At 43.6% G+C, this 126,100-nt stretch overlaps 3 protein-coding genes across 3 annotated transcripts; 2 read left to right on the forward strand and 1 right to left on the reverse strand.

Moving 5' to 3' along the window:
- Nucleotides 1–19,178: 19,178 nt before the first annotated feature.
- Nucleotides 19,179–28,664, forward strand: cops8 (COP9 signalosome subunit 8). Its single transcript, XM_061088450.1, has 7 exons — nt 19,179–19,275; nt 19,880–19,950; nt 20,254–20,302; nt 21,365–21,497; nt 26,343–26,450; nt 26,584–26,646; nt 28,053–28,664. Exons 1-7 carry the CDS (start codon nt 19,204–19,206, stop codon nt 28,130–28,132), a joined length of 576 nt encoding a protein of 191 aa, XP_060944433.1. The 5' UTR covers nt 19,179–19,203; the 3' UTR covers nt 28,133–28,664.
- trim63b (tripartite motif containing 63b) lies at nt 23,089–24,144 on the forward strand. Its single transcript, XM_061088449.1, has one exon. The coding sequence runs from the start codon at nt 23,089–23,091 to the stop codon at nt 24,142–24,144; it is 1,056 nt and encodes a 351-aa protein (XP_060944432.1).
- Nucleotides 28,665–43,641: 14,977 nt separating the features above from the next.
- Nucleotides 43,642–113,354, reverse strand: col6a3 (collagen, type VI, alpha 3). Its single transcript, XM_061088711.1, has 44 exons — nt 113,168–113,354; nt 106,752–106,860; nt 102,595–103,194; nt 101,491–102,120; nt 100,801–101,394; nt 58,482–59,093; nt 57,720–58,334; nt 56,844–57,443; nt 56,123–56,728; nt 55,701–56,035; nt 55,182–55,260; nt 54,912–55,057; nt 54,724–54,816; nt 54,530–54,583; nt 54,335–54,406; nt 54,191–54,217; nt 54,063–54,107; nt 53,881–53,934; nt 53,715–53,777; nt 53,293–53,358; nt 53,102–53,155; nt 52,985–53,020; nt 52,823–52,885; nt 52,526–52,588; nt 52,369–52,431; nt 52,040–52,102; nt 51,682–51,732; nt 51,465–51,500; nt 51,311–51,373; nt 51,086–51,148; nt 50,833–50,865; nt 50,688–50,724; nt 50,563–50,574; nt 49,976–50,469; nt 49,774–49,876; nt 48,903–49,607; nt 48,708–48,810; nt 48,574–48,629; nt 48,161–48,421; nt 47,837–47,911; nt 46,654–46,824; nt 45,777–45,842; nt 44,799–44,984; nt 43,642–44,468 (listed from the first exon to the last, which is right to left on the reverse strand). Exons 2-44 carry the CDS (start codon nt 106,834–106,836, stop codon nt 44,428–44,430), a joined length of 8,274 nt encoding a protein of 2,757 aa, XP_060944694.1. The 5' UTR covers nt 106,837–106,860; nt 113,168–113,354; the 3' UTR covers nt 43,642–44,427.
- Nucleotides 113,355–126,100: the final 12,746 nt, after the last annotated feature.

The following is a 126,100-nucleotide window of genomic DNA, read 5'->3' on the forward strand; positions in this document are numbered from 1 at the left end:
ACATTGGTGCAGTGAATTCTGCTTTTCAGGATTACAAACCAAATTCCAATGAGCTGAGACAGGAATTCAACTGGTTATGTATTAAACTGTGTTGTTGTACTCAGCCCAAACATTCGGCATTTCCATATTTATTCAAAAGAAAGTCAATCATGATTTCAGTTTGAGTCTGTGTAGCACGAAATGTCATCACAGCTGAGAATAATTAATTTGCATTTGGGAAACGTGTTGTTTTGACCCAGTTTGGAAAGTTGTCAGGTTTCAGGAAGTTGTTTGTGTGAACCATGCTGCGCTCCTGAGAAACCGGTGTTAAGGTGCTTTCAATTAACACCTGTGCTCCACCGAGTGCATCTGCAATCTCATTTCTATAGAGCTATATATAGCAGACAGTATCTCCAGGCAGCTTTCACACAGAAGAACAATTTAAACACCCAACAAGCCCTAGCAACGGTGGTGAGGAGGAAAAAGACAAATGATATTGTCAATTTTGATATAAATCACTGAAGCTGAAAGATGAGCTCAGCTACTTGGTTATAATAACCTCGTCTTTTCATTACGTCAAACCCAGCTGCTGCAAATAAAAGGCTTTGCTTATTTGGATCCATATTCAAGCTGTGACAGGCAACACTGAATTTCATTTCATTCCATATCCTCGGACAGATGAACAGAGGAGTTGAGAGTTTGTTCAGATTCAACCAGACTCATATGTGTCTCTGCTGTTTTGTTTCCAATTCCAATGGAATCTGAGGAGCTTAAATACGACAAGCCAAAGGTGCAGCTGGCGGTGGTTGAGTAAGAGTTGATCCAGATTCAAGGATTTTTCTCATGACCTCATCATGTGGAGAACAGCCAGCGCAGCACAAAGAGCTGACAGCTGCGTTGGTCCTGACGTCTGTGAGCAGAACGCCACGTCTCCACAGTCCTTCGGCAGCGATTCACATTCTGCTGTGAACCTTCTGACATCTGCAGAGAACCGTGCATACGTTTACACCGAAGAAACAAGGCCACTTGTCAGATGGTGCGAAGCAGCTGTGGCTCTGTCTGACTCAGACAGGCTGAGGTTCACAAGTAAAAGAAAGTCAGTTTTACACCGTCGTGCTTTTTCTGTTTATAAAAAGCCAGCGGCTCCAAGTCTGCTGAGATATTAACCACACTCCTAATCACTCTACTACTGTAACTTATGGTCAACCTGTTCAAGGATTTATTTTACTATTCACTCCTATATTTTTCCTTCAGAGAGAGAGAATCATTCATTATTGAATTCCTGTTTGTTGGCTGTGTTTCTGGGTTGTGTGCCTGTGCATAAAGCAACATTAATAAAGCTGCGAGAGCGTTCCCAGTTGATTGAATGTCCTCTCGCCCCTGGAGAGCCGGGGACGGTGATTTCCTTCCATATGTTGGTTTTGGTGTTCAGTCACATTCGCCTGAAACAGTCTCTGCAGGGAGGGACGGGACAAAAGCCAGAATGTTCACCCATCTGTCCCCCAGTGGGAGCTCCCTGTGGCGCCGGGGTTCTCTCTCGGGTGAGCTCTAATGGGCCGAGAGGATTTCCTTTACATTACACACCAGGCCGTCCCTGAAGACGGCCCCGTTAGTCTGATGGGTGAGCTGCGTTAGACGGAGGTTGCTCACTAGAGGAGACAGCAGCACGCTGGTTTTTCAGATTTCTTCGTCTGGAGCTGGTCGGACTTGTTGCCCTGAACAAACAAGCCAGTTGCTCTCAGCAGCTGTTTGTCTGTTGTGAAGCTTTAAGAGCAAAGTCAGACCCTCGAGTCTCCGTCAACCTGCTGATCCTCACTCTGCTGACTTTACAGATTCCAGGTTTGGATTTGACAGATGTTTGTAAAGCCTGGACTGGGTGGACTTGTGGGTGGGTCCACTTTAAATGGACTTTGCATACGTCACTGCACAGCTTTGAATGGAAGGAAGCTTAAGCCATCTGTGCTTTTTCAATTTCCTGTGTTCTTATAGTGGGAGAGTCAATACTTAAATCAAGTTATACTGGAATGAGAACAAATTATTATAGGTCGATTTTGGAATGTCATTAAGAGGAAACAGTTGGACCTACAGCTTTGGATCTAGATATTGAAAATATTTGATGAATTACATATATATTTACCACTCGTTGTTTATTTAGACTCAAGGACATTTTATGCTTGTATTGCTCAAATAGCTTGCCATGAAAAATTGATTAATTTCATCATTAGGCTAGTGGATAGATAACATACTCATTTTTAGATTACAAAGTCCCAAATCCCTAAAAAAAGAATACTAGTCACAAGCACATGAGTGGAAGGGAGCGATCTATATGGTACGATGGCAAGAAGAATTTTGCAATAAATCGATTGACATCAGGTGAAGACTGAACATCTCAGAGAAGAAAGATAATACCTGTAACCACCAGAGGAGATGGTTTCAACAAATGGACAGTTAATTCATCTCTAATCCCCCTTGGCTCTTTGATTTCAGTAAACTGTCATGAGACACACGACCAAGAGTAAACGGCTTGACGTGTTTCAGAGTGGAATTTGCAAACCGAGACAATTCAGAGAGACCCCAGACAAGGAGGTGACAGAATATAATACGAGTTCCAATCCTTCTGTGAGCAACAGGCAGACACCCACTGTTCTAAAACACAACATGATCCCTTTATCTGCATTGTTCCTCCCAGCAGAGGCAGCTCAGCCCCACAACACATTTCCTGCTGGGGAATCCAAACCCAGTACGATTATGATAATCTACCAGTCAGTAAAAACCTGTGAAATTACAACCGTGGTTCCATTTAAAAGAGTGAAGCAGTGCACAGGGAGGAATATCTCATGTTTACAAGGATCCAAGAGTCTTGAGTGTCCACAGGGAGATTATGACCCTGGAAACTGATGATCCACTGAATCACTGGATCTAACTCCAACCCTGTCTACTAACTCTGTCCATTGACTTGTTTGTAAGAGGCAAGTTAGTCTGAGAAACTAAATCATCTGAGCATCTCTATCTCAATCTGTTTAGTAGAAATCTTTCAAAATAAAGTGCAGCTTTGTGTAATCTAAATATCAGGAAACCATGACACCTGGAACATTTTTGGTCTGCACTGTTTACATCCACAGGTCAATGGATGGACTGGCTGAGGCAAAATCAACATCTGGAAAACCCCCAGCAATGCATACACGTGCACATGCATATTTTATCCTCCCCCGAAGCCCATGGGGGGGTGGGAGGCTGTTACAACTGCCCACATCTTCCAGTGCCTACAGCTGGTTATAATGAGAACAGGATTCTGTAATGTAATGATACTAAGTGGAGCTTGTACCAAGGTAATTTAAATTAGTCCCTGATCCTTGGAGAGAAACTAACACTTCTCACGTTTAATGTGGCTCCAGAATTAACAATGTCAGTCCATTAGTTTATAGGTGCAGTGCTTCCATATCGATTAGAATCATCACCCTCATATTTAGATCATTTGCAGACTAATGACATCGATCCACTGATCTGCATCTGCACCACAGACGGGATAAGGTTCCACTTGTTTGGTGTTTTAATATTTGTAATAATCTGGTTCCCACTAATATCAAATAGTTATTAGCATTGATTTTAAAACACACAATGAACAAACTTAATATTTGTTTTTGTCTTTTTTTGTCCTGTGATTTCTTTGGCACAGTAAACAGAGTGATACTCCTTTATTTTGAAAGCCTAAATATGCAGTGCAATGTTCATTTTACAACACTGAGAATTAGAGGCTCACTGTTTTTCTCTGAATAAATTACAATAAATAACCATTTTGTATTACCTTGTTATCGAAATCAATACTTTCATCGGCTATGATGCCACAAAGCCTCCTTCTGGGTTAGAGTTTAGTCAGATGTAGTGAGGTCAAAACAAATGTTGCGCCCCCATCAGGCCACAGTTTGAAGTCCATAACCAGATTGTTGTTGTTTTTTTAATTATTTAACAGTTTTGTTTTCTCTCTAGAAACCGACACTTTCACTGCTGTTAGACAAACAGGCACACACACACACACACACTCACACACGCAGCTTTGGTACAGAGTCACTTTCATCCGTTTCACATCAAGTCAAAACGCCCGCACGGATATTAAATGTTAATATTTGCTCCGCCACATGTGTCAGTATTTTTCAAAGATGTATAAATAATGAAAGAGGATCCACTTGGACACACTGTCCTCAAACCGGAACATGGTTTCTCCAGCTTTGCAGTTGAATCATTCATCTGACACTCAGCACAAACACACATCTGACTATCACAAGTTCACACTCCTCTCACAAACTGCCTCCACGTGCTCTGTAGTTCGGTTCCTCGCAACTTTAACCCCCCCCAGTGAAAGTTTAGCATCACACACACACATCTGAAGGACCTTTCTGCCCCTTCAGGAAGTCAAGCCTCTGAATTCCCCTCCATGAACACGTCCATGCTCCGGTGAGGAAGCGGCCACACGTTACCTTGTCGTCGGCGGAGAATCTCCGGGTGTGCTGCGCGGCTCCAGCGCTCTGGTTCATGGTTCAGCACCTCGGACAGCTCCGGTGGAAAGCAGGAGAAACTCCGAACACCTCAAACACGTCCGCTGATCATCCAGCTCTTCATCCAGCTCTTCATCAGCTCCTCCAGCTCTTCATCAGCTCCTCTTCTTCACTGTGACACGAGCACGTCCTCAGCCACTGAGTCCCTGTGCGTGAACACTCTGCGGGTGCGCCAGCTGCGAGCTGCTCATCCAGCCGACAGTAATGAAGCATTCGAGGTATATAGACTTCAATAACCCGTTTCTAACTCGACTGTGAACCACGTGGTTGAAAAAACACACAGAAAGTGTTACAGCCTTTCCCCAAAAATCCCTAAAATGATTTCCAGGAATGAGTGGACAGATGCTGGCACAGGAATTAAGTTTGTGCCCTAGAATATGAGCTTCTGTTCCCATGCAGACAGATTACATAACATTTTAAAACTGATTAAAAACAATCTCCTGCATATAAAGAGATCATGTTTATCGAGCTATTTCATTTTATGTTATCTCCAGGATCTGCTCATTTAAGATTTGTGGTATAAAAGTAAAATTACAACATGGAGCCAATGTAATTATACATAAATAAATAATAAGGCACAGTGCTGATGATGTATAAACCTAAAGTCCACATACAGTCTCGTCCAATGAAACGTGTATTTAATTATGCATTCATCAGCAAGAAATATTATATGTCAACTCTCAGACCCAATTTATTATAATTCGGACACGAGAACCAGCAGTAAATGAAAAAAAGGATTTATGGAGATAACAACGTTTTCTGTTTGAAATATTCAATTTGAATGAGTTTTATTTCAATTATCTGTAATGACTTTAGTCTAGAGGAGAAAACCCCCCATGGAGCTTGTCTTATCTCTGGGTAACATGTGTTCAGATTTACTTTCACAAACTAAAGCTGAATAAAAACATCTGAAATACAGAGTGAGGCTCAGTCTGTCTTTCATTAAGGTGTGAAATTCTTTCCCCAGTTTCCCAGTGACTTTATCAATCCAAAGTAAACCCCCAGAGAAATGCACTAAGCTGCAGAGCCAATATGAGTCCCCTCCCAGCAGGGGGTCTTTGATGTTCTAGGCCATTGTGTAGGTGGAGACTGTACATCAAGTATCTCACTCACACTTCCTGATGCTGTATGAGAAAAATCTGGAATTTGCTATTCATTTAAATCGAATCCTTTTTTTAAGACCATTGGAGATCAACTGGTTTAATCAAGAGAACTGATACCAGGAAAGAACAAAATGAGCCACAGTTCTCTGCTTAGTCCTAGAAGTCTTGTATTGTAAGTATAATTATGGTTGATATCGTTATATTGAAAACAAGTCTTGTCTTGAAATCCTCAGTGTTGTTGTGATTTAGAGGGAGCAACAGACCAGCCACAGACAGCCTGAGATCCCCTGCAGGCCACAGTGTGTTCGACTGCAGGGAGATGTGTAAAGAAAAGCTTGAAACGTGCTCGGAGGAAACCTCACACCCTTGTAGATTGAAAATGTGTGACACAGAGTGTGGTGCCTGTTATATTTTGTTGTGATGTCTCGCAGAGTCACAGTCCTGCGGCAGCCAGAGGTCGTCCTCGCCGCCTGGTGAAAGCTCAACATCAATAAGTAAAGGTCCCCTCTTCAGTGTGCTTATCACAGAGCACTTTGAAGGCCACTGCTTACCTCCACTTGAAAGCACGGATCCGGTCCCAGAGAGTGGGCGGCTTCTGATGCATGAAAGGTCGAATTGTGACAGGAAAAGTTCAGCTCCAGAATGTCACCGGGCAGGACGGGACATCGGCGACAGACAGGAACAGCACGGAGCCGGAGCTGGTGCCCAGAACTATTTTAACAATGAAGTATATTCTGGTCGGCCGAGAGGTTGATGTGGTTGTAGAAGTTTGATGATGAAGGAAAGGACCGCGGACCCAGTACTTACAAGTACAATAATGTTTATTACACAGAAGTTTCACAGGTCAGACGGATACCGTGGTATACCCGGAGACATCACAAGCCAATAGTGACAGTCTGTCTTCTCCCTGCAGGGCAAGAAGTTTTATAGGTGGGAGGTGGGACCCCAAAACTAGAGATAACATTACATCACACAACAGGGCTTCAGCCTAAATAAGGACATGTTTAGTATCTTGTAGTGTGTGGCGTCTTCATGGTAAAGGTCAAAGAGTATTCTCTGGGGGAGAGGGTTAACGCATTCATTCCATAGTGTTTAAGGAGTGTGAGAATCTGAGAATCAACACACCGAAGATGATAACATGTCATCCTGGTTAATGACCATGTTAAAAAGAGTTATTAGCTAAAATCATTAACTCTAGTGAATACACGACAACAACTTAATCCTTTTTAAATGGGGAACTCACAAGTCTTGTATCTCTTATTGATTTTCATAATCTCTACCTCTGATGGTGATGATGAACACAACAACCTGTAGATGCAGCTAAACTGGATGAGATGCGAGGACAAAGGCTTTTGGATAAAGTTTGCTAAAGTTTGAGCTCTTCAGTGGAGTTTTTTGTCCAACAAGCAGCTTTCCCCTCATTCTGATAGAGACAAAGAGACGCACAGTCGAGCTTATAGCTGAAAGCCTGAAACCTCATACAGAGAGAGAATTTGTTTCTGCTCTGAAGCTGCCAGAGCCATCCATCAACCCATCCATCAATTATCTACACCACTTATCCAAGCTCCTGGTTGTGAACCTGGTCAAAATATTCCAAAGTGCCTGTTTGTCTCAAAAACCCATCGGAGAGCAGATAACAGATCTGATCTGCAAACTTTTGCAAAAATGAGGAATTGTTTGATTTTGTTTGTGCATGTTCTTATGAACAAAAGTCTGCTATGACATCTGAATCTGCTGGTGAGTGTGCAGATGCTGATTCGACAAAAGGCTCCAGGACATGAAAAGTAAACTAAAGGAAAGCAGAAAACTTGGTTATTGTATAATGTGGAACTGATGTGTCCCGAAGCAACAATGAGCCCAAAGCTGCAGTAGATGCAACAACCTCGTTCTGCTCAAGTTCTATGAACGGAATCTGCATCTCCGTTTGGGACAAGCTGCGGCTCAAAGCACTTTTCAAAAGTCACTCTTCAAAGAATCAGTTTTTCTAAGGACTGACGGAAAAAACAGCTGTGAAAAGTGAACATCCTCACCACTACCATCTGACATCAGATGCCTCAGCAAAGCAAAGCAGTTCTGGACGTCACATGATAGAGATATATGTCCACGAACATTTCTAACAGAAAGGAAACAAAACAAACAAAAAAAAGATTAAAAAAGTTATGAAATAGAATGTTATATAATCTCAAATGGCCCCTGGGTGGAATCAAGTTCTCCATCATTTTCAGGAAAAAGAAATGTGAGTGTTTCCTTCTCACCACAGTATTGCACCACATGTTGTAAAGGAGATCAGCTGCTGTGGTGGATTTGCTCAACACTCTTCACAATGAGCTGATTCTGTGGATTCAGTCCTGCCACACTGCCTCTGACCACACGGGTTCCACGTGTACTAATCCCTGGAACTCTTCTATAATCTCCGGCCTGCGGATAACTCGTCTGATGTTACGTAACAATGACTTTTTTCTTTCTTGAAAACCTTCTGGTGTTTTACTCACTTCACTCTATTTCTGCTTGTTTTGTTCCAATTTCCTCTGAGTCTTTTTACGTGTTGGATCTTTTTTTAGTCGACAAGTAAAGTCTAAATTTGTATTGGAGAGTGAAGACATTAGTGCAGGTTCAGTGAATTGTGTGATGTTCCTCTGCAGCGACAGCACAGCACAACTCTGACTTGGTCCACTCACAAATTCCTTTTAATCTGTCTCATCTCTTCCTCCTTCTCTTCATCTTCCATTCATATCCAGCATGTGTATTCCTTTATTGAACGATGACGGCGCCCTCTTTGATATACATGACAGAATTAGTCCTTGCTGATGCAGCCATGCCCTTTACAGTGCACGTGGAGGAGAGAGTGCACGAGGCCTCAGACCCTGGGTCGGAGCAACGGGTTGGCTTCCTTCAATCAGCGGCCGGATATAGAACTCACCTTCAATTCTCTTCCAATCATCTTTCCTTCAATTCACAGAGAGTGTTTATTTATATGTTTCGCAGCCGCCTGGGCCTCATTTCCCTTTTTTCAATTTTCAGCTTTTCAATAGCTGAGGAATTGCTATTTACACCCCCGCCCGTCTGAAGTCTGACACTGGAGCCAGTCCTCTCGACAGCCGCTCACAATCAGTAAATAAATCCCCACCTCCACACTTTCATTAGCAGTGACCACAGCGACGGGCGTGTTTGTCCCTTTACCTCCCTCACAGAGGAGGACTGTTGATGGGAGGAAGTGTTCATCTTCTGTCTTTGATGGATTCAAGGATTTGTCAGCACTGCTGGAGCTCGGTGGCTGGATTTATTTCTGTAGAGCCAATCAGTTTGCATTGCATTTCAATTTCCAGGTGGAAAATATGTTCACAGTAACAATTACCAGAGAAAAGACACTTATCACAGCAAAGTATTTTTTGCACAGGAAGAAAAACATTGTCACATTTTCTTGGAGTCTGTGTCTAATGAGGTAAACGTGAATAGAAATGGGTTCTGTAGTTTTGGAGTAATCCAACAGACGGAAAGCAATGACAACATAACCGAAAGGCAGATGTAAAAACCGAGCCTGAGCACTGAAGCAGGCATTCACAGCATTTTAATGAAGAGCTCCAGCCTCAGCCCTCAGGTTTGCTCCTGTCTCCCACAGCTGAAAACCACAAACCAGCCTTATCAGCCTCTGAGCTCCCGGTGAAGCCGCCGGCAGCGACATCAGAAAGGAGAAAGCAAAGCAACGACTGGAGCTGCTATTCAGGTTAACATGGCTCTGAGTTGCTTTGGAAAAGTTGTCGGTGGTGGAGAGCGAGGGCTTGTTGTTCTCAGGTGAGCAGAACTCTGCTGCCTGAAATACATCTGCTGCGTTGCCTGAACTAGTTTACAGACCTTGATTCCTTAGTGTTTCCATAGAATATTGCAAAAGCAGATATTATAGGCAAGTAAATACAATATGTTGTGAATGTTTGAAATGTAACATTTACATTATGTGACTTTATGTGACAATCTGCTGTGGAAGGACATAAACTGATTGTTTTCAGGTATAGAGAATACAAATCTATAACCTCTGTTGTTGGAAACTGATAATGATATACGTGACAATTCCTCTGTCCTTTCTACGTAGAACCAATATTTAAAATAAAAGCCTATTCTACCTTCCTGCGTCTGATGTGATTATCAGTCCAGCTTCTCTTAAAGCAGAGTCTTGTCCAATCAGAGCGTCTCCAATGCATCAGTCTGCTCTAATTCTCTTTGTTTTTTTTATACCTTTCTCGCATTATCATTCTCTTTCAACGTGCAACACTTCAAGTCGGTTTTCAAGCCGGCTCTCTGGGGAGCTTTCCTTCACCTTTTTATATATCGCCCATTAATTATGAATGAGACAGAGGTCTCTGAGGAGAGCTGGAGGAGCAGTGATGGTACAGGGCCACGGGTGGGGGGAGGCGCTGGGGATGGTGCACTATCTTCAAGAGGAAAGAGAGAGGAGGTCCTGCAGCACTGCATAGCCACGTGTTTCTCTCTAAGCAAAGCAGCTCTGTGATAAGTTCATAAATACCAAAAAAGAACACAGAAACTCCCCAGGAGGTCTCCATAATGCTGCTTTGTTAAGGAGCTTTAAGCAAAATGCCAAGGCTGAGTTTTAACCACATTTCACAGCCAAAGCAATCACTCATTTAATGTGGATGCAAATATAACCTTGAAAACACACTCAGGGTTTTCTCTGCTGCTTTGGAGACCAGGACACACTTGACTGTACAGTGAGGCTGCAGAGATGAGAGAGGATGATTAATGCAGCTGAAGACTTTCTGCAATTACAGAGAGAAGAGAGGGAGAGAAACACATGTACATAACATACAGTTCATCACATGTTCATGATGTTTGACCCAGTACTGGAGAAAGAGCCGCATAATGAGGATACAGAATAACCATAATGATGATGCGAAAATAAAAGAACATCACATTGGGAGTTCATTTTTATAACCGATGACTGAAGAGACATCAATGTCATTGTGCTTTCCACCAATCAATCAATCCATCCATCAATCAATCCACCAATCAATCCATCGATCAATGAATAAATCTTTCCATCTTACTAACTATCTATCTGTCTATAGATTTATATCTCCTCCTCAAACAAGTAGGCTTACTGCTTGTAATTCTTCTTTTATCGATTCACTTGACATGTTGATGTCATCATGTCCCATTTGTCCTTTAGTAGTTGTTTTAATCTGGACTGATTTACTGATCATTTCCCTTGTTATCTAATAAACATCTTCCTGATTTGCTCTGTGAAAAAATCTCTTTGTGTTTCTAATCACCATCTTTGTATCAAAATATGTTACCTGACGACCAACAGGACAAGGGAAACAAAAGAAAAGAAAACTGAGAGCAGAAACAGGAGAGAGACAGGAAAAGAGGGATGATGGAGGAGAGAGAGAGAGAGAGAGAGAGAGTAAGCTGAAGAATCTGAAACCACCGCACCCCCCTCATATAAACACACCCTTGTTAATTATCTTGTTTGTATCTTAATATTTAAAATGTGTTTTCAACTTGGTGCTGGAGATAATTGTCGGCCTCTTGAATCTCTAATACAGCTACTGAAGCGGCTTCTGAAGCTTGTGAGGGTCGGTTACAGCAAGTGAGCTTCAGCAGAGACTGGCAGGTAAAAGGCAATCAAACCCAAAATAGCAGATTGCTGATAAAACGTCAGTTACACAACGTGATTTTTAGTCTAATTGTTCTGAAAAGCTGTTTGCAGGTGGCACCACTGCAGAAAAGCAACCCCTCCCCCCTGGATCCACATCTGCTTGGATCATTGCATTTCCTCTGTGTTTTCACCATCACTTCACTTTCAAGTCTTTGCAGAGACATTAAAATCCAACCCGATCTCAGGTGTCCTGACTGGTTTCCAGTGCAGGCAGGATTCTATGGAGCCCAGCGTGATGACAGCAGGAGGTCCCCCGCTGCTCTCATGACCAGAGGCCGTTTCAGATCCACATTTAATTATTAAGCACAGTGAGATTACACTGGCAGATGAAAAGAATAGATTCATGCTCTCACTTAAATGAATGCAGCAGCAGTGGGTGGCTTTCATATCGATATGTTAGGTTTTAAAGAGGGGAATGAAAACAATGGACAAAGCTATACCACAAATATCCCATGTCAGCAGAATGCAGACACGCTTTAAAATAATCAATAGTTTGTGTAGTGTACCAAAATAAATGTGATCAAAATCAAAGTTTATGCATGTAGAGTCTCACTTTATGTTTATCCAATACCATGACAATATATCTTTGTATTTAGCCGTGTGGGAAGCACATCTATCACCAGGCCGACAGCTCGATTTCTCCCTCGGTACAAAAACCCTCTGGTGCTAATTGATTCACAGCCCGTCTGCAGATGGATCATGTGAGAAGACGCCTGGTGAGACACTCGTCATCACTCAGATGTTCTACAGGACAACATCCTTGTGCAGAAGGAATCCATCGATCTGGAGACGACACTGAAGTGAAGCCGTGGTTAAGATCAAAACGGAGTCAGGCTTATGCACGAGGAAACCTCAAAATAATTGCATTATAATCCCATATTTTAACATAATTCCATCCCTCTGTGAAGATACACGATGCAGTTGATTGAACCAGTGTTTAGCAGCGACGTTAATGAACTGAACTGCTCCTCTATCGTTAAAGCATCTTGTTAGGGTTTCATCCAGACCTCTGCTCTCAGCCTGAAGCTCTGAGCTTCTGATTTATACGTGAAATAATGTCGAGCATCCAAGCTTTTCAATTTAAAATGTCACTGATTCTCCTGCATTAGCATAGTTTGGTCACTTTAGTAACTGCAAACAATAGCATCGGTTTATTTTAGATCTCAACATTGTTATAACAATGACATCCCCGGGAAAAAATGCTGTCTCTTCTGTTTACGAGACGACTACTGATCATGTGAAGGCTTCTTGATTGGATGTGCCAATTCATAGGAGGAGATTTCAACCTCTAACCCTTGTGACTCCGTTTCAAGAAGCAAGATATCCCTCGAAAACAAGGGGGAGATGTAGGGAGAAGGGGGAGTAATGAGATTGAGTCAATGAGAATGAAGCAAGGCAGACATGCTGCAGATCATATAAACTGTCATGGAAAATAGAGCTCGTGTTAAGCCTCTGAATCTTTGTCATGTGACAATATGATGAACAATATAAAGTGTTTTCTCTTTCCATTCCTTTGTCAGCTCACATATCAAAGTATTTCTAAAGCTCCAAATCCCCACCTTTGCCAATCTTCCCTTCAGCCCCTGTTGTTGTTGTTGTTGTTGTTGTTGTTGTTGTGAGTTCTTGTAGCTATTTCTGTTTCCCACACGATGTTTCTTCGACATCCACGTCCCACAGGCATCAAATTAACAACATGCTCCTGCAGTGGATCTACGTGAATTTATGCAGTGATAATATTCAAATGTGTTTCTATTTTGGGTAAGTTCACAACTTCAATGTCGTTAAGCCGATTACTTTGAAGACAAACTCGACACTGTGAAAGCCTGATGTCTTTACAGGATGTGACACGCATCAGGTTGAAAGGAGTTTCTCTAACAGGGGCCAGAGATATAACAGATCATAGTTGTTTCTGTTTGAATGAGGTGGACCAATCCAGACGAAAACCATTTTTTGCTCAATTTCAGAAAGGCACAGTTAGAGCAAAACACATGTTTATCTGAAGTATCTGAGAGTAGAGGGGCCTGTGACCCCTGCACCAGCACGATATCAGGAGACATGGGGAAACTAAGGATATCATTACTGGCCTTGGATCTCGAGTACTGAATTTATAGTCCATTAAATACCACATCCACTCAGCAGCTCTCGAAAATGATTGAGTGGACGCTTCCATTCTAAATTAGAAAGAAAAAAAACACAAGCCTTAATTTACTCAGACCTGAACCAGCTCTAAATAATAAAAAGCAACAAAAATTCAGTGATTCATGAATAAAGGTTATTATTATTTGCTTGAGCATTGGTCCTTGGACTCATCCAGTTGAGTTGCATCTTCTTTCCAGCTGCTTCTTTAGCGACATATAATCAACAGGAAACCTCTGGACACAAACATGCTTTTTAAAAGATCTTGTTTTTGTCTGGACTCAGATTGTTCTGTTCCTCTCCAGCCTGTAGAAGAGGAAGGCAGTTAAGATATTGAAGCTCTCTGTGAGACAGCCACCATAACTACGACAGAGGCCTCTTACTGTCACATGTGAATAGATGCACTCAGACTTTGATTTGAGTTGATCCACGCTGGCTGAGCTGCAGCTCCCGCCGGCAGACACAGTGTCGGTCCCGTCTGCTGCTGGGATGAAGAAAACAAAACAGCTGGAGCAGAACCGGCGCTGACTCTGTCCTCCACACGGAGACGCGGCTGCTCGGTGACGCCGTGCTACTGCAACACAAAGTTTTCTGTGGGCATATTATGCAATTTGTCCTGTGGCTTGTGGCGGAAACTATTTTTGTTTATGTAATTCTGTCAGGCTGCACCAACAAGACACGGAGACACGGTAATTCCTGGGTATCACACTCTAAGTCTTTCAAATACAGCATCCAGCAAAGTCGCCTATTTTTGTTCCACTGCCATGTGTGTGTGCTATTTGTTTTTAAAGTCACTTTCCAATGACTGCAAGCAAACAAGCAGAATAACAATCACAAGCCTAATCATACACATGGTGCCTCCATCTGCACCATCGCCAGAATATTTAATAATTGTCCTACTGTGTGTCCTCATTCATGTTCTCATTATAACACACAAACTAACTAACTCCAGGACTTCAACAGCTCCCATGCAGACGACTGCAAAGCTACTGTTTACTCTCACAGCATGAGACTAAATTTGGGTCAGTTGCAAATCCGGTGTAAGCTCAGGATGATGTGGTGGCGTGTTGAGGGCAGCGTGGCTCTGGAGTCCAGGACCTGCAGCCACCTGCCACAGCCACCTTCCTCCGACCTCACAGGTTTCTCTTCAGACGCTTTAAACAGGATTCTACATAGTAATTAAAAAGTATTGTGTTTGCAAAGTCTGTACTTATGTATTCTCAGATATAAAGGCTTCAAAGCCTCATGCCAGAGGAGCTGCTGCTGCCCCTAAAATATCTTACACTTCTTAAAAGTGTTCTAGTTCAGGCACCAGAACACAGGAAGTGAATCGCTTGTCATTTTTGAGACTTTTGTCTATAGTCTTATTTTTAGCTTTGTTGGCACAGACCCACGGGGCAGTTTCAAACACTGCTATTCTTAGAAACCATCTTTTTGAAGATAATAATGATGAATAAACAGCATTGCCACTGTGTGCCATCTTGTGTGTCTGTGTGTGTTTCGTCTGTACAATTTTATAGGTGTGTGTGTGTCAATGTGTATCTGGGGAACAGGGAGAGTGAGTAAATGGCATAAGGTAGAAGACACATGTTGTAAGCATGTCTGAAAACCATCTGTCCACCTCTTGAAGAAGATTAAGTAAATGCAGTGTAAAAAGCTGATTGCACATGTATTTGTAAAAATACAGAATGTACAAATCGAGTGAAAACAATCAGAGAACTTGATAAAGTGTGTAAAAAGTGTAATCTCTATGTGAAAGACTGATTCAGTTTCCATACCTTACATGTGACCAGCATGGTTCTACAGTGTTAACGGTGTCACTCTCAGATGGATGTTACCTTCATGGAGAGCACACCCACAGATTTGTGCTGACGTCTGATTGCGCCCTGTTCCGCTGAATCTGTGATACGAAGAAGCAAAGATGAAATGATGAAAATAAATGAGGGAACAGTTCCCCACACATTCCTCACTGTCATCCTCGCTGGATGAAGATGGGGGGATGCTGGTGCAGGAGGAAGCACAGCAGGCTGCTGAGCTGCCGAGCCGCCGGCCGAAGGCGCTTTGCAGATGCATCAGTTCCCTCAGAGAGAGAGAGAGAACAGGAGCTGTTGTCTAAGTTCAGTTCTTCTGTTTCTTATCTCTGCTGCGAACAGGAAGTTCAGCTTTGCAACACATCTCAGCTTCAGGATATCTGGGTGTTTACTCCTCTCACTTTCCAAGAAGAATTGTGTTTGTGTTATTCTTCAGTGTCATGGAGCTCCAGTGTTGGCCACAAGCTATTTGGAACACATTCTGTTCCCCAGACACACACACACACACACACACACACACACACACACACACACACACACACACACACACACACACACACACACACACACACGCACACGCACACGCACACAAACACACACATCAACTGACATGTGATTGTGTTGTGGATTGGGAGGATTTGAACTGTGAAAGACGTTGTGTGTTTGTGTGTGTGTGTGTGTGTGTGTGTGTGAGTGTGTGTGTGTGTGTATGTGTGAGTGTGTGTGTGTGTGTGTGCATGTATAAGTAAGTTCATCTAAATGCACACTTTAAAGTAGAAGAAAATCAATGAGCAATTTCAGGGGCAATTATATACACATGTTTCATTTGGTCAGCCTGACACACATCATTCTCACGCACTCACAGCTCAATCATAAATAGTGTATGGGTCCCTCCCTCATGTGCGTGTGGAGATCTTAACATTCATCTTGAATGGTGATGAGCTGCGGTGATCTTGGCGAGAGAACATAACCCAGAGGATCAAAGAGGTTTGGGATTGTGCCGAGATGAGTTATGATACGTGATTGTACTGAAGCTCCTGTTGGATCCGATTCACGTTAATCCCATTGAAATCTTCCTCGGTTACAGAGCAGTAAGGATTAAAGGGAAATTAAAATTTGTTTTAAAGCGTCCTTGAAGAGAAACTTTCTGTCATGTGACGTGAATTAGGGGTCGATGGGCAGCACAACGCCTCCTCGGCTGCTTCTCTGCAAAATAATGCAGACGTCACAACCCGGACCTGTAGAAATGGTGGAATAAAGATTTGACATTATCATCAGAAGAAGATTTAGCAACAAAAAAAGAGAAAACAATGATTTTATAGAGTTTCATTCAGCAGAACCCGAAGGCTCATCCCGAACCTTGAGAAGTCCCTGAGGCGGGATCCTGCTCTTCTCTAAGGTTTGGAAACGGTTTCTCACAGCCAGAGGCGAATCTTACCTCTGGGTAAAAGGAGGTGAACGATATAAGATGCAGAGAAAGTGGAGGGAGATCATTCATGATAGATTCAAAAGAAAACTTTTTAATAAAAACATGATGGAATCAAAATGATGACTCTTGAGGCGTACGTTTGGAATCAAGAGGTGAAGGAATGATTTATAGACTTGTATAATAGCTCCGGAAATGTAAACTAACACATTCCGGGGAACATGAACTGTAACTAGAAAGACAAGAGGTGTTGATGATGTGCAAAAATTCCTGATACGATTCCAGTTGTTTCTGTTATGGGATGACAGTCTTGACTGCTTCAGCCTTTTGTTCTTTATTCTCTAACTCTGCAAAACCCTCGCAGGCAGAAAACCTCTTAAATACTGGTAAGGGAAACAGATGGAGAGGAAGCCTGAGAGCATCTGCAGAGAACAGCAGCTACAGGAACACAAGTGAGACTGAGGTGACCTCATTTCTGGATGCAGTAACAACACAACGCTTGACCTCTAGTTTACACAAACAAATCTCTCGCTTTGTCTCAACCAGGAGCAGGTGACGTCTCTGAGGGGAGGATTTATAAAAGCTGAGACCCGACACAATCAGATGAATCAATAATATCTGTTGACGCAACTTCCACACCAAAGCTTCCTGTGTTATCGGTTGAAAAGTCAATGTATGGAAATGAATGATCACACTATGCTGTGGGGGGTGAAAAGGTTGTTGTGTCATTGTTGTGTTCCGTCTCAATTTAGAAACACAAGGTTTTCCATCTCAAAATAATGTATTGGGTCAAGCAGAATGAGCTGCTATTCTTTATTCATTAAAACACGACATATTCTCTGTATAACGACCTAAACAACAACAAAGGTTGTTTGTCTCTCGTCCTGCAGACAAGCAAAGGCCCTGAAGACAATCTCATCCGATCTGTTAGACAATTTTAAAAAAGCAAATCAGAAATACACAAAAATCCTGAAAGCATTTCGTTGTTTTTCAAAGAAAATATGTAGGGCGTCGTCCCTTCTATCTGTTTACCTGTCAGGTCGAGAACAGGGTGAACACAGGGAACAGCTTAATGTCATCAATAACAAGCATCATGGTGACTTTTTAAAAATAAATAACTGTTCATCTGTTACCATTTACATCACAAGGGTACAAGGGGCGGCTCTGGCTGAATGTCGGCGGTTCAATCCCAGTCTCCCCCATTTATCATGTCGCGATCTCCCTAAATATAATCTGTTAATTAGAATGTTCTCTTAGTTATTGTAGAATACAAGTGGCTCTGTTTCTGTGCAGCTTGAGAAGTGAAGAGCACGATAACTCTTCCAGTCTGAGAAGCTGCTCACAACCACTTTACACATAATGAAATCCCCACTGCACTGAGGGAAGATGCTTTTTTTACTCTAGTGTCTGAGAGGTTGTGTGTCAGGATTGTTAAACTGATCGTTTCCATTAGCCAACATCATAACAGGAGATCTGGACATGAAAAGTTTGAATTATTGAGGACGTACCAAGAGAATCGAGTTATCGCCTTGGATTCCAGTGTAAGATACATCTTCTATCTTTGCTGAAAAAGATGAGAAGAGCGTAGATAAGGAAATGTAAGATTGGCCAGTTTAATTGTTGCTATAGTGGGAAATATTATGAGATTCAATCAGTTTATTGGAAGAGTGTTGCACCCTTCAATCACAACATGAAATGTAAAAAAGGGGATTTACGTCAGGATGTAAAAGAAACACAAGGCAATACAAAATATGGAATATAAAAAGGATTTAAATGAATTATTCTAATTAATTATCTAAAACTAAATGAAATAAAATAAAAAGAAGAAGGCAGTGGCAAGAAACAACATTTTAGTAAGAAGACCACTCCAGTTGTTGATAATATATATTTTGGCCTTAAGCAGATATGTTACTAAAAACCAACAGTGTTATATCTAATCTCATTTTAACAGCAAATTGAAGCAGTGCAGCCCCTGAGCAATGCTGCCCCAAGTGGAACTGTAGGAAATAGGACATGATGGAGGAAATGACAAGTTTAGGAGCAACAGCAGGAGGCTCGGATGACTAATAAATAATACTGAGCATTTTACACTTACATTACTTGTATTTATACACTAATGTATTTTACCTGTTTCATCTAAACCCTGATGCTTTAAAACCTGTCTGTTTTTATGCTTCCTTTGTAAAGCACTTTGTTATGGAGTACAAACAATGACATGAGTATAAATAAATAAATAATTGTATAAATAAATACATACATGAATAAATCATTAAATTATTCATGTCTTGTTTAATTACAAACTCTTCATGTATATATTTATTTATTTCCTCATTTATATATTTATACTTAAGTCAACTACTTCCTCCAAACTTTATAAGTATATGTTTTGAAAGATTCTCTATAAATAAAGATTATTATTTGTATTATTATAATAAGTAGTAGGTGCATGATTCGACCGCTGGGGGTAGCAGCGCGCTGCAGCACTGAGGTAGAAGAAGAGTCCGCTGCAGCACCAGGCAGCATCATGCCCACAGCTGTGATCATGGAGGAGAATTATGATAAAGTCTTAGAACAGTGTGAAGCTCAGGAAGTGGAGGTAAGAGATGCACGTGTGTGTGTGTGTGTGTGTACGCCCCCCCCCGGTCCTCCTGCCTCTCCGGGCCGCTTCCCTCCCCCGGTACAAGCTGCCCAGTTCCGGGGCTAACATGCTAGCTAGGTCGCTAGCCGGTTTACAAGCTAGTTTAGCTTCCACCTGCTGTTATTAATTAACGTATGTCTCCAATTAGCTTATTAATTATGGTTTGTTAATGAAGACAACAACAAAAAAGTGTCCTCGGGTTTAACACGAGTGGCTTTATTGTGTTAGTGTTTGTTGTTAGCATCCAGCAGGGAGCTAGCAGGCTAACTAAGGTAAACACAGCTGGAGTCAGGAAGATGCTATCTGATCATTCATGACGTCACGACTGTTTAACAGCTGACCAGGGACCAGTTAGCTGTTTGACTTCAGGACACGTTAGTACCGACCAGTTAGCTTCATTAACACAATCTCACTGGGAGGTTAGTGGCCTCAACAAGAGCTAAAGCAACACAACAACAACACAACTCACCAGATCCTCGTCTCTGTCTTAAGATGTCTTTTACATTTCTGCTCCTTTTCATCTTCAAGCGTTTAACATCACACTTGTATTTCTGTCATTCAGGCTCCAGGAGGCATCGCAACCCCCCAAGTCTACGCCCAGCTGCTGTCCCTCTATTTACTACACAATGACATGTGAGTCCACTGTGTCTGTCCTCGGGGATGATGAGCTTCAGCAGAGACATACACTCTTTATTTGACCATCTTTTCCTCCACAGAGTTTCATAGATGCTAAAGACACAAAATCATGTATTACACATAGTTGTAGTGATCACAAATCGCACACTATTGTAAGTGTATTCTAGGTGTTTGAGTTTGTGCACTCAGCAGGAAAAACAGTTGATAGAAATGTTGTGTTTGTTAATAGATATGCATACAGAAATATGTAAAGTCTGTCCTGTTGTCTTCTGCGTGACAATGTGTGTGAACGTCCAACAGGAACAATGCCAGGTATCTATGGAAGAGGGTTCCCCAAGCGATCAAATTGGTGAGCATGTCACAACACGAGGAATTAATCCTGACACCTTTCTCATTATGATAACACAGGATTGTCCTGCTCTTCCTTGGTCTGTTTACACGGAACTTAACACATTTACCTGTGTTATATCTGACAAAGTCTAACCAATGCTGAGACTTCTCAAGAGCAAGCTGATGTGAATGTCTGACATTAGCCGAGGTCTATTAATTAAGTTGAATATATCATATTAAATACAGAATTAAGACCATTTTCAAATATGCTCAAACAATTATGTCCAGAAACATCTCAGCCGTAGATAAATTGCAACTTGTTTTTAGTAACATTAGCATTTGCTATGTTAGAAATTAGTCCAATATTTAGTGTAACACCATAACACAACCACCAAATGGCCTCGGGGTATCCACACACAATCTGTAGCATAACTACCGACAACTCTCTGTCCCCCTCAAGAGCCTGTGAAGGTTTCGGAAAGAGTTTCTCATAATTTTTGTTGCCACATTTCAGATATTCAAGCCATCCATTGTTTTTGTTCACGTTTTTGATAACAGCTGGCTACAAGCTCTCTACTCCAACTTTGTAATGTTGCTCCACTCTTTCCCGACAGCTCTATCTCTTGTTTACTTTTTTCACTCACGTCTTCTTCTAGCATCTCAGTTCCCACTAGATTTCGGAACGTGACTTTAGGATCTTGAGAGCAAGATTTCCTGTTACATTTAGAAACACATCTATCTCTGTAGGAATCATATCCATTGGGTTAAAAATCCAAGCACTTTTAATGTTGTAACTTTGTTTATATGCCCATTAACACAGACAAATAACCTGTTAGATAAGTTCTGTCACAGTTGTTATTGGGATGTTGTAATGTTCTTGCTTAATATCAGAATGATTACAATCATTTCTGTCCTTATTTATCATATAAACCCCAAAAGATGTGAGTATAAGTAATCTAAGTAATCTAAACCTACTATAATTATCTTTTATGTATTTCGGTGTCCAATCTGTTTACAGTAATATGTTGAGTCCAGTGTAACATACTGACAGATTTTAATCACTTCTCCACGTTGTGTACAGGCAAACCCTGAATTAGCAGCTATTTGGGCCGTTGGCCAACGCATCTGGCAGCGGGACTTTCCAGAGATCTACACGGCCATCGCAGCCTTCCAGTGGACAGAGAATATCCTCCCGGTCATGGAAGCCCTTCGAGGTAACCACCAAAAGCGTGCATCATCCCTTTTACATGTTTATAGAGCTTAAGTTATATTTAAATGCTCTGTACAGTTGGTTCTGTGACACTGTGGGGAAATTACCAGTAGGGACGTTGAAGTGAATTAAATGTAGACTGAATCATTCTGAATAACAGTCACCAGGGGGCACAAGCTGAACACAGCTGTGATGCAGCCGCACTATAAGGAAATGAAATGTGTTTAAAACAGTTGAACACAATTGGAAATGTCTCGACAGTAGGAATAAAGTGTAGTGCTGGTGGCCACGGCTCAGCATAAAGAATAAGGTTTTCATTTCCAAGCTCACATTCACTGACTCACAGATTCTCTTTCATAGTGTAACTGCACATCTTCATATTCCCGTTGTCTAGTTTCCTTATCCTCTTCTGAAAGTATAAAAGTGTTTTGAACAACAGTGTTTGCCCTCATGTGCACAAACGTCGGGGCATTTGTGTCATGTGATGTTTCCCTTGTGCAAGAGGAGTAAGAATAGCCTCTCCCACATGTTTACGGTACTTGGTGTTTATCTGCCGTGGATGCTGACGTATGTCATGAGACACTTGTGCAACAAGGGAGGATAAATGCTTTGTGGATGTCTAGGAATTAGACTTTGGAATCTAAATTCACCCAATTTACATTATTGGTAAGATGAAGGGTTTGGTAAAATATCAAATCAAGAAATGATTTATGCAATTTAGTTCCCATAAGCACAAGTACAGTGGTGTATACTGTATTCACCCGTTGTTTTGATTCATTAAAGACCAGCCTCTGATGTTTGGGGTGTAAATCATATGGTTATATTTGTCTCAGACGGCCGGAGCATTTACTGTGTCTCAACCCTACTCTCACCCCATGTCCTGTCTGACCTTCACTGTATCAACCAAAATAAAGGTTAAATCTCCACCAAAAAATAAGCTAACATATCTAACAATCACTTTTGTAAAAATCCTCTGGAGTTCTCTAAATAACCGGTGCTTTACAAACAGCAGGGAAGTCCGAACAATACATTTTCCTCAAACCTGCCAAAACACTCAAATTAGAAATTAGTGTATTAATTACATTTATGAAGCATTGACCAGCAAATAGATCTTTGTTTTTCTTAAATAGATAAGGAAACACCTCAAATGTACGTAATCAACAATCAACAACCACAACCTCGTGGTCACAGGCTGTTGATGTTTACTGGTTTAGCTCCCGATCCCAGGTAAACCAGTCACATGGGTCCTGTTTGTCTCCGATCGGTCCCCCACTTCTGTTGCTGTTAGAAGGAACACGGTGCCCAGTGGAGCATATGACACATGCTACACTGGGTGGGGGGGGGCATTTCTGTGAAAAGGTCCAGGGCCTGCAAGCAGACAGGAATGTGTGCCCTGGTTGGTTGACAGGATTGGGTGTCACCAGCTGTGAGGGGCTGGTATAAAGGGCAGAGCTGCTAGCTCGCCGCCAGAACAGATAGCCGCTCTATCACAGGCAACACTAAGGAGAAGCCCTCTGACTCTTTAACTCGACAGAGAGTGAAACGTTGGGCGATTAGGAATCTTCCTGGTACAGCTGTAAGCAAAGACTTCCACAATGGACGTTCAGAGGACAGGAACTATGGTCCGGCCCCCCAGCCCCAATGATAGCCTGGAGAAGCAGCTGAGCTGCCCCATCTGCCTGGAGATGTTCACCAAGCCTGTGGTCATCCTGCCCTGCCAGCACAACCTGTGCCGTGGCTGTGCCAGTGACCTGTACGACTCGCGCAACCCCTACCGCTTCTCAGGTGGTGTCTTCCGATGCCCTACGTGTCGATTTGAGGTCGTGCTCGACCGCCATGGCGTCCACGGGCTCCAGCGCAACCTGTTGGTAGAAAACATTATTGACATCTATAAGCAGCAGCAAGAAGGCAGCAACAGTGGAACTACAGAAACTACCATAAAGCCTAAAGAATCCAAAGAGCCCATGTGCCAAGACCACGAAGATGAGAAAATCAACATCTACTGCATCACCTGCCAAGTGCCCACCTGCTCCATGTGCAAGGTGTTCGGTCAACACAAGGACTGCGAGGTGGCACCTATAGCCAGTGTGTACCAGACACAGAAAGGTGAACTGAGCAACGCTATCGATACCCTGGTTTCCAGCAATGGCCGTCTACAGGCTCTTCTCAACCAGATGGAAGACGCCTGCCGTGTGGTGCAGGAGAACGCTCAGCGTGCGAAGACCGGCTTAGCCGAGCGCTTTGACCACTTGTATGCTGTTCTCGAAGACCGCAAGAACATTCTACTAGAGCAGATTAGTAAAGAGCAGGATGAGAAGGTGGCAGCTCTCCGGGCTCTGGCCCAACGATACGGTGAACGACTGCTATCGAGCACGGAGCTCACCGACACGGCGGTGAGAGCCCTGGAGCAGAGTGGTAGCGCCGAGTTCCTCGTAGCTTCCAAGGGTCTCATCCTGCAGACCAAGGACGCTGCTAAATGTTCGCTCGGGGAGGAGAGGCCAGAGCCGGGCTTCGAGAAGATGGACCACTTCACTTTGTCGACGGAGCATGTTGAAGCAGTCCTGGCAAAGATGGACTTTGGAGTGTGTGAAGATGAGGATTTCGAAGATGCAGAGGAGGAAGAAGAAGAAGAGGAAGAGGAGGAGGAATAATGAATATTCAAAATGTTATTGGACTTGTAGGAAATACTGAAATATGTCCTTTAAAGGGATTTAAGGTTAATGAAGGGACTGTGTTTAATGTTAAGGGGAATATAAGGGGACATTGGTTTTGGGCTACAATGGCATGCCCTTAATTCAGTGCAATATTTATGTCAATGTTATATTTGTGTATTTTTATACTTTTGTACTTCTGAACCATGTAAATGGTGACATGTGGTTGAGTCGTGAACATGTAGAATGCCTGAAAAGGCTCACACCCAATACCCTCAAATGAAGGTTTTGGAAAATGGCTGTTATTATTTGTAATTTTTTCTCATCGTGTCAAGATTGTGTTGAAACTGTTTCCATGTCTGCAAAGTGAACATTGGAATAAAACTGCATGAATTTAAAGAATTGACTTTCTTCATTTACCTGAAACATGATATGGATATGAATGGAGCATAAGGAAGGAACATGAAGGTCCAGTGTTACACCTGGTGTTTTATTCAGATAGACGTTTCTTTGCTTCCATCAAAAAAGTTTCCTTTGCTGCTCTTACTTGGCTATGGACTGTATTTAAAAATAAAAGCCCTTGCCATGTCCTGTCTGCTTCGCCTTTGACGGTGAAAAGTTTTTGGGGGGGGCTATTTTTAAGCGGTGAGAGGGTGAGAAATGATAGCAGCCCTGGAATAGACTGAGGAGGAGACACCAGGTCCAGTTTCTCCTCGATAAAATCCCCCTCCCTCCCCCTCATGGACAACTTGCTCAGCAGCTCCCCCCCCGACACACTGACCAGAGGCTTCAGTCCAGTTGCCACTGTGGTCAATTGCTAACGGTCAGGAGGCCACGGTAAAAATACTTGTTTGCCGGGGGGGCAGGGTTACAAAAAGCCCCTTGAGATGACCTGCTTGGCTGCGAGTGGAGCTTTTGGTCTGTGGCCTCATTCCTTTCCCAGCATGCAGTCTGTCAGGTGCAAGGAAGCCGTTCCAACACAAGAAGCATTTCTTCAGTATGAGTCATGATTCACTTTTACCAGATGGGAGTTTAATACAAACTGGAAAAGCAGTGAACTTCCCTTTTCAAGTCATTCAATTGTAATAAAAAAAAAACGACAAAACAATGTAATTACATAAAAAATAGTGTCTTACTGAGAACTGCAGCAGTTACTCCACCTACAAAGGGAAACTACTCTACTCCTAGTTTATTATCTAACTCTAGACACAACTGATACTTAAACCCAAGTCATCAATTTCACATCTTTGACTCTTTTAACATTTTAGCACAATAACAGAGAGAACAGGAAGCTGCTTGGACAGAAGCATGGGAAAGAAATCCTGACAAATCTGCAGCCTTCGCCTCCCAGCTGTCTCTTCTCCTCCAGCCCACTTGTTATTGTTACTGCTGCGAGCTGCTGCCGCCGACTGGGAGCTGCCTGTTGATACACATTCACCGTTGCTAGGCTATAAAACACCACAGCAAATCCGTGCTGGTGTGAAGACCCGTTGCTCTTACTGGTATCTGCACAAGCTGCAGCAACACGTCAAGTCAGACTGGATAAATGGAGCAGGAATGTACACGCTGCACGAAACGTCCTGGATTCACTTTGCTTTGATGTATCAACAACTAGTACTCTTAATGTGGAAGAATTTCCTTTTTTCGCTTTGGTAAAATCACAATCAAATCAAAGGTTCCTCCGAATCAAACTCGGACCCTGAGAGCACGCGAAGCCATTCAAGAAATTTAGTTCAGAACAAGCTTTGTTTTGTGACCTTGTGCCTGTTTGGGTTCAGGAAACCGAACTTGTTAAACCCGAACTTGCCACAAACAAACTTCCAGATAGAACATTTGCTAGAACAGAAATGTGAAAGCAGAATTGTCCGTGTGGGCCCCTAAACATTGACTCTGCGTTTTACCTAAACAGACACATCTGAAACTGCTAATGATCGGAGGAGAGAAGAAACCAGCCTTCGAGAACCCGTCACTCTTGATAAATAGTTGGACACGTTCTAAACGTCCCGGTGCTGCTGCTGATCGGTGGCTTTGCTTACGAGGAACTCTTGAATCCCATGTTTAAAATGACTTAACATACTGTTCCCTCCGGATCAAGTTGCTGTGGCCTCTGCTGTGTACACCATGACCGTGCTCCCCGTGAACCTCCCGTGATATTAATGTCTGTGCTGTTTGTCGCCCCCCCCCCCCCCCCCCCACAGAGAGCACACGGCAGAGGGCGTACAGCCTCGTGGCCCAGGCCTACACGTCCATCACAGCCGAGGACTTTGCTGCCTGCGTGGGCTACACGGTGGAGGAGGCGGTGAAGGGTGAGACTGGATATACACAACCACAGCTGGGGGCGGGGGGGTGATGCTGTAAATATCCATGCACCAACATGACAACACATTTGCTGATGAGTGTATTTTCTTCTCCTTTCCCTCTTGTGTCTTTGGCCAAAAGGTGTGGTGAGTCAAGGCTGGCAGGCGGACCCCACCACCAGGATGGTGATGCCCAAAAAGCCCGGTAGGTGGCGCTGCTGCTCTGTTGAATTGTGCCCATCACGGTTCTGTCGTCCAAACGGTTTTATCTTCATATGGAATCCTGCACAATTTATTAGACACGAGGATTTAAGAGTCTCTTTCAATAATTCCATATAATTCCATATCAGAATCAGAAGTATTTTATTGCCAAGTACGTTCACACATACAAGGAATTTGCTCTGGTTATTGGTGCAAACAATGAACATAGAAACATAAAAACGCAATAAATACAACATGCATAGGAGAGCAATAAAAAATGGGAAACCAGTATATATTTACTCACTGTTTACTTCTTATTTACTCACTTTTTACCAATATTTATACAAAGTAACATTTATTTTGAGATAAACATTTCTGAATAAAAATATATAAAAGATATAAAAGTGAAGTAAAAAAGTGAAATGCTAAATGCAAAACAGTTAACAGTGTCATATTGCAATATGCAATGTAATGCAGTATAATATAATATGCTATGATATAATGTGTTAATTTAACACATCCTAGAGGTGTGGGGGTGGAATAAAAGTCCGAGTCAGGTGGGGGTCCCGGGCCTTGTTGATAAGGCCCACTGCAGTCGGGAAGAAGCTGGTCTTGTGGCGGGAGGTTTTGGTCCTGATGGCCCGCAGCCTCCTGCCCGAGGGAAGAACCTCAAAGAGTTTGTGACTCGGGTGAGAAGGATCGGCCACAATCTTACCTGCACGCCTCAGCGCCTCAGGGTCCTAGAGGCAAACAGGTCCTGTCCATAGGAAGAGATTTTCCTTTTCCGAGAAACTAAGGAACTCAAAGTTTTAAATTTAGTAATTGAGTAAATCTCCCTCGTACAATGTCCATATTTTCAAAAATCTCTTCACCTGCGTTCCTTTATTTCTTACGACTTCTGTCTTGTGTGTCCTCAACGTAAAAGGTCACAGAGTGATTCTTCTTTTCAGAAAACACGTAGTGATTTAGTGCAAACAGAGGAGGAGATGGCGGTCTGTCTTTCCCTCTGTAATCTGAAAACCTCCCTGCCGACGCATCTGCTGTGCACATGTCCTCAGAACCCAACCCGCTCTCCATCAGTCCCCACGTGTCTGGATCCCACTCCCTCCCTCTCCAGCGCCACTGGGACTTTAGAGCACGTGGTGATCGTGGTTGGAGAACAGATCTAACACAGGGATTCTTCTTGGTTTGGTTAAATATAAAATGACATAATGTTACGCAGTGATCTAATGTTGGGATGAGTGGGTCAGCAGGTAGCTTGTGTCCACATGGATCTGAAACCCGAGTTTGAGCTCCAGCACGTGGACTGAAGAGTCCGAACCAGAGAGGTGGAAGACGATCGATAGCACTTGGCACAATGAGGAATCCCCCCGTCTGACTTCACTTCTCCTCCTCCGTCTCTCTCCACAGATCCTCCCCCCATCTCACTGGTTCCCAACGAGCAGCAGTTGGCCCGACTCACCGACTACGTGGCTTTCCTGGAGAACTGATAACCCACCGCTGCCACTGCCCCCCCCATCTTCTGCCCGCTTGGTACTGAGGAAGAACACAAGTTCGGATAGACTCTTCCTCCATCCTACTTCCTGATACAGATGTACCAAAAGCACACCCATCATCTTGCATGATTGCTGCAAGCTCTTCTCTGAGACCTACCTATTTATATTCATCGACTTAGAAAAGCTCCCCCCTTGCTAATTGGTTTCCTAAAACGTTGTTGTCTGTTGGACGACAACTTTGTGTGTATATTTTTTCTGGAGCCCTCTGACATTTGGGTCTGATCTCAGATGAGGTTTTAGGAGGCGTGCTGCATATCATGTCAGTATGTTTTTAACCTCACACACACACCAGGGACAGTATGTACAGTTCATCCTTTCTGTTGAAGCACTCTTAGGTTTCCTGGACACACGTGTCTCCAGGTGACAGAAGTCTCAGCTTGCATGCATCAGTGTGGAGTTCAGTCCTCAGGCCTCATATCTCCAAGTTTATGTTTTGACTGGTGAATAAATATTTTTGCTGTTTCTATTTTAAGTGTTTTCTTTACTCTTTTTACTCCGGAGTTCTGTCACCGAGCCGGCTGGCCTCCATTACGGAGGTTGATTGTTTAATTTCATTTGGCTTCGGGTGTTTTCCACTCCCACTTTATTCTCAGATGAAAAAAAGTTGCATTAACAAAACACACACATGGGGAAGTGCACGGCCACATGTTCAGATTGGAAGCTGTTTCATTTCATACCTCAACCCCGACGTGTGAGTTTCAGTTTAATCAGTGTGACGTAACATTTACCTTTAACCTTTGCAGAGCCGCTTTATTGACAGTTTGGACATTTTAAATTGTCCTATTGAAGCCGAGAGCTCAACTTTAACCTTCTTCAAAGAAGTAGTTTTAAGTCGATGTCAAATTATTAACTCTCTCTCTCAATCTGATGTGTTTGAACGAGCATCACAAAGAACTGACGGACGTTTCATTCTGTAGATCTGGCCGCCACATGTTCTTTAACGCTACAGAATGAAAGTCTTGTGGTGATTATTGTTTTTTTCAGTCCCCTCTAGATGAAGAATATGAAACGTACTGAAAACGTACTTGATCTTGGCTGTAGCTCGGCATTAAGAGGAAGTGGTTCTGTGTTTGATGGATGTCACCACAAACTCATTTCATTCGTTCTTTGTTTCAGACTCGGCGCATCGCAGTCAGTCTTCTTCTCTCATGTCTCCTCACACGTGATCCTCTTCTACCTCTGTTAATATCTGAATGCGCTGGAAAGCATCTTGTTGCTTTTCTTTGCTCTTGGCTATATATGGAAATGTCCCCATATGTGTTTGTGCGTTCGCTGTTTACAAACACGTGTTGCACCCCCCAGCATGTGTTGAGGCAGCGCTGGCGTCCTGACAGCTCCGAACGCCACAGTCACTCAGCACCAGTGTGAGGAGGGAACTGCCCCCCCGCCCTGTCCCACCGCCGCTACACATGTACATGCTGCTACATAAATCCACAGCCCTGGTGAAACTCGGGGTAATGTAACTCTAATATAACAGATTTTAACTGTGTTGTTGTTGCCAGCCTCTATGTGGGAGTCAGTAGTGAAGCCACATGGAAATATGTAACAATAAAACTGAATATCTAACGTGATGCAGACAGTGGACGTCCTCACGTGGCGCTGCAGGCTTCTGTTCTTATTCCAGTTTGAAATGGAGTAATGACAGTTACAGTATGATACTCGGTTTCTTTAACCATTTGCCTCGTTGATGTCTGACTAAGGCTGGTTCTTCTCTTATGTTGTTATAATACTTCCACTATGTTTAGGAAGGTAATTCCGCTTTTCCTCATGTTTGAGATGGTAACACTTTTTAGATTTTGATTTTGAAAAAGGTAGCTAAAGTTTTCTTTTAACCTCAGGCAGCTTACATTTTTAACATTATCATCAGCACTTAATGAGTCTCTGTCACATTACAATGCATCATTTATTTAATTACACTACAAACTAGAAAACGGAGGTGTTCTTAAACCCAGAAACTTTTATGATGATATTTTTCCTGCATAGGTTTCCTGCTCCATAACTCTCAGTAGCTTGCCGATCCTTTGCAGAGTATCTCCAGCCTGTGAACGGCTCGATACGAGGCACATGAGAAAAGATATCGGTGACTTTCTTGCTCTAACAGGTTTAATTCAGTTAAAGATGAATTCCTGTGCAGAACAAATCTCTGGACGTCTTCAGGTTAGTGAGGAAAAAGTGTTAATTTGAGAAACCTTGGTTTGTATCTCACGTGGAATCTGAACCCGTCTTTACAGTCATGGAGCTCTTTAAAACCCTTTCAGTCCGTTAATGCCGAGTAACCCGATGCCCACGGAGAGCGAACAGGGGTTTACAGATTCATATGAAACATAAAATATGTCAGAGCGGTGTGGTGAACCAGCTGGGGGAGAACTTTGAAGTGCGGGACACGAGGTCACACTGTGTTTCCAGAATAAGCTCTGTGGAATGTTACTGTCGTGGCTCCAGCAGTCAGGTTACAGGCGCACATGTTAGTTCAGTGAAGAAAACCGGTTGAGATTTAAACTTTTCTTTGGTTCGATGCTGATGTTTTCTGTTCGTCTGGTGCAAACACAGCCTGTGATTCTGAGAAGAAGAGCAGCAGCTACATCAGGTGGAACGTCCTGTCCTCAGTCACTGATCTTTGTCCCATGAAATACTAGAACACGCATGTCAGCGCTTGTGTTCTGTAATAAATAACAGCTGCTGGTACAGAAATAGTTCTCAGCTCTTAATCACTATTTCCTTTGTGGAGTTTTGTTTTCATAATGTCACATACAAACGATTTTTTCATCGCCAGGCCAACCTGTTTTCCCCTTGAAGTGGCTGAGGTCACCGGTCTCTAGTATTTGTGAAAAGCTCTTATTTGTGTTGAGAGCGAGACAGAGGAAATGAACATGGAGACAGAAGAAATGAACATGGAGACAGAAGAAACAGGAGTAAATGGAAACAACGCTGGAAATGTTTGGTCGTCTTTCATTTGTCATGTTTGTTATAGTGAAAAAGAAAAGGGCGACCTCAGACTGAGTCCGTGTCCTCGAGTCTCTCTCCCAGATGTTCACTCACAGCTGGAGGCTCTCGGTGGTGAGGTCATTGTTTTTGTTTCCCGAGGTCAAAGGTCTTTGCCTCACATCACAGAACATGCCAGTGACATGATGTAGCACAGGACTGCAGGTTGACATTATAAGGTTTTTTAAATACTGTTGCATTTACTGAGTAAGTTCCCAGCCTGAAAGAGGACCCTCACAAGAAGAGTCACAAGATGAAGATCAGGGAAATGATGACGGGAGAGGAGAAAACAAAACTGCAACACAAACTCTTAAGAATTTTATGATCATTTAAGTGTTTTTTTGTCTCTAGGCCTGAAACCAAAAAGAGAATTTAAGAGGTGAGTTCACTCTTTGGTGAAATATATGATATATTTAATTGTATGTTTTGTTTTAAAGTAACTAACAAAGTAACTTGTGACTCAAAACTGTCAAAATACTAAATATAATCGAGTCTAAAGTATGAAATGGGGTGAAGTAAAAGTATAAATCAAGTAAAGTACTTAAAAACTCTCGATATCTGTCTCAGGTGGAAGTGGAAAGCTGTGTCAGGAAATGTGACATTTGGATCGGAGTAGTGGTTACGTAAGAGTTCAGCCAGCAGGGGGCAGTGTTCCCCCGACACATGGTGTGCTCTCAGAATGAGTGCAGAGTGGTGCCATTGTTTTCTATCATCAAATACTGAAATCCATACAGCAAGAGTTTATAATGTAAATAATTGGATAACAGGAATAAAAAAAATGATCTCCCTTCTTTCCTCATTTTCCCATTTGTTTAAACTTTCATTAAGAGCAGAAACTGCTTCCTCACATTCACACAGCAAATGTTTCCATGTGGGACGATGAGTCATGAGCATGAGACCAAGGGAAGACTCCAAGAGGATGTGGGAGAAAGAGCGGAGGACGGTGATGAGAAAAAGAGGGAGAAGATGGAGGGGGGGATCAGAGAGGAGGAGGAGATGGAGGAGATGAAGGGCTGCTGGGAGCCAAAGCGAGAGGAGGGGTGGGAGGAAGAGCGAAAGGGAACATCGCAGATCTGCTGCAAAGAGGAGAAAAGAACTGGAAACTGAATTTAACTTAATTCAAAGTGAATTTCACTGCACAGCTGCATGTAACAATATTACAAACAAACTGGAAATGTGGGATTTTTAAACTTGCACTGGAGTTTCTGTCATTAGCCACGTTTAAACAGAGCTTTGCAGATTCATAATCCACTTTTGTTTTCCTATAGTTCAGCATTAAAACTAAACAGTTCACCAAAGAAACAGATTGTGTTCATATACAGACAGAAAAAAGCACTTGATGATTTCAGAAGTCTCGGGTCCTGCGTCCTCTCAGACTCATGGATCAGAACATGAAGAAATGATTTCTCACGGATGGAGAATTAGCAGCAGTTTGGACGCAGCTGTTTTCAAACCATGTGACCTCAGTGAGAGTTCTCAGATAACGAGCGTGGGTCCTCACATCTCACATCCAGGAGATTTCCTAATCCACTGTTAAAAGTGGAGATTTCCAGGAGGACTCGACTTGGCTTCAAAGTTCCCGCATGCAGCCAAAAAACTGAAGAGCTTATTTTGTAAGTCCACCATGTCCCATTTGTCCACGTCCTGCTCCTGGGGACGTCACCTTTGACCTTTGTGTACTTTGCAGAGGAAGCAAAGTGAGGGAAATTAATACAGATCACTCGCAGGGTGCAGTGAGGACACACAACATCATGTTTTCATTTCATGCAGCTTTAACATCTGCTCTTATTTCAAATAGTCACAACGTTAAATATATAAATTCTCATTTATGCCAAAAACCTTTTTCAAATTAAAAGCCCTTTAGGTGTTGCATAATACTTGTTGGACAGGATCAGGATGCAGGGGGCAGAGAGAGAGTTCTCCCTGAACGAGAGCTTCATCCAGCTGGATCTCACTCTGCTCCACCAACTGCCTGTTGCAATCATTACTGTGACTCATAAAATATGACTTTTTTTCTAACTAATACTTTACATGCATGTTTGCTCCTACACGTTGAGATCAAAAGAAAAACAACTTGAGTCTAGAAACATTCTGTAAATTTGTCCTTTTGTCTACAAACTCTGTGAAGAGAACAAAACTAAAAGTAAAGACTTATTCTAGCAAGTATCATGTGTAGAGGAGGAGGCTCCGAGAACCTCCAGGTGAACCAGGGACTGGAGCCGCTGAGACCAGTTGGCCAATCAACTGCCTGGATTCAAAGGGCAGCAGCTCATGAAGGAGCCAAAGAGACTGAGCCGAGCCGAGCTGAGCTGCCAGCAGAAAGTAGTGTTGAGTTTATGTATTTCACCTGATTGAGACCGATGTGTCTTATTCCCTCTGGACCACAAAGCCTCCTTTGTTCGGCACAAACTCTTACAAGCTCATCAATGAGATGTTTTCTCCAGCCAGTGAGGGACTCGATCCCAAACTGTCACGTGAAGCCAGAAACACCAACTGCACCAGATGTGCACGAGCCGGTGGCAGAAAATAATCTCCAATGAAATCACTGTTTACTGTTGATTGGCTGCTAGAAAGTGTTCAGAGTAGCTGTCACAGCCTTTTTAAATCATCCAAAGCTCATTAAAACCAAACGTATCAGAGACGTAAACACATGCACATACATCAGTGTGATTAGAACTTCCTACAATGACAGAAATCTTTAAGGAATCATTGAATTGTGTCCTTCAACTGTTTTTTTTGGTCTGTGTCCCATCCAGTTACATGGAGGAGGTCTGATTAATGACTGCAGCCAGCCACCAGGGGGTGATACAGCCTCACGGAGCTGCTGGCAGTGATGTAGATCATCAAAGTCAGGATATATCATTTTGATAATAAAACAGATATGGAAAACTGGACTTGACCTTTAAGTTAAAGGTCCTGCGCTTCACCCAGTGACACCGTCCCCTGGAAGTGTCTCTCACTCGTCCTCCCTGTGCTGCCGCTGCCTTTGCTCCCAGAGAATAAATCCAAACATCTCATTGTGGTTTGAGTGAAGCCACCGAACTCTGTCCTGTGTTATTATTTTTCACTTTCTCTGGATTCTCTGGATACTTGGAGGAAAAGTCAGCGAAGCTCCGGAATGTGAAGTTGAGTAAAATCACGTAACAGTTTTCACACAGGAAGTTTTCTTTGAGGTAAGTTACTCTTCTGTCAACGCTCAGGTTTTCACATCTCTCCTTCCTCTGTCTTTGCCTCGGGCTTAATTTGGAAATATAAAACTGTTCACAAGGTAGCGTGGCACAAATCCAACTTCTCCCTGCAGGAAATTGTGTTATTAACCTGATCTGTCTTCAATTTCAAATCAAATTATTAGCTTCTCGTGCTCGGTGGGAACATTTGAGCGAACAGGCGAACAAAGGATAATGGTGAAAGGTCTGTATTCATATAGCACACAGTCTGGATGACCATTCAAACACTAATATTGTTTCTCATCACAGTAATTTGGGGTTCGAGGACACTTCAGCATGCAGAATGGTGCAAACTGGTATTGACCCTCTGACCTTCTGGTCGGTGGACGACCCGCTCTACCTCCTGAGCCACAGGAAAAACAATTAACTAAACCAAGACTGAAATAAAAGGAAACACCAGGGGGCAGCAACACTGGCCGTGATGATGCCAGTTCAGACCGAGACATCAACAAAAATAAATAAATAAATAGAAGGAAAATCTCACATGTTGTTAACTCCACGAAGTCTAAAGGAGATTTATATTTCCATCGTTTATCCGCTAGCAGGGTTACAGAATAACTACTGAATTTACTTTTATTAAAGCCCATTTACATCTGGAGCACATTTGTCTTAACTTGTATTGTGCGAAAGATATTACTTTTAACCACATGTCATTAAGTTTGTGGAAAGGAGCTGGAAGTAAAAAGTTTCATCATGAGAAATGGAGAATAAATGGAGTGAAGCTTTCAGCCGACTCGAGCCTTGTGCTGCAATCAGGTGATTCTCCACAAACCTCTTTAAATACTCCTCATCATCTCTTTGTGATCATATGAAGTCAGAGCCCAGAATCCAGCCACTAATTATGTTCTGCTGTAATAAACATTTCAAATTCTCTGACTAAACTGCAGCTACTAACACTTTAAGGGAAACTGCTGATACATGAGGCACTAAGCATAAAGTCAGTAAAGTCTGTAAACCAGAGCTGAGCTTGCTGTTTAATTTTTCTATAGGTAATTCAATACAAGCCCAAAATCTGGGCAGCAGATTGATTCTGTTACGAAACAACTCAACGAGAATCACTTCCAGAAGCCGTGCACACAACTTACAGAGCTGAACAGAAAGCGTCTGTTGTTCTCTGTAAGAAAAGCAACGTTCAGTTCAATTAGTGAATTCAGAAGCTGCAGCTTCACAAGAATAAGAGAAGCACTTACATTTATAAGGTGATAAGACCGCTCAGTTTTACTTTTTATTGATTTCATTTGGTGTTGAAACCTTCGGTCCAGTTTTCTCTATCTGAAAACATCTCCCCCTCTCATCTCTTAATAGAAATATCTGCTCTGCCAACGCTTCTCACACGGCTGACTCAGGACGGAAAGAATGTTCTGAGACAGGAAATGAACTTCAGTTTTACTGCTCGCTGATTAAACTGCCACAGCACCAAGCCAGATTTTGTTCAAGTAGATGGTTTTATGTGTTGCTGTGCAATTTTAATTATTCATGAAAATGCAGTGATGAAAAATGTTCATGCTGATATTTGTATTTAGTCACATTTTCCAGCTGGGACTGAAAACCCCCTTTAAATAAAAGCCTGATGTGTCTCGCTGCTTTAAAGAAACCAAGTTATTTAAGTTATTCTATAAGTGAAGATATTAAAATATATATTGAAAAACACTGGTGATAGAAAATTATGTCACAGCCAGTAAAACACTTCTAACTTCTAAAACTATTCACCATCATTATGTTATAACCCTTTTGTTCACATTTAGGTTTAAGAGACTGAGAAAAAAGTGAAGAATGAACAATGGATGATTTTATTTTTATATCCATTAAACCCAACATGGACGATCTGTTCAGACTGCTTAGAGACATATTCCTCACTCTACTGTATCTGTGTTCCTCTTTAACCCGTAAACACAAAGCCATGTTCTGAGGGTTCTGGTATTTACAGCTGTCGGCTCATTTCTTGCTGCTGAGCCAAAAAAGACCAATTCTGTACAAAGTCTGACGTGTTAAGGAAGGATGTGTCCTCTCTCTGTCTGAGACGAGTCCAGCTGCAGCCATGCAGTCCCATTATCATTTGCAGCGGTCACTTGTTTGCCTTGAAGGAAAGTCCAGACCACGCCTGCCCAGGCCTCAACCACCACAGCTCAGCTTCTTATTGTTCAGCCTCCTCAGCCGCAGATGCACAGACTTGGTTTGTCTTCACATCACGTTTTTCTGAGCAAACCAGCCATTGAATTATCAGAACGTGAGGAAACCGAGACAATCTAATGAAAGACAGCAGGAAACAGGAAGAAAAGTCTCGTGAATCAATCCATCGTTGAGTTTTAATTTGAGAATTGAACACACAGGCTCTCATTGGTGAAAATCTGCCATTATATGAATTCATACATTAAAAACACACTTTAGATTGAAAACATGTGTTGGGCAGGAGCGAGCATGAAGAATGCAGTCTCTCTCTTATCATGTGTGTTTTTAATCCTGTTCTCTCGCTCTAGACATTCCTCTTTCTCTCGCAATGATGATGTCACTCTAACGGGAGGTCAGGGGCCTCAAGGAGCCGGGGTCTCGAGGACGTGGACGTTGACCACAGTCCCTTGTCTTCAGAGCTCATCAGCTTTCAGACTTTGTGGATATTTGTGAGAGGTCAAAGTTTTTCTTCTGTTTCTTTTGTGTCATTCAAGCCAATTGTGCATTTGTGGTTTTAATGTTAATCTTTGCCTTGAAATTGGAGACGAAATGAGCTGTCGTCGGCAGCGAGCTCTGCTTTGGGTTTACTGTTGGACGTCTCTCTGGGATTTAACGACATGCAGACAATTCAAACAGAGGAGAAATACAGCACGTCTGGGACAGGGACGGATCTAATTGACTGATCCGTTATGACCAACAGACTATTTGGCACCGAAGCACTTTAATATTCAGGTTTTCAGAGGATTGTGATTATTGAGGTGTTGTATCGTTGTGTTGTTCCCGGGGAACAAGGTGACCTGTGATTGTCGGTCTGTCCGTCCACAAACAGATCAGAACCATGTGTGAGTAGGACCCTGGTGTTTTGGCCTTAACGCTGGAGCAGTGGACCAAGTTTGCTTTTGGTTTACTGCTCCTGCACGAGGTGATTAACTTTATCCAACACAACTGTGGGAATACGAGAGTGTTCCAGAAACACGTGGTTGGAAACACAGGCTTCGTAGCCACTGAAGAAAGACATGAGATGTGGTGGCAAGCTCTTGAAAAAGCCTTGGAACAAACCTAACCTTGAGATTAGAGTATCATATAATTTATATCATAGACATATCTCACAGTCCCCAGTGATTTTATCGATAACACTCCCACCTTTGGAGCAAGAACAGCACAGACGACGTGTCACAGATAACTCATTGGATGTTTTCCTCTGGATTACACAACAGTTTGGAACCGTCTCATTTACCCTTTTAACGGTGAAATCCAAACCTGGCTCTGCAGAGTCCACAATCCTGAGGAGGAGAATTAATCTGAGCAGTGACTCTCACCATAAATCTTGCAAAACGACTTTGTGTTGAGTCTGTGATGTGCAGACTCAACACAAAGCAACAAACAGAGCACACACATGTTAGCTTGAAGTGATCCTGAAGTCCAGACCTGTAGAACACTAGAGGTCTCTTGAAATGGTTTGTGGACAATTTGATGTTTCTCATGAGCAAATATCTTTCCAGACCTACAGAGCAATATTCATATTCACTTTCGAATCTGTAAAATTCATTAAATGTATTAAACTAGACTAAGTTCAATGTTATGAGATTAATGAAAGGCTTCACGAGAGTTCTTGATTAAAGTTTCTCTGGTCACATTTAGTTTTTCACTCTAATCCTTATGTCTTTGGTTTGTCACAGTCAATAAGAACCAGGAGGCGCCTGGTGGCTCATCCATCTCTTCTCTGTTCTCCATCATGTCAACATCTCTTTGTCCTCCTGTGTCAGACCTTCAGCTTGGCAGGCTCCACCACTCACCAGGGAGGTTTGCAGAGTGCACGCTCAGCATTTAGTCTGACCATGAATGGGCAATAGCTGACGGGCATGTTGGGGATGCCACAGAATGCCGGGGTTGTGCCAGGAAAGCCGAAGGGAAACAGTGAGACGGGGATGAGATGAGTCGGCCGGTGGTTTCTGCTGTGACTCAGGAGCTGCAGAGAGTGGGGGGGGCATTCAAAGCTCTGCCGCTCAATGTGAAAGTCATTACAGGGCCCTGACTTTTATGGCTCTTGTGGAAAGATGCAGAGCCAGCGGTGTGAGTCATCGGTAGGACGGCTGCAGCAGTGAAAAAAAAAACGAAATCCTCACTCCTCTTCCCTCCCCTTGTTCTTTTGGCCACAGACGGTGAAGCCACGAGGGACGGAGCCGAGCTCCCACGCTCACAGTGTCACTTTGCCAAGTTCATCAGTTGGAAAGAAGTCGAGCAAACCACAGCTACACGAGCGTTCACCAAGATCGCTTCGGTTTCAAAGCCTCATTAACGTCAAACATCCAAACCCAGTTTCAACCGCCTATTATTATTTCACTCATTTTTTAAAAAAAAGCAGTCATGCACAGGAAGCCAGTGGCCGCTGGAAATCCAACTTTCTCCCGACTTGTTGGAAGAAACCACACATTCTTCAGCGATGTATTGGAACAGTTTAAATTTGCGGCACAAAGCTGAGAAACGGCCTTTTCTCCAACGATGTTTACACTGGCGCTGCAGCGGCCACATGAGAATCATCGGCTCCACCACGCCACCACGGGTTTGGTGAAGATGCCGTACGGTGGAACCGAAGGAGCCTCAGAGAACTGGCAGCCATGAGAATCTCTCTCGGCTAAACCACTCCTCCTCATATTGTTCTGTCACGGAGGAGAAAATGTTGAACATGAGGACACAAGGCTGAAATTATTCCTGTGAGAGAAACGAACGGCTCCTCAATCCGCTGTCAGTTTTCATCACTGATTACACAAGCTGGACATTTGATTTGGCATATTTGATTCATTCATAAACCATTGGCTTAATTATTTCAAATGTAAATATGGAAACATCTGTATTGAATTGTGGAGATTAAGACATCATTAATGACATATCCTTTTTTTTGTTAAGAACCCAAATCCAACCATTCACTGGGAAGTCTTCCATGGAAACTATGAGGGAAACTACTGGAGTTTCTCCAGTGCTTTAGTACAAGGAACCATGTCCAGGGTCCAGAGGATGCATAAAATGTATAAATCATATTCCTGTGTTCAGTATTTCCAGTGATTTACGACAGATACATTTAACCATGAACTTAAACAACACAGCACACCTCAGGCTAAAAACGTTCTCTTTCCTTTTTTTCATCTCGTCCCACGTGAAAATAAAAGTGTTTCATTAAAACAGACTTTTCATGTCTCTGTAGCTTTAATCACATGAATTCACTCAAGTCAAACTCAGTAGCCGGCGTCATGATGGACGACCGCTCCTGGTCAGTTCTGTGTTTCCTGTTTTATTTTGAAGTTGTTGCTCCTCGTGTGTCTCTGCCTTGACTTCCTGCTGTTGTCCTGTTTCCCGCCCTTGTGATTGTCTCCACCTGTTCCCCATGTGTTTCACCTGTGTCCAATTACACCCCCCCCTCCTCTTCCTCCCCTGAGTAAAAAAGTCTCTGTGCTTCCCCTTGTCTTTGTCAGTCTGTGTCTTACATGACCGTCTCACCATCCTGTCCTCATCCTCTCATCCCTCCATGTTGAGTTGTTCTTGTTGCCAGTGTTTTGTTTTTGATGTTCATGGATCTTTGTGTTACCTTTTCTCCCTCCTGCCTTTTTTTGGCTCCACCCGCTCCCTAAACCATGACAACCAGTTCCCTGAGTCATGTTCCAGTTCCCTGACACAATCCAAACCACTGGGTTGAGTAAAGATTCGTCATTACAACAATATCATTCACTCACCACACACACATGAAGAAGAATGCAGATGATCAGATGAGAACATGAATAATATCTTTACAACATGTGTGGAGATGTTTTTAGGGAATACACACACACACACACACACACACACACACACACACACACACACACACACACACACACACAGATACACACACACACACACACATGTGGTCCTAGTATAGCAGGAACCGGCTCTGGCTGAATCCTCAGAATGTGCCTGCAGTGTGTTGACAGAAGATTCTTTGATGTGAAGCAGACATTGAGAGAAAAGTGCCGTCACGATGAAAAAGTCTTAAACAGAGAACAAAGAAAGTAGTGACCGGGCCTCGTGTGTTAGTCGGGGAAAGAATCAGGGGTTAGGGAAGAGTTCCCACTATTCCACGTGTTCTTTATGACTCGTTCATCATCTTCCGTCCATCGTGTAAATAATGTTTTGCACAGATTGATGGAGCTGAGGTCGTTTGTTTGAAAGTCATCCTCTGCTGCTCGGCTGCATGTGGCACGAGAGGCGCTCGCTTGCTTTGGCGTTCGCTGAATCCTCCGGCCGCGAAGTGAGCGGCTGTTAGTCACGTTCTGCTCACTGTGGAAACTCTGACGCAGCCAGCTGCTGAGGCCTCCTGTTTTTTTTAAATTCTTTGTAAACGGCTCTTTCTCTTTTTTTGTTATTCTACCTCTTTTCCACTATGAAGTGTCCCAGACAGAGCAAAGGTCTGTTGCCTCAGGTGATAATGAGAAAATGATATTTCACTGATGAGTCTTTATTTAATATCAGACACGATTTGTTCAGAGCCCTGATGTTTTCACGTAGAGGTTTTCAAGCAACCACAAACTTTGTAAAACCATAAAATGTCATTCTTACACATTGTAATTGTGCAAATAAACAGGACGTTAAGTGATAACTGGGGAGTTTAATTGGTTCTGGCTATCTTCTTCTGTTTCCAAACTTTATCCTTCATATAAACATATATGTATAAGTCTTCCTGGCAATTCCCAAAAGTGCTGAATTGTTGTTTTAACACAGTTTTTTCCTTCCTGCATGAATCACCGTACGAGAGCCTGCACAGGAAAGTTTCTGAAGACTGTTCCAGTTTGTTCCACAATAACATGGTGTTGGCTCCTTTAGCCGTGGTGACAGCAGCAGTTGGTGATTCACTGGATCAGCTTCCTCAAACATAATCAATTTGCAACAATCGCTCCCAGTGACCAGAGGGACGGGTTTGCTGCAGTGATTCAGAGAAAACTGTATTTCTTGAGAAAAGTGAACACCTACGTATATCAATTCCAGCTAGAGACGGGCACAGTGCTTTGTGTGGGTTTACCTCAAGTATATGAAGTGGTAAATGCTCTGGATTTACTGTATAAAGTGCTTTTCTAATGTAGATGACCACTCATAGCAATTAATTACCACAGATGTAGGAGCTACTGGTCTGAAGTCATTGTTAGCAGCATGATGGGAATAGAACGTCACATGGCTTTGAAACAGTAAACAGCCAAACTCATACTCTCACCACAAAGTTGGTGTATGCTCACCTTCGTCCATGTTGTGTGGAGTAGATGTTGAATTCTGTGTACTTTGGTGAAGATGAGGTTTTCATATTATGAACAATTCACACAACAACTTTGAAAAAGGCCTGAAATAGGAAATATGTGCTTGTGCAAACCTTTTTTTACTGGCTTCCAAAAGAACCAACGATTTCATGTTGAGGCAGTGAACCATGGTGTGAAATCCTTCAACAACGTGGGAGTTTATTAAAACAATGAAGTGTGTCAAACAACCCAGGAGAAGTGACATCTGGATGTTTTGCTGGAGTTGAAGAAGAAGAAGAAGAAGAAGAAGAAGAAGAAGAAGAAGAAGAAGAAGAAGAAGAAGAAGAAGAAGAAGAAGAAGAAGAAGAAGAATGCATCCCCCAGCATTTTAAATTCAGTGACCAAATATTTAACCTTCTCCCCCTCAGACAGTATATTCAGGTCTTATCTCTAACAGGGTGTAAATGGACACAAATCGTTATGAACGGGTTTTTCTATAAAACAATATACTGTAGAACACAGAAGTCTATGAGAGTTGAACGATTACCATGTGTTTGATTCAGGGAACATTCACTGAACAGATATCCTCTTGAGATACTTGTTTGTGGACGGGTATATCTTGTGTTTTACATTTTTTTGAGGCATAGTCCGGGTTTTATTAAAGCTCTGTTGATGTAAGAGGTTGAAAACTGTCACTTTTGAGATGGACCAAACCAAAAGGCCACCCCTCGAGTCCAGGACTATTCCATCTTCTACCTGAAGCCAAGGCCGGCTTCTCTCTATGCTGGAGAAGGTTCTCCCATCCAGTCCAGCACCTGAGGTCAGGAAGGTGCAGCTGGTTCCAGCACCTGAATCCCTCCAGCACTGATTCCCAGCACGTCCTGCGCTCCCTGGCTCAGCCAATCCCGAAAGAGCAGCTCCCTGCATCAGTCCCTTATCATTTCCTTTTATGCTGCTTCAATTATATAAAATTCTCATGAAAAAATCATCATAAATTATATCCCTTGTGGGATTTCCCTTCTTATTAGTTCAGTTTATCTTGAATTATCGTGTCCTAAGTACAGAAGTTCAGGGTTGAAAAACCACCACATAGTTGGTGTGTTTACAACAAACTCCTCCGCAGCTTGTTTATATCCCATAAATCCCAGTTTCCAAACACTCAGAAGATTTTTTTCCTCAGAAACATCTGTTTAGCTTTGTAAGCTTCTGTGGACTCACCCCCCCCCCCCCCCCCCCCCCCAATCGGCATGGTGGTGACTAGATAATTAGTGAGCTTTCATTTTTCTATATTCTCTGAAGGACCCAATCTATAGGAGTTCAGACAGGATATATAATAAAGATAATAGAGGGTTCAAATGTTGATGAAGCTTATTTCATTGCTATGTTTCTTTTTTCAGGACACGCTGATTTTGTTACCCCAGGAAACTCTTGACATAATCCAAGTATTATTTGATGCTTGCTTGGGTTTTAATGGTTTCCTCCAAATTATACTTACAATTTTACACCAAGAGTCATTTACGGTGAAAAACTATCATGGTTTTATTTCACAAAAGTAAGCTGGTTCCAACTAAATGTCAAAAAGGATCAAGAACAATATCAGTCAGTCTCATTTTCACTTTAACCAGAGTCATATTTGAATGTACGCAAAATATGTTTGCTATTGAATCTCAAAGCCAGAATCCAATTTCTGTATATAAAAAACATTTAACACAATCTTTAACATGTTCCTTGAATCTTTGGCCTGATGTAAAACACTTTATATTCTGTGCTTCTTACCGAACTTAATTCACAACAAGAAAGAAAGGAATCAGTTGCTCATGTTTATTAGAAAGTCTAATCCATTTTTATTTCTCCTATAACCAGATGGAAACACAAACTTCAGGAAAACCATATGAAATCCCCCCCCCCCCCAAAAAAAAACAAAACAGCTTGACAAGTACATTACATTTCTCAATAGCTGGAAAGTGTGTTTAAGGCTCCAGAAGTGCACTTAGTGTTACATTAATGTTTCTAGATCCGAGCAGTTGGTCGCTGTCTTTTTAAATACACACCCACCCCCCCCCCACCACACTGTGGACCTGGTGACTGGGAAAGAGGGGAGGAGTCGTTCAACTGGGATCAAGTGAGTTGGAGAACAATATAAATCAAATAAAGCCTTTGTGAATGTGGAATGTAAAAAAAAAAAAAGAAAAACACAATATAAAATAACTGCACCGAACAACGCCGGTCCTGAGAGTAACCGGCTTTTTTTTCCTTGCTAATCTCTGTCCAAGATATTCATATATGTTTTGAAAAAATATGAAAACCAATGTGATGTTCCAGATAAAAACTGAATGAACTCATCTGTAAAAACACAACATACTACATAGCACCAGTAGGTAAAAAAACAAAAACAAATCATGCAGCAAATCGTGTTCTCGCTGTGAAAAAAAACTACTTCAAGAATTTGGTTTGTATGAAGTCCATTTGTTGTGGATCCAGTGCAGCCACCATTGCTTTGGTCTTGCATCCATACAGTATGGCCATTGTGGATGGTTCCATCTCAGAATCCTCTAAACAGAGGTAACAGCTGGCCAGGTGTGTCACTTTGCTCCTATGTTCTTATCGCAGCAACGACTCCTCGGTTGAGTGGCGCTGAGGACGAGCGGGAGAGAGAAACACAATTTATCTCTGTCCATGTATTGATTTATTGCTGTTTTTTGAACTTTTGTCTTTGAAAAGTGCAGCAGACATTGGGACAGTTTATCTTTATCTGTCTGATTCATGCTGTGAACTTTAAATGCTGCTGTTCATTGACCACAGATGCTACATGGGTCGAGTTCTGTAGCCACTGCTAAACTACTAATAAAAAGTGTACTGTAGAATTAAGTTTTTTGGGATTTTGTTACAGCTAGCCCAAAGCTCCATGTCTTATTACACGTTGGCCTCCTGGTGTTGCTCTTCAGATTCGCAGCGATCACGTACCTGGTTTCCCACAGGTCTTCACACACTGCTCAAAGGTGTCGAAGCGATTCTGGTTTCCGCCGCAGCCTCCGTACCAGAAGCGTGCGCAGGCCTGGCTGGCGGCGTCGAAGTGCCACTTCAGGACAAACTTAGCACATGAACCTTCCTCTTTGGAAAGCTGGCAGATGTCTACAGCTGTGGAGGCAGCTGGGAGGGAGGGGCGGGACAAAGGGCAATCAGTGAGAGAATGAAAACACACTACATCAGACTTATCTGAACAATAAGGAGCAGTATGATTAGCAGGAAATGGGTCATGGTCATTATAATTAACATAATGACTAATACGTTGACAGTGAATTCATCAAGTTGTGGATGGAAGTTGGTACAAAGCCTTTCATGTTCCAGAACAAAGCAGGATTTAGATTCTTCCATACTCTTTGGCCTAGCGCTGATGAGACACATTTAACTTGAAGTTTATTCTCCAACAACTACAAAAAAAACACAATAAAGCTTTGAACAAGTCTTTCCATTCATTTTATCTGAAGTTACGACTTGGCTCGCTCCCGGGACAAAAGCAGGACCTTCTCATTTTTCCATGCTTGTCTTTTATACTTGCTCCATCAGTCATTTAGAACATTTGAGGTGGGTGTTTTTTTTTTTTATCGTTGAATACAAAGAACTTGTTGTTTTGCTATGTGAGCTCAGTTTGTGGAAAGTGAAATTATGCAACACCAATAACTTGCAGGATTGGTCAATATACTGTTTGCCCAACATTAGGTTGCGGCTTCTAAAGCTCTGATCCTAATCGTGTTAGAAGGATGTGGATTTTCTGGTTTCAAACTAGACCATTAGGAAAGAGTCCTTTTTCTCTTTTAGTTTGGCGAGCGTTTTGCAAAGCCTGCAGATGCAACCACATCAGAAGTAAAAGGAAATGAATGGTCAGAAAATATGCACGTTATTCAAATTGTATATTCTCAGTGAGTGTGGATGGTATCTCACCAGGAGCCGGGAGGATCTCCACCTGCTCACTCTGCTGCACCTGGGACTGAGGCTCGGGCTCGGGCTCTGGAGAAACATCAACATGTGATTTCAGTGGAAAATACTTTAATTTGATCAAAAACTTATAGGAAGGAAGACTTTTCAAAATGGCGTCTAGTGTAAAGTTAACACTGATCACTGACATGTGCTTATTACTTCTACTTGAAGACATAATCCAGATTTCCTATGTAATCAGTGACAAGTCATAAGATGACACTTTAAGTTAAAGATATTAACATGTTCTCCTATGAATCGTGTATATTCAATATACTTGCTAAGAGATGAAATACAGCATCACTTAATACACAAGCTTTTCATAAACAAAGATAAAGCTTTTTTGCTATAATATTGTCTAAAAGCTTTAAAAAAATGAAGCTTCTTTTCAGAATTTGCAGACGTTAGGGCAGATGAACTCAAATGTCTTCCAGATGAATGTTCCACTATACTAACCTTGAACATATTATTATACTGTTAGCTAATTGCAGGCTGGTGATAATGCTCGGTTACTGCTGTGAGTGTGGGAGCTCGTTTCTCAAGCCGCTAATATCTGCAGCCCACTGTGGGGCAGATAAAGACTGTTTAATTAATTTCTTATGTTTCTGCCAACTTTTTAAAATATCCCCCTTATTACAGCCACGTGCACACGTGGAGAAACACAAAGCTTGATGTCCTGCAACGCCTCGTTACGGCTGCTGAGCTGTGGAGCAGGTTTAGGAAGCAGTTAGTTCTACATTCTGCACTTGGGGCTGAAGCTCAGGATCTAACGGTTAGATTTTGCCATCACGCCAGGTGACGGCACATTCCCTCGGGGGGGGGGGCCTGGCAGCAGGACACTCACCTGACCTCATGCAGTGTTTCAAGCAGAGCGTCTCAGTGTCGAACCTATTCTCATTGCCGCCACAGCCTCCGTACCAGAACTGGGTACAGATCCCGCTCTTTCTGTCAAAGAACCATTTAGCCTGATACTCTTTGCACGGCATTCCAGGTTCAGAGTCAAGCGAGCATGGGTCTGCAAAGAGTCATTCACATTACAACATGCAACAAACAGACAGCAGTGATGGAGGACAGACAGGGAGACAGGACGAGTTTGTGTTAGGATTCAATCTACAACTACATGAGAAACCAGCAATTATCAAGTAACAGAAAAATACAAACAGGTCAAACGAGTCTCAGCGTTGATATGGTTCGTCCATCACAGGGGAAAAGAGAACATGCATTCCACATGGCATTCTACAGAGGGGGGTCAGGCTCAAGGTTTTAAAAGCAGTTTGGACACTTGATTGAAAGTCGTCAGTAGAATGAGCAGATGATCAAGTCACTGTTACAGGTTAGTTCATTCAGTCATCTACAAGGCTGTGGGGGTGCTCCAGGTTATTTGCATGAATCAAACCCAGAAATACTGGATATTAGACAAATCTGCAGCTGAGTCCAGTCTTCTAATCTCTCTTTGGTCCCACTGGAGAATCAACGTTCTGCATCCACTCCCCTTTGTCATGAAGACAGCCCTGTATATAATCCCTGAGTGAATGGCAGAAGCCTGTCCTGCCTGAATGTACAGCCAGTTAACATGTTCTCAGTTATAAGAAGCAGCAGCTGTGAGTATTAATTCCTGCAACAACTATGTCCACGGTAAAACGTCTCCAGTATCTCCCTCCGCTAACTAAACAAAATGGCCCTGATGTTGTATCCTGAGCTGTCTGGCTTGTCCAAACACATGAAGTAAGAAGATCCAGCACAGACCAGGATTCCGTGGTATTGAGTCTGAGCGTCAGACCTACGTGACGTGTTCACTTGAACTGTCACTGAATCACAACACAGCACCGAGTGAAACCATCAGGTTTTATTTATGTGACTAACAAACTGTTGAAGAAAAGCAGCCAAACACAAACCAACTGAGACTAATCCCCCCGGCGAGTGTAGAGAAACCTACATTGGGACCGAAAGACAACTTATGTATATCATTATGTACACACACATACGCAAACACACACATACACACAAGCACACACGCAGTCACTCACCAGCTTCGGGTTTGTCCAGCGGTGTGGTCTTTACCGTGCGGGTTCCTTGGCTGGTCGGCTTACGCTCGGCTGTTTCTGTCAGAAGGAAACTCCCAATTAGGAGGCGGCTACAAAAAGACATCGCTCTGTATTCAAATGTTGACAATAATAAAAATTATTATATTAATAAAACCTAACAGGAGGGCAATAAAGAGTGAGAGGATGTTTAGGGGTAAAATAACGATGCTGGATTTGTCTGAATGCAGTCTGTGTGTGTGTGTGTGTGTGTGTGTGTGTGTGTGTGTGTGTGTGTGTATGTGTGTGTGTGTGTGTGTTCGGACTCACTGGTAGTGATGATGCCTTTGCGGGTGGACACCACTTGTCCCTCTGCCGTGTGGGCAGTGACCACAGCGTGATACGTCTGAGCGCTCTGCAGGTTGTCCACAGAAAGCTCGGCGCCCGACACGTTGGTCTTCAGCACGAGGACGTGGTCGGACAGACGCGTGACCACCACCTCAAAGTAGACGAAGAGTTTGGGGTCCGGGCTGCTCCAACGCAGCTTCAAGCTGCTGGAGGTGACGTTGGAGACGTGCAGCTCATCTGCATCTGAGACGGTGAGAGAGAGACACAACGAGGGCAGAAGCTGAAGAAGGTGATGTGTGAAGTCAGCGTGACAAAGCTACTACTCCTGTTGGTGTAGAAAACACAAATCTAACCTTCTGCATCCAGAAGTATTTTAAGTCCAGGTTATTTATTACCTTTGTGCTTCCTTGGATGAACTGCTTGATGATTTTCATGTTGTTTCTGATGCTTCCTGTAAGTGAACCAGTAAAAAGTGATGAAACCATCAAACTATTCAAGAGATGAACAGTGAACAGTGACGGGAACTTACTCGTGTTGCTGTGACGACGTGAAGGGGTTTTTCAGGGGCTGGTCACTCTGGAACCACTTGCAGTTTTTGGAGACTTCAGGGGACATGTAGAACGCGTTTTCAACTAGAAGGCAAAGCAGCAACAAACAGGGTCTCACTCACAGGGACTGGAACAAAGAATTGAGTGAGGGACGCTGACGTTTGTCTTGCACTTACTGCTGATGTACTTTGGCAGCAGCTTGCTGAAGGTCTGGATGTGTTTGTCATAAAACTGTGAGAGGCTTTCCAGCCTCTTGAAGAAGACATCTGACGGCTCACTGGCCATGCGGGACAACACCCGGTTGTCTCCGGCACTCAGCTGCCCTCCCACACCCAGGATCACCAGGAAGAAGCCTCTGCACTTGACCTCGGTGGCGATGCGCACCAGCTGCTGCTCGTCTTCCTCCACGCTTCCCGTCACAAAGAGGAACAGCACTCTCCTGGCCCGTTGGAGAGGCGCCTTGTCGAACACCAGCTCCATCGTGGATTCGATGGCAGCTGCCAGGGCCCTGCCACCCTCGAGCTGTGGTGTCTTCTCCAGCAGGAACGTGACGATGTCCTGAGCTGAACTGTGCTCAGTCAAGCCGATGTCCACATGGATGGGAAGGCCGGTTTTGTTCTGGATGAACTCGTAAGGCGCCTGCTGGATCACAGACACTCTGGCTTGGTGAACATCTGATGTGGGATTGGGAGACAACTCCAGGTGTTCCACTATGAGCGCGATGTAGCGTTTGATCTCAGTGAAGACGGTTGGATAGGTGGAGTCGGAGCTGTCCAGGACGAAGGCCATGTCGATGTCCACGTCTGTGGTGGAAGACCTCCGATCTCGGCCGGTGGTGAATGGGGGCACGTAGTCACACATTTGGTCTGGAGAGCAGAAGTCTAAAAAACAAAGTAATGTGATTATTCACATTCCCAAATCTAAAACTGATTTTTAAAGGGGACAAATAAATGAATAATTACGACTATCCCCAGGTCTTTGTGAAGATATGGTTGGAGATCAGAAATCTAAGTGTAAAATATAAGTGTAGAAATGCAAAGCTCTTACCAAAGCAGACATGGCAGCTCATAACCTTCTGGATGACTGCATTGTACTTAGCACTTCCAGGAGCGGGGAGCACAATCACCTGGGCCAGGGCTGTGTTATTGATCTGTTGTACAAAAAGAAGCAGAAAATACACAATTAGATTTCTACAGTGAATATACGGCTCACACACTGAATCCCTGAGAAGTTGTTTGTGGAGTCGTACCTGCAGAGCTCTGGTGAGAGCTCTTTCCTCCTGGCTGACCAAGAACAGTGTGGCGATTCCAGCATCGTGTAGGCGGAGAGCTGCGTTAGTAACTCCTTGAACCTGACCGAGGGCCCCCCCGACGAAGAAGACGGCCACCTTCCTCATGAGGAAGCCGCTGCGCACCCTCTTGAAGGTGTTCTGGGCCACGAAGCTCATGGCCGACGGCAGGTTGCGCTCCTTGTTGGTCTGCAGGGTCTGAAGTCCCTCGATGCGTTGGACCAGTGCCTTCTTCTTCATGGCGTCAGCGAACCGAACCTCGGTGGTGACCTCGCTGTTGTACAAGGTCAAAGCGACGCGGGCCCCTCTCGGGCAGTTGCTCTCAGAGACGGTGATGTTCCGGACCAGGTTCAGGACGGCGTCCCGCATGTTGTTGAAAACTCTGCGGTCGACATTCTGAGAAGCGTCCAGGGCGATGGCCAGCTCAGTGGGGTAGAGGGGGCATTCCAGCTGACCTGATGGTAAACAACACACAGAGGAGAACAGTGAATACAGCACACACACACACAGCAACTGTTTTAGTTTGCATTGAACATTTGTGTACTCACCATAACAGCAAGCTGCAAGAGAAAAGGAAAAAAGTGTGTTCAGACATTTGTGCAGCACAACACGCGTGAAACGTTATTTACTTTGAATACTGTGGAGCGTCATGGTTGATAGTTGTGATACTCACGACAGTTGTCTCTAATCTTCTTCACCAGGTCACATTGCTGAAGGGACAGAGGCAAATGGAAAGAAATGTTAAAAGATGTTGACGCCAGAAATAAGTTTTATTCTTTTCATTCAATCAAATAATAGAAAATAAACGAGACACTGACCACAACCCCGGGTCCTCTCGGCCCTTTCTGACCCTGTTGGTGAAAGAGACAATTGAATATGTCTGGAAAAACAACCAGTGCTTAATCCACCGCTTATTTAACCTAACATGATTACATTTAGTAGTGCATATTACATGTCATAAGTTTCAAATCCACATACGTCGACAGAAATAACTAAAAGAAGAGGTGCAAATCAGAGACATACACATTCTCTATCATTTCATCTTACAACGTAAAATGTTAAGTTGCTTACATATGGCCCAGAATATCCTGCCTCTCCTTTCTGTCCAGCTGAACCGATGTTTCCAGAGACACCCTGGAAAGAATTAACAGAGAAAGAATATTATTCACTTTAAAACTCTGCCATCTGCCAATAGTCTTATGCAGCTCATTCACGTAACACACTGCACGTGTCCAGTGATGCACTACAGTGTGTACTGATGAATACACAGCATGGTCATGTTACAGAATCCCTTACCCTCTGTCCACGGTTTCCTTTGGGTCCAAGTCCACCTTCTGTGCCAATGTCACCACCTGCTCCCTACACAGATGTATAGAAGTAAAGTGAATGAAAGCGAATGACCGACATCAAAAGACAGGTCCAATGCCCAGTGTGGGATTTCTTTGGTTACCTTGATTCCGGGGAATCCAGGGAAGCCTTCATCACCCTGTAGATGCAATCGAACATAAGGTGTTGAGTGAAAAAAGTTAATAGTTTATTGATAATCCTGAGAAACAACTGTATTTTAACAGTTCTCTTCAGAAGTTGTACCAGTTCTACTGTGTGTTTAGAAAAATACAAGACAAATCTTCTGATCATTACATAACAAAGTGTAGTATTTCACTTGCCTTTCTTCCTTTGGGCCCTGCAACACCAAATCCATCTCTTCCATCTTCACCCTACAAGGAGAACAATATCTTCACTATTCCACCTTTCTCTGTACAGATTGTATTAAGTCAACTGCAATTCACTATTCTAATGAAAGAGAAACAGGAGCAGCAGACACACAACAAAAACACACCTCGTACATTTATAGCCATAAAGAAGAAAATCGCTTCTAAGAGTATCTTTTATGGTCTGACCTATAATTATCTCCTCTATTACAAACACATTTGGTTAGTTAAGCCATGTACTTCTTATACTTCTGATTTGTATATTAACATTTCATTGGTTTTGCATATACAGAAGATGAAGGTTCATCCTTACAGATTCTCCACGGGGGCCAAGAGGTCCGATGATCCCCTTTGGTCCTGGATCTCCTGGCTCTCCCTACAGAGGCATTGAGATGGCAAGATACAAAACAATGAGTGTATTATCTATTTGAGCCGTCATGTCAGTTGCTGTAGATTTAATTAAACTCTCATGGGTTTTTTGTTTCTTCAGCAAAAAGGGCCTTGGTGTTTTCTTATAGTGCTTTAATGTTTGCTCAGTCGATTCATGTGTGTTCAGTAATGTGAGAGAGCCCGTCCTCGTCTAGTGTGTTTAGAAATGAACCAGAGAACATAAGCCACACAAAATTGTGTTTCGCTCAGTACCTTACGACCGAGAAATCCTCTCCTGCCCTTGTCCCCGACAGGACCTGGGATACCACCGGGACCCTAGAAAAAAATCATCCAGACATTAGAGTCCTGTTTACTTTGTTACACACAGAGCTGAAGGTTTTATTTCATAGAATGGACCAGGTTTACTCACCCTGGGTCCAGGGTTTCCATCTTCTCCTCTGGGTCCTGGGGCACCATTCGGTCCAGAAGGACCCTTGAACAAAGACAAAACCAGACATTGATGAAGCACTGCTCTTCTTTCAGATTAAATCTTAAATTTCAACCCCTGAGTAAAGAATGAACACAGATTTATAGATCAATAAATACTCCACAACTCAGTGAAACTAGATTTGTCATATTGCCAATGCTGCAGATTTGCAGGGATGTGTCAGATGCATTTGTCGACTGGATAATCTGCCAAAAATAGTGTGAAAATGAATTGACTTACTCTGGATCCTCCGATGCCGGCCTCTCCCTGCACACCATTGACTCCGAGTGGTCCAGCAGTTCCCTTCAATGACATGCGAGCAGCACAATGTTCCAGTTACTGTCACACAAAGTCACAGCAATAAGTATTAAATAATGTATGTTGCCAGAGGAAGGCTCTTACAGGCTGTCCAGGTGCACCTCTCCTGCCACCAGCTCCCTAATGAAGGAGGAATGGAATTAAATCTTAGTTCTAAAAACAAACACAGAAATGGTAGATGAAGATTGCAAAATTCTTTACCCTTCGTCCGACTTCACCGGGGCCTCCCTTCTTTCCATCCACACCAGCATCTCCCTGTCGTTTTGGAAGATATATCCCAGAAAAACAGACCCAGACACAAACAACAATGAAATGTTGAACTGGAAAAACTTTGGGAAGTGTAAAGTTGAAAACACATTCGCAAGATATCGTTTCCACAATGTGGACATTACCGCTGGTCCAGCATCACCAGGGTCTCCTTTCGGTCCTGCTTCGTTGTTGTCTCGTCCACTTGTGCCCTATTAGACAGATGATCACATTTCAGCTGCAGCTACACATAAACACCCGAAAAGAAAATTGACCGAGAACATGTCCTTATGCAAACTGTACAGGAGAGAAAGGAGGGAGGGACACACTAATCCCATTCTAATGATCAGACACAGACCAGTTTCTCATCTGGCCGCTGTGCAGCTCCGTCTCAGACTCAAGTCAGTTATAACTTACTACTTTATGCATAAAACTAAACATTTACAACCATACAAATAATGTAACATTACTCTATAATGAATCTACATCACTTTAATTATCCATGTGTAACACAATTTGTCTACAGTTAAATATCTCTATTTGGACAGTAATGGTCTATGATACTCACAGGGTCTCCTCTGATTCCCTCCTCCCCTCGGTCTCCCCCTTGTCCTTTGGAACCTTTGGGACCCTAAAAACAATAAATATGTTTAATGAGAATTGTTCAGCACAATCTACATGACATAAAGATTTGATGAGAAAGTGTGAAACTCAAATTGCATCCAGTCACTCACTCTTCTGCCCGGGTTTCCTCTGTCTCCTCCCGGTCCAGCGACTCCACTTTTGCCCTGAAACCGTTCAGAAGACGTCACATGAAGACATTGGGTGAACTTCAATTTCCACATGCCTGATGATGATTCTATTGGATACAATATAAAGATAACTGACTGACAAGATCTTATCAACACACACTCACCTCCTCTCCATTGATGCCATCAAGTCCAATTTCTCCAAATTCACCCTGGAAAATAAGAGCAGTTGGTGAATATTTATTTATTTGGCGGTTTTAGATCTTGGTGAAGACTTACAAAGAAAAGCACTCACCTTTTCTCCTGAGTACCCACGAGAACCCTGGACAGAACAAAACAAAAGCGATTACACACCATAGCACACATATATGTATATATGTATAAAGCAATATTCCTAAATTACGATAACGAATTTTAAATTCCATATCAAAGCCTTTACCTTGACACCTCTCTGCCCAGGACATCCCTGGAAGCCCTGTGTTCCGTTCACACCAGGAGGACCTCTCTCTCCCTGTCATTAGAGATATAAGATTGTTATGGGAAATCTGAAGGAAAGCAAAGAAGTGAGCAACAAAACACACAAAGTTGTCAATGTGGAGTGTCCTCTTAAAGGTAAAGAGGTGTTTAAACTTACAGGTCCACCCTCATCTCCAGGATGACCTTGGCCTCCTCCTAACCCTGGACCGCCCTGAAAGACAAAATAACAAAAACGTTAGCTTGTGATGAATACATTAAAATCATTACTAGTATAATTAAGGTTTTTTAAAAAACAGTTTTTGTGTTTGTGTATATAAATATAGATTATTTTAAGTTTGGTAACATAGCTACCTTTGTCCCCGACTGTCCAACGGCTCCTCGGTCTCCTCTGGTGCCGGTGCATTTGCAAGCAACACCACAACACTGTCTTTCGGCAATATTGTCCTAGGCAACAAGATAAGACAAATATTTAGTAATTTCTCAGAATAAAGATAAAGTACTAAACACTAAAGCCGTAGATGTAACTAATTAGCGCTCACCAGTTCCTCCCTGAGCTCATACTCCAAGTCCATGATATTGAGACGTAGGGGTCTGGTGTACCTGAAGCCACGCCCATATTCCAACAGCACAGCCTCCTCAAATTTGGCCACCCGCTCCAGCCCGACCAGAATGAAACTGTTCACTCCTGTTCAGTGTTTGAGGAACAGTATTATTCTCAGAAATAGCCTCCAAATGTGATGTTGATAAATCATTTCTCAGAGGTTTAAAGATAGTTTTCAAGCACAATTTTAAGTGAATCATCTTTTTACCTGATTGCTGAAGCTGGTCAACTCGCTTTTTCATTTCAGCATATGGGGCGTCAAGACCATCAGTCAGATGAATGACAACCTTCAGGGAAAAGCACAATTCAGTTTTCACACTTATTCAGTCAAGCGCATTGACTCTAATCCTGAACTGATTCCAGTCTTGTTTAATGTTGATTCAATTATGTGTCTGACCTACAAACTGGGGCTGTAGACTTCTGAAATTAGACACTTTTTTAAAGATAATTTGTCTCCTGAAATCAGAACTCAACCACGAGTGCACATAAGTACATATTCCTCCATTTTACTAGAATGTCAGCACAACCCCAGTGTAGAGCTCAGCTGTCCAAAACATAAGCAGCAATGTAACACTGTGTTGAGGTTGAAAGAAACAGTGGAAGGAAGGAAGGTAATGGCTTTATTTTGTCTGATACCAAACTTTTTAATGTTTTTAATCCTTAAAACTATGCAATAAATGGCCCCGATTCTGATCTCTACTTCAGTATATTAAATTCAGTTACCAACCTTGACAACATCGTCCTGTCTGGTTCTGAATCTGTTGGTGTAAGCTGTGATGGTTTTGCCATTGAGGAGGAAGGGGCCACGACTCTGCAGCGCTTTGAAGGCCACAAAGAGCTCTTTAGCATTGTTGGTGAAATCGAGCTGGACCGGCTCGGAGGCAGAGTCCACGGCCAGCATGCCCACTTGCACAGAAGGAATCTGCCCGGATGAGCAGCTAATCCTTTCCATTTGGGAAATTGTGTTTAGAATGAATTCCATCTTCTTCTGGAGATTAGTCTGAGCACTGAAGATGTTCTGGGCAGAAACATCGAAGCCCACCAGTACCTCCACATTGCAGGCTGTAAAACAAACATGGATTTAGTCTGGAAAACTGAAACGTCATTGTTATTTTGTAAATTGTATTAGCGTCGATTCAAGATAATTACTTTTCGGACCGTCTTGCCCCCCAACACACAGCTTCCCCTTCACTTCATCATCAAGTGTCTCCAGGATTTGCTCATTGAGCTCTGAAAGCTCCAGGAAGGTGCTTGCTCGAGCCACGGTAGAAGACTCGCTTGCTAGTTTTTCTAGTTCATCCTCAATGTCGCCCACTCCTACGGCAAACACTCTCACACCTTTTTTCTTCAGACCGAGGGCTGCTGTTTTGCCGTCATCTGCTGAGCGTCCTCCAGTAATAAGCATTAGAATCTGAGCAGTGCCCTCATCCTTCCTACTTCCCTTTTCCCTGGTAAAGTGAACATCTTCAACATGGCGAATGGCTGCCCCAGTGTTGATCTTGCGTCCACCTTTGTACTCTACTCGTTCAATGGCATCCAAAATGTCTTGCCTGTTCTTGTATGTGTTGAGGTAAAAGGCGTCAGTCACATCTGCCGCGTAATGTGCCAGTCCAATCCGCAGGTCGTCTCTATCAGTGTAGAACAGGTCAATGAGGTTGATGACAAAATTCATCACTTCTTTGAAGTTATTCCGGCCCAGGTTGATGGAGCCATCCACTAAAAATACGATATCAGCCTTCTTAGCCGCAGGCAGGTCTGTTGCCACGAGGAGAAGGATGAGAATATGTGAATAAATTGAGTTACATTGACTGCATTTTGACATTTCCTGAACACAGATATATAAGTTTATCAAGAATTTTGCTCAACTTACCTGGATCGTAGACGTATGGGGGTATTTCCTCAGGCATAGTCCCACTCAGCCTGGTAATAAACCTCTCCCTGATTGCCGACAGACCTGGGAAGGTAGGGACCTGAAGGACATCTTCTGAGCTGGTGGCAATTTGGGCGAGCTGTCTTGTGTCAGCACCTGAAGCTCCAACCCCGATGCAGTTTACCCGGCTGCTCTTAAGCAGAGGTCCATACATACTAACATCTTGGGGAGAACGTCCACCTGTGAGAACCACAAGATGCTGGGAAGCCTCAGACAGACGAACACCAGCAGAGGGTTTTAACTCATTCTGCATGACATATTTAATGGCGTCAGCCAGGTCTGATGACCGGCCACCCATCTGGCGAAGTCTTTGGATGGCAGAAATAACAGCGGGCTTGTTGTTGTGTGAGTTGAGTGAAAACTCTGATTTTACTTTGTCCGAATACTGGACAACAGACACTCGAACTTGATCAGGCTGCACATCGAGTTGTCGAACAATGTTGAGGATGAAGTCCCGGATGTGAGCGATGCCTTCAGGACCAGTATTGTCTGAGCCATCAATAAGGAAGATAATATCCTTCTTCCCAAGATTTAGGGAAACTGTAATGAAAACACAGCAAAGAGATTTCCAAGCATATTAGCAAAATAATAAAGCATTAAAAAATGTCAAATTCCACCAATATAACAGAACTCTAGAGACTTCAGTGCTTTACAGACATTAGGAATGTTTTTCCTGCAACACCAGTGTAACATGAGTCTTTTCTGAGCTAAATGGAAAATGCAAAACAAATCATGCATCGAATGCTATTATTGAAAACACCAATCATCACTTCAAAGTCATTGTAAACCTTCAATATGAGAGATAGTATTTCTTACCTTCCACTTGAGGAACATGAGTAATGATATCATCAGTGGATATTGTTTTCACAGATTCAATGAGCCGGGTCTCCACTCTCGGAAGCTGCTGGAAACTGTCAACTGTGAATACAAGTTCGGGCTTCAGGGAAATCTGTCTCAGTTCATTTGGGTCTGCGTTCCTTGAACCAATGGCAAGAGGAGCAACATGGCTTCTCTTAAGCAGGTCAGCTGACGTGGACACATCATCTGATGACTTGCCACCTGTAACTAGAATGAGGAACTGAGGAACACCCTCTTCAATGCGGCTTCCTGCTGACCTCTGGTAGATGCGTCTGGAGACCCACCCAAGAGCATGTCCTGTGTTTAGGCGGTTTCCACCTCTGCTTTGAAGCCTCGCCACAGCCTGGCGTAGCTCGTCTGGGCCGGAGTGTTCATTCAGAAGGAATTCGGTCACTGGCTCATCACTGTACTGAACCACAGAAACTCTGACTTTATTCATTCCAATATCCAGCTTCTCCGTAACTCTTCTTATCATGTCCCGGATGGCAGGGAACTCGCTACGTCCAGCTGTCGACCCGTCAATGAGAAAAACAACATCCCTCTTCACTCCCTGTGCGGGTGCTGGTGTCACCGCTGTTCAAAAAGATGGTAAACAAAAAAAAATTGTATTAGTGGTAACTATAAAGTTCCTGACAGAAATATACACAATGACTGAAATACAGTAAAAAGTGGTGTACTTGAGAATGTTAATTTCTGGACATGATTGAATTGAGTAATTACAAGTATAGGTTGGATATACTGGACGCAGCGCGGCGATGTCATCGTTTGACATCTCAGTGAGAGTGGTGATTAAGTTTTCGCGGACTGTGTCGAGGCTGGGGAGGTCATCGACAGTAAAGGCAAAGTTAGGCACATACGACACCACCCGCAGCTCCGTAGGGTCAACATCTCTGGTCCCAATGCTGAAGGGAAGAACTCTGGACTTTTTGAGGGTAGTCGCTGCACGGCTGATGTCATCAGTGGACGACCCACTGGAGACGACGATTACAAACTGTGGTACACCCTCTTGCTTCCTGCTTCCACGTGCTGCTGTAAGAACATCCTGATTGATAAACTGCAAGCCCTGACCCAGGTTACGTTGTCTTCCTCCTCGTTGCCTCATTTGCCTTACAGCATTCAAAACGCCTTCTTTGGTTGTGTGCGAGTTCAGATACATATCAGCCTGAGCAGAGTCACCATACTGAATCACACTGATCCGGATCTTATTCTCGCCCACGTTGAGACTCTCCACGACCCTGCGGATGAACTCCTGAATGACAGGAAAGTCACGACCAACACCATCGGATCCATCAACGAGGAAAACGATGTCCTTCCGGGGGCCCTGAGACTCAGCTGAAACGGAAAGAGAAAATATAATCTTATTTTCCGTTACAAAAATTATCAGAAATATGAATACCTATTGAAAAGCCTGATGATTTCTTCCGACACACAGTATGTTGTATGCCTTATTTGTGTAATCAGATGCATACATTTACCAGTTACCAAGACAATGCAACATGATGATATTTCTCACCTTAATTGGAAAATGCTGAAATATTTAGAGGATTAACAACACAATTGGTGACAATTAGTGCAAAACACTGCTGCTATGCATGCCATGATTACATAACTTCCATTTTACATGCTTGGAAACACCTGAATGTGTGTATCTTTAAAAAGTATTCAAGATTTATGTTACTCCAAGATAAATAATTTTTGTTATTCTATATTGTGTGAATGAGAAAGAGATGTTTTAAAACAACAACCGTCTCCAAAGTCTACACTGGCTCCAAGTATGTTGAATCTGTGGCCCTTAAGTTTAAACATCCATAAAGAAAGTGAATTTATGATCCAACCAGATGGCTGACAACATCTCAAACAAAATGCTGCTTATGCTGAATTAAAATATCAGGACCCAGCACTTCTCCTGGCATCAGCAGAAAACACAAGAGAACATTTGATTAAGATGGAAGCGTTCAGTACTATTTAAAATACAAAACATTTGATGACATACAAAATGTTGGATAACAGTTGCACACTTATTGTGTTTGAAGCCCAAGTTTTTAAATCTGGTATGTCGATCTACATTGATTTTGTGTTTTAAAATGATTTAAATTGTTTCTTTGCTAACAAAATAGGTCACAGATTTTATAATACAAAAATGTATTGGCACGTTGTAACAGTGGTGACAATATTCTGTTTATATGAACAATATAAGAAAGGCTCATTAATTTGTTAATAACTTTTCTGGACAATAATGAATTTTCTCCCTATTATGAATGAAAGAAACTTGTTCATGGAGCTATCGGTAATTTTAATTTGGTGCATCATTCAAAAATCAAAACATGCAAACACAAAAAAATGAAAGATGATTCCAAATTGCTTGAATATAAAGACATGAGCCTTATGACAATGCTGGCAGAAAAGGACATGATTAATATGAGATAACTCTTTACTAAAACCATTTACTCAGTGTTTTGAAGTAAATATAAAGGAGGAAACAAAAAAAGTTAAAGAGGTGTGAAAAAAGCCATTATGATAGGGAACAAAAGAAAGATATTGATAAAAATCAAGTTCATCCTTGGAATAAAGAGTATTCTGAATTTCATAAAACCAACTATCGGATTTAAGAGCAACTTTGACAGTTAACATACCAAGTACAGTTGGTTCTAATGGGGTGACGTCAATAACCACTTCCTCCACAGAGGACTGAAGCTGCTGTTGGACACTGGGAAGGTCAGTGAATTCAGACACAGACAGAGCGTAACTTGGATCGTGGGCTATCTTCCGCAGTTCTGTGCTATAAGAGCTCCTGGTTCCAATAGCAAAGATCAAGACACCCATCTTTTTCAGAGCAGAGGCTGGTGTATCAACACTGTCAAAAGACCTTCCACCACTTAGCAATATTAGCACCTGTGGAACTCCTTCCACACGCCTGCTTCCTGCAGAGGCTGTGAAGACATTATCCCTCAAATACTGGAGGGCTGCTCCAGTGTTGAGGGGTCTTCCACCTTTGTGTTTCAAACCTCTGAGGGTGTCAAAGATCTCGCCCTTTGTCCTGTATGTGTTCAGATAGAACTGGACGGCTGGATCTCTGCTGTACTGAACCACTGAGACACGGTCTTTGTTGTCATCCACACTGAGTGTCTCCACTACTCTTTGGACAAAGTCTCTCATAGCTGGGAATCCAGTTCTAGTACCATCAGATCCGTCCAGCAAGAACACAAAATCTCTTCCCTTTGGCTGTTTCTCCACTATGGAACATAAGAATTGGGACATGTTAAGGTCATAAGGAAAAAGGTTGCCGTTTGAAAGTCTACCAATGAAAGCTAACCTCAACTTTTAGGACTGACTCTGTCAAGGTTTGCACAACTGTCATATCAAAGTGGCACTGACTGACCTTAAGTAGGTGAAATGCACTCTAACATGGTTCAATTTGCCTCCTACACTGATCTTGGAATGTAAAATTTGTTCAATTTCTTACCGGTTACTGCTGGTGTCACGGGCGTGGCCCTCACTAGCACTGTGCTCATTACAGAGGAGAGCTGTTCTTGGACACTGGGGAGCTCAGTGAACTCACTCACTGATAGAGCGAGACTAGGGTCAGAGGATATCTTCTGCAGCTCATTAATGTCAGAGCTGCTTGTTCCAATGCCAATTACAAAGACACCCTGCTGTTTGAGAGCAGAGGCTGGGGTATCTACATTGTCAAAAGACTTTCCACCATTTAGCAGGATCAACATTTGTGGAACACCTTGCTGGCGCCTACTCCCAGAGGAGCTTGTAAAGACGTTGTCCCTGACGTACTGGAGGGCTGCCCCGGTGTTGAGGGGTCTGCCTCCTCTGTGTCTCAGCCCCCTGACCGAATCCACAATATCCTCTCTCGTGGTGTATGTGTTTAGATAGAAATGGACCTCTGCATCTCTGCTGTACTGGACCACAGAGACACGGTCTTTGTTTTCTCCCACATTCAGTTTCTCCACCACTCTCTCAACAAAATCACGCATGGCAGTGAAGCCATTCCTTGTGCCATCAGAATCATCCAGAAGGAATACGATATCCTTTTTGGCACTGTCAACTGAAAACAGGTAGAACGGGAAGAAATTTAAAACTTTGCAAAGTGAAACAAGTCGGGTAGTCCTTCAGGCAAGAGGCTGTGTTAGTTAACATACCAAGTACAGTTGGTGTCTCTGGGGTGACGTCAATAACCACTTCCTCCACAGAGGACTGAAGCTGCTGTTGGACACTGGGAAGGTCAGTGAATTCAGACACAGACAGAGCGTAACTTGGATCGTGGGCTATCTTCCGCAGTTCTGTGCTATAAGAGCTTCTGGTTCCAATGGCAAAGATCAAGACACCCATCTTTTTCAGAGCAGAGGCTGGTGCATCAACACTGTCAAAAGACCTTCCACCACTTAGCAATATTAGCACCTGTGGAACTCCTTCCACGCGCCTGCTTCCTGCAGAGGCTGTGAAGACATTATCCCTCAAATACTGGAGGGCTGCTCCAGTGTTGAGGGGTCTTCCACCTTTGTGTTTCAAACCTCTGAGGGTGTCAAAGATCTCGCCCTTTGTCCTGTATGTGTTCAGATAGAACTGGACGGCTGGATCTCTGCTGTACTGAACCACTGAGACACGGTCTTTGTTGTCATCCACACTGAGTGTCTCCACTACTCTTTGGACAAAGTCTCTCATAGCTGGGAATCCAGTTCTAGTACCATCAGATCCGTCCAGCAAGAACACAAAATCTCTTCCCTTTGGCTGTTTCTCCACTATGGAACATAAGAATTGGGACATGTTAAGGTCATAACGAAAAAGGTTGCCGTTTGAAAGTCTACCAATGAAAGCTAACCTCAACTTTTAGGACTGACTCTGTCAAGGTTTGCACAACTGTCATATCAAAGTGGCACTGACTGACCTTAAGTAGGTGAAATGCACTCTAACATGGTTCAATTTGCCTCCTACACTGATCTTGGAATGTAAAATTTGTTCAATTTCTTACCGGTTACTGCTGGTGTCACGGGCGTGGCCCTCACTAGCACTGTGCTCATTACAGAGGAGAGCTGTTCTTGGACACTGGGGAGCTCAGTGAACTCACTCACTGATAGAGCGAGACTAGGGTCAGAGGATATCTTCTGCAGCTCATTAATGTCAGAGCTGCTTGTTCCAATGCCAATTACAAAGACACCCTGCTGTTTGAGAGCAGAGGCTGGGGTATCTACATTGTCAAAAGACTTTCCACCATTTAGCAGGATCAACATTTGTGGAACACCTTGCTGGCGCCTACTCCCAGAGGAGCTTGTAAAGACGTTGTCCCTGACGTACTGGAGGGCTGCCCCGGTGTTGAGGGGTCTGCCTCCTCTGTGTCTCAGCCCCCTGACCGAATCCACAATATCCTCTCTCGTGGTGTATGTGTTTAGATAGAAATGGACCTCTGCATCTCTGCTGTACTGGACCACAGAGACACGGTCTTTGTTTTCTCCCACATTCAGTTTCTCCACCACTCTCTCAACAAAATCACGCATGGCAGTGAAGCCATTCCTTGTGCCATCAGAATCATCCAGAAGGAATACGATATCCTTTTTGGCACTGTCAACTGAAAACAGGTAGAACGGGAAGAAATTTAAAACTTTGCAAAGTGAAACAAGTCGGGTAGTCCTTCAGGCAAGAGGCTGTGTTAGTTAACATACCAAGTACAGTTGGTGTCTCTGGGGTGACGTCAATAACCACTTCCTCCACAGAGGACTGAAGCTGCTGTTGGACACTGGGAAGGTCAGTGAATTCAGACACAGACAGAGCGTAACTTGGATCGTGGGCTATCTTCCGCAGTTCTGTGCTATAAGAGCTTCTGGTTCCAATGGCAAAGATCAAGACACCCATCTTTTTCAGAGCAGAGGCTGGTGCATCAACACTGTCAAAAGACCTTCCACCACTTAGCAATATTAGCACCTGTGGAACTCCTTCCACGCGCCTGCTTCCTGCAGAGGCTGTGAAGACATTATCCCTCAAATACTGGAGGGCTGCTCCAGTGTTGAGGGGTCTTCCACCTTTGTGTTTCAAACCTCTGAGGGTGTCAAAGATCTCGCCCTTTGTCGTGTATGTGTTCAGATAGAACTGGACGGCTGGATCTCTGCTGTACTGAACCACTGAGACACGGTCTTTGTTGTCATCCACACTGAGTGTCTCCACTACTCTTTGGACAAAGTCTCTCATAGCTGGGAATCCAGTTCTAGTACCATCAGATCCGTCCAGCAAGAACACAAAATCTCTTCCCTTTGGCTGTTTCTCCACTACGGAACATAAGAATTGGGACATGTTAAGGTCATAGCGTAAAGGGTTGCCGTTTGAAAGTCTACCAATGAAAGCTAACCTCAACTTTTAGGACTGACTCTGTCAAAGTTTGCACAACTGTCATATCAAAGTGGCACTGGCTGACCTTAAGTAGGTGAAATGCACTCTAACATGGTTCAATTTGCCTCCTACACTGATCTTGGAATGTAAAATTTTTTCAATTTCTTACCGGTTACTGCTGGTGTGACGGGCGTGGCCCTCACTAGCACTGTGCTCATTACAGAGGAGAGCTGTTCTTGGACACTGGGGAGCTCAGTGAACTCACTCACTGATAGAGCGAGACTAGGGTCAGAGGATATCTTCTGCAGCTCATTAATGTCAGAGCTGCTTGTTCCAATGCCAATTACAAAGACACCCTGCTGTTTGAGAGCAGAGGCTGGGGTATCTACATTGTCAAAAGACTTTCCACCATTTAGCAGGATCAACATTTGTGGAACACCTTGCTGGCGCCTACTCCCAGAGGAGCTTGTAAAGACGTTGTCCCTGACGTACTGGAGGGCTGCCCCAGTGTTGAGGGGTCTGCCTCCTCTGTGTCTCAGCCCCCTGACCGAATCCACAATATCCTCTCTCGTGGTGTATGTGTTTAGATAGAAATGGACCTCTGCATCTCTGCTGTACTGGACCACAGAGACACGGTCTTTGTTTTCTCCCACATTCAGTTTCTCCACCACTCTCTCAACAAAATCACGCATGGCAGTGAAGCCATTCCTTGTGCCATCAGAATCATCCAGAAGGAATACAATATCCTTTTTGGCACTGTCAACTGAAAACAGGTAGAACGGGAAGAAATTTAAAACTTTGCAAAGTGAAACAAGTCGGGTAGTCCTTCAGGCAAGAGGCTGTGTTAGTTAACATACCAAGTACAGTTGGTGTCTCTGGGGTGACGTCAATAACCACTTCCTCCACAGAGGACTGAAGCTGCTGTTGGACACTGGGAAGGTCAGTGAATTCAGACACAGACAGAGCGTAACTTGGATCGTGGGCTATCTTCCGCAGTTCTGTGCTATAAGAGCTTCTGGTTCCAATGGCAAAGATCAAGACACCCATCTTTTTCAGAGCAGAGGCTGGTGCATCAACACTGTCAAAAGACCTTCCACCACTTAGCAATATTAGCACCTGTGGAACTCCTTCCACGCGCCTGCTTCCTGCAGAGGCTGTGAAGACATTATCCCTCAAATACTGGAGGGCTGCTCCAGTGTTGAGGGGTCTTCCACCTTTGTGTTTCAAACCTCTGAGGGTGTCAAAGATCTCGCCCTTTGTCGTGTATGTGTTCAGATAGAACTGGACGGCTGGATCTCTGCTGTACTGAACCACTGAGACACGGTCTTTGTTGTCATCCACACTGAGTGTCTCCACTACTCTTTGGACAAAGTCTCTCATAGCTGGGAATCCAGTTCTAGTACCATCAGATCCGTCCAGCAAGAACACAAAATCTCTTCCCTTTGGCTGTTTCTCCACTACGGAACATAAGAATTGGGACATGTTAAGGTCATAGCGTAAAGGGTTGCCGTTTGAAAGTCTACCAATGAAAGCTAACCTCAACTTTTAGGACTGACTCTGTCAAAGTTTGCACAACTGTCATATCAAAGTGGCACTGGCTGACCTTAAGTAGGTGAAATGCACTCTAACATGGTTCAATTTGCCTCCTACACTGATCTTGGAATGTAAAATTTGTTCAATTTCTTACCGGTTACTGCTGGTGTCACGGGCGTGGCCCTCACTAGCACTGTGCTCATTACAGAGGAGAGCTGTTCTTGGACACTGGGGAGCTCAGTGAACTCAGTCACTGATAGAGCGAGACTAGGGTCAGAGGATATCTTCTGCAGCTCATTAATGTCAGAGCTGCTTGTTCCAATGCCAATTACAAAGACACCCTGCTGTTTGAGAGCAGACGCTGGGGTATCTACATTGTCAAAAGACTTTCCACCATTTAGCAGGATCAACATTTGTGGAACACCTTGCTGGCGCCTACTCCCAGAGGAGCTTGTAAAGATGTTGTCCCTGACGTACTGGAGGGCTGCCCCGGTGTTGAGGGGTCTGCCTCCTCTGTGTCTCAGCCCCCTGACCGAATCCACAATATCCTCTCTCGTGGTGTATGTGTTTAGATAGAAATGGACCTCTGCATCTCTGCTGTACTGGACCACAGAGACACGGTCTTTGTTTTCTCCCACATTCAGTTTCTCCACCACTCTCTCAACAAAATCACGCATGGCAGTGAAGCCATTCCTTGTGCCATCAGAATCATCCAGAAGGAATACGATATCCTTTTTGGCACTGTCAACTGAAAACAGGTAGAACGGGAAGAAATTTAAAACTTTGCAAAGTGAAACAAGTCGGGTAGTCCTTCAGGCAAGAGGCTGTGTTAGTTAACATACCAAGTACAGTTGGTGTCTCTGGGGTGACGTCAATAACCACTTCCTCCACAGAGGACTGAAGCTGCTGTTGGACACTGGGAAGGTCAGTGAATTCAGACACAGACAGAGCGTAACTTGGATCGTGGGCTATCTTCCGCAGTTCTGTGCTATTAGAGCTCCTGGTTCCAATGGCAAAGATCAAGACACCCATCTTTTTCAGAGCAGAGGCTGGTGCATCAACACTGTCAAAAGACCTTCCACCACTTAGCAATATTAGCACCTGTGGAACTCCTTCCACGCGCCTGCTTCCTGCAGAGGCTGTGAAGACATTATCCCTCAAATACTGGAGGGCTGCTCCAGTGTTGAGGGGTCTTCCACCTTTGTGTTTCAAACCTCTGAGGGTGTCAAAGATCTCGCCCTTTGTCGTGTATGTGTTCAGATAGAACTGGACGGCTGGATCTCTGCTGTACTGAACCACTGAGACACGGTCTTTGTTGTCATCCACACTGAGTGTCTCCACTACTCTTTGGACAAAGTCTCTCATAGCTGGGAATCCAGTTCTAGTACCATCAGATCCGTCCAGCAAGAACACAAAATCTCTTCCCTTTGGCTGTTTCTCCACTACGGAACATAAGAATTGGGACATGTTAAGGTCATAGCGTAAAGGGTTGCCGTTTGAAAGTCTACCAATGAAAGCTAACCTCAACTTTTAGGACTGACTCTGTCAAAGTTTGCACAACTGTCATATCAAAGTGGCACTGGCTGACCTTAAGTAGGTGAAATGCACTCTAACATGGTTCAATTTGCCTCCTACACTGATCTTGGAATGTAAAATTTGTTCAATTTCTTACCGGTTACTGCTGGTGTCACGGGCGTGGCCCTCACTAGCACTGTGCTCATTACAGAGGAGAGCTGTTCTTGGACACTGGGGAGCTCAGTGAACTCAGTCACTGATAGAGCGAGACTAGGGTCAGAGGATATCTTCTGCAGCTCATTAATGTCAGAGCTGCTTGTTCCAATGCCAATTACAAAGACACCCTGCTGTTTGAGAGCAGACGCTGGGGTATCTACATTGTCAAAAGACTTTCCACCATTTAGCAGGATCAACATTTGTGGAACACCTTGCTGGCGCCTACTCCCAGAGGAGCTTGTAAAGACGTTGTCCCTGACGTACTGGAGGGCTGCCCCGGTGTTGAGGGGTCTGCCTCCTCTGTGTCTCAGCCCCCTGACCGAATCCACAATATCCTCTCTCGTGGTGTATGTGTTTAGATAGAAATGGACCTCTGCATCTCTGCTGTACTGGACCACAGAGACACGGTCTTTGTTTTCTCCCACATTCAGTTTCTCCACCACTCTCTCAACAAAATCACGCATGGCAGTGAAGCCATTCCTTGTGCCATCAGAATCATCCAGAAGGAATACGATATCCTTTTTGGCACTGTCAACTGAAAACAGGTAGAACGGGAAGAAATTTAAAACTTTGCAAAGTGAAACAAGTCGGGTAGTCCTTCAGGCAAGAGGCTGTGTTAGTTAACATACCAAGTACAGTTGGTGTCTCTGGGGTGACGTCAATAACCACTTCCTCCACAGAGGACTGAAGCTGCTGTTGGACACTGGGAAGGTCAGTGAATTCAGACACAGACAGAGCGTAACTTGGATCGTGGGCTATCTTCCGCAGTTCTGTGCTATTAGAGCTCCTGGTTCCAATGGCAAAGATCAAGACACCCATCTTTTTCAGAGCAGAGGCTGGTGCATCAACACTGTCAAAAGACCTTCCACCACTTAGCAATATTAGCACCTGTGGAACTCCTTCCACGCGCCTGCTTCCTGCAGAGGCTGTGAAGACATTATCCCTCAAATACTGGAGGGCTGCTCCAGTGTTGAGGGGTCTTCCACCTTTGTGTTTCAAACCTCTGAGGGTGTCAAAGATCTCGCCCTTTGTCGTGTATGTGTTCAGATAGAACTGGACGGCTGGATCTCTGCTGTACTGAACCACTGAGACACGGTCTTTGTTGTCATCCACACTGAGTGTCTCCACTACTCTTTGGACAAAGTCTCTCATAGCTGGGAATCCAGTTCTAGTACCATCAGATCCGTCCAGCAAGAACACAAAATCTCTTCCCTTTGGCTGTTTCTCCACTACGGAACATAAGAATTGGGACATGTTAAGGTCATAGCGTAAAGGGTTGCCGTTTGAAAGTCTACCAATGAAAGCTAACCTCAACTTTTAGGACTGACTCTGTCAAAGTTTGCACAACTGTCATATCAAAGTGGCACTGGCTGACCTTAAGTAGGTGAAATGCACTCTAACATGGTTCAATTTGCCTCCTACACTGATCTTGGAATGTAAAATTTGTTCAATTTCTTACCGGTTACTGCTGGTGTCACGGGCGTGGCCCTCACTAGCACTGTGCTCATTACAGAGGAGAGCTGTTCTTGGACACTGGGGAGCTCAGTGAACTCAGTCACTGATAGAGCGAGACTAGGGTCAGAGGATATCTTCTGCAGCTCATTAATGTCAGAGCTGCTTGTTCCAATGCCAATTACAAAGACACCCTGCTGTTTGAGAGCAGACGCTGGGGTATCTACATTGTCAAAAGACTTTCCACCATTTAGCAGGATCAACATTTGTGGAACACCTTGCTGGCGCCTACTCCCAGAGGAGCTTGTAAAGACGTTGTCCCTGACGTACTGGAGGGATGCCCCGGTGTTGAGGGGTCTGCCTCCTCTGTGTCTCAGCCCCCTGACCGAATCCACAATATCCTCTCTCGTGGTGTATGTGTTTAGATAGAAATGGACCTCTGCATCTCTGCTGTACTGGACCACAGAGACACGGTCTTTGTTTTCTCCCACATTCAGTTTCTCCACCACTCTCTCAACAAAATCACACATGGCAGTGAAGCCATTCCTTGTGCCATCAGAATCATCCAGAAGGAATACGATATCCTTTTTGGCACTGTCAACTGAAAACAGGTAGAACGGGAAGAAATTTAAAACTTTGCAAAGTGAAACAAGTCGGGTAGTCCTTCAGGCAAGAGGCTGTGTTAGTTAACATACCAAGTACAGTTGGTGTCTCTGGGGTGACGTCAATAACCACTTCCTCCACAGAGGACTGAAGCTGCTGTTGGACACTGGGAAGGTCAGTGAATTCAGACACAGACAGAGCGTAACTTGGATCGTGGGCTATCTTCCGCAGTTCTGTGCTATTAGAGCTCCTGGTTCCAATGGCAAAGATCAAGACACCCATCTTTTTCAGAGCAGAGGCTGGTGCATCAACACTGTCAAAAGACCTTCCACCACTTAGCAATATTAGCACCTGTGGAACTCCTTCCATGCGCCTGCTTCCTGCAGAGGCTGTGAAGACATTATCCCTCAAATACTGGAGGGCTGCTCCAGTGTTGAGGGGTCTTCCACCTTTGTGTTTCAAACCTCTGAGGGTGTCAAAGATCTCGCCCTTTGTCGTGTATGTGTTCAGATAGAACTGGACGGCTGGATCTCTGCTGTACTGAACCACTGAGACACGGTCTTTGTTGTCATCCACACTGAGTGTCTCCACTACTCTTTGGACAAAGTCTCTCATAGCTGGGAATCCAGTTCTAGTACCATCAGATCCGTCCAGCAAGAACACAAAATCTCTTCCCTTTGGCTGTTTCTCCACTACGGAACATAAGAATTGGGACATGTTAAGGTCATAGCGTAAAGGGTTGCCGTTTGAAAGTCTACCAATGAAAGCTAACCTCAACTTTTAGGACTGACTCTGTCAAAGTTTGCACAACTGTCATATCAAAGTGGCACTGGCTGACCTTAAGTAGGTGAAATGCACTCTAACATGGTTCAATTTGCCTCCTACACTGATCTTGGAATGTAAAATTTGTTCAATTTCTTACCGGTTACTGCTGGTGTCACGGGCGTGGCCCTCACTAGCACTGTGCTCATTACAGAGGAGAGCTGTTCTTGGACACTGGGGAGCTCAGTGAACTCAGTCACTGATAGAGCGAGACTAGGGTCAGAGGATATCTTCTGCAGCTCATTAATGTCAGAGCTGCTTGTTCCAATGCCAATTACAAAGACACCCTGCTGTTTGAGAGCAGACGCTGGGGTATCTACATTGTCAAAAGACTTTCCACCATTTAGCAGGATCAACATTTGTGGAACACCTTGCTGGCGCCTACTCCCAGAGGAGCTTGTAAAGACGTTGTCCCTGACGTACTGGAGGGCTGCCCCGGTGTTGAGGGGTCTGCCTCCTCTGTGTCTCAGCCCCCTGACCGAATCCACAATATCCTCTCTCGTGGTGTATGTGTTTAGATAGAAATGGACCTCTGCATCTCTGCTGTACTGGACCACAGAGACACGGTCTTTGTTTTCTCCCACATTCAGTTTCTCCACCACTCTCTCAACAAAATCACGCATGGCAGTGAAGCCATTCCTTGTGCCATCAGAATCATCCAGAAGGAATACGATATCCTTTTTGGCACTGTCAACTGAAAACAGGTAGAACGGGAAGAAATTTAAAACTTTGCAAAGTGAAACAAGTCGGGTAGTCCTTCAGGCAAGAGGCTGTGTTAGTTAACATACCAAGTACAGTTGGTGTCTCTGGGGTGACGTCAATAACCACTTCCTCCACAGAGGACTGAAGCTGCTGTTGGACACTGGGAAGGTCAGTGAATTCAGACACAGACAGAGCGTAACTTGGATCGTGGGCTATCTTCCGCAGTTCTGTGCTATTAGAGCTCCTGGTTCCAATGGCAAAGATCAAGACACCCATCTTTTTCAGAGCAGAGGCTGGTGCATCAACACTGTCAAAAGACCTTCCACCACTTAGCAATATTAGCACCTGTGGAACTCCTTCCACGCGCCTGCTTCCTGCAGAGGCTGTGAAGACATTATCCCTCAAATACTGGAGGGCTGCTCCAGTGTTGAGGGGTCTTCCACCTTTGTGTTTCAAACCTCTGAGGGTGTCAAAGATCTCGCCCTTTGTCGTGTATGTGTTCAGATAGAACTGGACGGCTGGATCTCTGCTGTACTGAACCACTGAGACACGGTCTTTGTTGTCATCCACACTGAGTGTCTCCACTACTCTTTGGACAAAGTCTCTCATAGCTGGGAATCCAGTTCTAGTACCATCAGATCCGTCCAGCAAGAACACAAAATCTCTTCCCTTTGGCTGTTTCTCCACTACGGAACATAAGAATTGGGACATGTTAAGGTCATAGCGTAAAGGGTTGCCGTTTGAAAGTCTACCAATGAAAGCTAACCTCAACTTTTAGGACTGACTCTGTCAAAGTTTGCACAACTGTCATATCAAAGTGGCACTGGCTGACCTTAAGTAGGTGAAATGCACTCTAACATGGTTCAATTTGCCTCCTACACTGATCTTGGAATGTAAAATTTGTTCAATTTCTTACCGGTTACTGCTGGTGTCACGGGCGTGGCCCTCACTAGCACTGTGCTCATTACAGAGGAGAGCTGTTCTTGGACACTGGGGAGCTCAGTGAACTCAGTCACTGATAGAGCGAGACTAGGGTCAGAGGATATCTTCTGCAGCTCATTAATGTCAGAGCTGCTTGTTCCAATGCCAATTACAAAGACACCCTGCTGTTTGAGAGCAGACGCTGGGGTATCTACATTGTCAAAAGACTTTCCACCATTTAGCAGGATCAACATTTGTGGAACACCTTGCTGGCGCCTACTCCCAGAGGAGCTTGTAAAGATGTTGTCCCTGACGTACTGGAGGGCTGCCCCGGTGTTGAGGGGTCTGCCTCCTCTGTGTCTCAGCCCCCTGACCGAATCCACAATATCCTCTCTCGTGGTGTATGTGTTTAGATAGAAATGGACCTCTGCATCTCTGCTGTACTGGACCACAGAGACACGGTCTTTGTTTTCTCCCACATTCAGTTTCTCCACCACTCTCTCAACAAAATCACGCATGGCAGTGAAGCCATTCCTTGTGCCATCAGAATCATCCAGAAGGAATACGATATCCTTTTTGGCACTGTCAACTGAAAACAGGTAGAACGGGAAGAAATTTAAAACTTTGCAAAGTGAAACAAGTCGGGTAGTCCTTCAGGCAAGAGGCTGTGTTAGTTAACATACCAAGTACAGTTGGTGTCTCTGGGGTGACGTCAATAACCACTTCCTCCACAGAGGACTGAAGCTGCTGTTGGACACTGGGAAGGTCAGTGAATTCAGACACAGACAGAGCGTAACTTGGATCGTGGGCTATCTTCCGCAGTTCTGTGCTATTAGAGCTCCTGGTTCCAATGGCAAAGATCAAGACACCCATCTTTTTCAGAGCAGAGGCTGGTGCATCAACACTGTCAAAAGACCTTCCACCACTTAGCAATATTAGCACCTGTGGAACTCCTTCCACGCGCCTGCTTCCTGCAGAGGCTGTGAAGACATTATCCCTCAAATACTGGAGGGCTGCTCCAGTGTTGAGGGGTCTTCCACCTTTGTGTTTCAAACCTCTGAGGGTGTCAAAGATCTCGCCCTTTGTCGTGTATGTGTTCAGATAGAACTGGACGGCTGGATCTCTGCTGTACTGAACCACTGAGACACGGTCTTTGTTGTCATCCACACTGAGTGTCTCCACTACTCTTTGGACAAAGTCTCTCATAGCTGGGAATCCAGTTCTAGTACCATCAGATCCGTCCAGCAAGAACACAAAATCTCTTCCCTTTGGCTGTTTCTCCACTACGGAACATAAGAATTGGGACATGTTAAGGTCATAGCGTAAAGGGTTGCCGTTTGAAAGTCTACCAATGAAAGCTAACCTCAACTTTTAGGACTGACTCTGTCAAAGTTTGCACAACTGTCATATCAAAGTGGCACTGGCTGACCTGGAGTAGGTGAAATGCACTCTAACATGGTTCAATTTGCCTCCTACACTGATCTTGGAATGTAAAATTTGTTCAATTTCTTACCGGTTACTGCTGGTGTCACGGGCGTGGCCCTCACTAGCACTGTGCTCATTACAGAGGAGAGCTGTTCTTGGACACTGGGGAGCTCAGTGAACTCACTCACTGATAGAGCGAGACTAGGGTCAGAGGATATCTTCTGCAGCTCATTAATGTCAGAGCTGCTTGTTCCAATGCCAATTACAAAGACACCCTGCTGTTTGAGAGCAGACGCTGGGGTATCTACATTGTCAAAAGACTTTCCACCATTTAGCAGGATCAACATTTGTGGAACACCTTGCTGGCGCCTACTCCCAGAGGAGCTTGTAAAGACGTTGTCCCTGACGTACTGGAGGGCTGCCCCGGTGTTGAGGGGTCTGCCTCCTCTGTGTCTCAGCCCCCTGACCGAATCCAAAATATCCTCTCTCGTGGTGTATGTGTTTAGATAGAAATGGACCTCTGCATCTCTGCTGTACTGGACCACAGAGACACGGTCTTTGTTTTCTCCCACATTCAGTTTCTCCACCACTCTCTCAACAAAATCACGCATGGCAGTGAAGCCATTCCTTGTGCCATCAGAATCATCCAGAAGGAATACGATATCCTTTTTGGCACTGTCAACTGAAAACAGGTAGAACGGGAAGAAATTTAAAACTTTGCAAAGTGAAACAAGTCGGGTAGTCCTTCAGGCAAGAGGCTGTGTTAGTTAACATACCAAGTACAGTTGGTGTCTCTGGGGTGACGTCAATAACCACTTCCTCCACAGAGGACTGAAGCTGCTGTTGGACACTGGGAAGGTCAGTGAATTCAGACACAGACAGAGCGTAACTTGGATCGTGGGCTATCTTCTGCAGTTCTGTGCTATTAGAGCTCCTGGTTCCAATGGCAAAGATCAAGACACCCATCTTTTTCAGAGCAGAGGCTGGTGCATCAACACTGTCAAAAGACCTTCCACCACTTAGCAATATTAGCACCTGTGGAACTCCTTCCACGCGCCTGCTTCCTGCAGAGGCTGTGAAGACATTATCCCTCAAATACTGGAGGGCTGCTCCAGTGTTGAGGGGTCTTCCACCTTTGTGTTTCAAACCTCTGAGGGTGTCAAAGATCTCGCCCTTTGTCGTGTATGTGTTCAGATAGAACTGGACGGCTGGATCTCTGCTGTACTGAACCACTGAGACACGGTCTTTGTTGTCATCCACACTGAGTGTCTCCACTACTCTTTGGACAAAGTCTCTCATAGCTGGGAATCCAGTTCTAGTACCATCAGATCCGTCCAGCAAGAACACAAAATCTCTTCCCTTTGGCTGTTTCTCCACTACGGAACATAAGAATTGGGACATGTTAAGGTCATAGCGTAAAGGGTTGCCGTTTGAAAGTCTACCAATGAAAGCTAACCTCAACTTTTAGGACTGACTCTGTCAAAGTTTGCACAACTGTCATATCAAAGTGGCACTGGCTGACCTTGAGTAGGTGAAATGCACTCTAACATGGTTCAATTTGCCTCCTACACTGATCTTGGAATGTAAAATTTGTTCAATTTCTTACCGGTTACTGCTGGTGTCACGGGCGTGGCCCTCACTAGCACTGTGCTCATTACAGAGGAGAGCTGTTCTTGGACACTGGGGAGCTCAGTGAACTCAGTCACTGATAGAGCGAGACTAGGGTCAGAGGATATCTTCTGCAGCTCATTAATGTCAGAGCTGCTTGTTCCAATGCCAATTACAAAGACACCCTGCTGTTTGAGAGCAGACGCTGGGGTATCTACATTGTCAAAAGACTTTCCACCATTTAGCAGGATCAACATTTGTGGAACACCTTGCTGGCGCCTACTCCCAGAGGAGCTTGTAAAGACGTTGTCCCTGACGTACTGGAGGGATGCCCCGGTGTTGAGGGGTCTGCCTCCTCTGTGTCTCAGCCCCCTGACCGAATCCACAATATCCTCTCTCGTGGTGTATGTGTTTAGATAGAAATGGACCTCTGCATCTCTGCTGTACTGGACCACAGAGACACGGTCTTTGTTTTCTCCCACATTCAGTTTCTCCACCACTCTCTCAACAAAATCACGCATGGCAGTGAAGCCATTCCTTGTGCCATCAGAATCATCCAGAAGGAATACGATATCCTTTTTGGCACTGTCAACTGAAAACAGGTAGAACGGGAAGAAATTTAAAACTTTGCAAAGTGAAACAAGTCGGGTAGTCCTTCAGGCAAGAGGCTGTGTTAGTTAACATACCAAGTACAGTTGGTGTCTCTGGGGTGACGTCAATAACCACTTCCTCCACAGAGGACTGAAGCTGCTGTTGGACACTGGGAAGGTCAGTGAATTCAGACACAGACAGAGCGTAACTTGGATCGTGGGCTATCTTCTGCAGTTCTGTGCTATTAGAGCTCCTGGTTCCAATGGCAAAGATCAAGACACCCATCTTTTTCAGAGCAGAGGCTGGTGCATCAACACTGTCAAAAGACCTTCCACCACTTAGCAATATTAGCACCTGTGGAACTCCTTCCACGCGCCTGCTTCCTGCAGAGGCTGTGAAGACATTATCCCTCAAATACTGGAGGGCTGCTCCAGTGTTGAGGGGTCTTCCACCTTTGTGTTTCAAACCTCTGAGGGTGTCAAAGATCTCGCCCTTTGTCGTGTATGTGTTCAGATAGAACTGGACGGCTGGATCTCTGCTGTACTGAACCACTGAGACACGGTCTTTGTTGTCATCCACACTGAGTGTCTCCACTACTCTTTGGACAAAGTCTCTCATAGCTGGGAATCCAGTTCTAGTACCATCAGATCCGTCCAGCAAGAACACAAAATCTCTTCCCTTTGGCTGTTTCTCCACTACGGAACATAAGAATTGGGACATGTTAAGGTCATAGCGTAAAGGGTTGCCGTTTGAAAGTCTACCAATGAAAGCTAACCTCAACTTTTAGGACTGACTCTGTCAAAGTTTGCACAACTGTCATATCAAAGTGGCACTGGCTGACCTTGAGTAGGTGAAATGCACTCTAACATGGTTCAATTTGCCTCCTACACTGATCTTGGAATGTAAAATTTGTTCAATTTCTTACCGGTTACTGCTGGTGTCACGGGCGTGGCCCTCACTAGCACTGTGCTCATTACAGAGGAGAGCTGTTCTTGGACACTGGGGAGCTCAGTGAACTCAGTCACTGATAGAGCGAGACTAGGGTCAGAGGATATCTTCTGCAGCTCATTAATGTCAGAGCTGCTTGTTCCAATGCCAATTACAAAGACACCCTGCTGTTTGAGAGCAGACGCTGGGGTATCTACATTGTCAAAAGACTTTCCACCATTTAGCAGGATCAACATTTGTGGAACACCTTGCTGGCGCCTACTCCCAGAGGAGCTTGTAAAGACGTTGTCCCTGACGTACTGGAGGGCTGCCCCGGTGTTGAGGGGTCTGCCTCCTCTGTGTCTCAGCCCCCTGACCGAATCCACAATATCCTCTCTCGTGGTGTATGTGTTTAGATAGAAATGGACCTCTGCATCTCTGCTGTACTGGACCACAGAGACACGGTCTTTGTTTTCTCCCACATTCAGTTTCTCCACCACTCTCTCAACAAAATCACGCATGGCAGTGAAGCCATTCCTTGTGCCATCAGAATCATCCAGAAGGAATACGATATCCTTTTTGGCACTGTCAACTGAAAACAGGTAGAACGGGAAGAAATTTAAAACTTTGCAAAGTGAAACAAGTCGGGTAGTCCTTCAGGCAAGAGGCTGTGTTAGTTAACATACCAAGTACAGTTGGTGTCTCTGGGGTGACGTCAATAACCACTTCCTCCACAGAGGACTGAAGCTGCTGTTGGACACTGGGAAGGTCAGTGAATTCAGACACAGACAGAGCGTAACTTGGATCGTGGGCTATCTTCCGCAGTTCTGTGCTATTAGAGCTCCTGGTTCCAATGGCAAAGATCAAGACACCCATCTTTTTCAGAGCAGAGGCTGGTGCATCAACACTGTCAAAAGACCTTCCACCACTTAGCAATATTAGCACCTGTGGAACTCCTTCCACGCGCCTGCTTCCTGCAGAGGCTGTGAAGACATTATCCCTCAAATACTGGAGGGCTGCTCCAGTGTTGAGGGGTCTTCCACCTTTGTGTTTCAAACCTCTGAGGGTGTCAAAGATCTCGCCCTTTGTCGTGTATGTGTTCAGATAGAACTGGACGGCTGGATCTCTGCTGTACTGAACCACTGAGACACGGTCTTTGTTGTCATCCACACTGAGTGTCTCCACTACTCTTTGGACAAAGTCTCTCATAGCTGGGAATCCAGTTCTAGTACCATCAGATCCGTCCAGCAAGAACACAAAATCTCTTCCCTTTGGCTGTTTCTCCACTACGGAACATAAGAATTGGGACTTGTTAAGGTCATAGCGTAAAGGGTTGCCGTTTGAAAGTCTACCAATGAAAGCTAACCTCAACTTTTAGGACTGACTCTGTCAAAGTTTGCACAACTGTCATATCAAAGTGGCACTGGCTGACCTGGAGTAGGTGAAATGCACTCTAACATGGTTCAATTTGCCTCCTACACTGATCTTGGAATGTAAAATTTGTTCAATTTCTTACCGGTTACTGCTGGTGTCACGGGCGTGGCCCTCACTAGCACTGTGCTCATTACAGAGGAGAGCTGTTCTTGGACACTGGGGAGCTCAGTGAACTCAGTCACTGATAGAGCGAGACTAGGGTCAGAGGATATCTTCTGCAGCTCATTAATGTCAGAGCTGCTTGTTCCAATGCCAATTACAAAGACACCCTGCTGTTTGAGAGCAGACGCTGGGGTATCTACATTGTCAAAAGACTTTCCACCATTTAGCAGGATCAACATTTGTGGAACACCTTGCTGGCGCCTACTCCCAGAGGAGCTTGTAAAGACGTTGTCCCTGACGTACTGGAGGGCTGCCCCGGTGTTGAGGGGTCTGCCTCCTCTGTGTCTCAGCCCCCTGACCGAATCCACAATATCCTCTCTCGTGGTGTATGTGTTTAGATAGAAATGGACCTCTGCATCTCTGCTGTACTGGACCACAGAGACACGGTCTTTGTTTTCTCCCACATTCAGTTTCTCCACCACTCTCTCAACAAAATCACGCATGGTAGTGAAGCCATTCCTTGTGCCATCAGAATCATCCAGAAGGAATACGATATCCTTTTTGGCACTGTCAACTGAAAACAGGTAGAACGGGAAGAAATTTAAAACTTTGCAAAGTGAAACAAGTCGGGTAGTCCTTCAGGCAAGAGGCTGTGTTAGTTAACATACCAAATACAGTTGGTGTCTCTGGGGTGACGTCAATAACCACTTCCTCCACAGAGGACTGAAGCTGCTGTTGGACACTGGGAAGGTCAGTGAATTCAGACACAGACAGAGCGTAACTTGGATCGTGGGCTATCTTCCGCAGTTCTGTGCTATTAGAGCTCCTGGTTCCAATGGCAAAGATCAAGACACCCATCTTTTTCAGAGCAGAGGCTGGTGCATCAACACTGTCAAAAGACCTTCCACCACTTAGCAATATTAGCACCTGTGGAACTCCTTCCACGCGCCTGCTTCCTGCAGAGGCTGTGAAGACATTATCCCTCAAATACTGGAGGGCTGCTCCAGTGTTGAGGGGTCTTCCACCTTTGTGTTTCAAACCTCTGAGGGTGTCAAAGATCTCGCCCTTTGTCGTGTATGTGTTCAGATAGAACTGGACGGCTGGATCTCTGCTGTACTGAACCACTGAGACACGGTCTTTGTTGTCATCCACACTGAGTGTCTCCACTACTCTTTGGACAAAGTCTCTCATAGCTGGGAATCCAGTTCTAGTACCATCAGATCCGTCCAGCAAGAACACAAAATCTCTTCCCTTTGGCTGTTTCTCCACTACGGAACATAAGAATTGGGACATGTTAAGGTCATAGCGTAAAGGGTTGCCGTTTGAAAGTCTACCAATGAAAGCTAACCTCAACTTTTAGGACTGACTCTGTCAAAGTTTGCACAACTGTCATATCAAAGTGGCACTGGCTGACCTTGAGTAGGTGAAATGCACTCTAACATGGTTCAATTTGCCTCCTACACTGATCTTGAAATGTAAAATTTGTTCAATTTCTTACCGGTTACTGCTGGTGTCACGGGCGTGGCCCTCACTAGCACTGTGCTCATTACAGAGGAGAGCTGTTCTTGGACACTGGGGAGCTCAGTGAACTCAGTCACTGATAGAGCGAGACTAGGGTCAGAGGATATCTTCTGCAGCTCATTAATGTCAGAGCTGCTTGTTCCAATGCCAATTACAAAGACACCCTGCTGTTTGAGAGCAGACGCTGGGGTATCTACATTGTCAAAAGACTTTCCACCATTTAGCAGGATCAACATTTGTGGAACACCTTGCTGGCGCCTACTCCCAGAGGAGCTTGTAAAGACGTTGTCATTGACGTACTGGAGGGCTGCCCCGGTGTTGAGGGGTCTGCCTCCTCTGTGTCTCAGCCCCCTGACCGAATCCACAATATCCTCTCTCGTGGTGTATGTGTTTAGATAGAAATGGACCTCTGCATCTCTGCTGTACTGGACCACAGAGACACGGTCTTTGTTTTCTCCCACATTCAGTTTCTCCACCACTCTCTCAACAAAATCACGCATGGCAGTGAAGCCATTCCTTGTGCCATCAGAATCATCCAGAAGGAATACGATATCCTTTTTGGCACTGTCAACTGAAAACAGGTAGAACGGGAAGAAATTTAAAACTTTGCAAAGTGAAACAAGTCGGGTAGTCCTTCAGGCAAGAGGCTGTGTTAGTTAACATACCAAGTACAGTTGGTGTCTCTGGGGTGACGTCAATAACCACTTCCTCCACAGAGGACTGAAGCTGCTGTTGGACACTGGGAAGGTCAGTGAATTCAGACACAGACAGAGCGTAACTTGGATCGTGGGCTATCTTCCGCAGTTCTGTGCTATTAGAGCTCCTGGTTCCAATGGCAAAGATCAAGACACCCATCTTTTTCAGAGCAGAGGCTGGTGCATCAACACTGTCAAAAGACCTTCCACCACTTAGCAATATTAGCACCTGTGGAACTCCTTCCACGCGCCTGCTTCCTGCAGAGGCTGTGAAGACATTATCCCTCAAATACTGGAGGGCTGCTCCAGTGTTGAGGGGTCTTCCACCTTTGTGTTTCAAACCTCTGAGGGTGTCAAAGATCTCGCCCTTTGTCGTGTATGTGTTCAGATAGAACTGGACGGCTGGATCTCTGCTGTACTGAACCACTGAGACACGGTCTTTGTTGTCATCCACACTGAGTGTCTCCACTACTCTTTGGACAAAGTCTCTCATAGCTGGGAATCCAGTTCTAGTACCATCAGATCCGTCCAGCAAGAACACAAAATCTCTTCCCTTTGGCTGTTTCTCCACTACGGAACATAAGAATTGGGACTTGTTAAGGTCATAGCGTAAAGGGTTGCCGTTTGAAAGTCTACCAATGAAAGCTAACCTCAACTTTTAGGACTGACTCTGTCAAAGTTTGCACAACTGTCATATCAAAGTGGCACTGGCTGACCTGGAGTAGGTGAAATGCACTCTAACATGGTTCAATTTGCCTCCTACACTGATCTTGGAATGTAAAATTTGTTCAATTTCTTACCGGTTACTGCTGGTGTCACGGGCGTGGCCCTCACTAGCACTGTGCTCATTACAGAGGAGAGCTGTTCTTGGACACTGGGGAGCTCAGTGAACTCACTCACTGATAGAGCGAGACTAGGGTCAGAGGATATCTTCTGCAGCTCATTAATGTCAGAGCTGCTTGTTCCAATGCCAATTACAAAGACACCCTGCTGTTTGAGAGCAGACGCTGGGGTATCTACATTGTCAAAAGACTTTCCACCATTTAGCAGGATCAACATTTGTGGAACACCTTGCTGGCGCCTACTCCCAGAGGAGCTTGTAAAGACGTTGTCCCTGACGTACTGGAGGGCTGCCCCGGTGTTGAGGGGTCTGCCTCCTCTGTGTCTCATCCCCCTGACCGAATCCACAATATCCTCTCTCGTGGTGTATGTGTTTAGATAGAAATGGACCTCTGCATCTCTGCTGTACTGGACCACAGAGACACGGTCTTTGTTTTCTCCCACATTCAGTTTCTCCACCACTCTCTCAACAAAATCACGCATGGCAGTGAAGCCATTCCTTGTGCCATCAGAATCATCCAGAAGGAATACGATATCCTTTTTGGCACTGTCAACTGAAAACAGGTAGAACGGGAAGAAATTTAAAACTTTGCAAGGTGAAACAAGTCGGGTAGCCCTTCAGGCAAGAGGCTGTGTTAGTTAACATACCAAGTACAGTTGGTGTCTCTGGGGTGACGTCAATAACCACTTCCTCCACAGAGGACTGAAGCTGCTGTTGGACACTGGGAAGGTCAGTGAATTCAGACACAGACAGAGCGTAACTTGGATCGTGGGCTATCTTCCGCAGTTCTGTGCTATTAGAGCTCCTGGTTCCAATGGCAAAGATCAAGACACCCATCTTTTTCAGAGCAGAGGCTGGTGCATCAACACTGTCAAAAGACCTTCCACCACTTAGCAATATTAGCACCTGTGGAACTCCTTCCACGCGCCTGCTTCCTGCAGAGGCTGTGAAGACATTATCCCTCAAATACTGGAGGGCTGCTCCAGTGTTGAGGGGTCTTCCACCTTTGTGTTTCAAACCTTTGAGGGTGTCAAAGATCTCGCCCTTTGTCGTGTATGTGTTCAGATAGAACTGGACGGCTGGATCTCTGCTGTACTGAACCACTGAGACACGGTCTTTGTTGTCATCCACACTGAGTGTCTCCACTACTCTTTGGACAAAGTCTCTCATAGCTGGGAATCCAGTTCTAGTACCATCAGATCCGTCCAGCAAGAACACAAAATCTCTTCCCTTTGGCTGTTTCTCCACTACGGAACATAAGAATTGGGACATGTTAAGGTCATAGCGTAAAGAGTTGCCGTTTGAAAGTCTACCAATGAAAGCTAACCTCAACTTTTAGGACTGACTCTGTCAAAGTTTGCACAACTGTCATATCAAAGTGGCACTGGCTGACCTTGAGTAGGTGAAATGCACTCTAACATGGTTCAATTTGCCTCCTACACTGATCTTGGAATGTAAAATTTGTTCAATTTCTTACCGGTTACTGCTGGTGTCACGGGCGTGGCCCTCACTAGCACTGTGCTCATTACAGAGGAGAGCTGTTCTTGGACACTGGGGAGCTCAGTGAACTCACTCACTGATAGAGCGAGACTAGGGTCAGAGGATATCTTCTGCAGCTCATTAATGTCAGAGCTGCTTGTTCCAATGCCAATTACAAAGACACCCTGCTGTTTGAGAGCAGACGCTGGGGTATCTACATTGTCAAAAGACTTTCCACCATTTAGCAGGATCAACATTTGTGGAACACCTTGCTGGCGCCTACTCCCAGAGGAGCTTGTAAAGACGTTGTCCCTGACGTACTGGAGGGCTGCCCCAGTGTTGAGGGGTCTGCCTCCTCTGTGTCTCAGCCCCCTGACCGAATCCACAATATCCTCTCTCGTGGTGTATGTGTTTAGATAGAAATGGACCTCTGCATCTCTGCTGTACTGGACCACAGAGACACGGTCTTTGTTTTCTCCCACATTCAGTTTCTCCACCACTCTCTCAACAAAATCACGCATGGCAGTGAAGCCATTCCTTGTGCCATCAGAATCATCCAGAAGGAATACGATATCCTTTTTGGCACTGTCAACTGAAAACAGGTAGAACGGGAAGAAATTTAAAACTTTGCAAAGTGAAACAAGTCGGGTAGTCCTTCAGGCAAGAGGCTGTGTTAGTTAACATACCAAGTACAGTTGGTGTCTCTGGGGTGACGTCAATAACCACTTCCTCCACAGAGGACTGAAGCTGCTGTTGGACACTGGGAAGGTCAGTGAATTCAGACACAGACAGAGCGTAACTTGGATCGTGGGCTATCTTCCGCAGTTCTGTGCTATTAGAGCTCCTGGTTCCAATGGCAAAGATCAAGACACCCATCTTTTTCAGAGCAGAGGCTGGTGCATCAACACTGTCAAAAGACCTTCCACCACTTAGCAATATTAGCACCTGTGGAACTCCTTCCACGCGCCTGCTTCCTGCAGAGGCTGTGAAGACATTATCCCTCAAATACTGGAGGGCTGCTCCAGTGTTGAGGGGTCTTCCACCTTTGTGTTTCAAACCTCTGAGGGTGTCAAAGATCTCGCCCTTTGTCGTGTATGTGTTCAGATAGAACTGGACGGCTGGATCTCTGCTGTACTGAACCACTGAGACACGGTCTTTGTTGTCATCCACACTGAGTGTCTCCACTACTCTTTGGACAAAGTCTCTCATAGCTGGGAATCCAGTTCTAGTACCATCAGATCCGTCCAGCAAGAACACAAAATCTCTTCCCTTTGGCTGTTTCTCCACTACGGAACATAAGAATTGGGACATGTTAAGGTCATAGCGTAAAGGGTTGTCGTTTGAAAGTCTACCAATGAAAGCTAACCTCAACTTTTAGGACTGACTCTGTCAAAGTTTGCACAACTGTCATATCAAAGTGGCACTGGCTGACCTTGAGTAGGTGAAATGCACTCTAACATGGTTCAATTTGCCTCCTACACTAATCTTGGAATGTAAAATTTGTTCAATTTCTTACCGGTTACTGCTGGTGTCACGGGCGTGGCCCTCACTAGCACTGTGCTCATTACAGAGGAGAGCTGTTCTTGGACACTGGGGAGCTCAGTGAACTCATTCACTGATAGAGCGAGACTAGGGTCAGAGGATATCTTCTGCAGCTCATTAATGTCAGAGCTGCTTGTTCCAATGCCAATTACAAAGACACCCTGCTGTTTGAGAGCAGACGCTGGGGTATCTACATTGTCAAAAGACTTTCCACCATTTAGCAGGATCAACATTTGTGGAACACCTTGCTGGCGCCTACTCCCAGAGGAGCTTGTAAAGACGTTGTCCCTGACGTACTGGAGGGCTGCCCCGGTGTTGAGGGGTCTGCCTCCTCTGTGTCTCAGCCCCCTGACCGAATCCACTATATCCTCTCTCGTGGTGTATGTGTTTAGATAGAAATGGACCTCTGCATCTCTGCTGTACTGGACCACAGAGACACGGTCTTTGTTTTCTCCCACATTCAGTTTCTCCACCACTCTCTCAACAAAATCACGCATGGCAGTGAAGCCATTCCTTGTGCCATCAGAATCATCCAGAAGGAATACGATATCCTTTTTGGTACTGTCAACTGAAAACAGGTAGAACGGGAAGAAATTTAAAACTTTGCAAAGTGAAACAAGTCGGGTAGTCCTTCAGGCAAGAGGCTGTGTTAGTTAACATACCAAGTACAGTTGGTGTCTCTGGGGTGACGTCAATAACCACTTCCTCCACAGAGGACTGAAGCTGCTGTTGGACACTGGGAAGGTCAGTGAATTCAGACACAGACAGAGCGTAACTTGGATCGTGGGCTATCTTCCGCAGTTCTGTGCTATTAGAGCTCCTGGTTCCAATGGCAAAGATCAAGACACCCATCTTTTTCAGAGCAGAGGCTGGTGCATCAACACTGTCAAAAGACCTTCCACCACTTAGCAATATTAGCACCTGTGGAACTCCTTCCACGCGCCTGCTTCCTGCAGAGGCTGTGAAGACATTATCCCTCAAATACTGGAGGGCTGCTCCAGTGTTGAGGGGTCTTCCACCTTTGTGTTTCAAACCTCTGAGGGTGTCAAAGATCTCGCCCTTTGTCCTGTATGTGTTCAGATAGAACTGGACGGCTGGATCTCTGCTGTACTGAACCACTGAGACACGGTCTTTGTTGTCATCCACACTGAGTGTCTCCACTACTCTTTGGACAAAGTCTCTCATAGCTGGGAATCCAGTTCTAGTACCATCAGATCCGTCCAGCAAGAACACAAAATCTCTTCCCTTTGGCTGTTTCTCCACTATGGAACATAAGAATTGGGACATGTTAAGGTCATAGCGTAAAAGGTTGCCGATTAAAAGTCTACCAATGAAAGCTAACCTCAACTTTTAGGACTGACTCTGTCAAAGTTTGCACAACTGTCATATCAAAGTGGCACTGGCTGACCTTTAGTAGGTGAAATGCACTCTAACATGGTTCAATTTGCCTTCTACACTGATCTTGGAATGTAAAATTTGTTCAATTTCTTACCGGTTACTGCTGGTGTCACGGGCGTTGCTCTCACTAGCACTCTGCTCATTACAGAGGAGAGCTGTTCTTGGACACTGGGGAGCTCAGTGAACTCACTCACTGATAGAGCGAGACTAGGGTCAGAGGATATCTTCTGCAGCTCATTAATGTCAGAGCTGCTTGTTCCAATGCCAATTACAAAGACACCCTGCTGTTTGAGAGCAGACGCTGGGGTATCTACATTGTCAAAAGACTTTCCACCATTTAGCAGGATCAACATTTGTGGAACACCTTGCTGGCGCCTACTCCCAGAGGAGCTTGTAAAGACGTTGTCCCTGACGTACTGGAGGGCTGCCCCGGTGTTGAGGGGTCTGCCTCCTCTGTGTCTCATCCCCCTGACCGAATCCACAATATCCTCTCTCGTGGTGTATGTGTTTAGATAGAAATGGACCTCTGCATCTCTGCTGTACTGGACCACAGAGACACGGTCTTTGTTTTCTCCCACATTCAGTTTCTCCACCACTCTCTCAACAAAATCACGCATGGCAGTGAAGCCATTCCTTGTGCCATCAGAATCATCCAGAAGGAATACGATATCCTTTTTGGCACTGTCAACTGAAAACAGGTAGAACGGGAAGAAATTTAAAACTTTGCAAGGTGAAACAAGTCGGGTAGCCCTTCAGGCAAGAGGCTGTGTTAGTTAACATACCAAGTACAGTTGGTGTCTCTGGGGTGACGTCAATAACCACTTCCTCCACAGAGGACTGAAGCTGCTGTTGGACACTGGGAAGGTCAGTGAATTCAGACACAGACAGAGCGTAACTTGGATCGTGGGCTATCTTCCGCAGTTCTGTGCTATTAGAGCTCCTGGTTCCAATGGCAAAGATCAAGACACCCATCTTTTTCAGAGCAGAGGCTGGTGCATCAACACTGTCAAAAGACCTTCCACCACTTAGCAATATTAGCACCTGTGGAACTCCTTCCACGCGCCTGCTTCCTGCAGAGGCTGTGAAGACATTATCCCTCAAATACTGGAGGGCTGCTCCAGTGTTGAGGGGTCTTCCACCTTTGTGTTTCAAACCTCTGAGGGTGTCAAAGATCTCGCCCTTTGTCGTGTATGTGTTCAGATAGAACTGGACGGCTGGATCTCTGCTGTACTGAACCACTGAGACACGGTCTTTGTTGTCATCCACACTGAGTGTCTCCACTACTCTTTGGACAAAGTCTCTCATAGCTGGGAATCCAGTTCTAGTACCATCAGATCCATCCAGCAAGAACACAAAATCTCTTCCCTTTGGCTGTTTCTCCACTATGGAACATAAGAATTGGGACATGTTAAGGTCATAGCGTAAAAGGTTGCCGATTAAAAGTCTACCAATGAAAGCTAACCTCAACTTTTAGGACTGACTCTGTCAAAGTTTGCACAACTGTCATATCAAAGTGGCACTGGCTGACCTTTAGTAGGTGAAATGCACTCTAACATGGTTCAATTTGCCTTCTACACTGATCTTGGAATGTAAAATTTGTTCAATTTCTTACCGGTTACTGCTGGTGTCACGGGCGTTGCTCTCACTAGAACTCTGCTCATTACAGAGGAGAGCTGTTCTTGGACACTGGGGAGCTCAGTGAACTCAGTCACTGATAGAGCGAGACTAGGGTCAGAGGATATCTTCTGCAGCTCATTAATGTCAGAGCTGCTTGTTCCAATGCCAATTACAAAGACACCCTGCTGTTTGAGAGCAGACGCTGGGGTATCTACATTGTCAAAAGACTTTCCACCATTTAGCAGGATCAACATTTGTGGAACACCTTGCTGGCGCCTACTCCCAGAGGAGCTTGTAAAGACGTTGTCCCTGACGTACTGGAGGGCTGCCCCGGTGTTGAGGGGTCTGCCTCCTCTGTGTCTCATCCCCCTGACCGAATCCACAATATCCTCTCTCGTGGTGTATGTGTTTAGATAGAAATGGACCTCTGCATCTCTGCTGTACTGGACCACAGAGACACGGTCTTTGTTTTCTCCCACATTCAGTTTCTCCACCACTCTCTCAACAAAATCACGCATGGCAGTGAAGCCATTCCTTGTGCCATCAGAATCATCCAGAAGGAATACGATATCCTTTTTGGCACTGTCAACTGAAAACAGGTAGAACGGGAAGAAATTTAAAACTTTGCAAGGTGAAACAAGTCGGGTAGCCCTTCAGGCAAGAGGCTGTGTTATTTAACATACCAAGTACAGTTGGTGTCTCTGGGGTGACGTCAATAACCACTTCCTCCACAGAGGACTGAAGCTGCTGTTGGACACTGGGAAGGTCAGTGAATTCAGACACAGACAGAGCGTAACTTGGATCGTGGGCTATCTTCCGCAGTTCTGTGCTATTAGAGCTCCTGGTTCCAATGGCAAAGATCAAGACACCCATCTTTTTCAGAGCAGAGGCTGGTGCATCAACACTGTCAAAAGACCTTCCACCACTTAGCAATATTAGCACCTGTGGAACTCCTTCCACGCGCCTGCTTCCTGCAGAGGCTGTGAAGACATTATCCCTCAAATACTGGAGGGCTGCTCCAGTGTTGAGGGGTCTTCCACCTTTGTGTTTCAAACCTCTGAGGGTGTCAAAGATCTCGCCCTTTGTCGTGTATGTGTTCAGATAGAACTGGACGGCTGGATCTCTGCTGTACTGAACCACTGAGACACGGTCTTTGTTGTCATCCACACTGAGTGTCTCCACTACTCTTTGGACAAAGTCTCTCATAGCTGGGAATCCAGTTCTAGTACCATCAGATCCGTCCAGCAAGAACACAAAATCTCTTCCCTTTGGCTGTTTCTCCACTATGGAACATAAGAATTGGGACATGTTAAGGTCATAGCGTAAAAGGTTGCCGTTTGAAAGTCTACCAATGAAAGCTAACCTCAACTTTTAGGACTGACTCTGTCCAAGTTTGCACAACTGTCATATCAAAGTGGCACTGACTGACCTTAAGTAGGTGAAATGCACTCTAACATGGTTCAATTTGCCTCCTACACTGATCTTGGAATGTAAAATTTGTTCAATTTCTTACCGGTTACTGCTGGTGTCACGGGCGTGGCCCTCACTAGCACTGTGCTCATTACAGAGGAGAGCTGTTCTTGGACACTGGGGAGCTCAGTGAACTCAGTCACTGATAGAGCGAGACTAGGGTCAGAGGATATCTTCTGCAGCTCATTAATGTCAGAGCTGCTTGTTCCAATGCCAATAACAAAGACACCCTGCTGTTTGAGAGCAGACGCTGGGGTATCTACATTGTCAAAAGACTTTCCACCATTTAGCAGGATCAACATTTGTGGAACACCTTGCTGGCGCCTACTCCCAGAGGAGCTTGTAAAGACGTTGTCCCTGACGTACTGGAGGGCTGCCCCGGTGTTGAGGGGTCTGCCTCCTCTGTGTCTCAGCCCCCTGACCGAATCCACAATATCCTCTCTCGTGGTGTATGTGTTTAGATAGAAATGGACCTCTGCATCTCTGCTGTACTGGACCACAGAGACACGGTCTTTGTTTTCTCCCACATTCAGTTTCTCCACCACTCTCTCAACAAAATCACGCATGGCAGTGAAGCCATTCCTTGTGCCATCAGAATCATCCAGAAGGAATACGATATCCTTTTTGGCACTGTCAACTGAAAACAGGTAGAACGGGAAGAAATTTAAAACTTTGCAAGGTGAAACAAGTCGGGTAGCCCTTCAGGCAAGAGGCTGTGTTAGTTAACATACCAAGTACAGTTGGTGTCTCTGGGGTGACGTCAATAACCACTTCCTCCACAGAGGACTGAAGCTGCTGTTGGACACTGGGAAGGTCAGTGAATTCAGACACAGACAGAGCGTAACTTGGATCGTGGGCTATCTTCCGCAGTTCTGTGCTATTAGAGCTCCTGGTTCCAATGGCAAAGATCAAGACACCCATCTTTTTCAGAGCAGAGGCTGGTGCATCAACACTGTCAAAAGACCTTCCACCACTTAGCAATATTAGCACCTGTGGAACTCCTTCCACGCGCCTGCTTCCTGCAGAGGCTGTGAAGACATTATCCCTCAAATACTGGAGGGCTGCTCCAGTGTTGAGGGGTCTTCCACCTTTGTGTTTCAAACCTCTGAGGGTGTCAAAGATCTCGCCCTTTGTCCTGTATGTGTTCAGATAGAACTGGACGGCTGGATCTCTGCTGTACTGAACCACTGAGACACGGTCTTTGTTGTCATCCACACTGAGTGTCTCCACTACTCTTTGGACAAAGTCTCTCATAGCTGGGAATCCAGTTCTAGTACCATCAGATCCGTCCAGCAAGAACACAAAATCTCTTCCCTTTGGCTGTTTCTCCACTACGGAACATAAGAATTGGGACATGTTAAGGTCATAGCGTAAAGGGTTGCCGTTTGAAAGTCTACCAATGAAAGCTAACCTCAACTTTTAGGACTGACTCTGTCAAAGTTTGCACAACTGTCATATCAAAGTGGCACTGGCTGACCTTAAGTAGGTGAAATGCACTCTAACATGGTAAAATTTGTTCAATTTCTTACCGGTTACTGCTGGTGTCACGGGCGTGGCCCTCACTAGCACTGTGCTCATTACAGAGGAGAGCTGTTCTTGGACACTGGGGAGCTCAGTGAACTCAGTCACTGATAGAGCGAGACTAGGGTCAGAGGATATCTTCTGCAGCTCATTAATGTCAGAGCTGCTTGTTCCAATGCCAATTACAAAGACACCCTGCTGTTTGAGAGCAGACGCTGGGGTATCTACATTGTCAAAAGACTTTCCACCATTTAGCAGGATCAACATTTGTGGAACACCTTGCTGGCGCCTACTCCCAGAGGAGCTTGTAAAGACGTTGTCCCTGACGTACTGGAGGGCTGCCCCGGTGTTGAGGGGTCTGCCTCCTCTGTGTCTCATCCCCCTGACCGAATCCACAATATCCTCTCTCGTGGTGTATGTGTTTAGATAGAAATGGACCTCTGCATCTCTGCTGTACTGGACCACAGAGACACGGTCTTTGTTTTCTCCCACATTCAGTTTCTCCACCACTCTCTCAACAAAATCACGCATGGCAGTGAAGCCATTCCTTGTGCCATCAGAATCATCCAGAAGGAATACGATATCCTTTTTGGCACTGTCAACTGAAAACAGGTAGAACGGGAAGAAATTTAAAACTTTGCAAGGTGAAACAAGTCGGGTAGCCCTTCAGGCAAGAGGCTGTGTTAGTTAACATACCAAGTACAGTTGGTGTCTCTGGGGTGACGTCAATAACCACTTCCTCCACAGAGGACTGAAGCTGCTGTTGGACACTGGGAAGGTCAGTGAATTCAGACACAGACAGAGCGTAACTTGGATCGTGGGCTATCTTCCGCAGTTCTGTGCTATTAGAGCTCCTGGTTCCAATGGCAAAGATCAAGACACCCATCTTTTTCAGAGCAGAGGCTGGTGCATCAACACTGTCAAAAGACCTTCCACCACTTAGCAATATTAGCACCTGTGGAACTCCTTCCACGCGCCTGCTTCCTGCAGAGGCTGTGAAGACATTATCCCTCAAATACTGGAGGGCTGCTCCAGTGTTGAGGGGTCTTCCACCTTTGTGTTTCAAACCTCTGAGGGTGTCAAAGATCTCGCCCTTTGTCGTGTATGTGTTCAGATAGAACTGGACGGCTGGATCTCTGCTGTACTGAACCACTGAGACACGGTCTTTGTTGTCATCCACACTGAGTGTCTCCACTACTCTTTGGACAAAGTCTCTCATAGCTGGGAATCCAGTTCTAGTACCATCAGATCCGTCCAGCAAGAACACAAAATCTCTTCCCTTTGGCTGTTTCTCCACTATGGAACATAAGAATTGGGACATGTTAAGGTCATAGCGTAAAAGGTTGCCGATTAAAAGTCTACCAATGAAAGCTAACCTCAACTTTTAGGACTGACTCTGTCAAAGTTTGCACAACTGTCATATCAAAGTGGCACTGGCTGACCTTTAGTAGGTGAAATGCACTCTAACATGGTTCAATTTGCCTTCTACACTGATCTTGGAATGTAAAATTTGTTCAATTTCTTACCGGTTACTGCTGGTGTCACGGGCGTTGCTCTCACTAGAACTCTGCTCATTACAGAGGAGAGCTGTTCTTGGACACTGGGGAGCTCAGTGAACTCAGTCACTGATAGAGCGAGACTAGGGTCAGAGGATATCTTCTGCAGCTCATTAATGTCAGAGCTGCTTGTTCCAATGCCAATTACAAAGACACCCTGCTGTTTGAGAGCAGACGCTGGGGTATCTACATTGTCAAAAGACTTTCCACCATTTAGCAGGATCAACATTTGTGGAACACCTTGCTGGCGCCTACTCCCAGAGGAGCTTGTAAAGACGTTGTCCCTGACGTACTGGAGGGCTGCCCCGGTGTTGAGGGGTCTGCCTCCTCTGTGTCTCATCCCCCTGACCGAATCCACAATATCCTCTCTCGTGGTGTATGTGTTTAGATAGAAATGGACCTCTGCATCTCTGCTGTACTGGACCACAGAGACACGGTCTTTGTTTTCTCCCACATTCAGTTTCTCCACCACTCTCTCAACAAAATCACGCATGGCAGTGAAGCCATTCCTTGTGCCATCAGAATCATCCAGAAGGAATACGATATCCTTTTTGGCACTGTCAACTGAAAACAGGTAGAACGGGAAGAAATTTAAAACTTTGCAAGGTGAAACAAGTCGGGTAGCCCTTCAGGCAAGAGGCTGTGTTAGTTAACATACCAAGTACAGTTGGTGTCTCTGGGGTGACGTCAATAACCACTTCCTCCACAGAGGACTGAAGCTGCTGTTGGACACTGGGAAGGTCAGTGAATTCAGACACAGACAGAGCGTAACTTGGATCGTGGGCTATCTTCCGCAGTTCTGTGCTATTAGAGCTCCTGGTTCCAATGGCAAAGATCAAGACACCCATCTTTTTCAGAGCAGAGGCTAGTGCATCAACACTGTCAAAAGACCTTCCACCACTTAGCAATATTAGCACCTGTGGAACTCCTTCCACGCGCCTGCTTCCTGCAGAGGCTGTGAAGACATTATCCCTCAAATACTGGAGGGCTGCTCCAGTGTTGAGGGGTCTTCCACCTTTGTGTTTCAAACCTCTGAGGGTGTCAAAGATCTCGCCCTTTGTCCTGTATGTGTTCAGATAGAACTGGACGGCTGGATCTCTGCTGTACTGAACCACTGAGACACGGTCTTTGTTGTCATCCACACTGAGTGTCTCCACTACTCTTTGGACAAAGTCTCTCATAGCTGGGAATCCAGTTCTAGTACCATCAGATCCGTCCAGCAAGAACACAAAATCTCTTCCCTTTGGCTGTTTCTCCACTATGGAACATAAGAATTGGGACATGTTAAGGTCATAGCGTAAAAGGTTGCCGTTTGAAAGTCTACCAATGAAAGCTAACCTCAACTTTTAGGACTGACTCTGTCCAAGTTTGCACAACTGTCATATCAAAGTGGCACTGACTGACCTTAAGTAGGTGAAATGCACTCTAACATGGTTCAATTTGCCTCCTACACTGATCTTGGAATGTAAAATTTGTTCAATTTCTTACCGGTTACTGCTGGTGTCACGGGCGTGGCCCTCACTAGCACTGTGCTCATTACAGAGGAGAGCTGTTCTTGGACACTGGGGAGCTCAGTGAACTCAGTCACTGATAGAGCGAGACTAGGGTCAGAGGATATCTTCTGAAGCTCATTAATGTCAGAGCTGCTTGTTCCAATGCCAATTACAAAGACACCCTGCTGTTTGAGAGCAGAGGCTGGGGTATCTACATTGTCAAAAGACCTTCCACCATTTAGCAATATTAGCACCTGTGGAACTCCTTCCAGGCGCCTGCTTCCGGCAGAGGTCGTGAAAACATTATCCCTTAAATACTGGAGGGCTGCTCCAGTGTTGAGGGGTCTTCCGCCTTTGTGTGATAGCCTTCTGACAGCTGTAAGAACATCTTCCCTCCTCATGAATGAATTCAAAAAGAATTCTGATCGAGTCAAATTGCTGAACTGAATCACAGCAACTCTGTCTTTCTTCAGTCCAATTTCAAATCTTTCAATAATGTTGTACAGAAAATCTTGAATGGCTGAAAATTCGTTTCTGGTTGAATCGGATCCATCCAAAAGAAAAACTATGTCTCTTCCTTTGCCATCACTTTGCACTGTCAATGAAAATAAATGGGATCGATGAAAATACAGTAGATTTAAAATCAACCATAGGTTTTTCATCTGAATGATTATTCAAATATTCTGACTTCTTACCTCCTTCAGTTTCCTCTTCAACTCCCACTTTATTAAGATGACTCATCAAATTTTGTTGTATTCGAGGGAGACTAACAAAGTCAGAAATTGAATAAGTATAATTTGGCTCAGAGGAAATTACTTGCAGTTCAGCTGAATTTGACATTCTTGATCCAACTGCGATAGTGACAATCCCTGCAGCCTTGAGCATACTTGCTGGGCCACGTGGGGAATCTCTAGATCTTCCACCAGCAAATACAATAAGTATTTGTTTTGCACCTTCATTACGTCGACTCCCTGCATTTGGAACAAAGACATTATCCCGTACAAACTGCAGTGCTTTTCCAATATACTGGGGCCTTCCACCTTTTGGTTTTAAGCTTGTCACATGCTTAAAAACCTCCTCTTTTGTATTGTAAGTATTAAAATTGAAATTGAGCTCAGGATTGTTGCTATATTGTACAACAGCGACTTTATCTCTTCCTTGGTCCAGGTCAAAGCTGTCAACCATTTTTGCAACAAATTCCCGTATAGCAGAGAATCTGCTCCTGACATCATCAGATCCATCAATGAGAAAGACAATGTCTCTAGTCATGCTGGACCTTGAACCTAGAAAACAATCACATGATTATGTAATCATATAATTTGCTGGAAATGGGATTTACTACTGAACTGAAACTTAGTTTGTATGGTTTACACACACATACATACACACATTGCATTTAATACGTATTGTCACTCACCTACACCAGTCCTGGATGTGCCTTTGTGAGATGCAATGGCTGAGAGCAACTGCTCACTCAAAAGAGGGAAGTCAGACTTCTCCTTGATAAAATACTGCTCCATTGAACTTTGTGCCAATTGATCCATCTCCTGTCTGTCTGCATTCGTTACCCAGACACTGAAAAGAACAATTCCAGCCTTTCTCAGTCTCTCCACTGGACCAAAGAGGTCGTCTTCTGACTTTCTACCTCTTAAGAGAACCAGTATCTGTGGGACTCCCTGCTGGGCTCTGCTTCCAGATGAAGCAGACATCACGTTGCTCTTCACATAATCAAGAGCTCCACCGGTGTTTGTGGTGACACCTCCCCTCAGTTTGACATTGCTTAAATGACTCATGATGTTGTCTTTCAGTGAGTATGTGTTCAGGTGGAAATCAGCAGTGGGCTCTGTGCTGTACTGAATCAAAGCAACTTGTACTTTGCTGGGACCAATTTCCAATGGCTTTACAAAATCTCTGACAAAATCCAAAATTGGTTTTTCACTTGCTCGCATTTCATCAGAACTCTCCAGGAGAAAAACAATATCTGCACTTTGAAGCACTAATTTTGCAATTGTGGAAGTGTCTGAAATGGATACAAACAAACATTTTACAACACTACATCTTTACTGTTGAAAGAAACCTTTTTAACACGCCTGTGATGTATAATAATACAACTTTTAGGTTCACATCTCTAAAATGTTAAAGCGCAATTTAATAGTTCCACGTCTTACCAATAACGGTTGGGAATTCAGTCGTTTCTTGAGTGCCCCTCAATGTTGCTTCCACAGATGAATGTATGCTTTGCAGGTTGTTAAAGTTTGTCACAGGGAAATAATGTGCTGGTGTGAAAGAGATGGTTTGCATTTCCAATGTATCAGAATTCTTTGTTCCAAAACTAAAAGTCTTTATTCCATTTTCTTTGAGTGACTGTGCTGGTCCTCTGACATCATCCCCTGATCGCCCACCACTGAACACATACAGGTACTGAGGGACTGATTCTGCATGTCTACCTCCGACTGAAGCAGCAAAGACGTTGTCTCTGACAAAAGCCAGTGCTTTGCCAATATTGAGGGGTCGTCCCAACTTGTGCGTCATTGTCCGAATGGAACTGAGCACATCATTCTTGGATGCATAGGAGTTCAAGTAGAAATTGGCTGTGGCATCACGGCTGTATTGTACAAAAGCCACTTGGTCTCTGTTCTCACCTAGATTTAAACTTTCAACAGTTTTTTCTACAAAAGCTCGAATCTCTTCAAAGCCATTTCGTGAGTCATATGATCCATCAACAAGAAACACAACATCATTTTTCTTGGAATCTGCAACAAAGATGACAAATGTGGAAACAGAAGCAATGTGAATTCTGCATGTAACAGGGAAGCAGCTCCGATTACAGTCAACTATGATTCCTCTTTTAATTTTATTTACTAAACAATGTTTTAAGTGATAAGGTAGAAACTGTTAATCTTACCAAAACCCTTAGCCGGAGCAGTTTGCTCCTCCGTATGGGGGGAAGCCTCCTTTAACAATGATACCATATCCTGTGCAGCAGAAGGAAGTTCCTCATAACCAGTGACAGAGAGTGAGTACTTGGGTTCATGAGATATTGTCTGAAGCTCTAGGGTGTCTGCATTGGTTGTTCCAATGGTAATTGGGATGACACCAATCTCTCTCAGCATTCTCACTGACGTTCTTATGTCATCTCCAGATCTTCCACCACTCACAAGTATGAGTATCTGTGGAACTCCCTCCAGGAGTCTACTTCCTGACTCTGGAGTAAAGACATGTTCTCTCACATACTCCAGAGCTGCTCCAATGTTGTGAGGAGAACCACCTTTATGATTTAGACGTCTTACTGCATCAAGCACATCCTCCTCTGCTGAGTAATGTCTCAGGTCAAAATTCATTTCTGCTGTGTTACTGTACTGAACCACAGCCACACGATCTTTGTTTGCGTCAACGTTTAGGTCTGTCACCACTCTCTGCACAAAGTCTTTAATATCCTGGAACCTTTGCTGAGAATCATCAGAACCATCAAGCAAAAATACAACATCTCTTCTGTTGGGATCTGTAATCACAGGAGCATTTAAAGAAACCGGTTGATGATCAAATTTGTGATGAAAAGTGCTTTATTCCTGCAAATGTTTAATATTCCTGCATCTATAACTGTCTCTATGAGCCTATAACAGTTCTACTGGTCAATCTACAAAGTTTGGTTTGTGTAGCTACTTCTAATGAAATGGTCCAAAAAGGTAAATCTCAAGAATATGTTGTTGTGAGAAGCAAAGCCCAGTAATAATGCTGTGTTTCTGCAGGAATTGATTAAAAAACAACCTTTTACTGCAAAAGAAGCTAATCTTGTTTTCTTTTGTCTAAATAAACTGAAATGTTTTGTTCCCACAGTTCAAGTTCACTTCACACTCCAATCTGTTTGTGATCTGATGGCCAATGGATCCAACAGCCGCAAATAGGTACAAGTCCGTAACTGTCTGTAAAAATGAATGATCTACATCAGTCGACAATGCACGGTGCATGCTGTGCCTTGTCTTGTCTTACCATGTGATCCTGGTGTGAGAGCAGGAGGTTCACCCGTCTTGGTGGCAGCAAATATTTTTTGTTCAATTCCTAAAAGATCACTGGAATCTGCTGCAAAGAAAGCCCGACCGGACTCCTGTGAAATAGTCTGAATGTCAAGGATATCTGCATTCTTTGTTCCGACCACATACACCATCACGCCAATTCCTTTCAACTTTTCTACCGCATTTCTGACATCATCACTGGAGCGTCCACCAGTGAAGAGAACCAATATCTGAGGAACACCCTGTTGATGTCGACTTCCAGAAGAGGCTGTGAAAACATGATCCTTGACATACTGGAGGGCTGCACCAGTATTGAGGGGTTTGCCTCCTTTATGCCTCAGACTTTGCACTTTCGCCACAACATTTTGCTGAGTTGTGTACGTGTTCAGAAGAAATTCAACAGAAGGTTCCCTGCTGTATTGCACGACTGAGACACGGTCGTTGCTCTCGTCCACATTGATTTTCTCTACCATCCTCTCAACAAAGCCAAGCATTGGCTGAAATTCATTTTGCATTTCATCTGAAGAATCCAGTAAGAATACAATATCACGCTGAATGGATTCATTTTGGTCTGTAGATCCTTTCACAAACACAAAGATAATACTCAGTTAGTTTCACATAATGTTATGATAGATAGATAGATAGATAGATAGAAAGATAGATAGATAGATAGATAGATAGATAGATAGATAGATAGATAGATAGATAGATAGATAGATAGATAGATAGATAGATAGATAGATAGATAGATAGATAGATAGATAGATAGATAGATAGATAGATAGATAGATAGATAGATAGATAGATAGATAGATAGATAGATAGATAGATAGATAGATGGTCTTACCTAATACATTATGTGATTTGAGTCTTGGCTGCTGTCGAGGCACCCTTTTCACAAATGACACAAGTTGTTGATTGACGCTCCCAATATCATCAAATTGAGGCACAGAAAAAGCATAGGAAGGATTATGTGCAATCACTTGGAGCTCCAGTATGTCTGCATTTCTTGTGCCAATACAGAAAGGAACAATTTGTTCCTGTTTTAGAGCCACAGCTGCACTTGCAACATCATCTCGAGATCTTCCGCCAGTCAGCAGAATCAATATCTGAGGGACACCTTCCAGATGCCGACTCCCGGAGGAGTCAGTAAAAGCATTTTTTCTCACATACTCTAGAGCTGCGCCTGTGTTGAGCGGATTCCCTCCTTTGTGGGTCAACTCATGGAGAGCATTGAGGACATCTTCTTTTTCCATGTAAGTGTTTAAATTGAAATGTGTCCGTGGATCGCTGCTATACTGGATCAAAGAAACACGATCTTTGTTCTCACCAATACTGAGTGTTTCTACCACTCTTTGCACAGCAGTTTTCATTGCTGGCAAATCTCTCTGTGTGGCTTCTGACCCATCCAATAGAAAGACTATGTCTCTCTGTGGGGACTCTAATTCAACTAGAAAAGAACAGGAAAACCTTATTTAATAACCAGACAATCAGCAGTGTTGCAATAATTACACTTTAGAAGGTTGGTCAAGACAGAGTAATTGTAATGCAAACGAATTATTGCAAGCAAGGTGTTAGATGCCAGAAGAAAAGAAAAGAAACTTTGAGGAAAACTACAAGACGCATATTCCTCTTTCACAAATGAAAGATGGAGAAAGCTGATAAAAAACGATTTCAGTGTTCTGAAATTCTTAGTATTCATCAATGATGTCATTATCATTGGCTCAAGTAAGAGCTTAAGAATAGTTGAAAGAAATGACATTTGATATGTGGCTGTCCCAAAAGACTCCACAATATATAAAGAAAAAGGATGATAGCCGCAAAACAAAAAGCATCATCAGCGAGTGGAGATAGTTTGAGGAACATGAAACTGATTGACTGGTGTTCATCAGAGAAGGATGCAGTTTCATTTCAGTTCAAACTATGAACGACCTTAGGAAGGCGGGAGTATGATCCAACCACGAATCAGGGACACTTCTTACCTACAACAGTAGGAGGCTCAATTGGTATTTTCGACTGGAGAAATGCAGCAATCTCCGGCTGAATGGACAAAAGTTCACCAAAGACAGGCAGGTTGAAAAGGAATCTGGATGAGAAGGCAATTCTTTGGAGCTCCTGTTGTTTAGCATCTTTCATTCCAATTGCAAAAGATAGAACACCAGTTTGTTTTAGGTCTGATGCAGCTCTGGTCACATCATCATTGGATTTGCCTCCAGTAAGTAAAAACAGAATCTGAGGGACATCATCTAGTCTTCTACTCCCGGATGAATCAGTGAAAACATGGTCTCGCACAAACTGTAGAGCAGCCCCGGTGTTCCGAGGTCTTCCTCCTTTATGGCGAAGGCTTCTCACAGCATAGATGATGGCCTTTTTGGTTCTGTGAGTTTTTAAGTTGAAGTAAACTGTCGCGTTGTTGCTATACAATACAACTGCCACTCGAACCTTATCTCCATCAATGTCTAGCTCTTCGGCCATTCTTCTGATGAATTCTCGAAAAGCAGGAAGTCCATTTCTGGAGCCATCTGAACCATCAAGGAGAAACACTATGTCCCTCTTTTCGCTCCCTGCATCAACAAGATGATACATGTGTAGAAAGAAAGAAAGAATTCACGGACTGCACATTAAGGACATTTGTAGACTCATTCATGAGCATGAGAAGGTGAGAAGCTCAGACAAAAAGACAAAAACTGAGCTCCAAAAAGAGATGACCTGTAGAACTGCCAAAGAACCATCTTTTAATCAAAAAGATGTGTGACATGGCGATTTATCTTCAAAGGAACATTAAAGCAAATAATTAGAAAGAAGTATAGAAGAGACTTGCAATCAGGAGATGTTGAGAGAATACTAATAATAATAAAAAAAACATTTCTCAAAAAATAATACATCTATAAATATCATGCAATTGAATGATGCACCAAATAAGTAATTATTCATCTTATCATCAATTAAAAGTAATATGTAGTAATACTGTTCTCTAATTTTAGGCATGAAATTGGATTCAAGGTGGAATCTTACCTACTAAATCCGAGATTCCAGTCTCGGTTTCCTGAGTTCCTTTGCTTATGTTGAGTGTAGCAAGGAGTTGTGATTGGATTGAGGGCAACTTGGAAAAACCAGTGACCTTGTATGTAAAACCAGGTTTGAAGGCAATTGTTTCCAGCTCTGAAAGACTGGCATCTCCCACTCCAACTCCCACTGACACAATTTCATGCTCTTTAAGAGCAAAGGCTGGGCCTCTTACATTATCAGTTGATGGTTTGCTACTCAGAAGAATTAACATTTGGGGAACTCCTTCCAGTCTTCTGCTGCCCCTGGAGGAAGTGAAGACACTGTGCCTCACAAACTGGAGAGCTTGCCCAATGTTAAGGCGCCTTCCACCCCTGTGCCTTAAATTTTCAATGGCATTTTGAATGTCAGTCTTTGTCTTGTGAGAATTTAGATAAAAGCTGACCTCGGGGTTATCAGCAAACTGAACAACAGAGACTCTGTCTTGGCCCTCGCTGACAGAGATGCTCTCCACTATGCTCTTAACAAAGAGTTTTATATCTGGGAATCCATCTCGTGTGTTATCAGAGCCATCCAGTAGGAACACAAAATCTCTTTTTACAGCATCACTTTTGTCTAAGACATAAATAAGAGACAGTTATCATGATACAGTACAAGACATCCATCAAAACAGCAACATGCAAATAGGAATCTAGATATGTCTTACCTTGCTGCAGGACAAGGGTAAGCTCTTCCCTGGGGAGGCTCACATAGTTATTGAGCTTTTGTGGTAGGGTGCTAAGCTCACTGAATTCCTTCACAGTGAAGGCAAAGGAAGGGTTGTGTGAAATGTCCTGAATCTGCCTTGGGTCTGCATCCTTGACACCAACACCAAATGGTACGATTCCCCCTGTCTTCAGTTCACCAGCAGGCTCCTTCACATTGTCCCTGGACCTGCCTCCAGTCAAAACGATTAGAAACTGAGGGACGTTTTGCTTAGCTCGGCTACCGTACGCCTCAGACATGATGGTGTCCTTCATGAATCTTAGAGCAGCGCCTGTGTTGAGACTTCGTCCACCAGTGGGTGCCATCGTGTTGACAGCTCTCATCACATCGTCTTTGGTTTGATAAGTGTTGAGGTAAAAACTAGCGGTTGGCCTCTCACTATGTTGAACCACTGAAATCCTTACCCTGTCTTGCGCAATGTCGAGTGGTTCAATTACTTTAATTATAAAATCCCGGACGTAGGCGAAGTCTGCTCGAACATTGTCTGAGCCGTCAATGAGGAAGGCAACATCCCTTTCCATTCCCGGAACAGTAACTACGGGAAAACAAAATTAACTGTTACCAAAGAAGCTTTGTATTACAGCTGGATATTCTGACATCACATTCATGTCATTTATCGAAAGAGACTCACCAGGTTCTTCTGTTTCCTCTAAATATGTGATATCTGTATCGCCAACCACTGTTATCAACTTTGGCATGATGACTTCTGCCATAGCGGGTAAAGAAGAGAAGCTCCTCTCATGATAAGCCAAATCTGGAACAAAGGCCACTGATCTCAGGAGGGTTTCATCTGCTTGCCCAGAACTGACCGTGAAGGTCAAAACTCTCTCCACAGCGGCCTTATCAGCTACGGACTTGACCTCATCCTGGGATGGACCACCTGTGATCAGAACCAACACCTGCTGGACTCCTTGCCTCTTGCGTGACCCGGCTGAGGCCGAAAACATTTTGGCGAGGGCATGGTTCATGGCAGCTCCTGTATTCAAAACTGAGCCTCCAATCAGACTAAGTTGAGAGATTTTATTCACAACATCTGCTCTGTTGTTGTAGCTGTTCAAATAGAATTCAATTCTTGGATCTGCAGCAAACTGCACGAGGCCAATCCGGACCCTTTCAGGGCGTACATCTAACTGGTTGACCACATTGATCATGAAGTCTCTCACATAGGGCCAGTTAGTATTGCCGATGTAGTTTGAGCCATCCACAAGGAATACAATGTCTCTGATCACTCTTTGAGTCTGCACTGTAGTTATCTCCACCACTGAGGAAAAAAGCACAAGAAACAAAGACTCACTCATTTGTAATACGATGTCCCATGTTTAACACCAACTGAGTGTAAATGGCGCGGTGTTGCTAACATCTAAAGAGGATGTAACCATTTGGTAATTTTTTTGGAATCCGTCTCAACTTTTGCTGCAACATCATCCTATAGTGTTTTGTGGTGGACATTTATACTTGCATCATTATCATCAGCAAATGTCTACCACTCTGTCATTGCATTGCAAGACATCACCATTTTGTAAAATTCAAAATTGCAAAGCCAATCCTCTAATTGTTTCATGGTGCATTTGTTACCAAATTGTTGTTTTGATAACTAATCTGCCCAAAATCTCCCCTATCTGTTCAGTTGGGTTGACAATCAACAATTTCTCACATCACAACCAATTTCATATGCTATTAAAATCCTGCATTTGTTTTTCCTTGAAATTTAAGAGATATGATTGGAATACAACACCTGGCTCTGTGGGTACTTCAGTCACAACCACCCCAGCTAGAGTGGAGAGTGCACCAATGATTGGATCTGGGATGGGTGGGCGGAGCAGTCCACGGAAGTCCCTCAGCATGAACACGATGCTGTCAGTGAAGGCGATCTGCCTCAGCTCCTGCTCGTCAGCAGCCTTGGATCCTACGGCCAGGGTCAGGACACCCATTCGTTGCAATTCCCTGGCAGATGCTTCCACACTGTCACTGGACTTTTTACTGGTCAACAGCAGTAAAAGTTGCGGTATCCCCTGTTGATAACGACTGCCCTTCTCAGGAACTATCATTCGGGTTCGCACAAACTCCAAAGCTGCTCCAATATTGATACTCTGTCCAGGTCTTGGTTTGATGGAGGGCAAGGCAGCACTCAAGGCTTCTTTGGATCCATGGGTGTTGAGATCCATCTCGAGGCGAGGGTTATTGCTGAACGTGGCTATGCCCACTTGAACTTCATCGGGACCAATTGGCATGCGGTTGACAAACTGCCTGATGAATTCGCGCACAGAGTTGATTAGCGTTGCACCCATGGTACTGTCGATAAGGAAAATTATGTCTCGTTTTCCAACAGCCAAGACTGAAAAGAAAGGAAGAATTCAACATGAATGAGAATAAAAGCAACGTTTTAGACAATAAATGTTAATAAAGCTGTGAATATTGAGTTAACATATGCTACCAAGGATTTTCTGTCATTAGATCTATATTTTGTATTTGTATAAACAGTTAAATAGCACTGCTTAAATGTCTTTTAATTTAAATTTTCAAAATATTTCAGCTCAGAACACAAAGAGTTCTTAATTCTTAAACTGTGTTATCACCACCCATCAAAAGCTCTCATCGCAATTGAAAATAAAGCAATTTAATGTTAAGCACATACATATCTTACCTTGTACACTAAATCATATTAATTATGAGTTCATGCACTTGATTAATTCCCGTTTCAAAACCACAGTTCCCCATCAACATTTACAGAGAAGTTACATACCTTCTGTGAATTCAGTATGAACTATAATGGTGCGCTGGACCACCCCGTTAATGTATGGGAGCAGCTGGTCAAACATGTTAGCCACTGCTCTGAAATCAGGGGCCAACAGGACAAAACTTTTGTCTGTAGCTACTACTTCCAGATCTGCAGTGGCGGTGTCACCAATCGTCACGCCGAACGTGATGACGCCAGCCCTCTTAAGGGCCCGGTCACCAGCACCAGTATCGTCTGTGGTTGGCCCAGCACTTATAACCAGCAGCATCTGGGGCACACCCTCATCTGCCCTGCCCCCAGCTGATTCGCCCAATAGGCTCTCGGCCACTTCCTCCAAGGCAGCCCCAAGGTTAGATTCGTCGCCCCCTGAGTAGGCAAGGCCCTTCACGGCTTCCAGGACTGACGATTTGCTCTCATAGCTATTTAGATAGAACTTTATCTCTGGGCTGGAGTTGTATAGGGCCAAGGCCACCCGAACGGTGTCCCTGCCCACATCAAGGCGCTCAATGATTCTCAAAACCAAATCACGCACAAAGGGGAAGTTCGCCGCTCCAACGTTCTGTGATCCATCAATTAAGATTACTAGGTCGGCTGATTCTTGTGCTTTAAGGAGAGAAAGAGAGAACACAACAAAATGGAACTTGTGAAAGCGTTAACATGGTGGGACAGAGACAAAGAATTAAATCAGAGAACTCGTGCTAGCATGTCAATGTCAAGTGATGTTCAGAGTGAACAAATAATCACAACAACAGTGGAAAAACACATCATGCTGCATGTAGGCTGAACCAGGGAGACTTCCTGAAGTGATGCTGAGTTGTTTTCTTAGGATTGCTGTAAAATGTAATGTGCAATGTAAGGACATTTCTGGCCAATTGGACAATCTTTTTGGGATGATTTTCAAATAGTGTGGTGTTTTGTATGAACCTCTAAATAACCAATGATGTAAAAGTAATTTTTCAAGGTTATAAGCAGGGTAACAGCTTAGTAACCCAGAGGCAGATTAGCACTCTGGCACATAATGAAACCAATGGAATCAAACCTAAATATTGATTGTTACAGTAATTGTGACAATTGGCCAAAGGAAGTTCCACTGTGACTGAAGGACTTGTCCTTTGTATGAGCTCCACTGAGTTCAGCCATCCCATGCAGACTCTTGTTACGGACCTCAGATAAAACGACCGGTCATGACCCTGTGGTCCATCCTTGGTGCTGACAGTTAACTGTACTGGAGAATGGTAATACTGGACTTTTCTTCTTCACATTCAATACATTGGACATGATTTATAGAAATCTACGTATAAGAGCATTCTCCAAGTACTTCTTCTGTAGCAGTGTCAAAGATGGATCCAGGCAGGTTCATCACTGTTTCAAATACACAATATTGCATATATATTTCACACAAATAGACATTGTGACTGATAAAGACAACATACATATGCAAGACATGTAAGCAGTGGGGCGTGGTTAGCTATTGTTAAAAGATTTTTGATTTTGAGTGAGGTTTTTTAAAAAGTATTAATCTTTGAGATCATCCTTTTCTCAATCTGAGATGTTTGTTTAATCCATTTTATCATTTCATTCTGCTGCTGTGTCTAAATGTGTCCTCTCACCTACAGCTGGAGAAATGTGTGTCTAACAGCGGGAGTAAGATTATTGCTGATACCAACACAACTTTATTAATTATCAGTTTTAACAGCATCTCAGGCCAAATATTCATAATGCTTCAAATGTTTCCTTACACAGCATATATGTCCCTGTATAACAACGTGAATACTCTAAGATGCAGAAGGTGTTTCAATCACATGCAAGTCCTACTGTGATTTGTAAAGTATTAGGGGTATAGTGAATGTGCTAAGACAAACCATGTGATGTTAATTCTGCAGGTGGGTAGTGAAAGGTTATTGTGGTTAAAAAAAAACACACGTAATAATGTGTTAATGATCAATTCCAGACGTGACCACATATGCAGCATCTTCCGCCTGCACATGTTCACATATTAGTATAGTAGTGACACTGGTCCCATTTCATTACCTGTCCCTCCTCCAGCCACAGGGGCCTCATTTGCCACCGGAGCCCCCCATGACTGGGCCACTGCGCCGCAAAGACCCACTACTAAATCTTGGGTTATGTCCCGCAAGGAGAGGAATGAGTCTACACTGAAAACATGAGTGTCATGAGGCCGACTAGCCATCTCCCTGAGCTCCGAGTCCACTGCATCCTGAACTCCAACTGCAAACATCTCCACGCCTGCCAGCCGCAGGACCTGAGCCGGCTCCACCACGTCATCCTGGGATCGCCCGTCTGTTAGCACCACCACCACCTGCGCCACGCCTTCAGCAGCACGGCTGCCCGATGCCGTGGTCAAGTGTGTACGTATCAAGAATTCCAGGCCCAGGCCAGTGCGGGTTCCCCCACCACGATAAGACATATGCTTGATGTGTGACAGGGCACCCTGTGTTGATGGGTAGCTGTTGAGCTGGAACTCAGTCTCAGGCCTGGTATTGTACTGCACAAGGGCAAATTTAAACCTGTCCTCTCCAACCTGGTGCAGCGATTGTATCAGGCTGTATAGAAAATGTCTGACATGCTCATAGTTCTCTTTTCCAATACTCCAAGATGAATCCACTAGAAAGTATACATCTGCTGCCAACCCTTGTGCACAATCTTCAAAAGAGAGTGTGTAGAGGACAGAAGTAAAGACCAGTGAAAAAGATGCTTCGCGTTTGGGACCAAAACATTGTTTTAGTACCAAAACATGAATATAAACTGTCATGGTTTTACATGAAACTCTAACTTTGACAGAATCATTCTGCATTGTTTATCAAAAGCATCCAACTGGACTTGGAACTCTGCTTCTGGGATTTCATTTAAATGTTTCTTTCTCACTGAGATACACTGTTTGAAATCACATTTTAATATAATAGTAATCATTCTATTAACTTCACCACCAATGCTCATTGGAGTGAAGAAGAGAAAAATACATTCCATACTTTGTAAATGTTTTAGTTTAGTTTGCGTAAAATTCAATATTTAAACAGGTGTAGATGCAGATAAAATAATTGACCGACACATTCATATCCTACTGAGCTTTGCTGAAAAGAAAGAGATCCTCTGCAAAAAGATCGCACTGCTGAGATCAACTTGTTTCAACTTACCTTCCTGAGCATCGAGTTTTGGGAGGAATCCTGCGAACAGGACGCCCAGAAGCGCACAGAACGGTAACAACCGGTGCCGCCTCATCTTCAGAGGAGAGAAAGGCAACGCCTGGGAAATGAAAAAAAAAAAAACTGCTTTAAGGTTTTCAACTTATATTCTCATGGAGTGTTGGCTGTTGGAGCAGTATGGTTACGTTTCTCTTTCAGGGATTTTCTTTTTTGAAACAATGCATTCACTAATTTAGCTCGACTACAACATTACATCAGCTTATATATTTAGCCAAGAGTGAAACGTTTAATCTTCCACACAACACATAAGAGAAAGATGAGCAGTGTGAAAACAACTGAGTTGCCTATTAAACCATTTCACTACATCACATGACCACCAGGCAGACAAGAGCTTGTTCCCCTTGTCCAAATTCCAAGATGATGATGAACACGGCAAAAAGGTGACATTTCAAAACCTGACCTCTTAATTGTTTAAATCCTTATTTTAACCCTATTTTAACCCTTTTCGCGCCCACAGCCTGTTTCACCTGAGGACATCAGTGCAGACCCGGGAGTCAGAGCACTGGTACTGATCAGAACCACCTGTTAAAACGACCAGCCTGTGTGCTGTAGTAATTAACTCTGCTTGGCACGGACTGAACTTTCCACCTCTCAAAATAAGTGTTGCCTTGTTGGAGTCCTGTTTGACAGCAGTGGGGGGGCAGGGTTCTATTAATTTCAGATTCTTCAGTAATGTCTCAGGAACTGAAGGGAAGGCGGCCGACCACCGATCTAATCGTGTACAGTCAGGGCGTCAAGTTGAGAAAAGAAAACAAACCTTTTGCGTTGAGCTATTTATCCTCGGAGAAAAATCTTCCAACTCAAATTGAATCAAATAATGTAACCTCAGCTGTGTTTGCCAGCATGGAATTGTTTTTAAAACAAAGTTGTTCATTCATGACTTGCTATCAATAACCGATGCCAAATCATTCTCAAAGGGTATACACACACACACACACACACACACACACACACACACAATCATGATTGTTCCTTAGCCCAGAGAGAAGCGATGGGGTTGTCCTCACCAATTTTCAACTTTCTGTGTCTCAGACTCACACCAGTCCTCACTAAGATCCAGGAGCCACACGTGCACACTCAGCTGAACTGTAACATCTGAGAGCACCTGAGGTGAGACGTGGATCCAGCAGCTCATTAACGCTGCCTGAGCTGGAGAACTCGAGCATTTTAACACACTGACGCAAACCGAAAACTGTAAAACTGCAATGTGAGAAAAAACAAATGCCACCCAACTCCACCAAAAACCTCCAGCTGTGATCTGGCAGACGTGTCATTCTGTAATCAGGGTTTCACCAACACGAATAAACACAGACTTATAAAAGGGATTCTGAGAAGTGAGATGGTTAAACGCAGCCTGTAAACGGTGAAATCTTCCCCATTGGGCTAAATGATGGAAAGTAACGGTTATAAGCTGAGAGTCGGTTCCTCTGGGCTTAGGAGGGAGGGATGGAAAGTGGTGTTGAGTGAGTCTACTTTATTTGAACTGAATGAGCTTTTTCTACAACGTACAATGTCCCGTTCATCTGTTGTCAGGAGCTTCTCTAATGGAACATAGAGTCACAGGGAGTTTGTGTAAAGTGGAGAAGATGTTAACGTCATGTTGTGTCTTTAACTTAATGTTTGTGTCTTTAAACACCATATTTAAAGCTGTGGTTTGGCTCATTTGTTGCTTTTTTACCCAAAATAACACACTCCCATACAACCACTGTCCTATGTTTGGCTGCTGAGCAGTTGGAGGTTTAGGATCTTGCTCAAGGGCACCAACCCACAATGAGCCTCAAACCAGCAACCTTCCAGGCATAAGTCTGCTTCTCTGGGTTTATGTTATCCTAAGTTTATGTTATGTTCCCTGCAATGCCCCAGCGAAAATCATCAGTAATGTCAATTACTGAAGGCTGCACAGGTGTTAATGAACAAGCATCTGTTTATGAATAACAGTACACACATGGCTGAAGTTTGTAATGCAACATTACATGTTTGTACTTTGCTGTGTCCAGTGTTTATGCAAACCACACTCTGCACAGGAGAACAAAACTTGTGTGATCATCAAGATACATAATTTTAGGAATGTTGTAAATACAGTTAAAGTCTGAGGGATATAAACGAACTGAGAATGATGGAGGGCAGCTGCAGAGTTTTGTCGTGGCTGAATATCAGTGTCAACAAATAGATTCTCCAACTGTGAACATGAACTGGTGATGAAGCTCATTACTATTGCACATTTAAATATTCAGTGATAATCCTCAACTCATAAAACACATACTTTTTGGGGAAGCCATTTTAACAAAGTAAGGAAAGTTGAACAGTATATTCTTTGACCAGAATCCACTTTGGGAGTGAGAAGTATATTTTCCTCTGCATTTCCCTGACATGCTGTCACTGGCCATAACGACCCAGCTCCTTTACCTCAAGGACCTGTAAACTCCCCTGGACAGTGGAGCAGATGTTTGTGTTCTCCACTCGTGCTCATGTGACTCCAGGTCACTTAGAAGCCACTTTTCTCCTACGTTAGACCTGGCCGCGCAATGTGTCAACACCACGGTTTCCCTTCGCCGCCACAGAGGAAAACAGAGCAGCACAGTGAACTCCTGTTTTCCCTCCTTCAAGCAGCCAAAACAACGGCAGCCGGGGGAATTACACTAAAGACTGAATTCAGGATGAAAGTGAGGAAACTTCTGCTTTAATGCAAACAAACTGAATATCTAACTCACTCAATTTGACATATTATCATCAAAAGAAAGCAAAGCACAGACTCATGTTGATCTGTGGAACCTTTTGGTCTTAACTAACTGCTGAGGGACATTTCAATCAATATGAGGACAGGGGAGGGGGGGGGGGCACATACAACAGCTTCATGGGGTGGAAGCACTTGGACTGAACCATTTATCTTCCATAAAACCAAAACAATGAGCTAAAAGGGTTAATTAAGTGTGTGTGACCTCTCACATTACACAGTGTCATTTAATCCTGATTAATAAATTAATGAAGTTATCGATAATCAAGTTATTATTGTAGCTTTAATATGAAGGTAATTGATGGTACAATGGGTGACATGCTCACTATTTACTTATCAATGAGCTCATTCTGCCCTCTAGTGTAAATAACCAATATTGATCAGCAACTTTAAATAATAATGTAGTTCTCAGCTCAAACTCTCTGCACCAAACATCTGACATTCATACAAACTTTATTAATAAGTTCCTCATTCAGCAAATTGTATTTTACTCTGTCTTTGTATGTTCCTTCTTTCCCTGGCACAAATTAAAAAAACTTCACAGCTTCAAAATTGCGAAATTGAGACACGGTTTCATTTCTAAATAATTCCATTCCAAGTATAAGTGATGCTTCCAGACCATTTATCATCACTGTCCCCTGGACAAGATCCAAAGGCTTCGGGGGGGAATCGGCATGTGTTTGCTGTTACTTTTTATTCTCTGCTGCTGGTGGATGGCCATTTTCAAAAATAAAAAACAATACAGGGGTTTTAAAAAGCTATAAAACTGTATTCATATAGATCCAACTCAAAGTGCTTTGTCTTTTCACACACAAAACCATACAGATCTTCATCAAGCAGAACTTTTCACCATTCATACCATCGGCGGTTCAGTGTATTGCCCAACGACCTGGTGATGCAGACTGGAGGAGCCGGGGATCGAACTACCTACTGGTTAGTGGATGACCGTCTCTACTCCTGAGCCACAACCGCCCAAACAAACATGAAATCTCCTGGAGCTCCATGTAGGTTCCACACATGTGCAACATCATCATCATCATCAACCTGAGTCAAAGATGAGGAGCCATTTTCATCTTTTAGTTTTTTCCCTTAAGCTCCACACGCTGGTGCCCATGAGCAAACTGGAGCATGTTGGCAGCTGGACCTCACACACTCATTTATAGAAGACCACACACACACATACACACACACACACACACACACACACACACACACACACAAACACACACACACAGCAGCAGCACACGCTTCCATCAGCTTCAGTGGCAGATTGTAATATTACTAACTGCACGTTCACAAAATGCAGGTCAGATCAATCAATCAAGTAAATACTTAAAGCAGATATAATCTATACTTTTGTATATTTGGATGACTACTGAGCCTATCAATGAAAACAGCCGCCTCTAGTGACACGCCCACTGAGAATGAATCAGCAGAACTCTGCAGCCTCCCTCACTTCTGTTCCAGAATCCATCAGCTCATTGATTTTATTGTTTTATTTCTCTAGATTCAGTCTCATTTGTCTGGTCAGCATCGTTCCCACTGAAGAAGCTCCCCCGGGCCTCGTTAAAAAGCCAAATAAAGTTAACGAGGGAGCTGGTGAACATGCTGCAGCAGTTAGTAACCAACGAGCCAGATATCTCCTTCATCAGCTCACCATGGAGTGAATGAATTAATTGTTTTTGTCTGTGCACAATAAATCTCTCTCTACAAACTGTTGACAGAGATGAGTGAGACAAGTGAGACAGTAAAGGCTGCGGCTGTGGAGCTGCTTCAGGCTGTGAGACGGCTCCACACTGCCACTCGCTGGCTTCATGAAGTCACGGCTTCAAACTCTATCTGAGACTTTCACATAGAAATCCTCTGCATGCAGGAATCTATTACCAGACTGTATGGACCCGCGGCCCATGTGTGGCACACGTGAGAGGAAGGTGGATGATGGAGTTAAGAAGAGGGGGGGGGGAGTGGGCAGGCGGTTCCACACAGCTGATGTGTATTAGCCCATCTGACACCCAGCAGATGTGTGCTCAAGAACAATGGCCAATAAGGGAAATGTGGCTGAGTTCAAATGTTCAGCTTGACCCTTGTGCAGTATTAATTATTATAAAAGCAACACATGACGAAACCGCTTGTAGCAAGGAACTCGATATTCATCGTTCACAGCTGAGTGGGATCACTTAGTAAGATGAGGTCATTTCAGAGACTACTAGGGTGAACTTTATTTTCTCAATCGAGACCTTGGAACCTTCCAGAGCTGGCTCCAGAAATTAACTCTCCCACATGTACACGGTGCTCAGACCTCCAACCTGTGCATAGTTCTGCAATCGTCTATGGGTTTTTTCTTCTTTTCTGAAATTAGACCTCTGTTTAAAAAAAAAGTTCAAATCCTAGCAGACATCTGTGCTGCATCAGAGGGAAAAAAGAAAAGAGCTGGAGCGCGTGGACGGGCCATAAAACATACGGATCCTGATTAATGCTGCATCTCCTGAAACCCTGAGAGTCATCGGGTGGATCTCTGCCAGTGAGAGCTCAGATGTTCCGAGAGGAGCTGCATTGTCCTGAAGCTCGTAGTAAATTATGTGTAAATACTTCAGATAAAACCAAATCTGGAGCGCACACCAAGATTCCCTTCTGCTCTTGACCAGGGGCCAAGTTCTTCCCTTCTGTAGCTTAGCAACCGATTTCATGCAAACACAAAACTATGTGGAAGAAGAAGCTCAGGGAGAATTATTAATAATGGGAAATGTTCACTGTAATTTCATTATGTTGAAACTCAGAAGAATAAATCAATTTAATTCGTGCAGCAAATCCCAGATGCGCAGAGTGAAAGATTCCTCTCGCTGCTTGGGCAGTTTTGTAGAAGAGGTGAAAGATTAATGATTTACACCTGGATCATTAAACCCTGCAACCATGTTATGAGTCATCACCCACCACTACCACACACACACCCACAGAACCCCTTCTGGTTCTCCTGGTGCATCTGGCCACTGGTATGGAAAGACTCTCTTCGCACTTTTCCACTGCTGCACTGGTTTCTGAGGGTGTGGTTCTGGCTCCTGCTGCAGTGGAAACATCTACTCGTCCACTTACTCCTCTTTGGAGCTCTCGGGCTGCGGTTGTGGAGACTTTGCAAATTAACTGAATGATCGATTGAGTCGCTGAAAGACTTTGCACGAGAATGAGCTCCTGAACAATGTGAAATAATCGGTTGTTCTCAGGTTCTACTGGTTGCTGCTCGCATCGAACAAGAGGCACACAGCTCTCACACTGATCTGGGGTCAGATCCCAAGCGTGTCAAACACAAGAGTAGAATGGCAAAAACATATTTCAGAGAGAAAAGGAGAGCAGGCACTCCTCTCCACTCACATGCAACACGCAGGCTGAATGACATTTCTGAGGACGCCTCCTTCACCTCCTGCACTCTCACCACTAAAGTACAGGCTTCAGTCACGCTGCTAAACGCATGCTGTCTGATATTTATGAGCTAGAATCCAAAACCTCTGTGCAACGCTGTAGTTATGGCATCCATCATAGGCTCGCATGTTATGACTAGAATCTAGTGTGCAAGAATCTTTCTGCAACTTTCTCCAAAATAGCAAACTTAGAAACTTACCCTGAGCTGAAGTAGTTGTGCTCCACTGTATTTGTTTTTTGAGAAGAAAGAAAAATCACTTATGTAAAATGCCTGCAAGCTGGACTTTGGGTCATTATCCTCCTGGTAAATTCCCCTCGCTGGCTTGTCCAGCACCTCCCGAGGGACGGTGGCTGAGCAGAGCAGTGATAAGGTCCCTGATTACAGAGGAAGGGGTCCTGAGTGAAGGGGGGGGGAAACGGCCGACACAGAAAGAGACAGACACCCTTCCAGTCTCAAACCAGAGGAGCTGTGGTGCTGAGTTCAAGACTGGGATGGGACAAACTTCCAAACTCCTGGAGTGCTGCCACCTCTCTGTTCCTCCTCCCCCTTTCCCTAAAGAAAGGAAAAGAGAGAAAGAGAGGAGGGAGAGGAGAGGAGAGGAGAGGGCGAGCAGGGGACTTAAAGGAGTAAATGGAAAGCAGACACATCGCCCTGTTTGGTCTGGACGTGAGCAGTGGGGAGGATGATGTCACAAACCTGGAGCAGGAATGATTCCTTACCTTCTCCCTCCACCTCCGTCCAGCCGCTGTTCAGGCCTTTAGGTTGTGTTTGGATCTTATGTTGGTTTCAAAAAATCTACCAGAGTTGATCAAAACCACATTATAATTTGATTAATTAGCATTAATTGGCAAGGCAGGTTAATCCTGAAGTTTGTTTGTAAACTACGTCAGTTTACATCCCAGTGTCTCGCCAGCGGACAGATATGACGGGTTGTCCAGGAGCCATCTTGGAAACAAGTGTCACCAAATAAAAAAAGTGAACTCTTAAATCTCCCTCACAGGAATGTGGGAGACAGCGTTCTGGCCGAGGTTTGAAAATGTGAAAGCTGCTGCAGGAGAAAGACAGCGCCACGAACTTTGTTGTTTATTGCAACTGCAAAAAATGAAATGCGTCACAGCAAAATGCGGCCTAGAACTTGAGTTGATTTTTTCTATTACTGTCTCCTCACAGAGACACATTTTGCAGAATAAACAGATTAGATCAGATTAATGTGGATGAAGCAGATGGAATAAAACACACACGTCTTACTTCTCTTAGGTCCCAGCAAATTACACAAACATGTATTCTAAAATGTCAGAGTTCTTTTAAAGACAATAATACGTTTTAAAGCTGTGATAGGTTTTATTTGTGTTACTGAAATCCCACGTGTACTGTCCTCTGTCCTCTAACTCTGTGGAGCATTCACGAAGGAAATAGCAGCAGCATGAAGTATTTTCAGTGGAGAAACATCAGATAAAACCACTGTACACATCCTACCCAGCACCAGGCAGGGTTTCTCTCTGATTAGCTTGCAATCTGTCCCCCACCCCCCCGACCCACAAAGGAGAAGATGATGGATGGTAATGAAAACAGCTGTGAATATCTCAGATTGGTGTTATGATTTATTTGATTTACTGGCAGGGGATTGCTGAGTTTGTATATATATTTTTTAAATTTACATGTAATATACTTGCATATAAATATGAATATAAACAATGAACTACACAATTGTCTGTGTATCCAGAGACAGGAACTCTCAGCAGCACTTTGCTCGGCTGCAGCCAAGCAGAGGGAGGATTCCTGTAGTATTTGTGTGACACTGAGTTAAAACAGACTTCCCTCCCAGAGGTCAGTGAGCCGTGTGGAACTCACTTCACTCCAACTCACGGCTGAGTGAAGAGAGGTTGAACGCTTCCCTCTCACATCAGGTGAAGTCACTGCTGTTACACATCTGCACTGAGAAGCTAATTTTATCAAATGGATTTAATATTTTAGTTGTGTGCTTTGGCAAGAGAGGGAGAGAGAGGCGGGAGAGAGAGAGAGAGAGAGAGAGAGAGAGGGAGAGGAACCATATGGAAGTATTTACAACACTGGTCCAATGCATCGATGTTCTGTTGTCATTACACCACCAACATTTCCTGTAGTGTTGTGCTGTAGCTATAGCAACCGCTGCTGTAATGTCCACTGAGTTACAGGCTGTTCATCATGTTCAGAGGGAAAAGATCGTATGTTAGAAATGACGAGTGACTCCACAGCTTCTTTGAGAAAAAGATATTTGTCTCTTATACTCTGAACAATATCAGTGGATTTGTCCCTTTTTGTGAAGTGAGATCAAAGCAGGAAGTGGACAGATCCTCTAAATCCACTTCTTCTTTTATCACTGGGAATATCTTCCCTTGTGAGTGATCTCTAACTGAACACAGAGCTGTGACAATGGAAACCTTACGAGACCTCCGTGTGACCAGGCCTGATAACTGTGATGTCACACTCGGCCTTCTGCCTGAGACGTGGAGCTCGTGCAGAGCTTCACTCTTTGATGCGAGCCACCAAGGTGACTTCATGTGGGCGGATGAAAGTGCAGTTTGCTTCCTGTGATGCTTTTTTTTTTTTTAAATCTGACCTGACTCTTGTTCCTGTCGGTTTAATAACTGCCAGCTTTCATAACACTGACGGCTCGGCTGTGTGACACAGATGAGACCAATTCTTCAAAACCTGGAATAAAAAGCCTTTTCTCTTTTCTCTCCTGCATGCAGATGATGTTTTGGGAGTGGTGGAAATGTGGAAATTATGAAGAGCGTAGAAAACGTATCCTTACACCCGTTAAAACCCTGAACACTCAGTGTTTATTCTATTCTTAAATCAAAGCATGACACTCCCCCACCACATAACTGAAGTATTCAAGCCGGTTTCTGGAAGTTGCTTTTCTCGCCTGTGAAGACGTTAGTGTTCGGAACAAACTGTTCACCGGCCAGTTTGAGGAAAATGCACGTGTTGATTCCACCTACCTACTTATTTCCATTGGCGCACAAGCAAATACATGGGTGGAGATGCATGGACTGGCCCTGAGCTCACTCCCACCATGCCTGATGAGGAAAGTATTAATAATACCAGTAACAGTAGAGGCTCAGCGAGCTGCACATGAGGGAGAAGGGAGTCACACAGAGGAGGCTTCTTCTTTTTAAACCACTTTCACAGCTGCCTCACTTCAGCCAGAACTCGACACAAGCATGAGCTCATGTGTAGTCTGTTGAATTCATGTTCGCCCTGACCCACAGACACACACAGGTCCAGAGGCTCAGCTGCACGTGTGATCTCAACAGGTAACACAACCTCTGAAGCCAGGTGCCAAGCAGTGATGCATCAAGATCAGATCAATTGGCTTTGACCCCTTGGTCTTCACCTGCCGGACTGAGGCTCAGGCCGAAGATGATCAGAAGCTGAGTTTGCTCTGTGGATCCTCTGGCTCTAATAACAATGTGGCATAGCTGCTTTTAATTTCAACTTCTGCCTCATAAGACTCTGGTCTCAGACTTAATTGGCCTTATTCCATATTGGTGTAGTCTAATTGGCGTTTCCCTTTTTTTAAATATGCATCTTACTCTTTCGGTTTCCATCACTTCCCACCTGAGGTCTTTTCAGCTAATCACGCTTGTGATGATGAATGTGACGTCACCTCAAGCTTAACACAAGTCCTTCCTGTCACATGTTTCAAAATAAGAGCCTTGTGCGCTGACAAAGATCGTTTCCAGTCACTATATCATGTCCCATCCCTTCTCTGGTCGCATGCTATCATTCTCCTCAAAATACAATAATTTAAAGCTTCCTGTACAATACTTCAACATTTCCCATCTGGCGACGCTGAGGAGTTCCTTCCTGTGAGGAAAAGGTATAACTGGTTTTATAATACGAACAGTCTGATGGTTTAAGTTGCCTACGTCACATTTCATAGAAGAAACCGGGACATTGCATCAGATTAAACACTTGTTTTATGTAAATTTTACTTACTTATAGATTAATTGGTGCTGTTGGTGTTTTCTTGTGTATGGATTTGTACATACGGTAATTGGGGGACTTCTCTGAAATGCCTATTAGTTCCCCCTGATGCATATTTTTGATTTATATCTAAAATAAATGTAAGGATTATTCATTGAAGAGCAGATCGCACCTGATTTTGACCATAGTTTTGCTGTCATGGCATCAGATCAGAAGCACATTTCTTCTCAGGCTCACACAGAGTTGCAGACATCTCAGGAGACTTGCCTGATGGTTGGAAGAAAACTACATAAACATCCTAATTTTGTGTTTGTACTTCGTTTTCTTGTTATTTTATTTTTAAATAAACTCTGTAGAAACTGTATCCTGCAATGTTCTCGTGTAAAAATGACCCAAGCTGTGTTCTTACTTACTGCTTTCTCCATTAGGCAGTAAATGTGGACCGATCTTAAAACCCACAGATGTTGCTGACTTGCACCTGTGTGCGTGTGTGAGTGTGTGTGTGTGTGTGTGTCTCTGTGTGTGTGTGTGTTTGCATGCATGCTCAGGTGTTAAAGTGAACTGCTTACAGATGACGTTGAGTGGGGATTTGGAGCATTTCCTGAGTGAGGGAACAGAAACTTAATGTCCTGCCACATGCATCTTTTCGTGTTGTCTCTATATAACTGTAGTGTGTGTGTGTGTGTGTGTGTGTGTGTGTGTGTGTGTGTGTGTTCTGGTAATCATCACACCGCGGGGACCGGTGACTGTTTACACAGTCACGTCATGGGGACCGGTTGCGGTGTGGGGACCGAAATGCCGGTCCCCATGAGGATTACCCTTTTAAATGAATACTAGAGCTACTCTGAAGGTGCCTGTGAAGTTTGAAGCATTGGCCCATATTACATGTTTTTTGGTAAATGTTAGTGTGTGAGCATTGCTCAGTAGTGTCCCTACTTTTTCTAGCTAGTACTGCACCCACTGCTTCACACACACACATCTTCCAAATATGGTTGGGTGCCACCCACTTCCTGGTCCCCATTAGTAATGATTAAAGCAGCGATGACATTTTCAGCAATCAACAGTAAAAGAAGACTTTTTGCTGGAGAAACTAGCTAAGAAGATAAGAACTTGTGCAGAGGAGCAAAAGTAAGACATAAGGTAAGCACAGTTGTATCTTAAATAAGTATAAGCAGTGTTGAACCCTCAAATTACATTAATTACCATTACCTAGCTAGCATGATTAATAGCTATGATTAGCTACAAAGGCTAAGTGTATGACCTCAAATGTTTTACTGCGTTTCTCTAACTACTTGCAAGCATGATGCATATGTGAAGGAGTTTATGTGCAGAGGAAATGTAACCTGGCTGCTCTGGATAACCTCTATTTGGAAGCTGGTTATGAACAGGCCCTTTAAACTTTTCTTATTTAACAATGGGCACGTTCATGTGGAGGCATACATCTGGAATTAAATGATAGAAGGAGGATTCAGAGCCGGCGAGTAGGAAAGTTCATAGTGTTTTTAACAGCTCACAGACGTGAGACTGGGAGAATAAAAATATCTCAGCATGAAAAATCTCCCTTTTGACTCTTTGTTGATAATGTGGACATGTCCAAATGCTTGTAACATTGGTGTACATGCAAAACAAAATACAATGACTATTATTTTGCCATCATCTTCGATGTGCTGTAAACAAAAATACTATGCTCTCTGCTACTGAATGTGTACATCATGTCATGCCTCTGGCTTGCTCTACCCAGGCACGTCCTCCTGTCTGAATTCTCCTGCTGTTTTCTTTATATGTGAAAGCCATACTCCTTCACAATTATTCAGACATTATCATTTCTCATTTAAGCTGTTTTCAGGCATGACCTGCAGGTAAAATCCAAATAATTGGCTACAGTATTGACCCAGTTTACCTTTCACACATGCACAAGACAGATATACAGTACATATATGTTTGTATGTGTGTAAAGTTTATGCAACAACGCACAAGAGTATGCATCACCCTGTAGGCAGAAACTATACTCATGACAAAGAGTAAAGGAGAAGGTTTCTGTAGTTGAATTTTGCAAGAAAAACAACCCTCATGAGGATTGAGGCAACAACAGCAATTTTTAATACCACCAGTCTTACTAAGCAAGTAAACAATTTTTTTTTAATCTTTTCCTGCAGAAATGGCACCATGCATCAGCCCCTTTCAGGATGCAATTCAACATGTTATTTCACAGACTGACAAAATCTGCAAATTAGAGGTCCAGTATATTAATGCAGTAAAAGGTGAGGTGGTATCTGCTGTAAATTATCAATAAATAATTATCATTTAAAATCTAAAGAAAAGCTCCAGAATACATTTAATATGGACTAGAATGCTGGTCAGTTTTGGTTTGTTTTGTATTATATATCAGCATAAACTCATTGTTAACAAATATAATTAATGGATCTTTATTGAAAATGTTTTTATTGTTTACAGGACGTGGCGTATTTGCAAAGGGTACAATTTGTAAAGGAGACTTTGTTGTACAATATAGGGGGGATATGATAAGTGATGCAGAATCACAGAGAAGGAGAAAACTTTACCACCCCTCATGTGCTGCATTCATGTTTGCCTTCAAGTGGAGAGGGAAAACATGGTGGTAAGACTTAAGAATACCTAAACTAGACTCCATATACTATACTAAGCTCTACTACGTGGGTCTCTGATTTTATCGTGATATATTGTGACATTTGTATTTTTTCTTTTCCAATTTTTCCAATTTCTCAAGTGTTGATGCCTCCAGAGAAGATGGCTCAATTGGGCGACTAGTTAATGATGAACACAGACGTCCTAACTCGAAAATGAAAAAAATGTATGTTAATGGAGTACCCCACCTTTGTGTATTTGCCCTGGATGACATCAAAGAAGGAGAAGAAATCACCTATGATTATGGAGGTGAAGACTGCCCATGGCGAACACAAGTATGTTGCAAACACAGTAAATACAATGAGTCAAGTATGACAACATTTTAGTAGAATGAGAAATATGTGGAACTAATTTGGCTGTATTCATATTTGCAATAACCATGTACACTATACATATACAAAAAATACCAGGATTGACACAACTTGTTTGGATTTTAAGCTGCAATGCATGAGTGACCACTAATTATAGTGAAAATAACAGGAACATGTAATTACAAACAGGAATCTGATTTACAAAAGTTTTAAGGAGCTATTGAAGGTCAGTTTAGATTATTATAGATATTATGTTACTGCACTGAATGATCCTCTTTTGACACTTCATCCTAGCAGGGTTGTCTACAAACCTCTGCTAGCAGCCTGAAGCTGTGCTTTTGATTTATATGTGAAATAGTGCAGCGTGTCCAAGCTTTTCAATTTCCATTGGATGAATGGAAATGTCATTGATTCACCTGCATTAGCATAGATGAGATTATGATATTATAGGTTTGTCACTTTAGTGACTGCAAGCAATAGCTTTGGTTAATTTAGGATCTCAACAATGTTTTTACAATGACATCTCCAGGAAAACCTTTTGTCGCTTCTGTTTAAATCGAATACTACTGATGACGTGGCGGGTTTTTGCGATGACCACTGATTATGTAATGGCTCTTGAAGGGCTGTCCCAATTTGATGGGGAAGATTTCAACCACTACCCCTTATAACTGTTTCAAGGGGCAAGATAACCCTGTAAAACAAGGGATAGGGTTAGGGAGAAGGGGCGAAATGGGTTCGGGCATAAGCACAAAGCATTGAAATGCTATTACTTTATATGGTAAAGAATCAGGGTCATATTCTAAATGTATTCAGTCTCGCTTATGACATGGATGTAATCTGAAAACTTTGTCTGAATAGAAATATTACAATATAATAGAAGTTAATGTTTGGAACGTTTTACTTTTGTTTACAGACGACCAGCATCACTGTTGACACCATGGAGGAGGATGACTCTGATCCTGTTCACTCAGAGAGTCTGATAGATGGTGCCTTTGCGCCAAAGACCACACCTGAAGAGGTAAGTTCATGTCCATCACTATTTTTTCATTATTTTGTTACTCTATGTTCAGAGTTCGTGTAGAAACTGTGTGTGAACAATTAGGTTAAACTGGTCCCCACAATGAACTATAATGTTGGGTGTAAAATGTCCCCACAAAGCCTGTGTTAAGTTATGTGAATGAGAAAGAGCTTCAATGGTCAGAAGTAATGTAAATTGGTATACAATGACATTTCAAGTCATACATCTTGAAGGTTAGTGTTAGAGCTATATTCATGCTAGATTTCAAACCTCACAGTATTTTCTTTCTTGATAAATTATCACTCTACATTTTGGAGTCACGAGGTCCCCACAAGACACCTTCTGACAGTGTGTAACCACAAAACACCTTCTGAGAGTGTGCAAGTAAAAACTGTTTTTGAAAAGTTAGACAAAACTGGTCCCCACAATGAACTTTAATGTTGTGTGTAAAATGTCCCCACAAAGCCTGTGTTAAGTTGTGTGAACGAGAAAGAGCTTGGCTGGTCAGAAGTATTGTAAATTGGTATACAATGACATTTCAAGTCATACATCTTGAAGGTTAGTGTTAGAGCTATATTCATGCTAGATTTCAAACCTCACAGTATTTTCTTTCTTGATAAATTATCACTCTACATTTTGGAGTCACGAGGTCCCCACAAAACACCTTCTGACAGTGTGCAAGTACAAACTGTTTTTGAAAAGTAAGATAAAACTGGTCCCCACAATGAACTATAATGTTGTGTGTAAAATGTCCCCACAAAGCCTGTGTTAAGTTGTGAGAACGAGAAAGAGCTTCACTGGTCAGAAGTAATGTAAATTGGTATACAATGACATTTCAAGTCATACATCTTGAAGGTTAGTGTTAGAGCTATATTCATGCTAGATTTCAAACCTCACAGTATTTTCTTTCTTGTTAAAATATCACTCTACATTTTGGAGTCACAAGGTCCCCACAAGACACCTTCTGACAGTGTGTAACCACAAAACACCTTCTGAGAGTGTGCAAGTAAAAACTGTTTTTGAAAAGTTAGATAAAACTGGTCCCCACAATGAACTTTAATGTTGTGTGTAAAATGTCCCCACAAAGCCTGTGTTAAGTTGTGTGAACGAGAAAGAGCTTCACTGGTCAGAAGTAATGTAAATTGGTATACAATGACATTTCAAGTCATACATCTTGAAGGTTAGTGTTAGAGCTATATTCATGCTAGATTTCAAACCTCACAGTATTTTCTTTCTTGATAAATTATCACTCTACATTTTGGAGTCACGAGGTCCCCACAAGACACCTTCTGACAGTGTGTAACCACAAAACACCTTCTGAGAGTGTGCAAGTAAAAACAGTTTTTGAAAAGTTAGATGAAACTGGTCCCCACAATGAACTTTAATGTAGTGTGTAAAATGTCCCCACAAAGCCTGTGTTAAGTTGTGTAAACGAGAAAGAGCTTCACTGGTCAGAAGTATTGTAAATTGGTATACAATGACATTTCAAGTCATACATCTTGAAGGTTAGTGTTAGAGCTATATTCATGCTAGATTTCAAACCTCACAGTATTTTCTTTCTTGATAAATTATCACTCTACATTTTGGAGTCACGAGGTCCCCACAAAACACCTTCTGACAGTGTGCAAGTACAAACTGTTTTTGAAAAGTAAGATAAAACTGGTCCCCACAATGAACTATAATGTTGTGTGTAAAATGTCCCCACAAAGCCTGTGTTAAGTTGTGAGAACGAGAAAGAGCTTCACTGGTCAGAAGTAATGTAAATTGGTATACAATGACATTTCAAGTCATACATCTTGAAGGTTAGTGTTAGAGCTATATTCATGCTAGATTTCAAACCTCACAGTATTTTCTTTCTTGTTAAAATATCACTCTACATTTTGGAGTCACAAGGTCCCCACAAGACACCTTCTGACAGTGTGTAACCACAAAACACCTTCTGAGAGTGTGCAAGTAAAAACTGTTTTTGAAAAGTTAGATAAAACTGGTCCCCACAATGAACTTTAATGTTGTGTGTAAAATGTCCCCACAAAGCCTGTGTTAAGTTGTGTGAACGAGAAAGAGCTTCACTGGTCAGAAGTAATGTAAATTGGTATACAATGACATTTCAAGTCATACATCTTGAAGGTTCGTGTTAGAGCTATATTCATGCTAGATTTCAAACCTCACAGTATTTTCTTTCTTGTTAAATTATCACTCTACATTTTGGAGTCACGAGGTCCCCACAACACACCTTCTGACAGTGTGCAACCACAAAAAACCTTCTGAGAGTGTGCAAGTAAAAACTGTTTTTCAAAAGTTAGATAAAACTGGTCCCCACAATGAACTATAATGTTGTGTGTAAAATGTCCCCACAAAGCCTGTTTTATTTAAATTGTGTGAACGAGATAGAGCTTGGCTGGACAGGAAGAAATAGTTGAAAATTAATTCAAGCTTCTCTTCTCTGGAGTTTGTTTTATGTTAATAACAGGGTGTTTCTCATTTTAGAGGTAAAATCTCAATGGTCAGTCTTTTTGAATGTCAATGTATTATATACATTGAATGAACCATTAGTCTCTTATGTTTAAATTTCTTGAAATAGTCATACAATTTGTTGTTACAGACGACCAGCATGACTGTTGACACCATGGAGGAGGATGACTCTGATCCTGTCAACTCAGAGAGTCTGATAGATGGTGCCTTTGCGCCAAAGACCACACCTGAAGAGGTAAGTTCACGTCCATCACTATTTTTTCATTATTTTGTCACTCTATGTTCAGAGTTCGTGTAGAAACTGTGTGTGAACAATTAGGTAAAACTGGTCCCCACAATGAACTATAATGTTGTGTGTAAAATGTCCCCACAAAGCCTGTGTTAAGTTGTGTGAACGAGAAAGAGCTTCACTGGTCAGAAGTATTGTAAATTGGTATACAATGACATTTCAAGTCATACATCTTGAAGGTTAGTGTTAGAGCTATATTCATGCTAGATTTCAAACCTCACAGTATTTTCTTTCTTGTTAAATTATCACTCTACATTTTGGAGTCACGAGGTCCCCACAAGACACCTTCTGACAGTGTGCAAGTACAAACTGTGTGTGAACAATTAGGTAAAACTGGTCCCCACAATGAACTATAATGTTGTGTGTAAAATGTCCCCACAAAGCCTGTGTTAAGTTGTGTGAACGAGAAAGAGCTTCACTGGTCAGAAGTATTGTAAATTGGTATACAATGACATTTCAAGTCATACATCTTGAAGGTTAGTGTTAGAGCTATATTCATGCTAGATTTCAAACCTCACAGTATTTTCTTTCTTGTTAAATTATCACTCTACATTTTGGAGTCACGAGGTCCCCACAAGACACCTTCTGATAGTGTGTAACCACAAAACACCTTCTGAGAGTGTGCAAGTAAAAACTGTTTTTGAAAAGTTAGACAAAACTGGTCCCCACAATGAACTTTAATGTTGTGTGTAAAATGTCCCCACAAAGCCTGTTTTATTTAAATTGTGTGAACGAGATAGAGCTTGGCTGGGCAGGAAGAAATAGTTGAAAATTAATTCAAGCTTCTTTTCTCTGGAGTTTGTTTTATGTTAATAACAGGGTATTTCTCATTTTAGAGGTAAAATCTCAATGGTCAGTCTTTTTGAATGTCAATGTATTATATACATTGAATGAACCATTAGTCTCTTATGTTTAAATTTCTTGAAATAGTCATACAATTTGTTGTTACAGACGACCAGCATCACTGTTGACACCATGGAGGAGGATGACTCTGATCCTGTCCACTCAGAGAGTCTGATAGATGGTGCCTTTGCGCCAAAGACCACACCTGAAGAGGTAAGTTCATGTCCATCACTATTTTTTCATTATTTTGTCACTCTATGTTCAGAGTTCGTGTAGAAACTGTGTGTGAACAATTAGGTAAAACTGGTCCCCACAATGAACTATAATGTTGTGTGTAAAATGTCCCCACAAAGCCTGTGTTAAGTTGTGTGAACGAGAAAGAGCTTCACTGGTCAGAAGTATTGTAAATTGGTATACAATGACATTTCAAGTCAAACATATTGAAGGTTAGTGTTAGAGCTATATTCATGCTAGATTTCAAACCTCACAGTATTTTCTTTCTTGTTAAATTATCACTCTACATTTTGGAGTCACGAGGTCCCCACAAGACACCTTCTGACAGTGTGTAACCACAAAACACCTTCTGAGAGTGTGCAAGTACAAACTGTTTTTGAAAAGTAAGATAAAACTGGTCCCCACAAGGATCTTTAGTGTTGTGTGTAAAATGTCCCCACAAAGCCTGTGTTAAGTTGTGTGAACGAGAAAGAGCTTCACTGGTCAGAAGTATTGTAAATTGGTATACAATGACATTTCAAGTCATACATCTTGAAGGTTAGTGTTAGAGCTATATTCATGCTAGATTTCAAACCTCACAGTATTTTCTTTCTTGATAAATTATCACTCTACATTTTGGAGTCACGAGGTCCCCACAAAACACCTTCTGACAGTTTGCAATTACAAACTGTTTTTGAAAAGTAAGATTAAACTGGTCCCCACAATGAACTATAATGTTGTGTGTAAAATGTCCCCACAAAGCCTGTGTTAAGTTGTGTGAACGAGAAAGAGCTTCACTGGTCAGAAGTAATGTAAATTGGTATACAATGACATTTCAAGTCATACATCTTGAAGGTTAGTGTTAGAGCTATATTCATGCTAGATTTCAAACCTCACAGTATTTTCTTTCTTGATAAATTATCACTCTACATTTTGGAGTCACGAGGTCCCCACAAGACACCTTCTGACAGTGTGTAACCACAAAACACCTTCTGAGAGTGTGCAAGTAAAAACTGTTTTTGAAAAGTTAGACAAAACTGGTCCCCACAATGAACTTTAATGTTGTGTGTAAAATGTCCCCACAAAGCCTGTGTTAAGTTGTGTGAACGAGAAAGAGCTTCACTGGTCAGAAGTAATGTAAATTGGTATACAATGACATTTCAAGTCATACATCTTGAAGGTTCGTGTTAGAGCTATATTCATGCTAGATTTCAAACCTCACAGTATTTTCTTTCTTGTTAAATTATCACTCTACATTTTGGAGTCACGAGGTCCCCACAACACACCTTCTGACAGTGTGCAACCACAAAACACCTTCTGAGAGTGTGCAAGTAAAAACTGTTTTTCAA

The sequence above is a fragment of the Limanda limanda genome, chromosome 16 (genome assembly GCF_963576545.1).
Source record: "Limanda limanda chromosome 16, fLimLim1.1, whole genome shotgun sequence".
NCBI classification, from domain to species: domain Eukaryota; kingdom Metazoa; phylum Chordata; class Actinopteri; order Pleuronectiformes; family Pleuronectidae; genus Limanda; species Limanda limanda.

Excerpts from the sequence above, each read along its gene's own strand:
- cops8 (XM_061088450.1), top strand. The coding sequence starts at position 19,204 with ATGCCCACAGCTGTGATCATGGAGGAGAATTATGATAAAGTCTTAGAA. Across the intron at positions 19,276-19,879 it reads GTGAAGCTCAGGAAGTGGAG|GCTCCAGGAGGCATCGCAAC; the intron begins GTAAGAGATGCA and ends TCTGTCATTCAG. Across the intron at positions 21,498-26,342 it reads GGTCATGGAAGCCCTTCGAG|AGAGCACACGGCAGAGGGCG; the intron begins GTAACCACCAAA and ends CCCCCCCCACAG.
- trim63b (XM_061088449.1), top strand. The coding sequence starts at position 23,089 with ATGGACGTTCAGAGGACAGGAACTATGGTCCGGCCCCCCAGCCCCAAT.
- col6a3 (XM_061088711.1), bottom strand. The coding sequence starts at position 106,836 with ATGAGGCGGCACCGGTTGTTACCGTTCTGTGCGCTTCTGGGCGTCCTG. Across the intron at positions 51,501-51,681 it reads CAGGGCCCAAAGGAAGAAAG|GGTGATGAAGGCTTCCCTGG; the intron begins GCAAGTGAAATA and ends TTGCATCTACAG. Across the intron at positions 49,608-49,773 it reads GAGCTGCCATGTCTGCTTTG|ACTTCTGCTCTCCAGACCAA; the intron begins GTAAGAGCTTTG and ends TTTGTTTTTTAG.